Source organism: Labeo rohita, chromosome 2, assembly GCF_022985175.1.
Source record: "Labeo rohita strain BAU-BD-2019 chromosome 2, IGBB_LRoh.1.0, whole genome shotgun sequence".
NCBI classification, from domain to species: Eukaryota; Metazoa; Chordata; class Actinopteri; order Cypriniformes; family Cyprinidae; genus Labeo; species Labeo rohita.
The window spans coordinates 2,273,744-2,417,922 of record NC_066870.1 but is presented as its reverse complement, the minus strand read 5'-3'; the positions used below and the strand labels follow the sequence as shown (position 1 = coordinate 2,417,922).

The 144,179-nt window shown below is 36.5% G+C and overlaps 7 protein-coding genes across 10 annotated transcripts in view; 3 read left to right on the top strand and 4 right to left on the bottom strand.

Annotated features, from left to right (window-relative positions):
• Positions 1–8,545: 8,545 nt before the first annotated feature.
• Positions 8,546–25,621, bottom strand: LOC127153845 (histamine H3 receptor). Its single transcript, XM_051095118.1, has 3 exons — positions 25,375–25,621; positions 21,726–21,892; positions 8,546–9,404 (listed from the first exon to the last, which is right to left on the bottom strand). Exons 1-3 carry the CDS (start codon positions 25,619–25,621, stop codon positions 8,655–8,657), a joined length of 1,164 nt encoding a protein of 387 aa, XP_050951075.1. The 3' UTR covers positions 8,546–8,654.
• A 7,377-nt stretch (positions 25,622–32,998) lies between these two features.
• LOC127181784 (NACHT, LRR and PYD domains-containing protein 3) lies at positions 32,999–46,248 on the top strand. 4 transcript variants are annotated; one of them, XM_051136740.1, is made up of 8 exons: positions 32,999–33,228; positions 35,244–35,270; positions 39,173–41,245; positions 41,769–41,942; positions 42,920–43,093; positions 44,603–44,776; positions 45,139–45,185; positions 45,260–46,248. In XM_051136740.1, exons 3-8 carry the CDS (start codon positions 39,381–39,383, stop codon positions 45,811–45,813), a joined length of 2,988 nt encoding a protein of 995 aa, XP_050992697.1. In that variant the 5' UTR covers positions 32,999–33,228; positions 35,244–35,270; positions 39,173–39,380; the 3' UTR covers positions 45,814–46,248. The 4 variants fall into 4 exon arrangements, with proteins under 4 accessions (XP_050992697.1, XP_050992681.1, XP_050992690.1 ...); XM_051136724.1 differs by having other exon boundaries at positions 35,153–35,270; XM_051136733.1 differs by having other exon boundaries at positions 35,081–35,270; positions 39,176–41,245.
• A 1,005-nt stretch (positions 46,249–47,253) lies between these two features.
• On the top strand, positions 47,254–54,703 carry LOC127181806 (NLR family CARD domain-containing protein 3). The gene is made up of 6 exons (XM_051136753.1): positions 47,254–47,315; positions 48,190–50,208; positions 50,794–50,967; positions 51,327–51,500; positions 52,118–52,164; positions 52,257–54,703. The coding sequence occupies exons 2-6, from the start codon at positions 48,197–48,199 to the stop codon at positions 52,778–52,780; spliced, it is 2,931 nt and encodes a 976-aa protein (XP_050992710.1). The 5' UTR covers positions 47,254–47,315; positions 48,190–48,196; the 3' UTR covers positions 52,781–54,703.
• A 1,971-nt stretch (positions 54,704–56,674) lies between these two features.
• On the top strand, positions 56,675–70,612 carry LOC127174587 (oxysterol-binding protein-related protein 1). Its single transcript, XM_051125090.1, has 13 exons — positions 56,675–56,774; positions 57,961–58,088; positions 59,611–59,686; positions 60,136–60,270; positions 62,699–62,796; positions 62,877–63,059; positions 63,199–63,306; positions 63,454–63,543; positions 64,386–64,515; positions 64,631–64,750; positions 65,621–65,744; positions 69,080–69,170; positions 69,725–70,612. The coding sequence occupies exons 2-13, from the start codon at positions 58,030–58,032 to the stop codon at positions 69,825–69,827; spliced, it is 1,317 nt and encodes a 438-aa protein (XP_050981047.1). The 5' UTR covers positions 56,675–56,774; positions 57,961–58,029; the 3' UTR covers positions 69,828–70,612.
• Positions 70,613–74,873: 4,261 nt separating this feature from the next.
• Positions 74,874–90,607, bottom strand: abcf3 (ATP-binding cassette, sub-family F (GCN20), member 3). The gene is given in 22 exon segments (XM_051095433.1): positions 74,874–75,349; positions 75,549–75,636; positions 77,895–77,977; positions 77,979–78,028; positions 78,510–78,601; positions 78,690–78,778; positions 79,806–79,938; positions 80,028–80,072; positions 80,162–80,238; positions 81,521–81,721; positions 81,904–81,959; positions 82,071–82,093; positions 82,293–82,349; positions 82,503–82,562; positions 82,798–82,878; positions 83,921–84,187; positions 85,740–85,862; positions 86,108–86,208; positions 86,360–86,415; positions 86,651–86,727; positions 88,535–88,676; positions 90,503–90,607. Coding segments are annotated over 22 exon segments (2,136 nt in total). The 5' UTR covers positions 90,579–90,607; the 3' UTR covers positions 74,874–75,190.
• A 3,937-nt stretch (positions 90,608–94,544) lies between these two features.
• polr2d (RNA polymerase II subunit D) lies at positions 94,545–96,980 on the bottom strand. Its single transcript, XM_051125749.1, has 4 exons — positions 96,770–96,980; positions 96,105–96,285; positions 95,112–95,207; positions 94,545–94,795 (listed from the first exon to the last, which is right to left on the bottom strand). Exons 1-4 carry the CDS (start codon positions 96,837–96,839, stop codon positions 94,717–94,719), a joined length of 426 nt encoding a protein of 141 aa, XP_050981706.1. The 5' UTR covers positions 96,840–96,980; the 3' UTR covers positions 94,545–94,716.
• Positions 96,981–103,851: 6,871 nt separating this feature from the next.
• Positions 103,852–144,179, bottom strand: part of cacna1eb (calcium channel, voltage-dependent, R type, alpha 1E subunit b) — a 411,785-nt gene continuing 371,457 nt past the window's right edge. Inside the window, 30 exon segments of the mRNA XM_051122724.1 lie at positions 103,852–104,761; positions 106,053–106,198; positions 106,557–106,647; positions 106,898–107,003; positions 107,289–107,335; positions 107,506–107,606; positions 110,792–110,899; positions 111,035–111,140; positions 111,246–111,342; positions 115,080–115,102; positions 115,104–115,208; positions 116,973–117,147; positions 117,386–117,477; positions 118,136–118,201; positions 118,415–118,534; positions 119,151–119,231; positions 120,404–120,514; positions 120,673–120,837; positions 121,032–121,233; positions 123,615–123,752; positions 127,094–127,254; positions 128,883–128,979; positions 129,960–129,971; positions 132,754–132,860; positions 133,581–133,640; positions 133,729–133,858; positions 133,971–134,139; positions 137,645–137,919; positions 138,904–139,010; positions 139,012–139,639. Coding sequence (XP_050978681.1) covers positions 104,204–104,761; positions 106,053–106,198; positions 106,557–106,647; positions 106,898–107,003; positions 107,289–107,335; positions 107,506–107,606; positions 110,792–110,899; positions 111,035–111,140; positions 111,246–111,342; positions 115,080–115,102; positions 115,104–115,208; positions 116,973–117,147; positions 117,386–117,477; positions 118,136–118,201; positions 118,415–118,534; positions 119,151–119,231; positions 120,404–120,514; positions 120,673–120,837; positions 121,032–121,233; positions 123,615–123,752; positions 127,094–127,254; positions 128,883–128,979; positions 129,960–129,971; positions 132,754–132,860; positions 133,581–133,640; positions 133,729–133,858; positions 133,971–134,139; positions 137,645–137,919; positions 138,904–139,010; positions 139,012–139,639 — 4,384 coding nt within the window. The 3' untranslated portion in view covers positions 103,852–104,203.

The window sequence follows — 144,179 nt, the reverse complement described above, 5'->3', positions numbered from 1 at the left end:
TCATTTTAAGAGGTATTAGCAAAACAGCAAAGCTACTGCTGTTCACGGAACTGTAATTACCCATTATACAATGTGATATAGCCTGGTTCATTGGTCTGTTGGATCGAACTGCTTTTTCACTACAGAGTTTGTTTTCATTCGAGCCGAGACCACCTCGTTCAGCAGATCCCGGACCTACTGTTTAGGCGCGGATCCGAGCGCGATTGCCATGTTCACATATGCCCAAACGAACCGAGCTAAGGGGGAAAACGTGCCAGTGAAACGTGCTGTGAAAGCACCCTAAAATTCAAAGACTTGCTAAAATACACAGAGACGGACAACAGGGTAAAACAAGGATAAACACTGGCAGCCCTGGTGAAAAAAAACAGCATATGCTGGTAGGTATGTTTTGATGCTGGAATGCTGGTTAGGTAGGTTTTGATGCTGGTTTATGCTGGTCCTTTGCTGGTTTATGCTGGTCCTTAGCTGGTTTAAGCTGGTCCTTTGCTGGTTTTTGCTGGTCATGTTGCTGGTCAAGGACCAGCATGAACCAGCAAAGGACCAGCTTAAACCAGCATCAAAACCTACCTAACCAGCATCCCAGCATCAAAACATGCCTACCAGCATAAGCTGTTTTTTTCACCCAGGGAGATGGAGGAATTTGATGGAATGTTTGGGTTTCAATCAATACGAAGAACTTCCAGAGTTTCTACTGGACAGGTAAGTTAAACTTCAAGTTAAAAGTATAATAAGTTGGAGCTTTTATTAAAAGTAGCCTGTTTTTACCTATTGGTACATGCCTTTAGTTTTATAGACCTGTAAAGAGCTGACTTTGTGATGTGAAAGGTGAGTTTGCAATTAATGCTTTATTTTGGTAGTTCTGCTAGTTGGGGCTAGTAATGCAGAAACCGCCTAGCCTAGCTTTAAAAGAAATAGTTGTCCCAGTTGTTTCTTTATGCGATCTGTATGATCCCTAGATATTTGTGATAATGTTTCACTCAAATTTACATTATTATTATTTTATTTTTTTTTTTTTTTAATATAGGGATATCTTTAGTTTTATTAGCAAATGCTTATCAGTTTGTTTAACATTCAAAACGTCATATGTTTGTATAAAATAATTTGCTGATATGAACATATATTGTCCTTTTTGTTTTGTTCTACGGTTTAATAGTCGTTGTGTGTACAGTGGCTATACAGTAGTTATTGCGGAGTTACCTTAATATCCACTTTGTTTTGTTTTGTTGTTTGTTTTGTTGACTTGTGTTGTGTTGAAGGAATTCTTTTCTATTATTAAATTCTTATCTTTGTTGTTCAGAGCCAGTTTTTTTTTTTAATCTAAAAGCAGCTCTTCCATCCAAATCCCCAAATGCTCACTTTAGTTAATGATAAACAGTTTATTGTTAAAACAGTGTATTGTTTGTGACAAATAGCGCTGCTGATCACCCTCTTCATTCTGTTTGTTATTGTCTTTGCTATTTGTCTTTTATTCTACTTTTCTTTTGAAGAAACAAAAGGAAGCTTAATTAAATATGGAACAAATTGGAGCAGCATCTTTCTAAACTCTCATGTCATTAAAATCGAGATGAGTATAAAATAACAACAGAATAATGTCTTGTGTGAGATATTTATGGGATATGTTATGCAAGCATGTCACATTATTCAGTCTGTATGTTTCATGTCATTATCACCTCTTGTAGTGAAGTTCCTGAGGGACCCACTGCAGGAATGACAAGTGAAGCAATGTATCCACATTACAGGGTTTTTAATTGCTTTGATAAGACTATACTGTTATACTGAGATCAGGATTTGAAAGAATGACTAGCAGTGTTACAAGTGTGATCAAATTGGAGTTTTGTACAAAGAGAATTTACACATTATTATACAAATAACTAAACAATACTAAAGCTATTTAAAAAAAAATGCATATGTACATATAGTGAATTTACTACATTACATCAGATTATATTCAGAAACTAAAATAGATAATTTTGTTTGGTCTGGGTTTTTTTCCACATTTTGTCTATTTTTCTTTCAAACCATAATTGAGTTTGTGCTGAAATACAAACTATAAAAAAAGTCAGATATGTTATGAATTTAAATCAAAATAAATTTTGAAGTCATAAGAAAAAAAAAATAAATAAAAGGCTAAGTTTAAAAGGCTTTTTTTTTTTTTTTTTTTTTTTTTTTTTTTTTTAAACCTCCTTTAAATGCAGTCAGATTGTTCAAGATGTTCACTGATATTTAAGTGAAAGATCAACAGTGACATCTAATGGACAAAATCAGTCAGCAGAATAAACTCAACAGATCTTTCTATCTGCCTGCCTGTATCCAGGACTAATGCAGAGGGTCATGATTTAATTATTCATGCATTTATTTTCAAATACTACACAATATAGTACTATAGTTAACAGGAAGTGTGATTATATCCATTATAAGTCCAACATTTAATTGTATCACACCCTTTATTGTCATATTAGTTCATTCATGTTTAAACTTCAGCATATATATATACAATACCAGTCAAAAGATGGAATGGATAGTGAAAGAAAAGCAGCCAATTAGTGTTTAGAAAGGATTGTGTAGAGATGTAAAAGACAAAGAGTCTAAAATATAAAATAGTTTTGATCTGTGTGACATTTTGGCCACTACTTATTTCCCATTTGTTTTGAAATATAGAAATAGTAATAATAAATAAGGTGGTATTTCCAAATTTTGACTGGTATGTGTACAGTTCACATGTGTTCGTTTCTGAATAATTTCTAGCAGAACAATAGCTATACTTATAATGTAAATCATAGATTAACAGTTAGTTTGGCACCAACTGAAATAAAAACACATTACACTGAGAGAGCTCATCGTGTGTGATTTAAAATACATTTGATTATAATATACAAATAATGTAAAATACAAATGCTGATATTACAGTATAAAAATGGAACATTTGCTGTCAAATGAAAGTGTATGTGTGTAAACATGTTTAAGAATGCAAAATATTCACTATATAACATTTAGCAGCCAGTTATAACACTGAATATATGTTGTTTGGTAAGAACACAGATTTGATTACTCTTCAGCAAAATGCACATGAAGATCTACAGTACCTGAAATACAGTTAAATAAGATTGGTCTATAAATGTAACCCTACTGCTTACTGTAACATTTGAGGGTCACGATCATACATATTTATGTCTACTATACAGTGAAATAAACTGAGTAAAGCTTCAGCCGAACTGAATGAAGCAGACTTCATTGCACCAGGTAAACAGTTAAAAGTAGCCACTAACTATGGAAGTCAGTGGCTACCATCAACTGTTTGGTTACCAAAATTCTTCAAAATATATTCTTTTGTGCTTGTCAAAATGAAAGCAATTCATACAGGTTTGCAACAACTTGAGGGCAAGTTAATGATGACAGAATTTTCATTTTAGATTAACTATCCCTCTTAAAGAGTTGCGAAATACGTCAGCCCCGATAGCGGTGTGGGCAGCGCACCAAAATACAGCGCCATTGCGCTCCGGGCGTCCTGAGTTCGAATCCTGGCTCGAGGACCTTTCCTGATCCCACCCCCCCTCTCATTTGTCCTGTCACAATAAAGGCCAAAAAATAGATCTTTAAAAAAAAAAAAAAAAAAAATGAAATACTGAAGTCATGAAATACTGAAACATATCTGAGGTGTGTATGTTGCACATGATGGAAGACATTTTCAGCATTTAGTTATATACATATATATACAGGTGTGACAGGAGGATGTGTCTCTATCACTCTATGATTGGCTTATTACCTTGTCATTGTGATCATGCCCTCATCTCACACTCGCAATCACTGCACAAAGCCTGAGTGGGTCATACTGCAGGAAACAGACTAATTACAAAGTAAACAACTGACCCACTCAGACATCATCACCGTCCATCACATATGAATCAAAATGATGAAATCAGTGAGCCGCTTATTAAAGAGCACTCAGCTCGATTAAGCCAATGTCTTATATGCCACTTATACGCTGTATCAGACACGTTCTACTTGGCATAAAAATTCAACACTGTAACTAGCCAAAACCTAGTATTTTATACCTCCTATTGATTCAATTCATAGCACAGATCTGCCTATATGGTAAGAAAAATAGCCTAGGCTCATTGGAAAAACATGCCTGTAACTACATTTTTGCAAAACGCAAAACTCAAAACTCAAAACTCAAAAAAAAAAAAAACATGCCTATATAATTTCCTGCAGTGGCCGGATGAAATGAACATTATTGGCAGTAAAACACCAAATTTTACTCTATTACATTACTAATACATTTCACAAAATATGTTGGTTGTTGATCAATAAAGACTTATTTTAGCATGGTTTCGTGATACTATGAGTTTTAAAATGATATATATGTGAAGAGTTCAGATGCAAAACCAGCTAAAAGCCATCTCGGTCAAAAATTAGATAATGATACTGAGTGAATGCTCCTGACACATAGTACATGTCCATACAATACTTTTACTTCAAACTCGCTAAATTCCAGCCTCAGCCCAATCAGAAGTACCAGTACTTACATAGAAACCGATACAAAGTAGCCAGAAAGAAATTCTCATTTTAAAGAAAAATGTCAGATGGATTTAGAGGCTTTTGCATCTGAACTCCTTATATATGTATATATAATCACACACATGCCTTATTAGTGGCTATTTCTATAAGCTGTCTGCCATATTGGAATGGTCAAAGCTGGTCCATGACCACTGAAGAGCAAGTTTAATGTGCATCTGTAACCGTAGTTATACACATATATGAATATCTGTATCTGAAGTATACTTCAGCAGATGATTTTGCTAAACTCACACAATGCAAGGCTTTTGCTAACAAAACATCAAAAAAAAAGATATCTGGTTAAAACACTTTTACCATACTGCACCACATTTATGGCATTTCTGATGGGGTAAACTTGCTCGGTAGTGCACCTGGTACAGCCTTGCATTTGCACAAGTCACAGTAAAAGAGCTCAAGACTTGTAGAAGCAAGCTAAAATTTTATGGTTGCTTAAACAAATGTGGACAAAAAAATGGACATTTCACTTTAAAAGTGTGGCGCAATGTGCAAGAAGCAGCATAACATTTTGCAGAAATGTGGCCACGCGCAGGCACGTTTTTTTCCATCAAATTATTTTTTACAGTGTATTATAGGAGGTACAGTATGTTTTTTTTCATGATTGAACTTGTACTTGAAATTATAATATATGACATCCATCATTTAAATTCTAAAAGCATAAGTGCTAATTTAAGTATATATTCTTGGCACATGTGACATCAGGAACAAGAACTATACATACTGTACACTATAACAACATAGCTTCAGCTTGTCCCAGGAACTGGCACAGTTACAGCTAACCACTTGCTGCATTCATCTCTGGCCCTTCTACTGGACCCTTATCAGTAACGATCAGAAATTGTGTTTATCAATATGTATCATCATTATCTGTTTATCATCATTAAAGGAATGTTCTTGGTTCAATACAGTTTTAGCTCTGTTGTAAGTAGGCATGATGTCCATTACCACTGTAAAATCATTTTAATAAGTAACTACTGACAGTAGTTTTAGCCCATTGTAACCTTACTGATGTTTTCTTAGGATACATGGCAGGTTTACATGGCAACAATTGTACTAAAAACTAAAAAGATTTTCCTTTGCATTTTCGAAAAGTTTCATGTACAGGCGACAATGTTGTCAATACGATCACCGTTCACACAGATTCGCAAAAAAAAAATAAGTGTAAATATCGATAGAGCCTATTTACACTAAGTGAAAACAACAATTGATTCCATTTACACCAAGTAAAAAAAAAACAGTATTTTCTCAGCGATTCTTAGCAACTAAGTGCAAATAGCTATAGATTCTATTTACATTATGTTAAAATAACAGAATTTTCTGCTGTTTCTACTACTTATTGCAAATAGTGGCACTTAACTGCACCTCAGTACTGTAGTACATTATAAAATAGTATGCAATAATAACGTATTGAGTGTAAATTATAATTGTGATTCAAATTATTCAGTGGATGCCACCTTATTGGTACAATAAATCCCTCCCTACATCTGCCCTAGCCGATACTTTATTATCAACTTTTTTATTATTTCCTTTACTTTTATTGCAAATTACAAATTTGAAAGGGGAGAAAAAAGTTTGTCAGAAGGCAGATTGGCAAAACTCAGGTCAATCGCGTCAAAAGACCACAGCACGGGTCTTATCTAGCGAAACGATCGTTCATTTTTTTTTTTTTTTTTTCGGAAAATTAAAATTTGTATACTTTTTAAGCACAAAAACTTGTGTAGCGCTAGCTCTGGGATGCGCGTCCACGCCGCTCCGTACTACAGAATCACGTCGAAAGGTCATGCACGACTCACCACCTGACTTGCTGATTCTTTCCAACAGTGGAATAGATACTTACGGTCCATTCTTGACAGCATTGAGATTCCTGCCCTGTTGGCAATGGTTGGCATTTTCCACATGTGCACCACCATGTCCCTTTAGACGTGGTCTCTCTGTCTCAGTTTGTTGTCTGTGTACTCCAGCTCAAAAAGGTAGGGTATGGTGAAAAACTCCATCTCATTTTCTCCTACAACTTCAGAATCGTCCGACATCGTTGTACCTTTTTGTTTGTAAACAGCATTTGATTTACTTGCACTAGTGTTTGCGTGTTTGCATTGTAAACACTGGGTCTGTAGTTCCGCCTACGTCGCGCGTGACCTTTTGACGTGATTCTGTAGTAGCGTCATGAACGCTCATCTCACTAGCTCAGAGCTAGTGTTAAACAAGCTTTTGTGCTTAAAGAGTATACAAATTTACATTTTTCGAAAAAAAAAAAAAAATGAACGATCGTTTTGCCAGATAAGACCCTTCTTCCACAGCTGGGATTGTTTAGAGCCTTTTGAAGCTGCATTTAAACTACATTTTGGACGTTCAAAATCGGCGCACCAATGAAGTCCAATCCTGAAAAATCCTGAAATGCTTTCCTCAAAAACCAGAATTTCTTTATGACTGAAGACAGAAAGACATGAACATCTTGGATGACAAGGGGGTGAGTAAATTATTTGTAAATTGTTGTTCTGGAAGTGGACTTCTCCTTTAGTTACATTGCTGTCTATGGGAGGGTCAGAGAGCTCTCAGAATGCATCAAAAATATCTTAATTTGTGTTTCGAAGAAGAACAAAGCTTTTACGGGTCTGGAACGACATGAGGGTAAGTGATTAATGACAAAATTTACATTTTGGGGTGGAGTAATCCTTTAAGCACATTTTCAAATAGGCACTGTCTTCATAAATAAACTGCGGATTTGTTTTAAACAACTACATTCTCACCTGAAATACTCTTGAAAGCACAATTCATGACATAATAACAGTAATGTTTTGAAGATCATGTGAATAAACGGTGGCTGAAATACAGTGCTGCGTGAACTTATCCAATCAGCATGTTCAGCGCCCAAGTCCCACCCCCGAAACTTCCTGATCTTTGAAAACATACTACTTCATGAGCAGGGACTTTCTGAGGGGCAAATTTTTACCCTGAACTTTATTTAGATCCTGGTGTCTGTGGTGGAAACACAACAAATTCCGCCCCAAAGTCCCTAGTTCCTGAGGGAAAGTTCCTGCAGTGGAAACAGGCTTTTATATAATCATCTTTTGTAGTGTTGACTAGCTGAGTTAGTGTAAATAGCTTCTGCCAACAAGGCAGGCTACTTACGGTAAATAGACACTCCGCAAATAAAAGCACTGTATTATACCATGCCAGGCCAGTAGTTGGTGATGTCACTTTGTAAATAAAATCTACACATCTGTGCACATACGCATTTTTATAGACTGAACACATAATGCGCATGCTCATGACGTTGACGTAGTTTCTTAGTTTAAGGCCGGGACACACTAAGTCGAAAGTCGTGTATGGGGCAATATATTAGGCCCTCAGCAAGCGTCTGCTTTGAGGTGTATTCCATACATCGGCTCTTGTTTGGTGTTCAACACAATGAATTGTTCAACACAATGAATTGCCGTCATGAGAGTGAGAAATCTGATTGTATGTTTAGTTTAGCAAAGGAGTCTGACAACAAGAATTACAGCGAAAGTGATAAAAGAGAGCAAAAGGCTGTTACAATGTTACATTATCCTACCCAAGCATTCCAATGCACAAATATTGTCATAACAACATGAGCTGCTCATGTCATAAACATAATTAATATTCAAAATGGTAAGCAAGACAACACTGTTGGCTTCTGTTGCTGTCATTTCATCGCAACTATGGCAGAAAGAGGGACAGAGCGCATAGAACCCCTCCCCCAAAACAAAACATCGATTTGAGGGGGCCCCATAACAAATTTGGGCACACAATCACTATCAACACCGCTGATTGCCCCTAGTTCTTTGAAGTCAGCTTTATATGTCTTGGCTATTACACAGAGAGAATGATAACTGCAAACTTGCACTTTTAAACACGTTTTCAAAAGTTTGCATTTTCAGGCCCCCAAGACACGGTAGCCAAAACGCATAAAAACATTGTTGTGGAAACACCCCCCTATGCCACAAATGCAGTCGACATACTTGTATTGAACCCGGAACATTCCTTTCCATACATAGGCACTTAAATCCTCTTTGTACATGCTATTTCAGTACATGTGCACTGTCCTCTGATCATTCAGACTATCTGTGTGCACTGGATGTGTGGACTGTCAGTGGTATGTTGGACCTCTGTCGTGGGCACAGGATTTTGAAGAAGGCCCTTCGAAAGCTGCTGTGGCACAGCGGGTACAAGAACGGGTTGATCGCCGAGTTCAACCACAGCAGCCAGAACGTCACTTCATACCAGTGATGAGACACGCAGTCTCCTCTGCATGCCGCTCGCACGATCATTAACAGAGTGTACGGTGCCCAGCACACTGCGAAAACACACACGATTATGGCCAAAGATTTTGCAATCTTCTTGTCCTGCCTCAGACGCGAGCGCTGAACGCACCGCATCGACAACCCATCATTCTCCGAGCGCTTCTCGCCGTCTTCTGTGTTTTTCTTCTTGAGCGTCATCGAATTCCAGCAGATTCGCACGCTCATACGCGTCTTCTCTGAGTACAGAGCAGCAGAATCCTGGCACTTTGGAGAACAGGATTCTTTTTTACTGCCGAGTCTCCTCTGACGGATGCTGAGGTAGATGCTGATGTTGAAGAACGCCACGGATAAAAATGGTGAGAAAAACTCAACCGCCGAAGCAGAAAGCAGGAAGTACCAGGTGTAGTAGAACTCAGCGAAGCACTCGTCGTCCGGCACGCGGCTCTTGCCTGTCAGCTGCTCCCAGAATAAGATGGCCGGTCCGTAGAGGAGAAAGGCCAGAATCCAAACCGCTGCTATCTTCACCACAGCAAAGTGGGTCATCCCTTGCTTGGCACGATAAGAGACCTAGGATCAGAAAAAAAACAATGGAAATTTTGCATTTAATTGGCAGGGATAAAATGCAGAAACAACAACACACTTTTGACAGCTAGAGAGATTTAGAGGCATACTGACCCATAGTCACATTACAGATATTCCTCATTATGGTTAGATTGATCTTAGAATGTGTTAAATCGGCCTTGGACAACTGATGAAAACTACGGCTGTCAAAAATGTGTGATTAATTAAAATATTTTATATTATATATTAACACATTTAATTTATTTTTAGGATAAAAAAAAAAAAAAAAAAAAAAAACACTATGCCAAAAAACAGTAGACAAACAGTGCTCAAACCCAGTGCTTCTCTACATATTAAAGGAGAAGTCCATTTCCAAAACAAAGATTCACATATAATGTACTCAACCCATCCAAGATGTTCATGTCTTTCTTTCTTCAGTTGTAAAGAAATTATGTTTTTTGAGGGAAACATTTCTGCATTTTTCTCTATATAATGGACTGATATGGTGCCCCGATTTTGAACTTCCAAAATGCAGACTGAAGACATTTAGGGTATGTTGAAAAACTCCAGTCGTATTTTCTCCCTCAACTTCAAAAATCATTTCAAAATCATCCTACATCACTGCAGAAGTACCGACCCAGTCTTTGCAAAGTGAATATGCATAGAAGATCAAACACTCTTAACAAAAAAGGTAAAACAGCAACATTTAGGATCATTTAAACTGCATTTTGGAAGTTCAAAATTGGGGCACCATATCAGTCCATTATATGGAGAAAAATGCTGAAATGTTTTCCTCAAAAAGCATAACTTCTTTACGACTGAAGAAAGAAAGACGTAAACATCTTTTTGTTGACGTATTGTCAAGTATGGTGACCCATACTCAAAATTGGTCCTCTGCATTTAGCCCATCACGAGTGCACACACACAGCAGTGAGAAGTAAACACACACGCACACACACACACACACACACACACTGTGAACACACACCCGGAGCAGTGGGCAGCCATTGCTACAGCGCCCGGGGAGCAATTAGGGGTTCGGTGCCTAGCTCAAGGGCACTTCAGTCATGGTATTGAAGGTGGAAAGAGCGCTGTTCATTCACAATCCCCACCTTCAATACCTGCTGGTGCAGGAATCGAACCAGCGAACTTTAGGCCATGACTGCCCCTGTTTGTTTTGGAATTGGACTTCTCCATTAAGAGAAATATTCCAATACATTTGTTCCAACTCTTTTGTTACTTTTTGTTACTTAAGATTCTTACTTTTGAAAGTATATTTTGCTCCCCAAAACATTAATATTGTGAATAAACTGTAAAATGTAATTTATTACTGTGATTAAAGATAAATGTTCAGCATTATTTCTCCAGTCTTCAGTGTCACATGATCCTTAGAAATCATTCTTGCAGTTGTGCTGCTTAATATTTTTGTGGAAACCGTGATGCTTTTCCCTGTGCATAGTTTTACTACAAGTACTACAGTTGAACTATGGTTGCTGTTAAAACATGGTTAACTTTTGTAATGGACTGACAGGATGTTGCAACCCTAAAGGTATAGTTTTTTTCTCTCAGTTTATTTATTTATTTTTTCTCACAGTATGTTATTTATTAACAACAATTACAGCAGGATCATGATCCATTTGAACTTTTAATGTTCAGTGTAAATACATTTAATTGTATAGCCTAAACATAATACAACCACAATTCCAGAAAAGTTTGGACGTTTTGTGAAATGCCATAAAATCATGAATATGTTATCTGTTCATTCTGTTGAACCTTTATTTTATTGACTAAAGTACAAAGAAAAAAATGCAATGTTTTTAGTGGCCAACTTTAAATTTTATTTCGTAAATATAAACAAATTTTGATTTTCATGCCTGCAACACACTCCAAAAAAAGTTGGGACAGAGGCAAAAAAAAAAAAAAAAATGAAAAGGTTATAGAATATCCAAAGTAAACTGTTTTGAAACAGTTTACAGTAAGCAGGTGAAATTGAAATAGGTGAGGATATCATGTTTGGGTGTAAAAGGAGCATTTCAGCCTTTGCAAGCGAAGCTTGTCTCATCACTTGCCAAATTTCATTACTCTTCTCAGATAGTCAAAAAACGACGGTAATGTGTGCTGTGGTCAAACGAGTCCACGTCCCAGCATGTTTCTGGGAAAAATGGACGTTGAGTTCTCAGTACTAAAGACCAAAAGGACCATCCAGACTTTCATCAGTGACAGATGCAAACACAAACGACTGTCGCGGTATGGGTGTGCAGCAGAGCAAACAGCACTGGTGACTGGAATATGTGTGAAGGTACCACTGAAATGAAGGTATGTATTGGGATTGTACAGACACATATACTGTCATCAAGATGAAAGATGACTTTCATGGTAAGTCCATGGTTATTTGATCAAGACAATGCCAGGTCTCGTTCTGCATACGTCACAACAGTGTGGTTTTGTAGACACAAACTGAATGTGCTAAACTAGCCTGTCTGCAATCAAGATCTGTCTGCCATTGAAAATGTATGACCAGCAGTGCTGGACTGGTAATTTGGCATACTGGGCATTTTCCCGGTGGGCCGACGCACTTTTGGGCCGGTACATTTTTTCCCCCTGTCAAGGACTGGCCCATTATACAGGGACAGTGGCCCATCACAAAGCACTATAGACGGAGTGATAAGGGATCTTGCTTCGCCTATTTAAATATCACTTCACCTTCCCACCTTCCTCTCAGTCTCTCAAAATGTACAGCCTAAAGCGAAAATGTGGTGCTAGAAGGCTCAAGAAAAAGTATCCTAAAAATTTGAAGGCAGATTCCGCAAAATGTGCCTTGTAGTCGGCAAATTCCGAAATGTACACAGCAGCGTTATCAACAGGCTTGCTCTGCTGTGGGTGATGCAGGCCAAAGGGACAGGCAGGAGGACGAGAGGAGAGGAATTTATTAGTTAAGGAGATTGATAACAGGGGCTCGCAAGAAGGGGAAATGGAGGAACCTAACCTGTCATAACTTGTGTGCGCACCATGAGTGTAGAATAAGTAAACACTTTTTAATAAAACGAAAATTCGTCCCTTGCACATTTTTGGCCAAGTCAAGTGTGTTCCCAAAGGCTTATTTTTATAAGAGACTTATTTTTATTAATTGGAAATTAAAAAACACTTTGGGCTTTTAGCTTAATTTCTTTGGGGTGTATATATATATATATATATATATATGCTAGACTAGGCTATACCTATGTGGTGGTGGGCCACCTGGACCAAAAAATGCCAGGGCTGAATTTTTGTCCCAGTCCAGCCCTGATGACCAGTCATTAAAAGGTGAATCTGAAAAGACGATCAGTGACTGCTGAGCATCTGAAGTTTTTTTTATCAAGCCAGATTGGACAACAAGTATTAGTATCCTCAATTCCCAAACAGTTAAACATTGTAATTAAAAGGAAAGTTGATGTGGCACAATGTTAAACATGCCTCTGTCCACTTTAGACATTCTACTAAGTATAATTAACTTTGCAACTACATATCAACTAACTCTCAGAGCAGACTGTTAGGTTAGGTTTAGGATTAGTAGAATAAGTTGAAATATAATTGCAAAGTTTAGAAGAGTGTAACAAGATATTAATCAGACAGTCTACTAATACTCTAATGACTAGCTGGCATGCAGTTGCAAAGTTAATTACTGTTAGTAGAATGTCTAAAGTGGACTATCAAAATAAAGTGTTACCAAAAATGTTTATATTAACAAAATAAAATTAAAAGTTGGGCAGTAAAAACATTGGACATTTTTTCTATGTACTTGAGAATGAAGAGATAACATATTCTTTATTTTATGGCATTTCAAAAAACTTTTCTGGAATTGGGGTTGCACATGTTACATGTACACTTTCCATTTGTTCATTGTGAAACTCAATTGTACTGGCCATGCATCCAGGTCGTTTCCCTCTCCTCAGCCCAAGATGCTGGGATGGCAACAGCATCCCTGTGACCCCACAGGGCAAATGGTTTAGAGAATGGATGGATCATAGGGCCTAGTTGTGGGAATAGATTCTTTTGTTTTACTAATGATCTTATGCTCATTATGATTCGGGAAACACAGCTCTGTTTGAATACATGCTATCAATGCAGCATCGGTAGAAGTAGTTTTTTCCTACAGAATTATTTAGTAACATAGTTTACTTCTCCACTTCAAAGCTTTTTGATGCATTAAATGTCATGCTAAATAACAAAATAAATACATTTTATTGTGTTCTGCACCAAAGGGTCACATTAATAAATCATTATTTACTGAAGGAACTGCACAGAGCTGTTCTTGAGTTAGTTAATATGGAGGTCCAAATGTGGAACTGATTTGATGATAATCGTTTGATAAATCAGTTAAGAAATAAAAAATAAATTAGAAAAAAAAAATCAATAAAGAAATTAATTATCAAGATGTAAGAAAAAGATTGACAGTTTATCATTTATTATTATTAAAATAATAGACTGTTAATTAAAAATCTTTAACTTTTGGCATAATTAATTTCAAAACAACAAAGTGTGGCATTGCTCCACTGAACCAAACACAGAAAATAAACGTGTAAGCGCACAGTAGGGAATGAAGACAAACACTTTCTTTTGCTGGTACACACACATCCGAGTGTGTGCGCACACTATCATAGTGCTGCCAATGATAGCATGAATCTTTCTTCCTTCACTGGCTTTGATTGAAGCTGAAGCCGCAGTCTGTGAGATCAAACATGGCTGTCTTGCAGATTAAAGGCAGACGTTACGTATTGTGATTTGTGTTCGTATCTTTGCTCTGATGTTAAGAGCTTGTGTGGGAAAACAAAACAAGACATTTTCAAGGACGCTTTCTGACCTGAGTCTAACCAAACATCAGAGAAAGCTTTGAAGTAAATATTCCACAATATTCACTGCTTTGTAAATCTCTGTTCCCGGGGCATCTCAGGATGTTTCTTTAGTTAGACAGATTTAACCCCACAGTAAAGATAGTTTAGCTAGATTTGGGAAGATCATCTCATGTCACATCCATTCAAAAATGCCTTCTCTTTAAAACACAATAAAATACAGTCCTAGCCCACCTGTTCACACCTGTTGCTGATAATGTAATTTTCAGTGGATTTTTTTATTGAAGAGCAGAAAATAGTCAAGGTAGTGCACTTACATATGCAACACATTCTCACTCCCAACTCGTCACATATTGACGCTTGGTCAGGACCTTTTGGCATCGCTTTTTAACACTCAAGGTACTCCTTTAGCGTCACTTTTGTTTGTGCAGGGTCCTCCATTGATTTCAGTTGTTTGCCTTAATTAATAATTTTATATAAATGTATACTTTCATTGGAGCACCTAAACCCACCCTTACCCTAAACGTACCCACTTCTGAACAATATAAAACACATAACAGACAAATATAAGTACAATCACAGGTATTTATTGCAGAAACTGACCATAAAAAAGCAGTATAAAAGCATTACAAACAAGTTGTGTGGCATTCCGAGTCTTCTGAAGCCGTACGATATCATGTGTGAAGAAGGAAGTAAAACATAAGGTTTTAAACACTGAAAATGATCCTGCTCCGTTAACGCGCTCACGTCTCGTTCAAAAAGATACTCCCGAACATTAGCATGACGCAATCGGTCACGAGACACGCAAGAGCCAATGGCAATTCACAACCAAGGCTGACGTAATGCTTCCTCTGGTGTGCGGCCGTTTTAAATTTATTTACGCACAAACAGTCTGAGCTTGCGGACGGAAACGGATTGTGTCCATTCCTCTCACAAATCAACCGTTTTGCCTCGGAAGACTTGGAATGTTAATACTTTTGAATAAATTATGACTGTAGCTGTATCTGCTGGTTATATCTTGTGTTTTATTGACAAATGGTAGGTTTAGGGGCAGGGGTTACATGCTCATAAATGTGTAAATAATGTAATGTAAATAAAACTTGTGACTGTTTACATTGAAAAATCACACCCCAACATATATGCAATAATGGCAATAGTATTACCCAAAATATAATTTAATCATGACAATAAACTTCCCAGTGCCTTTTGCGTCAGCATTATAACGCCAAGGGTTTATTATTTAAAGCAATGAAGGACCCTACATGTCAAAAAATGATGCTAAAGGGGTACCCTGTGCGTCAAAAAGTGACGCCAAAGGGTCCTGACCAAGCGTCATTATGTGACGAATTGGGAGTGATTAATAATAATACATGTAACCTGAGTCATTGAACATTTGTGAAAAATACAAATACAAAATTTGACAAGTATTGTGGTCAAGCACTATTTCAGTTATGCTCTGTTGAGTGTAGTGATTTTTCTTTTGTGCTGTGAGCAAAGATCTAAACGCCCCCAAAATTAATAATTCAAAAGCTAATTAAAAATTCATTTAGTTTGAGAGGAGAAGAGGTGTGTTGTTGTGATCTCCACTGTCTTTAGGTGAGATTAATAAAAGCATATGTGGATAAAGGTAAACATATTAGGCTTGCTGTCCATAATGATACAAATATCAAACCATGTTTCTTAATACAAGGTCTTGGTCTTATTGTGCACATCAGCACATTTTAGCATGTTCATTTTTATTTATTTATTTATTCATTCATTCGTTCATCCATTCTTTCATTCTTTTGTTCTTTATTTATTTATTTGTTTCCTTATTTTTTGCCTGACTGAGCCCACTTATTTTCATTCACCTGTTATATAGAGACCACTTTTGGAACAAATCTTGCAGCACCATATACAACCTATGACAATTAAAATGAATGCAAAGGCCCATTCCATCTAACATCCATTCCAAATGACTGTCCGTCTACTTCGTAACACAAATGAAATATTGTAATGCATCACACTTTAGTTTAGGGACCAATTTGTACTATTAACTATTAACTGACTTTTGCCTCATCTAATTTGCTGCTTATTAAAGGGCACCTATTATGCCCCTTTTTACAAGATGTGATATAAATCTCAGGTGTCTCCAGAAAGTGTCTGTGAAGTTTCAGCTCAAAATACCTCACAGATCATTTATTATATCATTTTGAAAAAGCCTGTTTCGAGTGGAAGCAGAAATACGTTGTTTTTGTGCATGTCTCTTTAAATGCAAATGAGCTGCTGCTTCCACACCCCCTTTTCCAGAACAGCGCTCTGCAATTTCAGCTCTTATCTCAGATCTCTGCCAAAAAACATGTTTGGTTTCGATTATCATGTATATCATGCTGAAATCATGTGTTTTAAAGCCATATTAGTTTAAACGTCTGATATAAGTTGTTCTGGATGCACACATCCGAAGCATGTGAACAGAAAGCGGCTGTCATATGGCATTCGAGTACTAATCTAAGTTCTTTTCCACACAAGTTTATTTGAAAAACATGCATAAGTTACACAGTCAGTTATGTCTGTGAAGTGAAACAGCTGAGAAAGATATGGCATGTTTATATTAGATCTGAGTATTAAGTGACAGTAGCGTGATATACAGAACCTATACTGATGTTTGTGTGTACGCTGTTAATATGACCCAAACAATACAATAAAAGCAGAAAATCATTTTGCTCTGGACTGAACAACTTCTATAGCTGTAATAAGATGACATTTCTTACTTGAATGCTGCTTTTAAATGCTCTAGCATCAAGATAAATGTGGTGGATTGTGTGCGGCTCAATCAGGGCGGGGTCTCTGCTAATGTCCATTAACAGTTGTGGGTGGGGCTTGTAAAGTGTGATGTCATTTTATAGATTCTGTGATTGGTAAGCTCTGAGACACTACTTTGGGGATTAAAAAAAGGGTGGTTAGGGTACACACTGCCAACACACATTTATGTTTTAATATATAAAAGTCAATTTTGCATAATAGGTGCCCTTTAGTAGTTAGTAAAGAAGTAGTCATGTTTAGGTACTGGGTACAGTGTAAAAAATGACCGTGAATTTAACGGTAACGGTACCTGTTAAATGGTTAACGGTAAAAAGACTGTAAAATGTATAGTGAATAACCATAAATTGACATTCCCAGAATACCCTGTGTTAATTTAGGCTTTTAGTGACCTTTTATGTGAATTTGCATTGGACTGAAGAAGAGAAACACCAGTCTATGCTGTTCTAAAGCTTTGGAGTGCCAGGATAATTTTTAATATAACTCTGATTGCATTCGTCTGAAAGAAAGAAGTCATATATACCTAGGATGCATGGAGGGTGAGTAAATAATACGCTACAGTAGTGTTGGTCCTATCATCAGCGAGATCGCAGATATGTGATATTGTCATTATTGTGCTAATTTATTTAAAGGGGTCATCGGAAGCTAAGTTCACTTTTACATGTTGTTTGAACATTAATGTGTGTTGGCAGTGTATGTACACATCTACACTATAATGATAAAAATCCATGCAGTGGTTTTTAATTAATCTGTAAAAATAATATCCCCTTTTTAAAATCGAGCCATTCTTAGATGCCTGTCGTTGTGGCGTCACACCAGCAGAATGTATATGAATAATGAACATAGTGGTCGTCATTTACTCCCGACATCTGAGCCCCTGAAGATGCAGTAGATTACGTTTGTCTGTTAAGGGAATGCGCCTCCCGATCTACATATATCCGTCTATGTTCGCGCGAATCATTCGTGATCCAGCTTCACTTACAGCAGAAGTAAGTATAAGGGTTTTTTTTTTATGAATCTTTGTGATTGCCCTTCCTAATAATGTGCTAGTTAGCAAGTTTAGCGGCTAAACGTGGCTAAAGTAAGCAGGCTCGTCACTCCACAGAGAGGATTGAGGGGCCGCGTGACCAGAGCTCATTTGCATTTAAAGAAGCCTCGACCATGATTTTTGCAGAGCTGATTTTGACAAGGTAAAAAGGGTGCTGTTTTACACTGCCATTGAGATTTTTTAACCAAAGTATATTATAGACTTTTTATTAAGACCCTAAAGAATCATATCAACTTGTGGAAAATGGGCGTATGATGACCCCTTTAATTATTTACATGCCTGAAACCAGCTCCATCATAAGGATAGTGAAACTATCTACACTGTATAATGAATTAATCTCTTACCACACACTGCACACGTCTACGGCGCGGCTCAGGCACGGTAACCGTAGTCAATGCTTGTGTTTACACCAGCCGCAGCACCGCATGTGTTTTGACCCTCTATACCGTACGGCACAGCTCCGACGTGGAAACTGGAGTAGATCGTGGCCACTTATGTCAATGCTTGTGTTTACACCAGCCGCCCTGTGGCTCGCTGAAGCATCCCAGAAGCGGCTGTCCATGCTATATCAGGCTAATCCCTGACCACGTCCCTCCCCACCCATCAACGATTCAAATCTCCGTATAGGCGGGATACCACATTGTGACATCATAGCATCAGGAAAACAAACCCTGTAGTCCAAAAGAGCCGTTCGTTGTAGTTCTTGAAAAGGAATTTTTAAAAAACTAAATATCTCCTTTTGGAGTGGACTTTGAGATTTATAACTTTGTAGATCTTTTTTATGCCCAAACATACACACTACACACACTGACTAAAATCCAAAAAGTGAAAAAGCATAATAGGACCCCTTTAAATTAATGTTTATTGCATTATTTCAGTTTCATGTGTTACCATGATGGTGTTTAGCGTTTGTGTGAATGACACTGTGCACCACACTGTGTTAATATTTAAAAGCTGTTTGTGATGAGCTTTGGTTCATCATGTGACTTTCTCATCACCACCTGCTTTTGTTGGTTATCAGTGTATTACAAAGGTACAAAACAGATTTCAGTACTGTAATAGGTTGGTACATTAACATTATATCAGTTAATAAAATGACGGTATTTACCTTTAAATTTAAGAGAAAACCGTAAAACGCTAAACGTTGCTACTTTATTTTTTACGGTAAAATTCCAGCAACCACAATTTTACAGATTTTTTTTTAGGACTAACGGCTCTGGAGTATGGTCATGTAGAATAAGGCATTGATATGTGCTTTATAATGACTAATAAACAGCCAATATGCATACTAATAAGCAACTAGGTAATAGTGAGAATTGGTCCTTAAAATAGTGTTACCTTTTAATACCTATCCATTGAAAATCTATGCAATCAATTTTTTCTAAATAAAATGTAAGTTTCAAAAAGTTCATTTAGCCACTTAATTCAGACAGATTGCTTTTATAATTGAATTCATATCAATCAAGCGGTTTAATGCAAACCGTCTGAAGAGACACAAATGCATGATGAACAAATTTAATTAAGGCTTTTATTCACATATAAACTCTGATCAATGCACATGCATATTGCACATCAAATATGGAAGTTCAACAGTACTTCGTTGATGCACAAGAACCAATGAGGTTCAAGCACGCATGATAAATCTGTCAGCCAGTGAGGTGCATAGCATGAGCTGATCACTTCCTGACATGACCAGCGAGCTTGTATGCAGCTCCCTATACATCTAGTTTTTAAATCAGGGTTCTTTAAATCTGGACCTCAACCTAATCATGCCCGCTGAACAAGCTAATCAAGGTCTTAAGAATTACTAGAAAATTGCAGATAGGCAAGGTTGATCAGGGTTTGAGCTAAACTCCGCAAGACAGTGGAACCCAAAGGCAGGATTTGAAGAATTTCATTTTTTACCCTATTTTCGTCTTGGTTCAGTTCAGCTGCATGCTGATTCACTACAGCACACTATCAAAGTTACTTTGAATGGAAACCCTGAAGCCATGCAGATGGTCTGTGGTAGGTCTTCCATCCAGTCAGCCAATGGAAGAAATGGAGAGGCCTTTCTACTGAGTATGACACTCTTGAATCTCTTGAGAGTGGAGAATGATACCTTTTATCATTAGACCATGATCTCAAGAGTTTCAAGAGTGTCATACACATACCCAAGATGGCAGTGACCCATTATTCATGACATCTTTCAGCTTAGAGTGAAACACGAGGCGGCGGTCTGAGATTCACAGTTTCCCTGTCAAACAGCAGCCCAACACCGGCTCAGTGTTCTGTCCAATATTTAAAATGCTGGGTTGCCAAATAACCCAGCAATGGCAGTTTTTAACCCAGTGTTCAATTCAAATAAATAAGCCCAACAGATTCCACATTCTGTAGTCTCACTAATTCTGAGGAATTGCTATGATTGTTAGGTGTTGTTGGGGTGATATGATAAATACAGATTCAGATTCTGACATGGATTGAATGCTTGTTCTGAGGCATATAATAATGAAAAAATATTTTCAAGGGTGTGGACATTTGCTTGTTCACATTATACTTTACTACAACTCAATCCTACTTTTATCTCATCACATGTGTTCTGCAGTGTGACAGAAACCAAGGAAAAATGAGCTTTGCCAACCCCAAGAACAAAACATACTACATCAGTGCCTTTTAAAGATGCCCGGATGCATGGGATTTAGCATTGTATTAATGCCAGTGATGAGGAGGCACAATCAGCATCAGCTTTGACTTGTCATGAGCTGCCAGTGGGGCTCCATTGTCCTGCCACCCGCTCCTGTCATGAGACGTATCCCAGCTTTACCGCTGGGAGCGGCGTGACGGTGATTTGAAGGCAAGCATATCCTCACAAAAACCAACTATCAGACCTGTATTGCCATTAGAAAGGTTAACGGAAGTAGGACAGGTGCGCTGCTGCCATTAGTGACAATGCAATTCTTTAAACAAAGGATTATCTGACCAGAAAAGTGTCAAAAGAGATGTTATCCAGACACCTAAATTGCAGAAATTATGTGCAGTTACACTGCATGCCAGATTATGTGTCATTTGATGAATGACTGCTGTGATGTTCACAAACATCCATTTTAAATAAATTGTTTATGATCCTAAAACATTTAGAATATTTAATGTGACAGTCAATCCCCTCAATACATCAATATCAAACGTAGCTGCTTAAATATCTGCCCATTCCCTAGTACATGTTGTTTGAAAAACCATAAATCTGACTAAATCTTAGTTAAACCTTGGGTTTCCATGCAGATGAACTACATGCAGTTTGGCTCTCTGTGTAAATTGTTTAACGAAGTTTGCAATAATTCTCAGACTCTTGATAAGCATTTTATCATTTTTGGTGGTTATTACAGAAGCAAGAGTGTCATTATCTTGACCATTTCTAAATAATACGTGATAATTCATAACAGTCTGTGTCCAGGTTCTGCTTTCATATGAGTCAGACTGATTAAAACCAACAAAACAAATTGAATCACAGTGACTGTGCATGTATTTCTATTAATGAGTTTCATTACTAGTGCTTGTTGCTTTTGTTTATCACCAGCCAGACGGTTGTCATGAGCTAAGAATGCTGCATCACAATGAATACGCTGCTATAGATTGGTTTATATTAAAAATTTTGTGGATAAAATTAGGCCTCACCGCTTTTGTAACGGAGAGATAGCGGTCATAGCTGATAAGTACGATGTTGAAGACGGACGCGGTGCAGAGAAGGTAGTCTACGACCAGCCACAGCTTGCAAAGTCCTTTACCCAGCATCCATTTCCCTGTCAAGATGTAGGGCATATACACGGGTATGCAGAAGGCACCTGTGGGAAACACCAATCAGAAAGCAATATTATAGTCATTCTGTTTAAGCGGAATAATTTAATACATAATTCATATCTGTTGTAACAGCATTTTGTCCATTTGTCCGTTCAGTTAATGATGTGTTGCTGTGGTTACACAGTGATTGCAATTTCAAGAGTAAACATGCAGTCACATTAAAACAACTGCATGGTCAAAAGAGCTCCATTGTCTTTTGTAATAATGTAGAGATGTATAAAGCACAGCTCACACAGAAAACACTTTCAAACCCATCAGCTTTTTGCTGGCCAATGTTTTGAATCTGTGTGACCCAAAATCTGTGTGGGAAATTTTTTTGCTCTCAACTGAAATTCCAGATTGCATGGATTCCTATAGAAATGGTGAATTATGGCTAGAATGTTCAATTTGGTATTATGTGTTGAGGCCGCAAGACTTGTGCGAGGTCTTGAATCTGAGGATGAATTCATGCAACTTTTTCTAGGAAAAAGTATTTTCTCAGAAGAGAAAAAATCATAGGTGCTATGGTTATGAAATATATGCCTGGGGTAAAATTTAGTACAAAACAATAGTGCACAGTAATAACGAAGTTTGTAGCATGCATATTACTTATTATTATTACTTACTATTACATATTACTTATATATTACTGGCTGTCTATTAGTATTTATAAGTCACATATTAATGTCTTATTCTGCATAATAGATCCCTTTCAGATATTTCAGATCCATTAATCCACCCTATACTTAAACTTCACAACTACCTTACTAACTATTAGTAAGCAAAAAATTAGGAGTTAATTGAGGCAAAAGTCGTCTAGTTAGTTAATAGTGAGAATTGGACCCCAATAAAGTGTAATCGATGTAATAAAAATCACTTATGAATGAGAAAACTGTAAATGTTATTCTTGACTAGAGCTGCATAAAAAAATAATGTGAGGCAATATAGTTTCCAGCAGGCAGAAAAGATCTCTTGTGTAATCACTCGTTAAGATCCATATGTGCATATTTATTATAGCAATGCGGTAGAGTACGATAGAGTTCATTAGAGTACAATAAAAAAAAAAAACTCCATCGAAGGTGCAGATATCCAATCGCAGACAATTAGTCAGTGTTTACAGTGGGAAATGGGAGAGAGTCAAAGATTTCTAGAAAAACAGTTCAGAATTATAAAAGCAGTCACTGCTACACCAATACAAGCAAATACTTTGTTTTGCATCTGTCACATGCCAGCAAGCCAATCAGCAGTCATTGAGCCTTCTCCAGCTATTACACACTGCCTTGGTTACATCTATTGAATGAGTTCAATGTGTCAGTATTTCTGAGGATTTCCTGAATTGTTAATGATAAACTATCATCATGGTATACTGTTTCTGGTTATAAACCTTCACCCTTTGTAGTAATTTATAAAACAACATTAATATAATATTATATATATATATATATATATATATATATATATATATATATATATATATATATATATATATATATATATATATATATATACTGTATATATATATATATATATATATATATAAGCTTTTGGCTTATCAATATTAGTATTAGAACATTACATTAGGACAGATTGGAACCTAGAATTCCTAACATTAAAGGCATAAAAATGTTACAAGATACACATATTAGGTTGCTTTTTTTTTTTTTTTTTTTTTTTTTTGTAAGTACAGAAACAAATAAATAATCCTATATTTCTGTTGAATTATATTATATTGAATTATTATTCCTTTTGAATTCCTTTTGATCACTTTTCTTCCCCCACTGGCAGATATTTTATCTTTTAAGACAAGACTTTATATCATAATTCATTTTGCTTCTCAAGTACATGTATCTTGATTCAAGAATGTTTAGATATTTGTTCTTGAAAACAAGGTAAGGAAATCATGGTAACACTTCCTATGAAGCCCCTATTTATAATACATTATAATGGTATTTCTAAGTCATTATAATGAATGCATAATGCATTATAAAAAACCTTATAATACATTATAATACTTGAGTATTTGAGGTTATAACTTTTAAGATTATAATTATTTATAACACACAATGGACAGCATATAAAATCTACTTAATTTATAATGGACTATATCATATTACATTTATTTTTTCATTATGTCACGTTTTATTTTGATGGTCTTATAAGTGGTCTTTGTATGCTTTAAGTGAAGTGACGTGTAACATGGCGAGATATGAGACTTATAATATGTTAGAACTATGAGGAGGTAATCATACTCTTAAGCTATAACCACAAATAAGTAAAAATTATAATACATTAAAACTGTCCTTATGAATACTCATGAGATGATACAACATACTATAAGATTTTTTATAATGCATTATGCATTTATTATAATGCCCTAAGCATACCCTTATAATAAGTTATAAATACGGGCTTCATAGAACGTGTTACCAAAATCATTTTGCAGGGTATCCACAAAATCCTAGGACCAACAGCAACAGGTGTGGGAATAAATTTATGAAATTAAGCATGTTTGATTGTATAAATGTGAAATAAGCATTCATTTCATGGTATCATAACCAACACAACTATCTTTGCACAGTTTTATTCCTGGTTTGCAATGTTATAATACCGACAAACAGAAATATTGACAAACAGAGATTCTGATTGTTCAAGCAGATAACTATGATTTGCAAAGGAATTTCATGCAATTGCTTTTTAGCTTTACACTATATGCTTTTCTCCACAATTAGATTTTTTTAAATGATTTTTTTATACTGTGATATCAATAGTAATTTTCGGCTACTTATTTTGTCACAGGAGCAGACAAAGGTGGACACAAACATCACATCACAGAGTGATTAATGACAGTTTTTAAAATGCAGATATGACAAGGCAAAATTCTGACATAATACATGGGGAGAAAAATGCAAGAACATTTGGAAGCAGACAAATCCACTGAGAACATTATTTCCCATGCACATGCTAATGCTGGATCAAACATATTTTAATGTATTATTTTTTTAGCCAAATAAATGCATGTAGATGTGATGAATAAGAGAAGCAGAGCTGCACTCATCTCACATTGATTCAGTGATCTACCTACATCACATCTCGTTTGTTATGTGCACATTATTAATTAATTACCGTTACTCAAAGTGAACACGACAAATTATTTTAATTTAAAAGTATGCATGTGATATTTTATTTTATCTTATTTTTTTATTATTTTTGCTAAAATGCTTAAGATAGTGGTTTGAAGATAATAAATCATAATAAATCTTACTAGTTAAGTGTTCATTAAAAATAATCTTAATTTTATTTATTTTCTGAAAGCAGTATTTTAGACAGACCAATCCTGCACATTGTAAACCTACATCAGTTTACATTAAATTTTGTTCATCCTTGAATACTGACGAACACTGGAACATTGAAGATCGTCGGTATAACCGACTATACTGGAGATTTTAAAAAAGACCATTTATTAAACTTTTCTCTAAACTTCACTTACCAACGAGAAAGTCTGAGATAGCCAGGTTTAGTAGGAAATAATTGCTCTGTTTGCGCAAACTCCTGTCCATCTTGAAGGCGACGATGACCAATGCGTTGCCACATACGATCACAGCAATCAGTATGACCATCATGACCGTGAGCAGCGCGAGCACCGGACCCGCGAACCCCGCGTCTCTCCTCACTGCGGTCCAGTTACTAACCGTGAGTTCGCGGGTCATGTTGTGATCGCAGTGATGGTTACCCATCGAGAGCTTCACGGTCTTCACTTCGAGCTTGTCTTTTTCATCTGTCTCACGAAGGTTCGGATGATTCGGTCTAGTAAATGTCTCCTGTGCGCGCAGTTGACGCCCCTCGCCGTTCCCATGACGCGCGTCAAGAGCGATGCAGAGCCATTACCGCCTATTTCATTCATTTTAGTGTTTGATTTACTGACATTTTTTAAAAACCGTGCTAAAATGGGATGTTAATCAAGTAATCCCATATAAGAAATTAAAGAAAAAATACAGACTATATCAGTTATTTCAAATGTAATGACTTTCACTGATAAAATATTAAGCATTCAAACTTTAACTCTCAATGATGATGGTCTTTGCTCAGATATTAATGTCAGATGGGTCTTTATAATTCCTCTTGTTCCTCCTCTGGATCATATTAACAAAAGAAAGAAAGAAAGAAAGAAAGAATGAAAACCCTTTCATTCAGGATATTTAGTTGCATATATGTTATGGATATATTCTTCAGTACAACAATTGGAATATAAGTTACTTTCAAACTATTACAGACTGATCATTTTATGTTTGAATTATCTAAATAATTAAGCTTGTAACCTTACTCTTAAATTCCATAAAGTGTTTCTAATTATTACATATTCTGTATAAGAACATTTTATTCCAAGCATGCTGCAATTAAACAAAACACAGACAAATGTTCTGTTCACACCAAGTGTAAAATCAGTATCCTTTGGGCTGAACTTCAAGTTCAGGACTGTAATTAGTCTGTATTACTGTAATTAGACTGCTAGACACAAAAAATCACAGATATTAACACTTACCAAACACTTAGTCTCATTATGGAAACCCGCTAAGTACAATCTTCATTTTTTAAATCAGTTGATGAGACTTTGTATACATTCACTGGCAGGTCACAAATGCATTTTCATATATGCATTATATATCAATCAACCATTAGTACACATGTTTTATACTGGGTTGTGAACCATCATAATATGTCAGTCATTAATGTACAAACAAAAAAATCAATTCTTGCATGTTGATACTACCTGGAGTGTAGTAGTAGGTGTTTTGATTGTATTGTGCTGTTTTATGTTGATATCAACTACTAAATCAGATTTTGTAGTATGTTAGGAATAGCAATATAATCCCTGAACTCAGGGTTTGGTCGTAACTATTCTGGCAAAAAGCCTGTTTGTCCATGACTACCAAATTACATTGTCTTATTTGTTTTAGTAGTGTTCGAATTTTAAATAGCACTAAATAAATATGAAATTAACACATTTTACCTGCACACTGCACAAAATGCTTTTATTACTTAGATTTTTTTGTCTTGTTTCCAGCCAAGATAGCTTAAAAAAATCTTAAATCAAGAAGGATTTTCTAGACAAGTAAAAATGATTGTCTTGTTTTCAGAAAAAAATTGTCAAAATTAAGTGAGTTTTTTTTTCCTTAGAACACACAAAATAATCTTATTTCAAACGAAAGACAAGGTTATTTTGCTTACACCATTGACTTTTTTTTTTTTTTTTTTTTTTTGCTTTTTTCTGAAAAAAGCGTTTTTACCTGTCTAGAAAATCTTTGACACCACAGCTCATGAGCTGTCATGATAGTCACTAGTGGAGTGCTTCTTTTTGTGCCATCGTTCCTCAGGACGTTGTGTTCTATCCCAGAGTAATTTGTCACATGTCATTTATGGCTCACGTGATGGTTCAAAAGGAAAAGTCACAATAAGCAAAGCTGGTTGCATGCAGGTCAGATACTTCCACTGCTGCATGCACTCAAAGAACAGGTTCCATTGAAACAAATGGGAATGCTAACATATATCTCTCACTAGGTATTACAGATTTATTTAGCATAAATTTGCATGTTTGTAAAGATGTCACTGAGTGTGCATCAGTATAGAGTGGGAAATAACACACTAGTGCAAGTGTGCAACATGACACTCACATAGTACGAACATAGTATTCACATGAAATGAAGCTCCATTAGTAAGCTTAACCCCCACTGAGGAATAGAACAGCTTAGGGGATCAGCCTTCTCCCAGTGCAATCTTCACAGCAGGTTACTGATTGAGGAGAGGGCAGAAGATGATGTCAAGCAATATTGTCAGGCAATTAAAGGCTTTGAAACAAGTTGTTAAAAATCTGTTTTCGAAGTCACGTGGTTCCTTTTTTGATACTCCTGATTCAGAGATGCTAGTGGTGAGAACAGGCCAAAGTCGACGGTAGTCCACTGAGAAGAGCAGAGGAGGGTAAATTAGTTCTTCTCATGAGAGTAAAAGGAGCACCATAATAATAAAAATAGTCTGTCATATAGATACAGATGGAAAATTCATAATTCCCTTTCTAGCAGTGACTGGATGATTTTGAGATCCATCGTTTCACAACTGAGGGACTCGTACACAAAAAGGAGCAAATATTCACAGATGCACAAGAATTATTCATTAAGAGCCTGCGGGTGAATTTTTTTGAAAAGGAAGATGCATAAAAAAAAAAAATCCCAGAAGACAAAATAAGTACAATTTATGCTGATCATCATATTCAAAAAATGTTAATTTCCTGGCTTACTGCATTATGTTGCCTCACTGGACTCTGGACTCAATTTATTTTAGCTGTCAGCTGATGCCAATACTGATGTATTTACTGCATTCTCATAATAAATGCAATGATCCAAAACAGTGAATCTAATCACCATTCAAACAAATGTTTGCTTCAAGAATCTTGTGATCTTATCGCTAGCACACCTTGAGCACATGCAAGTTATTCGTCTTATCGGCAAGACATATCAGCATATTTTCTCATATTGAGCCTTTATTTCCGATTCCGATAACATTTGACAATATTGTGCATCCTTAATGGTGACATTTGAAAAACAGATACATGGAAGGTACTAAAGGTGTAATGCAGTAGTATGAAAGTAACTAGAGCTGGTATGCGACTGGGTTTATTTATTCTGTAATGTCGAAGGGACCAATGTATCTAGAAAGATCTGAATGTTTTGTATGGAGAGCTAGACTTTCTGCCAGGCTGGTACAGAGGTGAAGTGGAAATTGAACATCTGCCTGACCCTGCTGGCACTGGAATGCCCTCTACAGATTTATGTGGGTTGCGACCCAAATCCTCTTCACACCAATGGGCTTGAACTTTGAATGACTTACTGAACCCTGAAATGCAAGATCCCTAGAATGTAAAGTCCTTCTGCCACAGACTTCCTATCTGAAACCTCTATTATCCACTATCACAGTTACTTAGATCACATTTCTTCTCCATTTCTGATGTTTGCATGGCTAGATATTTGTATAAATGAGCAAGTGTACCTAATAAAAGTGTCTGATGTGTGTACGTGGCAGAAGAGGAAATCTAAGAACATTATAACCACTACAAGAGGACAGAACAACAAAACATGACAAAAACTGTTTCAAAAGCTATGTCAGTGATGTTGTTAGCTGACTTTATCTGTCCATGATTCATCAAAGTGCAGCAAAGTTTTTTAATCATTTATTTTGCAGAAGCAGTCATTGTAGCCCTCTTGCCAGCTGCTGAGACCCCCTCCAGAGTCAATTGGGTGCTGACATTTTTCCCAGGTCCCCTGGAGACTATCAGAGCTAATCTTAATTAAATGTAAGGGCATGCCAATGTATTCACAGTATTTTTGATAGTTAAATGTCAGTATCTCCTGCTGCGTATGCTGTCAGAACCAGTGGACCACACCCAGTCATTTACCTATGTTGTGGCAATGTATTATGATGCTTGTGCACTTGCATTTTGGAAAAAATTGTCAGTGTTTTTTTTTTTTTCTGTATTTCTTACTTTTGTCCATATATGAAAAGTTGGGGTCTAGTGTTGTTTTAGTCCCTAATGATGTTTAAAATATCTTCTTCCATATTTCTAAAGAGGAAGATGTTAAGGGAGAAGTCCACTTCCAGAACAACAATTTACATATAATGTACTCACCCCCTTGTCATCCAAGATGTTCATGTCTTTCTTTCTTCAGTCGTAAAGAAATTGTGTTTTTTTTTTTTTTTTTTTTTTTTTTTTGAGGAAAACATTTCAAGATTTTTCTCCATATAATGGACTGATATGCTGCCCCGAGTTTGAACTTCCAAAATGCAGTTTAAATGTGGCTTCAAACGATCCCAAATGTGGTTGTATACAATCCCAGCCGAGAAAGAAGGGTCTTATCTAGTGAAACGATTGGTTATTTTCAGCATTTTGAGCATTTGAGATTAAAAAATTAAATAATGTTTAATCTCAAATGCTCGTCTTGTCTTTCTCTCCCTGAACTCTGTGTATTCTGCCTTAAGACAGTTAGTGTATGTCGAAAACGATTACATTTTCTCTCTCAACTTTAAAAATCATTTCAGAATCATCCTACATTACTGCAGAAGTTCCAACCCAGTCTTTGCAAAGTGAACATGCAAAGAAGATCAAACACCCTTAACAAAAAAGGTAAAACAGCAATATAGGACGATTTTGAAGTTTTTCGACATACCCTAACTGTCTTAAGGCAGAATACACAGCAGCAGCGGCACCTGAGAACGGCTCGATTTGAAAAAGGGGATATTATTTTTACTGATTAATTAAAAACCACTGCATGGATTTTTATCATTATAGGTTAGATTTGTACATACACTGCCAACACACATCAATGTTCAAACAACATGTAAAAGTGAAGTTTGCATCCGATGACCCCTTTAATAATATCTGATATACATTGTCATAATGTTGAGAGAAAATGTTATGAGAAAATGTTCTCAGAACATCTATATGAAGTTATTTGAACTTGAATGTTTCAAGAATTTAAACAAATAAATAACATTATAATCACAACAACAAAACCGGACATTTTAACTTTCTTAGAATATTAAAAATAAATAGTCAAATAATATATTTTAGGTGAAAATTAAGTTAGTAGAACATTGTAAGAAACATTTTTAACCTTTAAATAGCATTATAATCATGACAAGAAAAATGGATGTTTTAAATTAGACTATTAAAAGTAAACATTCAAAAAACATCATGGTATGGACAATAATAAAATTAGTAGAACAGCTGCTTCAGTACATCTGTACTTGACTGTCGATCTCACACACATCCACTATATTTGTAGTTATTTTTATTCATGTCTGTAATTCTGAAGTGAATCCTCCTATAAATTGCAATGAATTATGGATGGCATTAGCCGTTAAAGTATGCACAGGTACTCTTCAGACATCTGTGGGAAATATTAGACCATCAGGGGAAATTTGGCATACCATTTTTGTTCTCTATAATTTGGGACACATTTATTCTAACAAGAGTCAGTTTACTGCTCACAGAAGAGATGAGTTTTCAGCTGTTTCTTGAATATTGTCAGGGATCTTGTCAGTGTCTTGAACCTGATGCAAGTAGCAGCCGATAGCCATCGCAAAGAGATAGGGAGAGGTGTAATATGGGCTCTTTTGGTCTGATTGACCAACCTGACCAGCCTGCTGCATTCTGCATTAGTTGTCAAGGTTTGATTGCACATGCTGGAAGTCAAGCCATAAGAGCACTGCAATAGTCTGGTCTAGAAATTATAAGGAATGAGGAGTTGTGCAGTCTGCTCAGTAAGGAAAGGGCTCTTCCTGATGTGGTGCAACGCAAACCCTCATGCTTGAGCTATGCAGTTTCGAAGGTCAGCTGGTTATCATAGATTACCCCAATATTTCTGGCCGAATGGGTTCAGATTATTGTTGATGAGCTTAATGGTGAACTGTCAGAGTGTCAGAGTGTCAGGTTTTTGGACTTTTGTTTCCATATTTTCCCCCTAGCCTAAGTTCCTGTTTGTCCATATTTGGTTCTGTTCCTGTTCTCTTTAGTTTGATTGTTAATTACTTCTTTCAAGTCAACACCTCACACAGAGTGACTGGGAGGACGAGAAGTTTTGTCTTTGTTAACTGAGTTGCAGGTGATATTTGTGCGTGCTTATGAATGTATGTAACAAATATGAAGATGTTGTATTATTGAAAATTAATGTGCACACAAGGTGGTAATGCTGAGAGTGTGCGTTAATTTTCAATAATTCAGGGGTCCATAGTCAATTATTTATTGAATACAGCAGCATTGTTGAATTCTTGATTCTGATTGGTTGGCACATGCTCATATATCATGTGATGTATTTACAGAATACAGTGGCATACTGTATCATTACAGTCTCCAGTATCTAGTCAATAAGAGAATGTGCTCTCAGAATAACACAAAATATTTAAAACATAATTTCTTAATCAACTTAATGTTTGACCAGGAGAGCACAAACGAACCTGAATCAGATTCAGCCAACATGAGAATTGTCATTGTTATCAGCACTTATAGTTTTGTAAAAATGAATCACATATATTGTCTGTTCATATGTCTGTTTGCATGTATTGTGGGAATAAATAAATAAATAAATAAATAAATAAAAACAAATAAATAAATAATAATAATACGTCTTTGTTTTCTATTTTTATGCACAACAGTTACCCCAGTGCAGTACTAAAATACATCAACATTCACTAAGCTTTCCACACCAATTTTCATTCACATCCTTGTCTTTTAAAATACAAAATGTCTAAAATGTAAACATAGGTACTGTTTACATATTTCAGATTGCAGGTGGGCATGTTCTGCACTGAAGCTGCTTATCTGGACCCATCCCAGCAAATTGTGATCAGTGTTGCATCAAAAAGATAGATTCCTTCTTTTTAAAAGTAATTCAATTGTTATCCATATGTGAAACCTATAGACAATTTAAATGTAAAGATAAATTAACACACACCACTGTCCTAGGGAAGAAAATAAAAGCACCATAGAAAAGATGTAATGTTAACAAGCCATGTTGCCTTTGACCACCACCTTCAGGTTGGTATGAGCATATTCCTCAATAACATACTAGCATCACATTGAGTGTCTTTTTATATGTACTTCAACATTTTAAAAGCTATTTTTTTGTGTAATGTTGATGACGTTAGTATCTGTCTTTATTAAACTTTAGGCTAAACTCTAGGCTACATTTCTTGCATGTATTTTGTAACAAGTAAACAAGTAACGTACACACTATCCAGTATTTCTTTCTCTTTTTTTCTCTCCATTTGTTTTCTTATACTCCAAATAATTTGATGACATAAAATAAAATAAAAAAATCTTTAAACTTTTTATGGTTCTCAGAAAGATATTACACAAACTATGCACCATGCATGTGAACTGCTGTAGTTTATGCTTAACTTTATTACTTTTTTTAAATAATCCATTAAATAAGAAGCAATATGAGGACACCCTCCTCATACCGCAACATATTTAATAGATTATTTCGAATCAACTAATATTTACACGCCCACAATTGAGAAAACATCATGAATATTCATGAGGCGCCACCCAGTGGAACCAAATATTTAGGAACTAAATAGATTCCGGCCTAACCTGTTCCGTGATCACGTCAGTTATAGGGTGTGGTTGCTGTCATACCCTGAAAGTTAATACTCATTTTAGAAACAACTTAACTGAATGTCCTTGGATTAGCTGTTAAACCACTCTGAAATAGGTGCACCGCGAAACCGATAGTGAAAGTAACGTTACAGCTTCCATTGACAAGGAAATTCAGCCGCTGGAGAGTTTGGCATGGTGAGTACTTTTAAAGTACATGGAATGGAATCTTGCGCGAAAAAGCCACTGGCACATTCCGCTATTTTTAGTGGCACATCCGGATTTCAGTGGCATTCCAGTGGATTGTGGCATATACTACAAAAAGATGTGGCATGTATCACTGAAAATTGCGGAATGTGACATCTCCAATAGTATGGATCAATAGACATCTCCAGTGCCGCTGTCTGCCGAAGATGTAGATGCTAACATACGCACTAAGCTTTAGGCTCTCTATGCCGGAGATAATTTATACGATATGGATTAGTCTTCTCCATATTGCATATTGGTACTCCATACTGGTTTTACAGTAGAATATATCTGTCTCGTGTCCCGGTGTGTTAATAATACAGAATGGCTTGTAGTAATACTTTAACAGTGTAACCCAATACAAAATATTGTGTTAATTTGTTTTGCACAAACATCCTAGCTACTCCAAAACGCCTAACTTAAACTAGATGTGCCACAAACTGAATGCATTTTAAAAAAAAATATAAATTATTTAACTGGCATTTGTTAAAATAATTGAAAAGATTGGAAATGATTGCTCCTATCCCCACAATGTTGAAAAAAAAACTACTGATTTTCATTGTGGGTTTTTATAATGGTTTGTCATTTGTGTTAAAATAAGTTGTGTGGTAAATGTAACTTGACGATACTTTGACACTTGATACAATGTTTGTTGTATGTTATTCTACTGATATAGATGTGCCACCAAACACAGCATGTGCCAGTGGCTTTTGTGCATAATATGCAAAGCCACTTAATGTAGAACAGTCTCTCTGCTTGTTTCACATATGTGCTACCAGCTGTTATGTACACTGTTTCATCTTTAATTTAATTTTATCAACATTTTATTATTGTGATGTTTTTCTGAGTAAATCACAATAACTGAATAATATTATTTATGTATTTATTTTGCTATCAGTGTGCTTACATCACAGTTTGTCCATTATGATGACACTCTGTACTCTTCAGTCTCTTTACCTAATTATTACTCATGTTTGAAACTTTATGTTTATATTAATTTTTAATATTAATTTATAACACATTATTAAGTAATAAACCATAAATAAAACCATAAATTCATATATCAAGTCTCTGAGACCTCTGAGATCTCAAAAGTGTTAAATATATGTTAAAAACAATTTAACATTTAAAACTGTAGCAGTTTATAGCTTACAGCCATATTTATCAGCCACTGGTGATGTAGGATAAAAGTGCCCAAGGACTTGAAGCAGTGCGCATGCTGCTTAGAAATTTTGTCCTACTCGAGACAGCACTGACGCCACATCACTGTGACATTTACCATCAAAGTGCCATGAGAGCGAGTCAAGAGAAGTTGGATGGCAAAAGGCTTGTGGGAGATGAGCAAAATCTATGCAGAACCGATTGCTGGTGATCACTACAAGATACACGTTGGTTAGAAATGTGATTGTCTTCGCTCTAAATAACAAGTACTTTGGACATTTTGTTCATCATATTTATTTTCATATGATATAAAAGCAACAGAACTTAAATTACATCCGTTATATTAGCAACATGAGCATGAATCATGAAAAATCACTGTGAGTAATCCACAACGAGAAGTGAGAACTGTCTGTCTTCTCTGTTTTCTCTGGTATTTATCTACAAAGCTGCTTTTTACCGACTTCTGTATTAACAAAACTGGGGCGTAGAAATAATAAGAGAATTAATACTTTTTTGTGTTTGTGTGTGTGGGGGGGGGGCGTATTTTGATATGTTAAGAATAATAATAATAATAATAATAATAATAATAATAGTAATGTATTAATCTGAATTATTTTAATTCATCCCGTGGCCCTCTTTGAAGTTTTCTGAGGCGCCCAAGTGGGACTCAGACCCCTGGTTGAAAACAGCTGATACAAAACTGTCTTTTGAAAAGAGATGGAGCAGAGAGACACTGCAGCATCTCCAGAAGCCACCTGTGTGTCTGTGAAAAGTAACAAATCTATGGATTTTCCACTTTCATTCAGTGTTGACGCTGTAACCTCTGGCCCCAGGTAAGACAAAACATTAATACACTGTAAAAAACAATTTGTTGAGTCAACTTAAAATAATTTGTAACCTGGCTGCCTTAAATTTTTAAATTCAGTCAACTCAATAAAAGTTTATTCAACTTGAAATGTTAAATTATACTAAGTGACAACTTAGATATTTGAGTTGAATCAATTTAAAATTTTAAGGCAGCTGGGTTACTTACCCGTCTTTTAAGTTTAGCAAACACAAATATCTAAGTTGTTACTTAGTACAACTTAACATTTCAAGTTGACTAAACTTATTTTAGTTGACTGAACTTGAAATTTTAAGTCAGCAGGGTAACTAATTATTTTTAGCTGACTCAACAAATTGTGTTTTTTATTTTTTACAGTGTACAATAGAGCTGTCAGAACTAACACATTAATTGTGAGATCAATTTTTGTCAGTTTAACATGCTAATTAACAAATGCAGCATCCATGTTTTTTTTCTGGCATCCTTTGTCTAGCGTTACAGTAGATCAATATGAACATGATGTGAAGCATGATGATAAGTGAAATAAATTCAGTGCTGGAATTCAGTTTACATTTCCAAACATTCTGTTTGCCATTAATTGTAATAATCTAGTGAGATTTTTGTTTGCACAGGCAGTCTGACAGCAGCCAGTGCTCCACACAGACATCTAATCTCACCGTCATCCAGTCTGTCTCTGGAATGACATGAAGAAACAGAATAACTGAAACAGACTAAATCCAGAAGAACTGTTTCAACATCTCCAAGATGTTTCAAATAACCTACCTGCAAAGCAACCTGAAAAACTCTGCACAAGTGCACCTAAGGCAAAAGCTACTTTAAATGCAAAGGATGGTCACATCAAATGCTGATTTATTTTAGTTAATAGAAGTTCATTGATAAAGAAAATCTATTTATGACATTGTCTTTGACAGCATCCTCATTTTATGTGCCTAACTGCCTAAAAAATTTCACAGTACTGTAGCTTTGTAGGTATAGGTCTCTTAAACCATCTTGGAGATGTTGCCACAGTTCTGCAGTTCTTCTGGATTTAGTCTGTCTCAGTTTTTTATGTTTCTTAAGGAAGACTGGATTGAATGATGGAGAGATCAGATCTCTGTTTGCACAAGGAGTCTGACAACAGCCTGTGCTCCACACAGAAATCTCACTGGATTATTACAAGTAATAGCAAAATGAATGTTTAGAAATGTAAACTGATATTTCCTACTGACACACAACAGCAAAAGATAGAAATAACATACTTTAAACCATTTTTAGCTGGTGAAAATACTAGTGGCCTAAGACTTTTGCACAGTACTGTATATATATATATATATATATATATATATACAGTGGGTACGGAAAGTATTCAGACCCCCTTAAATTTTTCACTCTTTGTTATATTGCAGCCATTTGCTAAAATCATTTAAGTTCATTTTTTTCCTCATTAATGTACACACAGCACCCCATATTGACAGAAAAACACAGAATTGTTGACATTTTTGCAGATTTATTAAAAAAGAAAAACTGAAATATCACATGGTCCTAAGTATTCAGACCCTTTGCTGTGACACTCATATATTTAACTCAGGTGCTGTCCATTTCTTCTGATCATCCTTGAGATGGTTCTACATTTGAGTCCAGCTGTGTTTGATTATACTGATTGGACTTGATTAGGAAAGCCACACACCTGTCTATATAAGACGTTACAGCTCACAGTGCATGTCAGAGCAAATGAGAATCATGAGGTCAAAGGAACTGCCTGAAGAGCTCAGAGACAGAATTGTGGCAAGGCACAGATCTGGCCAAGGTTACAAAAAAATTTCTGCTGCACTTAAGGTTCCTAAGAGCACAGTGGCCTCCATAATCCTTAAATGGAAGACGTTTGGGACGACCAGAACCTTCCCTAGAGCTGGCCGTCCAGCCAAACTGAGCTATCGGGGGAGAAGAGCCTTGGTGAGAGAGGTAAAGAAGAACCCAAAGATCACTGTGGCTGAGCTCCAGAGATGCAGTCGGGATATGGGAGAAAGTTGTAGAAAGTCAACCATCACTGCAGCCCTCCACCAGTCAGGGCTTCATGGCAGTGTGGCCCGACGGAAGCCTCTCCTCAGTGCAAGACACATGAAAGCCCGCATGGAGTTTGCTAAAAAACACCTGAAGGACTCCAAGATGGTGAGAAATAAGATTCTCTGGTCTGATGAGACCAAGATAGAACTTTTTGGCCTTAATTCTAAGCTGTATGTGTGGAGAAAACCAGGCACTGCTCATCACCTGTCCAATACAGTCGCAACAGTGAAGCATGGTGGTGGCAGCATCATGCTGTGGGGGTGTTTTTCATCTGCAGGGACAGGACGACTGGTTGCAATCGAGAGAAAGATGAATGCGGCCAAGTAGGGATATCCTGAACGAAAACCTTCTCCAGAGTGCTCAGGACCTCAGACTGGGCCGAAGGTTTACCTTCCAACAAGACAATGACCCTAAGCACACAGCTAAAATAATGAAGGAGTGGCTTCACAACAAATCCGTGACTGTTCTTGAATGGCCCAGCCAGAGCCCTGACTTAAACCCAATTGAGCATCTCTGGAGACACCTAAAAATGGCTGTCCACCAACATTTACCATCCAACCTGACAGAACTGGAGAGGATCTGCAAGGAGGAATGGCAGAGGATCCCCAAATCCAGGTGTGAAAACCGTGTTGCATCTTTCCCAAAAAGACTTATGGCTGTATTAGATCAAAAGGGTGCTTCTACTAAATACTGAGCAAAGGGTCTGAATACTTAGGACCATGTAATATTTTAGTTTTTCTTTTTTAATAAATCTGCAAAAATGTCAACAATTCTGTGTTTTTCTGTCAATATGGGGTGCTGTGTGTACATTAATGAGGAAAAAAAATGAACTTAAATGATTTTAGCAAATGGCTGCAATATAACAAAGAGTGAAAAATTTAAGGGGGTCTGAATACTTTCCGTATACATATATATGTATATATATATATATATATATATATATATATAAGTTCACTTAGATTAAAAATAATGGCATTCAATTACACTGCAACAATGACTATAATTATTGGCTTGAGGGGAAAAATGCATTTAATAGAGACATCATCAGTAATGGTATCAGTGATGCTGGCCTTCATTAAGAATAGCCTATTTTGTAAAAAGATGCCATTAAAATCATATTTAAAATAATTAAACATATTTAATATTATATTTCTACATTAATTTTGAGATTCAATGTGAAATATGACAATATAAATATATAGACATGAGATTAATCATGTTTAATTACAGAAAACTGGATTAAATAGTTAATTAGTTTTTTTGTTTAATCAGTTGACAGTACTAATGTGTATAGTTTTTTTTTTTTTGTTTTGTTTCATTTTTTCATATAGTATGTTAAGGTCGCTCTTTTTGTAGATATTAAGACACACGTTAAGTACAAAGCTTGCTTACAAAAGAAATAACAATTAGGCAACTAAGTATTCCAAATATGGAAACACTTGGATTTTGCTGAATGAGGGGTAGACCTATGTGAGAACATATAGTTGGATTAAGCTATAGGCCTGTGCTGCTTTGTATTCTGTCTTGCAATGTGTCACTGAATTTCCCACAAACAGAAAGTCATACTACACATGGAATCATTAGTTTCTCATTCCAAATCATCACACACGTATTGTGATTTTTTTTTTTTTTTAATAATAACAATTTTATTGATTTTATTGCTCTACTTAAAACATTATCACTGGTATTCTGTGATTCTATGTTTTCCACACTATAAAAATCAAATTGTCCTACTCTAGTCCTAATTATCAGTGCAAACATAAGATGATGTTAATTATCTTGTGCAAATAAGTATTCTACTTTTCTTTCTTGTGATTCAAAACTTTCTGTTTTTCTATTGTGATTCAGAAGTTGTGAGAGTAATTTTCAGGTCCATGTGCAGTCCGAATGTGGAGTGTGTAGAGAGGTTCTGAAAGATCCAGTCTCTATAACCTGTGGACACAGTTTCTGCAGACAGTGCATTATCTTCTGCTGGGATAAGTTCAGACAAGCAGAAGAATTTGATTGTCCTCATTGCAGAAAGAGATCCAAAACACATCCTGTTCTACAAACAGTCATGGGAGCATCCAGTTCTGCTGGTTTTTCTCACTGTGACACAGAGGCAGCCCTACAGGAGGAGACTGGAGACCTGCAGAAAGCAGATGATGATAAACTACAGAGAGCCAAAGACAAGCACAAAACCAGAATGAAGAAAAAGTATGAAAGCTTATTTGAGGGAATCAAACTCCAAGAGAATGAAACCCTCCTCAACAGGATCTACACACAGCTTTACATCATAGAAGGAGAGAGTGAAGGAGTGAATGAAGAACATGAAGTTTTACAGATGGAGAAAACAGCCAAACCACATCATGCACAAGACACTCCAATCTACTGCAATAACATCTTTAAAGCCTCACCTGAACCAGAATGTGAGGAGAAAGATGAAATCAAGGTTGTTCTTACTAAAGGCATTGCTGGTATTGGAAAAACCATCTCTGTGCAGAAGTTCATTCTGGACTGGGCAGAAGGAAAAGCCAATAAAGATATAGATTTCATGTTTGTGCTTCCATTTCGAGAGTTGAACTTGATTCAAGGTAATCAGTACAGTCTTCAGAGACTTCTGCTGGACTTTCATCCTGAAGTTAAAGATCTGGACTCAAAGATTTATGAGGAGTGTAAAATTGTGTTTATCTTTGATGGTCTGGATGAAAGCAGAATTACACTGATGTTTTCAAAAGCTGAAAAGGTTTCTGATGTAACTGAGACTTCATCAGTGGGTGTGTTGATGTCAAACCTCATCACAGGAGAGCTGCTTCCCTCTGCTCTCATCTGGATCACCTCCAGACCAGCAGCAGCCAATCAGATCCCCTCCGAATACATCAGCCGTCTGACAGAAATTCAGGGATTCAATGAGCTTCAAAAGGAGGAATATTTCAGGAAGAGAATCAGTGACCAGCATCAAGCCAACAGGATCATCTCACACATCAGAAGAGCAAGAAGCCTCCACATCATGTGCCACATTCCCGTCTTCTGCTGGATCTCATCCACTGTGCTTCAGAAGCTCCTGAAAGAAGATCTGAGTGCAGAAATCCCTCAAACTCTGACTGAAATGTACATTCACTTCCTGCTGATTCAAATCAACATGAGGAATCAGAAGTATGAAGAGAGAGATCCAGATAAGCTCCTGCAGTCCAACAGAGAGGTGATTGTGAAACTTGCTGATGTGGCTTTTAAACAGCTGATGAAGGGGAATGTGATGTTCTATGAGAAGGACCTTAGAGAGAGCGGCATAGACGTCGCCAATGCCTCAGTGTATTCTGGAATTTGCACTGAGATCTTTAAGGAAGAATCTGTGATTCATCAGAGGAAAGTCTACAGCTTCATTCATCTGAGCATTCAGGAGTTTCTTGCTGCTTTCCATGTGTTTTACTGCTATTTAAGCTGCACAATGGAGACCCTTAAGGTTTTTGATTCAATGCATTATCTGCATAAAGGAGCAATAGATAAAGCCCTCAAGAGTGAGAATGGACAGCTGGATCTGTTCCTGCGGTTCCTGCTGGGCATCTCACTGGAGTCCAATCAGAGACTTGTACGGGATATGCTGCTACACACAGAGAACAGCTCAGAAAGCATCAGGAGAACCTCACAGTACATTAAAGAGAAGATCAAAGATGGACAAGGACTCTCCACTGAAAGATCCATAAATCTGTTCCTCTGTCTGCTGGAAGTGAAAGATCAGACTCTGTCCAGAGAAATTCAGGAGTTTGTGAAATCAGACAAACACTCAGAAAGGAAACTCTCTCCGGCTCACTGCTCAACAATCGCCTACATGCTTCAGATTTTAGACAAGCCACTGGATGAGCTGGATCTGAAGAAATACAACACATCAAATGAGGGTAGAAGAAGACTGATACCAGCTGTGAGTAACTGCACAAAAGCTCTGTGAGTACACCACAGTATATTACAAAGGGAGATTTTGCATAGTAAAAAAAAAAAAAAAAAAAAAAAAATCTGTTGTTGTTGTTTAAAGTTAAAGACACAGACTACAGCAGGTTGTATTAGGCTGCTGTCATTTTAAGACTAAATACACAGATCTATTAATTCTACAGACATGCATCTAATTAAGACACAAAAGAAGGGTGTGTGCTCAGAAAAAAACAATAATAAACAATAATAATCAAAAAGACAGCCACTGGACTGCACAGTAGCACAATTGTAACAGCACTTATCTGTGCTCTAGCACTTATCTCTCTGTAAAGGCAGATTTTGGAGACATTTTAATCCTTCACATCTAATATTGTCATATCGCACCTACATACAGGTATGGAATGACGTGAGGGTGAATAAATAGTCATGATTTAATTTTCATTTTTATGTGAGCTATACCTGTTTGAAATAATTATGATTAGAAAATTAGCAAAATATAAAATGAAATGAACTCTCACATGCATCCTTTTTTTCCTAGATTTTCTGACTGTAATCTCACTGCTCAGTGTTGTGAGAGATTACCATCAGCTCTTCAATTCTCAAACTCTGTCCTGAAAGAGCTGGACCTGACTAATAATGACATACAAGATTCAGGAGTGAAGTTACTCTCAGATGGATTGAAGAGTCCAAACTGTCAGCTGCAGCGACTGAGGTATTTATTAGGATTGAGCCTCTTACTTATTATGTATGAGTAGTTATCGCAATCTTAGATGTTCAATATATTAAATCAGTACACATACTATGGTACCAACACAATGCTAAAATTGTAGAAACCATTCTAGTCACACTACTTGAATACTACTAGCTCAGTTTGTTTGTTGTCACACATGTGCTTGATGTGTTTGACTGCAAGGTGGCTACATTTAAATGCTCATATGCGTAATTGAAATGAAGGAACAACGTAATCTCACTTATCTATTATGACAATCAGTAATGGGGTCCATGTTTACAGTTGCAAAACACTTGCTCATCTCATCTGCCACAGATAATGTGATGTTTGTTTTTATCATCAAAGATGCATTTGGCCGTATGCTTCCCTGTTCACCCCTTAATATTTAAACTTTATTTAACAGTTAACTGGCAGTTCACTTACCTAAGATCTCCCAGGTGGGTTGCTAAAATTTTCTTTTATTCCTTAGGGAGTCTTCAAATAGGTCATTTTCTTAATGCATTGATATCTATTACTTTTTTAATCGGTATACTTATAAATTGTTTGAGTTGATTCTTCTTGCTCCCTAAAGCGTGTGCTGAAATAATAACTGCAAATGCATTTTTTTTACATTTACATTATATTCATATCTTAATCCCACATCTCACACCTTTACACCAGGGTATTGACACCCCATTTCATACATGATATGGTGTCTGTTTCCTCAGACAGAACCATCCTGTTCCTGAGCAGTCCTGCTTTACTAGAGGACAGAATAGAGCTGCCCTCATAAAACTTTTCTGTACAGAGATGTCAAAATTGGTGTCAAGAATAATGAAATTTCTCTGGTATCGATACCGACGACTAAACTGTTTGTTTTGTGACACCCCTAGCACTCTAATGTACAATAAAAGAGGGCAAATAAACCTTTGTATAATAAAATTACTGTGTGATGGCTTTGTTTTCATTGTTCTGTTCAGATTGTCCAGCTGTCATCTCACTGGTCAGTCCTGTGAAATTGTGTCATCAGAGCTCCAATCCTCAAGCTGTGTCCTGGAAGAGCTAGATCTGAGTAACAATGACCTGCAGGATTCAGGAGTGAATCGGCTCTCTGATGCACTGAAGAGTCCAAACTGTAAGCTGCAAATACTGAGGTGTGTAAAAGGAGGAGTTGACTCACTCGCAAGAATTTTTGATCGTTAACCAAATTTTATTTAAGAATTTTTAGGGAAATGTCTTAAATATCTTAAAGGGTTAGTTCACCCAACAATGAAAATAAGCCCATGATTTACTCACCATCAAGGCATCCTAGGTGTATAGGCTGGAGTTATTTTACAATTGGAGTCATTTTAAAAATGATCTTCTAAGCTTTATTTCGGCAGTGGGCAGGTGTTTCTCTTCAGTAGAAGTCCAAAAGAAGTCCAATAAAGCGCATCCATCCATAATAAATGTAATTTCCCAGCCCTGTATCCCTGTTTCCCAGCCCTCTCCTAAAAGCATAGGTCTTCATTCCTGCTCCTGGGGACCCACTGTCCTGCAAGGCTTTCTTAGATTTAGTAATGGGTTAAATTAAATAAATGTATTGTTTTATCCACTTGTTTGCGAGGTGTGCTACTATGAAAAAGAACATCAACTTATGGTGAGGTGGCAGTAGTATATTAATGGTATTTGGTGTGCTAATTAACGAGAGGCTAAGTGTTTTTCGGATCATTGTTTACTTTATAAAGTTGCAAACCTGTGCTGTTCGAAGCTGTGCTCCCACGTCGTTAGCAAATTTGGATTGCTATATCTTGAATGACTGTTAACTAGTGATGTGACATTTGAACCGAGGCATCAGAGCTTGTGTTAAGGGGTGTGCCAGATGAAGCCTCGATTTGAGGCTTGTGCTGTTAACTTAGAAATCACAAAACCAGTGACAAACGAAGCCTCAATTTCTCTCCAGTCCAGTGTGTGATTCACTTTGTGTTGGTTCAAACCCCCAGATCTTACTTATTCATTTATATTTTTAAATACCCAGACATATAAGTAATATGAAAAATACAAATTATTTCATGAAAATTAAATATTTGCCATATGCACTTCATGTGTACATTATTCTTCTATTACATCATATAGATATGTGTACTAGCATTTAATGCCACAGTTTAATGGGTAAATGAATGTATCAGGAGACAAAAATTCAACAAACAAACACGCACACTGTTAGACTTATATTGTGCATGTAACATGGGTCAATCTGTCAAATGTGTGGTGAATGTTTGTCCGACTGTGTTTCTTTCACAGGCTTTTGGCTGCTTTATTATTTACTAACCACCAGATTGTGCTGTTTTGGACACAATCTAAGCATTGAATCTTTTCCCAAAACAGTCAGAGGAAAATGTCAGTACTTCATTAGGCTTCATTTGCCTGTCATTACTGTCAACTGTTGAATGAATGAGTGTCACGTCCCGCTTATTTACCTATGAACTGGAAGACACTCCCACTTTTGATGCAAGGCCTCATGGGGCATAGGAAACTTGTGGATACTTATGTAAAAATACATCCTAAACCCCACTGTACATTGACCTGGCCCTGTCATTTGTAGGTTATAAACACACATCAACAGGTTTGTAGACTGTTGATGTGTGTTTATAGATGATCTATTTGTTGATGTGTGTTTGTAGGTTGTCTGGCTGTATGGTGACAGAGGAAGGCTGTCGTTATTTGTCTTCAGCTCTGAGTTCAAATTCCTCTTACCTGAGAGAGCTGGATCTGAGCTACAATCACCCAGGAGAATCAGGAGTCCAGCTGCTCAGTGACAAACTGAGCAACCCAAACTGCTCACTGCAGATACTGAAGTATGTGGGCAGTAAAATACGTAATGCTGTGTTTATGTGGTGGAAAAGTGAACATGTTTGTGTCTTGAAACAGAGATGTATAGAATACAGTGTGCATGGACATTGTCAAACCTCAGACAATTATCAATGTTTTTTATGCTGAAAATTGTTGTTAAATGAAACTGAATCTTTCACAGTGTTATCTAATAACTTAATTATTATTAAAATATTTATTTTGCAGATAAAGCATTATGAAAAAAATTGCAAGTAAAAGGAGGGTTAATTTGAACAGTTTGTGGCTGCAGATTGAATAATTTAGATTATTTTATAAAAAGTGAGATCATGCTCACTTTTCATGTGTATTTTTGTGTGTGTGCTTATAGTGTGGACCATGGAGGAGAGTTAAGGATTACAGCAGGACTACGGAAGTGTAGGTCTAAATATACATAAACAGATATGCTGTTGTTTTGTATGTAATTCTCATCTCTCTTTTTTTATGTTCAGATGCCTGTGATCTCACGCTGGACCCAAACACAGCACACACTCAAATCATCTTGTGTAAGGACAAAAAGATGGCAAAACATGCGAAAGACCATCAGCCGTATCCTGATCATCCAGAGAGATTTGAATGTCTTCAGGTTTTGTGTGGAGAAGGTCTGACTGGACGCTGTTACTGGGAGGCTGAATGGAGTGGGACAGGGACAGAAATATCAGTATCATACAAAGGAATCAGCAGGAAAGGAGGAAGTGACTGTATGTTTGGATTCAATCAAAAGTCTTGGAATCTAAGTGGCTTTTATAAACGTTTCATTGCCTGCCACAATAATAACAGCACTGATATACCTGCCCCTTCATTGTCATCTAATCGAGTAGGTGTGTATCTGGACTGGTCGACCGGTACACTGTCCTATTACAGCGTCTCTGACACACACACGCTCACACACATACACACATTCAAGACAACATTCACTGAACCCCTCTATGCCGGATTTGGTGTTTATTATGACTCATCGGTCTCTCTGTGTCACAACAAGGATGTCAAATACAAAAATGAGTGAAAGAAAAAAATAATATTTATAACATATTTACAACATTGCTATAAATGTATTAGAGGAAGACATTTTCTTACTCCATTATAGTGTTTCAGCAAAACTATAATGTTCAGTTATTGCACTGATGTACCACATTGTATGTTAGTTGTTTGTCCTAGATTTGTACATAATTTCTGTGAAAATGCAAGTGCTGTACATGCTGCTTTCTGAAGGAATTTACAGACAGCGACTGACACTGACAGAGCAGATCCTCATTATCACCTCACAGGGAACACACATAAAATTACTGGGGGTTTCCGTTAATTTACTTTAAGAGTTCAAGATATGGTAGTAAAAATATGGTAAAGCAATATCGATCAAGCAAGAATGTTTTCCTTGAACATCAGCACTGCAAATGTAATATTGATTTCTTTTTTTTTTTTTTAGCAATAAACAAAATAATGTTAAGAAACTTACATTGTAGACACTGATTTTTGTGCTATTTCACCAAAGAAATGGTTCCAAACAATTCAGTTTTGCGCACCTTTGAGCTGTTTGGTTCGTGACTGAATCTCTGTTGTGAACAAATCAGCTGAGCAAATTCAATTACCCGTTCATAAATTGGTCCTTTTGAATAAAGCAAATTATTTGAGCAGCATGTACATTCTCAGTGGTACCCACTGCAGTACAAGCATGGATTTTGTTGACGATTTTGTTTGATCAGTAACAGCCCTATATTATCTTATTCTAACTGATTATGATTACTTATATGAAATTCAAAATACAGGTAAAATACATGTAAACAGGTAAAACACCTGCCCTATTTTTACTTTTGTGTGTGTGTGTGTTAAGTCAAACCAAAATTTATTCAGACACCTTCAGCATTATCACTGTTTATTCATTGTAGTTTAGAAAATGGTAATATAATATGACAAGAACTCAGAGTTAAACTGCGTCTCAACATATTCATCTTGATAATGTCAGATAACTTTTGATAGAAAGGTATGTAATGAATTAGGATGAATAGCTGTCAGGTGTGAGCTGGTAAATTTATGTACACAATTTGATAATACCAGCTTAGTTTAACCAATTACCGAGAAAAGCTTAATTTTGTTCAGTATGTGGTGTAAAAGGTCACATTAGCAATTAAAGAAAAAAAAAAAAAAACACTTAAGCAAAACATGGTCAGGTCAAGTGTCTGAATAATTTTTGGTCCCAAATTTTTTTTTTTTTTTTTTTTTTTTTACCCACCCACTAGTAAAAAAATATGAAAAATAAAATGTATCTGGTTTGAACCCCATATAGAATGTGTCAGTATAATTAGAAAAGAAAAGAAAAGAAAAGAAAAGAAAAAGAAATATAAGGAATTTTAATTTAACTGGCATGTTTTCTCTAACACGTCTGATCTGTTTCCTAAAATTATGAGTAACCAAGTGAAACAGAAACCAAAAATAAACACATGACTGCTTTTCATTCACCAGGAAGGAGTCGAAAACAGCAGGACCGCGGAGCGCGATAGTTTGATCACAGTAAGTTATTTTTAAACCACGGAAGGCATATAGGCTACGTACCATTTCGTAGTAGTTGAGACGGGAAGAATTTCAGGTTTTTAATCTCATCCTGTATGTAAATATGTCTGGTTTCCGATTGCGATAAAGTTGGTTTCACATGACAGTGTTAGAACTTCTGCTTTCAAACAATTGTATAATTTACATACTAGATTCTGCTAAGATCTCTGAGCTATTAACTCTATTTGACTTGATTTGCTAATTTTCCTGAACAAACCTTGTAGTTAAAAAATGACGTGTTTTCATGTTTTAGCTCTTTTTTTGTTTATCGTAGCCTATCGACCAGATTACCTCGAAACAAATTAGCCAGCACTGAAAACGTTTCTGTATAACCAATTACAGCAACAATTATTATATTTAATCTCTATGGTAACCAAACACTATGTCACACGAAATGACATAATGTAATGGGATTGCTGTTATCACTGATATCATTTACAGTCAAAACAAATGTCACACATGACTTGGATCGCAGACAGGTCTAATATTTAACTTGTTGGACAGGGTTAACATTTCTCAAAATAGACTCAAGTAGACTCGAAAAATGATTAAAAACTAGCCAAATGTCCCCAGTCCAATCACAGCTGATGGCTTTTTTATGTTTTAAATCTCATCTAGACATATTTATATATATATATTTATATATATATATATTTTTTTTTTTGATACTTCTAATTCTTCTTTTACTCGACTGAATTTGACCGAAAAATTAGTTCTTAAAAGTTTCTTCTCCTGAAATAATTACATAAATAATGCTAAAAAAATGCAATATAATGTTTTATTGATACTATTTATATTGGTCACACATTTGGTAAAATTGTATGTGTTTGTTTAGTGAAAAGATGGATGATCTGATCCAGGATCAGTCCAGGTGTGGAGCTTGTGAGCAGATTCTAAGAGATCCAGTCTTTGCCAACTGTGGACACAGTTTCTGCAGACAGTGCATCAGTTTCTATTGGGATCAGTTGAGGCTAGAAGACTCTGACTGTCCTCAATGCAGAAAGAGATCCAGAACACATCCTGCTCTACAGATGCACAGAGTCTGTTACACACCAGCAGCCCTGCAGCAGGAGGAGACTGAAGGCCTGCAAAGAGCCAGAGACAAGCATAAAACAAGCATGAAGAAAAAGTATGAGAGCTTATTTGAGGGAATCAAACTCCAAGAGAACGAAACCCTCCTCAACAGGATCTACACACAGCTCTACATCATAGAAGGAGAGAGTGAAGGAGTGAATGAAGAACATGAGGTTTTACAGATGGAGAAAACGGCCAAAACACAACAAGCACAAGACACTCCAATCTACTGCAATGACATCTTTAAAGCCTCACCTGAATCAAGATGTGAGGAGAAAGACCAAATCAAGGTTGTTCTTACTAAAGGCATCGCTGGAATTGGAAAAACTGTCTCTGTGCAGAAGTTCATTCTGGACTGGGCCGAGGGAAACTCCAATCAGGATGTAGATTTCATGTTTGTGCTTCCATTTCGAGAGCTGAACTTGATTCGAGATAATCAGTACAGTCTTCACAGACTTCTGCTGGATTTTTATCCTGAACTTCAAGATCTAGACTCACAGATTCATGAGAAGTGTAAAATTGTGTTCATCTTTGATGGTCTGGACGAAAGCAGAATTACACTGGTGTTTTCAGATGATCAGAAAGTGTGTGATGTGACTGAGACTTCATCAGTGGGTGTGTTGATGTCAAACCTCATCACAGGAGAGCTGCTTCCCTCTGCTCACATCTGGATCACCTCCAGACCGGCAGCAGCCAATCAGATCCCCTCCGAATACATCAGCCGTCTGACAGAAATTCAGGGATTCAATGAGCTTCAGAAGGAGGAATATTTCAGGAAGAGAATCAGTGATGAGCATCAAGCCAACAGGATCATTTCACACATCAGAAAAGCAAGAAGCCTCCACATCATGTGCCACATTCCCGTCTTCTGCTGGATCTCATCCACTGTGCTTCAGAAGCTCCTGAAAGAAGATCTGAGTGCAGAAATCCCTCAAACTCTGACTGAAATGTACATTCACTTCCTGCTGATTCAGATCAACATAAGGAATCAGAAGTATGAAGAGAGAGATACACAGAAACTCCTGCAGGCCAACAGAGAAGTGATTGTGAAACTTGCTGAAGTGGCTTTTAAACAGCTGATGAAAGGAAATGTGATGTTCTATGAGGAGGACCTGAGAGAGAGCGGCATAGACATCAATGATGCCTCAGTGTATTCTGGGATTTGCACTGAGATCTTTAAGGAGGAATCTGTGATTCATCAGAGGAAAGTCTACAGCTTCATTCATCTGAGCATTCAGGAGTTTCTTGCTGCTTTTCATGTGTTTTACTGCTATTTACGCAGTACAACGGAGACCCTTAGGATGTTTGATTCAATGCATAATCTGCATCAAGGGGCAATAGATAAATCCCTTGAGAGTGAGAATGGACACCTGGATCTATTCCTGCGGTTCCTGCTGGGCATCTCACAGGAGTCCAATCAGAGACTCTTACAGGATCTACTGACACACTCAGAGAACAGCTCAGAGAGCATCAGGAGAACCTCACAGTACATTAAAGAGAAGATCAAAGATGGAGAAGGATTCTCCACTGAAAGATCCATCAATCTGTTCCTCTGTTTGCTGGAAGTAAAAGATCAGACTCTGTCCAGAGAGATTCAGGAGTTTGTGAAATCAGACACACACTCGGAGAAGAAGCTCTCTCCTGCTCACTGCTCAGCAATCGCCTACATACTTCAGATGTCAGAGGAGGTGCTGGATGAGTTTGATCTGAGGAAATACAACACATCAGATGAGGGTAGAAGAAGATTAATACCAGCTATGATCAACTGCACGAAAGCTATGTGAGTATATTATCTTGCAAAAAAAAAATAAAAAATTGCCTTAGATGACGACATTTCAAAAGAATTAAATACTGAAAACTAATAGTCAACAAAGAGTCAAAAATAGAGAAATATGGTAAGAAATACAATTAAGTGCATACTATACTATACCACCACTCTTAAAGGGGTCATCGGATGCAAAGTTCCCTTTTACATGTTGTTTAAACATTAATGTGTGTTGGCAGTGTATGTACACATCTGCCCTATAATGACAAAAATCAGTGCAGTGGTTTTTAATAAATCTGTAAAAATAATATCCCCTTTTTCAAATCGAGCCATTCTCAGATGCCGACAGAGACCGCTCCCACGATAGTTGATTGACATCTGTAACAGTCCAACCTTCATTGTTTGGCCGGTCGAGCAGAGCTCATTAACATTTAAAGCAACCTCAATGTATAGACTTTTCATTAGGACTCTAAAGAATCATATCAACTTGTGGAAAATGGGCATCCAATGACCCCTTTATTTCAGTATATCCTGAATGGAACTAAAGGGACATAACATTGACTAACTGGACATCTGCATCATTTGTTTCTTTTTATATAGACTTACTGGCTGTAATCTTACTGATCAGTGTTGTGAGAGTTTATCTTCAGCTCTACAATCCACAAATTCTGTCCTGAAAGAGCTAGACCTGACTAACAATGACCTGCGGGACTCTGGTGTGAAGCTGCTCTCTGATGGACTGAAGAATCCAAACTGCCAGCTGGAAATACTGAGGTATTTATGTGGGGTATTTAACTATTTTAAGTATACTGTTTGTTATGGCTGTAAATAAATTAAAAAAAAGGAAGGAGTGTCCAGAAATATCTTTTGCATTTGGAACTACATTCTTATGCCATGGATTCAGGGTATTCTGTTAATAATTTAAAATATGTGTACAAGCCTTCATTACTAATATGAAAAAGTTACATAAGAATTGGTGATGATGGATTGAACTGTTTCTGAAAAGTTATTGCGAAAACGTTTTCAGTTAGGGTGAGGTTATATTTTTATACTGTAAATTGCTTAGTATAAAAACAAAATGTCCTCTTTTAGATAACACGTGTGTGTGCATGTGTATGCGTGTCTATCTGTAGGTTGTCTGGCTGTATGGTGACAGAGGAAGGCTGTGGTTTTTTGTCTTCAGCTCTGAGTTCAAACCCTTTACACCTGAGAGAGCTGGATCTGAGCTACAATCATCCAGGACAATCAGGAGTCCAGCTGCTCAACAACAAACTGAACGATCCAAACTGCTCACTGCAGATACTCAAGTATGTGTTTTATATGTTTTTGAACTTAATTTGAGCACCTTTCTATTTCTGATCTGTTTTCATATTTTAGGTTTGAATCAAAGTATATGTGCATCATTTATGTGTTTCAAAGGAGCAGCAGATGTTTATGTCTCAGTGTTGGGGAGTAAAAATAATAATATAAAATGTGTAATTAAATTAGTTACTTGAAAACTGAATGTTTTCTGTAAAAGCTAAGATATGTTGAATATAAATTTGATGGAATGGAAAGCAACAGTGAAATCCAGTGAAATGTGGAAAGCATCCAGTGAAATGTGATCAGATGTGATTGATTTTTAATAGGTTTAACTCGCTAAACTAGCGAGTAAGTTGTGTTTCATAAACCTGCTTTTTGTAAAAACTATGGAACAAAAATTGTTGCTTAAAAGTATGTAAATCTAGTTGGTGCCAATATAGCGCACCATCATATAGCGACATTGCCCTTTGGGTGTCAAGTTCGAACCTCGTCTTGTGGACCTTCCCCCACCAAATAAATGGCAAAACCGCCAAAAATAAATCTTTAAAAAACTATGTAAATCTGTGTTTTGTTTTTAGCAATATGTGACATTTTATAGTGATTTTTATAATTGTGTTTATAGTGTGGATCATGGAGGAGATTTCAGGATTACAGCAGGACTACAAAAATGTAGGTTCATACACAAGCACAAACTCAAATAAGAATTGTTTTATTTTGTTTTTTGTAAACGTTTCTCTTTCTCTTTTTCTTCGTGTGTTTAGATGCTTGTAGTCTCAAACTGGATCCAAACACAGCAAACACTCATCTGATACTGTCTGAGGGGAACCGAAAGGCAACATATATGGAAGAGCAGCAGTCGTATCCTGATCATCCAGAGAGATTTGAGCACCATCCTCAGGGTCTGTGTGGAGAAGGTCTGACTGGACGCTGTTACTGGGAGGCTGAATGGAGTGGGAGGGGCACAGAAATATCAATGACATACAAAGATATCAGCAGGAAAGGTGGAAGTGACTGCAGGTTTGGATTCAATCAAAAGTCCTGGAATCTGAGCAGTTTTTATAACAGACTCACAGTCTGTCACAATAATGACAGCACTGAAATATCAACCCCTTCAACCTCTAATCGAGTAGGTGTGTATCTAGACTGGTCTGCTGGTACTCTGTCCTTCTACAGCGTCTCTGACACACACACACTCACACATATACATACATTCAAGACCACATTTACTGAACCCCTCTATGCTGGGTTTGGGGTTTATTATGGTTCTCCAGTTTCTCTATGTTAGACTGAACAATACAGTTGGGGTGCTTGGACTCATACTGTAATTATGAATGAATCTGAACTCAGACAGACTTAGGTGGACTTGGACTCAGACATTTTGGGCGCAACAAAATTATGATAAAAAGACATTAATAAACGTCTCCAACTCAAATTCAGTCAGTTAAAGACTAAGTCTTGAATTGGACGAGTCCAACTGGACAAGGTGGACTATGACCCAACACAAACCTTATATAAGGAGAAATAGAACGGCAACAAAATGTTTTTTTTTCCTTCTTTTTAAATTACTCTAGTATTTTATTTTTGCATCATCATCCGGATGACATATACATACACCAACAGAGTCTTTAATGACATTACAGTTATAACAGCTTCCACTCTTCTGGGAAGGTTTTCCAACAAGATTGTGGACTTTCTGTGTGAAAGGCCTAGTTCACCATCTCCGTTACAGTTCATCCAAAAGGTGTTGGATGGGGTTGAGGACAGGGCTCTGTGCAGGCCAGCCAAGTTATTCTACACCAAACTCATCCAACCTTGTCTTTACGGACATTGATTTGTGCACTGGGGCACAGTCATGCTGGAATAGAAAAGGGCCTTTCCCAAACTGTTCCCACAAAAAAAAGAAGCATAACATTGTCCAAAATATATTAGTATGTTTAAGCATTAATATTTCCCCATAACATTATTTCTCATCCACCGAACTTTACAGTTGGCACAATGTGGTTAGGCAGCTAATGTTCTCCTAGCATCTGCCAAACCCAGACTTGCCCATCAGAGTGGCAAACAGAGAAGCGAGATTCATAACTCCACAGAACAGGTTTCTACTGCTCCAGAGTCCAGTGGTTGCATGCTTTACACCAGTGGTCCCAACTCTGGTCCTGGGGACCCATTACTCTACACATTTTCTATGTGTCTCTTATCCAACACACTTAGTAGAGTTTCATGGAGCTCTATCCAAATGAGTTGATAATCTGAATCAAGGTGTTAAATAAGGAAGACACAAAATGTGCAGAGTAGTGGGTCCCCAGGACTGGAATTGAGAACCACTGGGTTAGATCACTCCATCTGATACTTGGCATCGTATTTAGTGATATGAGGCTTGCATGCAACTGCTCGACCATGAAAACCCATTCCATTAAGCTCCTGCTGCACAGTTTATGCGATGCATGACAGTGGATGTTTGGAACTCTTCAGTTCTAGAATCAGCAGAGTGTTGGCAATTTTTGTTCTCCATGTCCCACTTCCCTCTGTGAACCGCTCTATGGTTTTACATGGTCTTCTGCTTCATTGCAGCTGTTCTTAAATCCTTCCAATTTCTAATAATAACATTTACAGTTGACTGTGGGATATCTAGCAGGAAAAAATTTCACAAACTGACTTACTGCAAAGGTGACATCCTGTTACACTATGCTCGAATTCACTGTTCTCTTCAGAACAACCTTTTCCCCCACATATGTTTGTAAATGCAGACTGCATTGTTTGGTGCTTGGCTTTATGCGCTCATGGCAATGATTCAGATTGAAATACATGAATTTAGCAATTGAGAGGATTGTCCCAATACCTTTGTCCATATGTGTATTGTTTTTCAGTAATACTTTATTTTGATAGTCCCTTTTGAGCATTCTGTTATATACAGTAAGTAATGTTGCACCTATATGTCAACTAACTCTCATTAGAGTATGAGTAGACTGTCTGCTTAACATCTGCTAAATTTTTATTCTGATGGTTGCCCAGCAGACATTCTACAGACCTGAGGTAACTTTGCAAGTATGTCAACTTATTCGAACCCTAACTCTACCAGTCTACTAATACTCTACTCACACTAATGAGAGTTAGATATGTAGGTACAACGCTACTTACAGTCAACAGAATGTGTTAAAGGAACCATCAAAACAACTTTTACTCTTTAAATTATTTTTCTTACTTTTTTCTTTCCCCATCCTGTGTGTTTTATAAAAAAATAAAGGATGATAAATCATAAAAAAATATTTGTCTTCAGCCTACAATTTTTAGCAGCAGTCATTTTAATGACTTGGAGTTAAATTATAATAAAGCAATAAGCTCCAAGTGTCATGGCGTCGTGTGCTGGGAATGAGGAGTAGGAACGAGGAGATCTGGAACATACATTTATTTAAATAATCCACACTTGGAACAGGAACACACAGGAACAGCAGGGTATCCACACGCATACACAACGAAAAAGACTTTAAATGACTACGGAATGACATGGAGTGACTTACAATGTTAAGAATAACAATACAAGAACCGACAATCAGAGGAAGACAGGTGAGAACGATTAAACAGTGACGTAATAATTGAAGACGGAACAGGAAAGACCAAATAAGGGCATACATGGGGAAAACCAAAGAAAACAGTCCACAGGGGTGTGACACCAAGAAGCCGTGGTTTACAGTGAATTTATAACAGCTAAGGAGTGTTGTTAGGCATGACGCAAAGCAGCCTTAGCTGCCTTAGCCGTTTTCAAATTCACTGTAAACCACGGCTTCATGGGGTTTATTGCTTTTATAAAATGGTTATATACGTAGCAAGATTTCACAAAATTAAACAGAGCAAATAAAGTGTAATGATATTAATAAAAATATTATTCTTCCGCCAAACAATGTAGTCCCTCAGAAACGGTTGTAGTTACAACAAAGTGGTTGCCGGGCAACACACAAATGTAAACAAAGGTGTATGTTTGTACAGTAACTTACAACAGCTTCAAACACAGCTAAACCAATCAGAATCAGGGACCAGAACCATCCATTTTATAATGGCTGCGTCCGAAAGCCTAGACAGCTGACTTGCTGCCTCGCTGCCTTATCAGTCAATGACTTTGCAGGTAACTGATTTCGGACAGGCTTCTGAGGCAGCGGAGCGGTTTAATGATCTACACAACAAAACAGAACGAGTTCTGATGATAACTAAACTAATACTTCCTTACTATAACACTGATTTCTCTCTAGAAATAACATCAAAAGTGCAAAGAGTTAGTCAGAAATATACATTTACACACAAACTGTCCACCAAACGCAACGAAAGGCAGCGAAAGGATGCATCAACGCTGCCTTCAAAATTCGATCAGAAGGTACCTCTGGAGACAGGACCTCCAAAGGCAGCATTTTAGAGCTTTCAGATGCAGCCAATGTTATATTTTTAATTGCCAAATTGCCTCAGCACACCCACATACACAATCTTGGATCACATTTGGAATTAGGACATCATGATAATGCAACTACGGATAATTTCTGAGAAACGGAAAGAAATGTTAGCCAATATGGGCTTGGGTCAGTTCCACCGGAGCTGGAGTTTTGTTTTGCATCATGCAGTTGTATGCATATAATGAATAGCATAAAATGAATGAGAGCTTTTCTGGAGGGTGCTTACTCTCTTAAAGAGGAGTAAAGCTTCTTAAGACGGCTCAGTGTATAGTGAGCAGTATTGTTCCATTACGCCCTACATAATCACTTCCACACTTTAACTATGGCTGTCTTTCTAAGTTTACTGTTGATTTTCATCATATTATGTTTATTTATTAATTTCTTAACAAGGGCTGTATAGACATCACATTTCCACACCGCCTATACATTGTAATGTGTTTTGTGACATTAGTATGCAGTGAAAGTACAGCCACTGAGGTCATATTTATTTACAGAAACTGTGCAGAAACACTTTAATGCAAGTGTTAAAGGATTTCATTATTATTAATAGTTCAGGTATATATATACTATAGCTGTATGTGTTGGTGTGAGTATTCATTACAGCACAGGTGTAGATTGATCAGCTGCTCACCGATCCTCTTTATGCTGAGCTCTGCAAACACATGCGCGCACACACACGCGCACACACACACACACACACACATGCGCTGTGATGCGTGCACACACACACAGACACACACTGTATCTCCCGTGCTCCATTTCACGCACCTACAGATTCACATACAGGAACAGCAGAGAGGACGCAAAACAAGGTGACTCCTGCGGTGGCCGTTCAGGCAGGTACATATACATTTTTGCTCTTCTCTGCTCATATTTTAACTTTCATGTCACTGTGTTACTGTCATATGAAGCTATGGGCAGTAGATTTAGTTAGAGTATGTCATCTGGTGCTGAAAGTGAAGATGGGTCAAGTGACTGTAAATGTGACAAGTACAGTCACATCTGTCATAATGTCATTCTATAAGGTGCAGTATCCTTAATGCTGCTCAAAACGAGATTAAGGTTACTGTATGTATGTGTGTGTGTGTGTGTGTGTATACATTATTGTATAATAATATGTATTGTATTGTATAATAATACATGTATAGATAGATGTCCATAGTACATGCTTGTTCAATAGTACTTATGTATTTGGTTATTTGTAAGTAAGGTAAGCCTCAGAAAAAAAGGTACAAAAGCTGTCACTGTGGCTGTACACTTTCAAAATATATACCATTTAAGTACTAATATGTATAGTTACAGTACTTATTTGCGCTTGTATGTGTAAATAAGGTACAAAGATATACCTTTTGAAACGGTACCACCCCAGTGACAGCTTTTGTACCTTTTTTTCTGAGGCTGTTGTATAGCTAAGCGCTGATCCTTTTTTAGGGCTCTGTCAGTAGACAGATGTTCAGGACAATGTGAACTACAGTAAACACACCTAAAATAGCAGCGTGTGCTGAAACCAGAGAAACTGTCAACATTAAAAACCATCTCAGGATGAGCAGTAAGAATGAGAATGTGGATTCACACATTACATTCAAATGAAACTAAACTGATAAAGGTGTAAGTGTATGTATTAACTTGTTCATAGCAGTTGACAGATGCCATCGGTCGTAATACTGTCATAATCTTATAATCCCATATGCTTTACAATGATATAAACCTGTGCATAATTTACTTAAAGTTTCATATACATAATGTACACAACAATAAATAATTTGAACAATATTTCTCTATATTTGAACTGTTTGTAGTTCTAAGCTGTATTTCAAAAAAAGCATTGTAATAGATCATACAAAACATTGGCACCAGTGTTTTCTCTGATCCACTTAGGCTTTACAAAGCTTTTTGAAGACATAGTTCTGGTCTTGACAGTTTGTCTATATCATTATATGCATTTGTTTATCTTTATAACATTTATCAAACACTCTGTTTCTCATGAAGCACCATGTTTTTGCTATATCCTTCTCTGTTTTTCTAGAGCCAGATTAGTAAACAGTTTGGTGTCTACTGACACAGCTTCATCTGTGACCCCAGAGACTGAGACATCATGTCAGGGGACAGTAGCCAGGGTGACAAGACCCAGTGCAATGGAGTCAGAAATCACAGGTATACCTTTGGTTTCAGGGGATTTGGTTTTCCTATCTCATTTTAGAATGTATATTCACTTTACACTGCAAAAAAAGGCCAATTTCCAGCAGGTCTTTAAAAAAGTCATAATTCATGTTTTCACAAATTAAGTCCTTAAAATTTCAAAATGCCATCGCATTAAATGTTGCATACACTGCAAAAAAAAAAAAAAAAAAAAAAAAAAAAAAAAAAAAAAGAATATCTTCCTCAGTAATTTTGTTTTGTTTTTCAGCACAAATATCTAAACATATTTAAATATTAAAATATACATTTATTATATATATAAAATATACAAATATTAAATATACATTTACTTGGGATGATATTAATTACAAATTATTTATGTTTGTTTAAAACATAAATATCTGTTAATAGAATAAATATCTGTCAATGAGCAATGCAAACTTGTTTTCCCTTTGAATGAAGCTGACTTTTCTAAGCCCATTGCAATATTTGCATATTTGTTCATTTTTTTTATCCCTAAACTCATTTCATTTTGATAAATGTCTCATAAAAGTTCTTAGACTTCTTATCTTATGTCATTTTGCCAGTTAAATGCATATCAATTAAAGAATCCTTCAACATTTGCACTGGAAAACAATACAAAAAATGCAAAGGAAAAGCGTAACTTTTATTTGCAGTGTGATGGTACAGTAAAATGTACAGTACATTTGTTTTTATTAAAATGAATTAAAAATTATAGGAGATCTACTGGAAGTTATATTTTAGTACATTTGTTTTTATTAAAATAAATTAAAAATTATAGGAGCTCTATTGGAAGTTATATTTTAATATTCTCCTTCCAAGACATTTACATTTATAGACAATATTGACATATTTTGTTCCATTAAATGTATTCATTACATTTCTTTACTTGGTTTTTAAAAAAGGTTGCAAAAGTTTTACATTTACCTTCATAAACCTGCAGAAACCTTAATTTAATCAACACAAGTCAGTTTTATTTTCTTAGGTCTGACTGTTTAACTTGTTTACTTAAAGTATATAATTACTAATCAATTAACAATGGGAGACCTAAGACAGAGCCTTGTGGCACTCCATACTATTATGCTTGTGTTAGGTTTGACAGTACCTGATTTATTCAAATAAAATGGTAGTAAAACAAAAGACTGGCTCTAAAATAGACAAGCATCTAACATTTCTTCAAAAAATCATTGACATACTTCCTTATATGACGCTTACTGCTTCCTACTTGGTTACAGGGTTAAAGGGTTAATCCTGGTTTATACTTCACGTCATCGCAGCACTGCTCTGAGTCACACAATGACTGATTGTGCTTTGGTGTATTTCTGTCAATGGAACTTCTGTAAAGTTACTCAGTGTGAACTTATTGTTATTGAACTGTTGTGTACAACTGCACTCTTGGTATTATAACATTGCTTAAATATATTGGCTGAAATACATGTTTACATTTGTTTTCTTTAATTACCTGTGCAGTTCTGAACTCATAGAGAAATGTGTTTCACTGTCTGTGTGGGAATAGGTCGGCTCTTCCTGCAGCAATGTTCTCACGAAACAATGTCAGTATGTGGAGTGTTCTCAAAAAATGCATTGGAATGGTAGGTCAAATATACATAAATATGCATAAATATGTTTGTACTGTAATGTTTCCTTGATGTAAGCCGTTTGTAAAGTGGAAATCTGCTTCTGGAATTTTTTAACTGACTTGAGCTGAATAGCGATTACTGTTTTCAGTACAGCTCCTTATAGCTGAATTAAACTTATTTTATAACCAATGAAATTTGCACAGATATTAAACTGAACTGAACCAATGCTGAACTACTGGAGCTGAATAATGACACTATTGTCTTTACAGCAGAATTTGGATTTGTCTCATATTTGAAAAAGTTTGCACCATTGATTCTGATATTGTATTGTTTATTTCCTGTTCATTAAGCTGCTTTTGAAACAATCTGTAATATGCAAAGTGCTACTGAATAAATGTGACTTGAGTTCTGATGCAAAGCAGCCTTGTTAATCAATTATTCTCATCTTTAAATGTTCCCAGGAACTGTCTAAAATCACAATGCCAGTGATTTTTAATGAGCCTTTAAGTTTTCTTCAGCGATTGACTGAATACATGGAGCACACGTACCTCATCCAGAAAGCCAGTGAGTCACAAGACTCCATCCACAGAATGAAGGTAAATATATTTTTATTTTTTTAGGCCAAAGACTCCTTGGTGAATAGAGAAATAGAGCAGGGACTTACGTAAAACAGAGTGTTGAATTTAAGCCTGGCCTATATTAACACACATACACTGTAAAATCCAATAGTTTACCTTACTTAGATATAATTAGTTATCTTTACTTAGTTGCTATACTTACTAGGTTTTATTAAGTTACAGCTACTTTCAAGCGAGTAAAACAGTTTACTTACTGCTTTGAGTGACGCTTACTTAAAATATTCAAGTAGCCACAAAGAAACCAATGACATTAATAAACCAGTGAGAGGCAGCAGTGCACAAATATGTTGCTAATTTGCAAAATAACAACAGAAGAAGAAGAAAATAATTTTTTTTTTGAGGTGGCAATTGTTAATCTGCAGTTATTTTTCACTAGTTACCTTCACTCATTTCCCAAAGTCATCTTGAATGTTGTTTCAGTACAACTATATATTTGAGAGAACATCACATAAGCTGACTTCATAAATTGATGTTGATTTTCGTAAAATGTTGTTGGTGTGTCTTATTTTATTTATTTATTTTTGTATTATTATTATTATTATTATTATTATTATTATTATTATTATTATTATTATTATTTTTACTTACCATTATAGTGATTAATGTTCCGTTTGGTTGGGCCCTTGGAACTTTGCTTTTCTTATTATAATTTTCTTCCTATTGATGCAGCAATGCAACATGAAGTCATAGTTTTTGATTTCAAGGGAAGAAAAGTAATAAGTAGGTTGCTTTTAGAAGGTAATCTTCGAGTTCTGATATTTCGATCAGCTAAATCTTTCCAATTCTTTAGCTAATATATTTTTTTATATTTAGTAATGATCTTTTATAATTTTATTGTTCTTCATAAACACCTTGAGAAACTTCATTGGGTTGAGAAAGTCCTTTAATATTTGTGGTAATGTGCTCAAGTCACAAACTTCAACATTCAGCATGTGAATCACAACCATGGTAACAATTCAATTTTATTTATTTTTATTAATTGTGACAATAACCATTATATTATTTTATTTTCTCTTTTTGTTGTGTTACTGCTGACACAAGTCAGTAAATAAAATTAGCAAATAAAAACAACAACAGTAAAACAAAGCAATTGCATAATTTATTCATGCCGCAATGCACTCTGGGAGTCAGTGAGTAGCTATACTAAGTCAAGTGTAAGTACCCCCTACAGTTCTCTTTTAGTTACTAGAGCTCTCGTGTAAGTAAACTATACTAACTAAGCATTTGTCACTACAACATACTATTCTTATTTCACTTTACTTAGTTTTTTTAAGGCAATCGGTTTGCATGCTTTTTTTAAGTAAGCCCAACTAATTAGATTTTACAGTGTATGGTGCCATTAATGTACTTTGGCATAATGTTTGCATTGCAAAACCATTAAAGGTTTATGACGATGCATGTAATTTGGATTTTACTAACATTTTTAAATGGAGAAACAATGAAACATTTATCTGAATTTTAGCTTCTTAACATCCAGTTTGGCTGAAGCACAGCAATGTCTTTGAGGTTTTGAGGTTGAGCAATAATCAGTAAGTGTAAAGCATATTGATCGTGGCTAAGACCTGAGTTAATCTATATGCTTTGCATTTAATGACCTTCAGCATAATGCATGTATGCATTATGTAAATTTAATGTAATCTTATGTAAAAACAAAGCCCATTTTTAAAGCAGTGAATAACTAACATTAATGACATTTTAGGCTAGACACAGAAAAAAAGCAAGATCAATAAGATCTGAAGATTTATAATTATACTCAATAAAACTGAAATGAGAAAAAACTCTGACAGTTTTTTTTTTTTTTTTTGGCTAAGACCAGTTTCTTAATATGTAATAAATTGATCATTTGTTATTGTTTTGGCACAAATACATCTGTCAACTACATATTTCAAACTAAATATATTCTTCTGTAACATAATATACTGTAATTTATTAAATTTCACTGGATTGAAATATAGTATAAATTAAAAAAAAAAAAAAATTGGAATAATTGTGTGCTATACTGTAAAAATGGAGCGTGTAACATCACATCAGTCAATTCTAAGCAGTGGAGATTGTTCTTGTTTTGTAAAGAAATTAAACTGAAAAATCACTGTATAATGCTACTTGTTAGTGTTTTTAGGTCATTGTTTCATGAGTGATTGTTGGGTGAAAACCTTTGCTAGTGTAATGGTAGAATGAGTTGGTATTTTTAAGTATTTTGGTAGTTTAAGGGCATTCTGAATGTAAAAACGTAACGCTGTGCCAAGATGGTTGGTTACAACTGTGTGAAGAGTTTTGAACATAAGTATTAAAAATGTGTTTTGTAAATGTCATTGTAAAACAAAACAAAACGAAAACCTGTAATCTGTTGGTATCTTCGTTTCTTTTTTTTCTTTTTTTTTTTTAGTGTGTGGCAGCTTTTGCTGTGTCAGCTGTGGCCTCACAGTGGGAGAGGACTGGAAAACCCTTCAACCCACTGCTCGGAGAAACCTACGAGCTGTTCAGGTCAGTGTTTCACATCGACTGATCATTTATAAGCCGAACACATCAATGTTTCATATGAACTGTCACTGTTTTTCCATCAGAGAGGATCTGGGGTTCAGATGGATCTCTGAACAGGTCAGTCATCATCCGCCGGTCAGTGCCTTCCACGCCGAGGGCATGAAAAATAACTTCATGTTTCATGGTTCCATTTACCCGAAACTCAAATTCTGGGGGAAGAGCGTGGAAGCCGAACCTCGTGGAATCATCACCCTAGAGCTTCCTCTGTGAGTGATTTACAGCCTTACATAACAGAGGTCACGATCAAAGACATGCAAATTCCTATAAGCACAGAAATATTTATTATGCAGTATTCATAATCAACTATATGATTGACTTATGCATTGTTAATTTGTTGTTTCTTAGTCACAGTGAAGCCTACACTTGGACCAACCCCACCTGCTGTGTTCATAACATTATAATGGGACAACTTTGGATTGAGCAATATGGAAATGTTGAAATTATTAATCATAAGTAAGAGCAAGTATCGTCCTCTGATTTGACTTAAATAACAAACAAGCATGTAAATCAGATCATTTTTGCTTTATTAGGATCTGAGAAGAACAACTACCATGTAAGACTAACGAAGTCCACAAATGATTTTTCTGTGCTTTTTAACAGAACTGGGGAAAGATGTTGTTTGACTTTTAAGCCGTGTGGCATCTTTGGAAAGGAGTTGCATAAAGTGGAAGGATACATACTTGATAAAAGGTATGTACTGGAAACACTACTAAAATGACAAATATCTGATGTAATTTCTGTCCCAGAGACCTTAAATAAGCTGATTCAGTTTTATAAGACTGTAGTGTGGTGTAGTGCAGTATGTGAAGTTCTTACAAAAGTTAGTGTTGGTGGTTACACTTCATTTGATCCACTTTAGACATTCTGCTAACTACAAGTAACTCTGCAACTACATATCAACTAGCAGTCATTATATTAGACTGTTTGCTTAATATCTGCTTTATTTTGATGGTCCACCAACACACTTTCTACTGATTATAAGTCACTTTACAAGTGCTTGTCAACTTATTTTTTCTAAAACCAATAGCACACTTGCAATTGTGTAATATTAAGTGTAATATCATACATGCAAATATTTGACAGAATGTAACAGCTGCTGATATTCAGTGCAATAGCATGATTGTATGTGATGTATTAACATCATTTGATTTGACTTGAACTGGTATTGATATTTGCTGTGACTTGATTTTAGACTGAACTGTTCTCAGGGGGAGGGGGGGGACAAAAATAAAACTATTTAGATTAGGGAACACAATTCACTATCAACTACTTGCTTATTAGCATGCATATTACTAGCATATTGACTGTTTATAAGTACTTATAAAGCACATGTTAATGTCTTATTCTGCATGACCATATTTTACATGCTGTAAACCTACTCCAAACTTAACATCATCTATCTTACTACTAATATGCAGGAAATTAGAAGTTTATTGAGGGAATACTGAATATGTGCACCCTAAAAACATCTAAAATGTTCAAACAATCAATGTACATCAATAAATGGCCATATGTTCTTTATGTCTGTCCAGTAAAAAAAAGATTTGCGCTCTATATGGCAAGTGGACGGAGTGTTTGTATTCTGTGGATCCAGGGACATTCGATGCTCACAGAAAATCTGACACAAAACGTTCTGAGAAGGACAGGAAGGGAAGCACACAGGTGACTGCTGAGATAATGATCATCATACTGCATGCATTGGATTTGACATTTGATTTGGTGTATTTAATAACAATGTTCAAACGTTGCTGACGGACGGAACTGGTGTCTCTTGCAGAGTAATAATGCGGATGAGGAGCCAGATGAAATGCCTCCTCCAGAGGCAGAGACCGTGCAAGTGATTCCAGGAAGTGAACTGATCTGGAGGATATCACCGCGACCAGACAACTCCGGAAAAGTATTTCAGCATTTATCATCACACACTCTCGTTCATATGATGTGACCCTGGACCACAAATCCAGTCTTAAGTAGCATGGGTATATTTGTAAATAGCCAACAATGGGTCAAAATGATCGATTTTTCTTTTATGCCAAAAATCATTAGGATAGTAAAGATCATGTTCCATGAAGATATTTTGTAAATTTCCTACCATACATCAATGGAAAGCTTTCAGGTGATGTATAAAAATCTCAATTTCAAAAATTCAGAGCACTTTTGAGATATTGAGCTTTAAAGTTTTTGTGTTCCATAGACTTTTTTAGATAGAACCATTTTTGTTTTCTAAAAAAACAAGGCCCAAAATGTACACAGCTTACAAAAGAAATATCGCATAATGTAAATAAGTTGTCACCGAATAAGAATATGTTAAAAACTAAATTTTGAAAAAAAGGCTTCTAAGTGTAGATGTTCTTTCATTTATTGTAGGAGAATTTGATCATTTTGTTTCACAAAGCCACTTCGCTTGCTTTGAAAACAGCTATATGCCAAAATAACAAACCAAAACAGAAACTAACTGATTTCATCTGCAAAATTAACTGTGAGTATCAGGCTCAAACAGTCAACTTTTGTACAACAATTCGGAAGGATGCTGACACATTGTCCAGGGGGCTCGTCCGGGATGAGATTATCTGTTTAATGTGATGATGTTAATGGCTTTTTCAAGACAACTAAAAGCTTTAAAAGAATCACAAGGGATGTTACTGATGTACTTTTTGTCTAAAAAATAAATTTCCATGCTGGTTAGAACTCGCAAAACATGCTGGATTTTTCAGTAGGGGTAGCATATCATCGCTCAATTTCTTTGTCTTTCTTTCCTTCTTTCTGTCAGTACTATGCTTTCACAACATTCGCTCTGCAGCTGAATGAGCTGGATGCAGAGATGGAGCGAGTTCTTCCACAGACAGACTGTCGTCTGAGACCTGATATCAGAGCCCTGGAGAATGGAGACATAGGTACATCTGCATCTTACTGTGTTTTAGAATGAAATACGTTGTAACGTTCGGCCCTATTGGTTGAATTTACAATAATGTTAAAATGGGGTCAGATTATACTGTGTGAGACAAAATAAGTGTTTTAAAAGATGCGACAACGACAAAAGCAGATTGAATAAATAAAGTGTATTTACATAAATGTACAAGGAACTTAAAACAACACAATAAAACTAGAATAACTTAGGCTGTTAAAAGCGTGGAGTCCATTTGCATCATACCCTAAAACAGTCCATAAGAAATCCAGTGTGTTGAGAGTTCCAATATAAAAGTGTCCACCGGTGTATATACAGTCCAACAAAAGTGATACTCCAAAATTGCCATGCTGCCTCCTTTATAGGGTTCAGTTCCTGTTTCCTGTCATGTGAGGAGTCACATGACAGGCAGACCCAGAGTGTCTTAAAGACATACACACATGGAATAAAATGACTAAGACAACATGAAAACCTATGAAAACTCAAATATACATAAAATCATTAAAATACATTGAGCAGGTTAAAACATGTGTTCTGTGTGACAGTATCACATAGCCCCCCCCCCCCCCCCCACCCCCCACCCCCCTTAGCCTACGGCTCCTGGGGAAGAGACTAGTCCCTTATAGGTACTGTCAGCCATTGTCCATGTAGTGGGTATCCTCTAAAATGTGTGTCTTAAAATGTCTTTGTAAAAGGTTAGATAAACCTAGGCCCTCCCACATAGGCACTAGTCTGCCGGAGGAATCAAAGTGAACGCTAGAGAGAGGTGGAATCAGATACCAGCCTGGGCGTCCTTGGGTAGGTGGCGCCGCTCCTCCCAGGATAACACTGCACGCAGCCATGCTGGTCCGCCAGCCCCCCTGGCGTTTCCTCCTCTCCGGCTTATGGGTCTCTGTGGTGGATGCCAATGCTGATGAACGGGGTTGAGGTGGATGATGAGGTGGTTTCTTGGTAGGGTTGATGACAGCACACTCTTTGGACTCCACACCACACGACTTGCAGCTCTCGACGAAGCTCCAGACGTCGCTGCGGACCGAAGGCCACCAGGCAACTTCCAGGATCTGCAGGAGGGTCTTTAGCCGCCCATGATGTTTCCTGCTGTCCTCTGGTGGAAGTGCTGTACCGTCTGCTGGATCAGGGTCTTTGGGACAACGAGCTGGATCTTGTAGGTGTCGTCCCCCTTCTGGATCCGCCGATACAGCAAACCCTGGTGTTCCAGCACTTGGATCCGGTTGGTCGGTGGAGTGGAGGGAGATATGGAAAGACCCTGGAGAGCTCTCTGGAGAAGGGGAGGATGGAGAAGATGGTGTCGAAGTCTGGCCCGGTTGGAGTAGTGGCGCAGAATTCTCCATCGGTCGCTCTGTTGACAGTCTGTGAAGTAGTAGATGTGCTGGGATGATTGGCCGGAGGAAAGCCAGGGACTGACGTGGGAGGCACTGGGCTGGTCGTTGCAGTGGGAGGAGAGATGGAGGCTTCTGGATCATTTAGTTGCTCCAGCTGTTTCACCCATTTCTTGTCTCTCCTCTTAAAACAGTCGAAGACCTCTCTCTAGTGTCGACACGGCATCCTTGATAGATTCCTCCATTTTGTCAAATTTAAAATCCACAGCGTCTCTAAAATACACTTCACGGTTAAGATTACTTTCAACAGAGTCTTTAAAATCCTTCTCCAGGTTTAAAACAATGTTTTTAAGAGCAACCACCTCAGCGCGAAACTGTACACACTCACAGCGATGTAAAAACCGTTCATCATTAAAACCAGTAGATGTATTAAAAAGAAGCAGCATTAACGTGATTTGTTGTCATCTTAAAACACTCTTCTCTACACAGCTTTTACAATCTTTTTACGTTTCCCGTACGGGCCACCATATGTAACATTCTGCCCTATTGGTCGAATTTACAATTGTTAAAATGGGGTCAGATTATACTGTGTGAGATAAAATAAGTGTTTTAAAAGATGCGACAACGACAAAAGCAGATTGAATAAATAAAGTGTATTTCCTTTTTAGGGTTCAGTTCCTGTTTCCTGTCATGTGAGGAGTCACATGACAGGCAGACCCAGAGTGTCTTAAAGACATACAGTGTTCAGTTGTATGTCACAACGTTCGTTCACCCAAAAAACTCAAAACCACTGTAGGTACTGTTACTGCAGATTTATTTATAGTCTTAACAACAAATTCAGTGTTGTGCATTATTTTCAGTTCATGCATTTCCCAGGGAATCAAATCCACGACCTTGACATTGCAAACCCCATGCTCTACTGTTAGAGCTACATTTTGAACATTTGCATAAAATTATTTCTGTCATGACAACTCTCAGAGGGATTGGCATGGTAATGTACATGACAGTGTTAATGTATTTGGTCTTGGTGGAATAGATCTGCTACGCTGCTGCTGCTATGGCAGAGAAAGTACCGAGACTTGCTACTGCCAATACATCCACGACATGCTGCTGTGAGCATGTAGGAAATACTGCTGCAGCACATAAAACACATACGAATAACCCCCTTTTAGCATACATGAATCACCTCATAGCAGATCTATACAGGTAGAGCTGGGGAAGGTGGAGGGTTTCTGAAGTGTGCTGCAAACTGCTACAGCAAGCACTAGTCATATATTTAAATACTGAGCAGTGAGCTTATTGGCTACTCATACAGGAGAGAACCAATCAGCTGTGCTGTGTGATAATGATGTCATTATGTTAGATTGAATTAGTCCTATCAGACTGCGCCATCTAGAATTTCATGCCAGACATCTGTATTTAAACTTTTTTTAATAAGACTGTAATAAAATAAAGTATAAATTTTAGATGAAAAAAACAATGAAAATTAGAAATGTTGCCTTGTCAACTAACAAGTTGAAGCACTAATAAATAAATAAATAGTAATTCAATAATTTAAAAAAAAAAGCTAAAACTAATTAAAAAAATGACAGTTCTTGCATTCCCTGGGAACTGAACTTTCTGGCTTTGCTAGTAACATTGCCTACTGTAAGAGCTACAGTAACACCACCAAAATGCTAAAAATTAAACAAATAGTTACAATTAACTATAAAATATATAAATAAAAAATAAAAAGCTACTTCAAACTATTGTAATTTGTAAATTGTAATAGTGTGTTAATAATTCTAAAATAACACTGGACCGATATTGTTTTCTCATGGAGTGTCAAGGCATACTTTTGTAGTGCTGATTGTATATTAAACACGTTAACATCCTGCCCTCGAAGAATGGGCGACAGATCATCAGTTTTTGTTCCAGTTTAATGACATATAGAAGACTGCATGTTTAGTAAATGATGATGAATTTGCATTGCTGCTGTTTCCAGATGCAGCCAGTGCAGAGAAGAACAGACTGGAGGAAAAACAACGAACAGCTCGGAAAAATCGCTCCAAATCAGACGAGGAATGGAAAATAAGGTTTGATATGTTAATACAAAACATGAAAGCATATACTCATGGGTAAAAGATGGGTAACAGCGGGTTTTTGTTATAAAATGACTACACAAGATCCAAACTTTGACTCCTACTGAATTTAGACTGGCTTTAGTTTAAGATCCAGTCATGTACATAAAGCAATGGAGTTGTAGACAGGTGGCAATTTCAAAGCAGTTGTTACAATACCCTACAGTAAACTGCTGTGGGTAAAGCCAACAATTTGATACATAATGCCCATATACGTAAAACAACTTGATTATTTCTGTCTTTCTGAACATGTATTGGTTTGTTATCATGACATGTCTATGTTAGGCATCAGGTTAATGTTATGATGATGTTTAATCCAGAATATCTAGGATTAATACGGCCGCTGACTAAATTTCTAAAACGGTTTGTTTTATGATTAAACCATTTCTGTTTACAGACATCAGCACTAATTTCACTCCGCATGTGTCTGCATGGAAAGTTATTTTGATGATTGACAGGCGTGATTGCACTGATCGACACTTTAACATCAAACTCATGTTCGCATGCAGGTGGTTTCATCAGGGGCCGAACCCTTACACCGGAGCCCCAGACTGGCTCTACAATGGCGGCTACTGGAACAGGAATTACTCACACCTGCCTGACATCTACTGACCTCACATTACGGCAAACATCTGGGGGAATGGAGTGCCCTGCTGCTCAGGAAATGCATTTGAGTCTATATATAGAAACCAGTGTCTGATTTGGTGCTAAACCATGATTATGATGACAGTTAAAGTCATGATGATGTAAAAGCTCAAGACCTAACCTGAGCTTTATCTTTCAGCCCATCCAAGTGTAGTATTAATTTATATATAAGACATATCATGACAGGTTAAGACAGATATGTGAGGTAATCCCAAGAATTTGTTGAAAACATATGAAACACTTAAACATTTTAATTTTTATGGAAACTTTTAAACAATATTGATTATTTTCATACAATTAGATATAGAAAGTAGAGATTAGGATCCACATTAAAAGAAAGAATGATTCACATCCAGTCAAATGTGCCTGGATGAAAAAATAAATAAAATTACATGTATCTCCTAATAATATATGGTGTGAAATTATTCTAGTCAACTCTTTAGATCGAATGTGAAAGGTTTTGCTGAAGGATGTTTTGGAAAGTCACAATATCTGCATGCATCAACTTTATGCACCAAATTGTTTTAATGCAAGTTTCAAATATTTGTGGTTTGACATCAGCAGGTCTGCTAAATATCTTAAAGAAGGAATTCATTACATGAAAATGCACAAAAAAAATTGTCTTTTTATTGTTTACATACGCACTGATGCACCCTGACAAAATGCACATTTTATCATTAAACAATGTATTTTGCATTCCATGTAACACGTTTTACTGTTGCTAAATAAAAGGCTTTCTAAAACTGAACACATTTTTTTGTGTGTGTCTAAATTTTTTATGGACAAATTTATATGGACAAAGTTTATTTTATGACCATTATAGGACTATGAAGAGGCATGACAGTAAAGGCTCTGTAGTGCCTGGGGCGACCATAATTTGGATCTTACACCACTTAGGGTTTAAATCGTCTCTGATAAATCAATCTGTAACATCAAAAGCAATGACTCTCCAATGGTCTGACCATATTCACTGCAATCCTTTGGAAACACAGGTGATGTTTGTAGATGATGTTTTCCCCCATGCTGTCAAACATGGGGTTTCAGTGTCATGTAGGTCACTTGTAATGGGACAAGATTGTCAGGTACCTTCAATTCCAAGACCTCCAGATCATCAGTAGACACAGCAGATACAGAGGAACCCAAATGGAGATGGAGAACCATCCTGTAGACTGAGGAACAAACTACCAGAGCAGAGCTGGGGAATTATTACTGAAATGATTCATGTTAAATGTTCGCTGTATTTCCTTTTACAACATTTTATACTGTTATTCTCAGACTTTTAGACCTTTTGATTGGGCATACAAATATGGTTGCTCAAATACTTTATGTAGATTCCACCTACTGTCTGTCAGCAACTCCATCACATGTAGGCTATGCAAAAATCAGGTGCCAAGTAAAAGCAAAAAATAGCTTTTTTTCCTCTCTTGAAAAGCCAGAGTGTCTGCATTTTCTTTCCTTTTATGATTGCTGGAGCTGAATGATTACAGGTTGCTGATAGACTGGAGACTAAATCTGTCACTCCACTCATATTCTTTTTCCCGACTGGCTTCAGTCTTAACTTGACATGCAAAGCTTGGTGTTTTGGCTTCTTTCACATTATTATCACTGAAGAAGAAATACAAACTTTATTATTATTATTATTATTATTATTATTGTTAACTAACCGTTAATTGACAAGCAGAGGCAAGAAGTGATAACGGCTGGTCTGTGGTAATATAGTACATCGGGCAGGACATCCAAATGCTCACCTATCATTCATCGACCTCAAATATGGCTTTTCATCCGAAAGATGTATGTAGCAGCAACATGGCCGCTCAATCTAATGTTAACCTAGAAAAATGTGTGCTATTTAAGTGTCTGTGCGGAGTGTGGAGATTGAACTTTTTTTTTTTTTTTTCATACAGGTAATAGTGATAAATCTTTTGACTCTGTTAAGAGTACGTTTATTTGTGTGGACTCACAATAACAATGAAAGCAAACAGGATGTGCTTTCCGCCGTCTCAGTCTCTGTGAACTTGAGCGCGAAGTACGCTTGCCTTAAAGACATGAAAAATATATCTACTCTTAAATGAACCAATTCAGATAGAAAACAAATATTCTCAGTACAATCCGTATGAAACATGCATACAGGTGCATCAGTACTGCGGAAATGATGAGTTAGTGTTGCTGACTTCATCTCTCAAGTTGAAAAAAAAAAATAAAATAAAATACATATATAAATAAAAAATAAAAAATAAATAAATAAGTAAATAAATTAGTAAAATGTTAATGCAGGCTACTTGCTGTCACATTCCCTGATACATTCAAAATTTTGCTTTTTCAACTAATGCTTAAAATGAACGTCTAGTTGACCAGAAAAATCTTTAGTTGAGGTCAGACCTAATTATTATTTTGTAAATGTTATATAAAAAGCAATTTCGTTAAGGCACAGTTCACCCCAAAAGATGAAAATGCTGCCATCTTTACATAATGTCATTCATTTATAGAACAACATTTCTTCTTCAGTACATAGTTTTGCTCACTATTGACTTCTGTTGTACAGAGAAAAAAAGCAACAACACGGGGGTGAGAAAAGTAAGACAGAATTTTCATTTTTTTGGGTGAATCTTTTCAATGCATGGTCTAGACTTACTGTACAGAATTTTAGAACAAAATACGTTTTTGAGGTAAAGAATCAATGGTAAAATGTACTTCAATTAGCCTTTTTTTTTAAACTACAATTTTTTTAATCACTTTTCATTTTGATTTCTTTCATATTAAACAAATCAAAATTATTATTATACTAAATTGTCCCCCAGTCGTCATTAGAGTGGTACAGTGACTGGGACAGACTGCCAGCATCAGCTCCACTTATAAAGCCTTGATATAATCCTGATTATGTGAAATAAGTCGCCTCTTAAACAGGTTTGTGCTTACAGAGCTGTTTCTATGACAGCAACTCTGAGACGAGCTCTAATGATGAAACAATCCAATCCAGTTCACTGGGTCAAATTTTGACCAGTTAAATCCAGATGACACAGTAATTCACCAAAGGATCTAACCTGCATGTGTAGCTTCAAGAAAACAACCATACAGTTGTCATTTTCTTTGCTTGGTGTTTTTATGTTATTTAATTAGACCATTTGAAGTGGATCAAAACCTTTCATCAAAGTTGTCCTAAAACCAAAGCAATACCTGTTCTTGTCTTAGGACAACTTGACTACTGTATGTTCATGTCATATGTGACCCTGGACCCATGTCCAAATGAAGTTCATAGCAATGCATATTACAAATCAAAAATTAAGTTTTGATATATTTACGGTAGGAAATTTACAAAATATCTTCATGGAACATGATCTTTACTTAATATCCTAATGATTTTTGGCATAAAAGAAAAATAGATCATTTTGACCCATACAATGTATTTTTTGATATTGCTACAAATACACCCATGCTACTTAAGACTGGTTTTGTGGTCAGGGTCCAGGGTCACATGTATTACCATAGATTATTTTGGCCTTCGTCTTGCTATTGTTGTTCAATCTTATGATTGTGTAGTTGTGCAATTTTTGTCTTTACAACTGAAACCAGCCAAGGCTGGTTGACTGGTTAAAGTTGGTGTTCCAGCCTTGTGATAGCTCATTTGCAGGCTGGTTTTCGAGAGGATTTCTTTAGCTGGTCAAACTGGGAGATTAGCAGACCAACCTGCTAAAACTAGCTGAACAACAGCTTGACCAGCTTAACCCAGCTAAGACCTGCCTACCAGAATAGGCTGGTTTTAGCCGTATTCCTTTTTTTTAGCAAGGTTTTATGGGATGTTGGTTAGGGACGGGCGATAAGAATTAGTCTTCCCACAATAATAACGATAAAGTCTAGTTGTTGACATATTTCTGCGTGGGACAGTACAGAGTGACATGCTGAAGATCCAATCTGGAACTGGTTTGGTCAGAACTGTGCAGTGCGACAAAAATCGGTCCTTGAGCCTTGAATGACGTTAAATGTCCTAGCAGCAAGTGTGCGATGCAGATTTGCATGTGTATGAACCCGTTTACAAACCCATTGTCCAACAAAGAGATCATTTATTGACATGCTTTTTCTCCAAATTAACTTCATAGCATAGACATGTGTTTGAAATAACCTTTTGTGCTCAGCTGTGGTTTCATATCACAGAATGAGGCTAAAATCATACTATTTTATAGTATTTTAAAAGCTATGTCAATTAGCATTGCATTATAAATATACTTTACCCTTATAAAAAATACCCAAGATTGCTCGAAGAACACAGACAAACCATGTTTATTGTCTTCAAGTTTCCTCAGTTAATATTTTTCTATCTGCATTTTATTCAGATAGCGATAACTGGATTAGAGATTCTTTAAGTGTCCTCTGTACTGTTACTTCTGCTATGAAGCATGTGGAGTTTCTGCGCTAGGGCGCCCTCCGGCTTCCGAATCACCTTTATTGCCAAGTGTGTTTACACACATGGAATTTGTCAGAGTAAGGGGCTTCTAGTACAAAAAGTACAAAAATTCAATTCACATTTCAGTGAATTAAACAGTCATGACATTACATGTGTACTCCGTTATGCTCACAACACTCTATTTTGGGTAAAAAAAAAATAGGAAAGTTAATACTTCTCTCAAGAAACAGGATTCCCTGAATTATTGTCACTGATATCGTTATTGTATTAAATACCAGAAATTATTGTGATAAATTTAAGCCCATATCACCCATCCCTAATGTTGTTAAGTCTTGTAGGTCGTTGCATTTTCGCGGTCCAAAAGACCATCAAAAACTTTTACCTGTCTGTTTTTGCACAGGTTTAGCCCTCATTTTATTTTTTCTCAATGTTTTCATGACTGGTTTTTATAGAGCCATTTTAAAAATGAAAAAACTCTAAATTGGTATTTAAGTGTGGCTTATATTTATAAATAAAGTTAGTGAAGATAGAAACCTGAAGCATTAAACCTTCAGCACTCTCATTACTCTATGTAGAAAAACATTAATAATAGTGACCAGACACAAAATTAAAAATGTTGGACAGTTTTTCTTTTTATTACCGTATGCTGAGTGATCTTTTAAAAGCGACGTGGAGTATAACATCTGCATATGTCCGCTTCGCTTTTCTTACATCTTTAATATGTCGTCTACACAAAAGTTCGGGGAACGCCCTGCCTTGAACCCGGAGGACGCGTCTGAGTCGCATGATTTAGGGAGTTGAATGGGTGTGAGTAAGAACATCCAACCAGCAAGTGAGAACATCCCACCTGCTGGCCGTCGGGACTACGGACGCTCTCATCAAATGGCAGTTTTGGTGTTTGTAATGCAGAGCAGGTAAACAGGCGACTCCATCACAAGTATCCCTCCCGACGAAACTGTTCCTGCAAGATATCCTTGTACTCGTCAAAGCCTCCGTCCACGCGCTGAACTCGTCCGGCCTCGCACACCCAGAGCTCCTTACAAACCATCCGGATCAGGCGCTCATCGTGGGATACCAGAACCACGCCGCCCTGACAGAGAAAAACCAAACGTCAGCTTCTTGCAGACAACACGTTGTTCTCTCACCATCATTAGCTCTTGTTACTTCCTGCGGTTTTGTTTTACATCAAGTGATTACAATTATATAACGAGGAAGCTTTGACTAATGCTGTAAACACATGAGAGCACATTAGATTTGCTGAAGACAACGTGAGCAGATTCTGCTCTTACTTTGAAGTTGTTGAGAGCTTTTGCCAAGGCTTCAATCGTCTCCATGTCCAGATGATTCGTCGGCTCGTCCAGAATGTAGAAGTTGGGGCTATAAATGAAAGTCAGATCTGTTAACATCTGTCAAAATGAGGGTCAGAATATGTAAATGAGGTTTAGAAGGTGCAAATGAGGGTCATTCAGAAGGTCAATCTGTGAAAATGAGGGTCAGATGATGAAAATGTGGGTGTAAATGAGGGTTACAGGTAGGGTTATTAAAGTTAAGTGAAACTTGGGGAAAAAAAAACTAAAAATTTGAAGACTAAATCTGTCACTCCTCTCACATGCTATTCCCAACTGGGTTTCAGTCTTATTTCACTTTTGCAAGTTGCCAAAACAGCTTTTCTTATTTTCATGTAGTTGAACTTGATGTACTAAAATAAGTACAACTAAAACAAAAATAAATAAAAACAGTATAAACAAACAAAAAATACAAATAATAATATGATAAAAGCACAAAATTACTAAAAATTTACAACTGAAAAGAAAACTTACAAAACAAAATCAAATTAAAAATATTAATAACAGTGTCTCAATGGTACTAAATTTTACATGGTGTGTAAAATTTAAATCCTAGAGCTTAAATTGAAATCATGAAGCTAAGATTCAGACTCTGAACCGGTTCAAAATATGGAAACGAAAAACAACTGAATTTTGACAGGAACAGAATCACAAACAGACACTAAATCAGAATGTACAGTCACGAAAAAAAAAATAAAAAATAAAAAATTTGAAATGGCCAGTAACCGGTTAATAACGTTATGAATTCCAATATCTGAAATTTGCTGTCAACCACACACCTGCAGCGCTTTTGTGAACGGAGAAAACAGAATAAAACTATACACTAAATATTCCACTTAAATCATTGACAAATTATCAACATGAAAGAAAAAAAAATCTGCTGAGTTTCAGTTTATTGTGACTCGACCCAAAGTTCACGGAAAGGAAAATGAGACGGCAGAATGTAGGCTAGTTTCCTTTATTTTGCAAAAGCTTGACCATTTTTAATGATGTCTTGCTTCTATCTGTATGGCCAACAAGCGTTGGTATGAGCACTGTGCCGGCGCCTCACACGCACACAGACACAACATATTTTTGCGACAATGCAGCCTGTTCATTATGAAAATAAAATACATTTAAAGAAACTTAAAAAGTTACACTGCTCCGTTGTACAATCGGTTGCGTTTAACGTGACCACCGCCTCACTTTGCTGATGTAGCCGATGCAGGATGAATTTTTATGTCGATGCGAGTGAAGTACAAAGCCTATTACATAATAAATAATATTTTAGCGTCCAGATACGTCACAAATATGGAAACAGTTGGATTCGTGCCGAATGAGAGGTAGGCATCACCTTAAATTAATTTGGTTTTGGACTGACGTTTTTACAGCCTAAATGCATAGCCTTAACTCCAGAGGATTTGTTGTAAAGAAAAGGAAAATAAATGTGTTTATAATGCTTGTAAACATTTTGCTTCTCCGACATTTTAGCCTATGTGGTTTCTGAATGTAAAAAAAAAAAAAAAAATGAAATGTGAGCTTGCACAATTTTTTTTTCCCTTTCAAAAGTCAATTTTATACAAGTAGTGTTTTTTTAAACAATGCATCAAACATTTTTAAATATCTTTATCTTGAAAAAATCTTTTAATGTCTTTAAAGCGTTAACAGATTTTTAACAATTTAACAATTTTTCTTGTTTATTAGCCTACATTTGGCCCAAATCTAGGAAAGATGATGATATTGGCTGTGACTAAAGCACAGAAGGTTTAGATACCAGATCTCTTCCTGTTTTTTGTTTTTTTTCCTTTTTGAGTAAAGAAAATGCTGCAGATTATTATTAATATTATTTATTATTATAGGCAAAAAACAAACAAAAAAAACAAACAAAAAAAAAAAAAAACATTATTTACTCTACTCAACCGGTTTCGGAATTATGATAATACAGAGGAACGCAGGAACAGAAACGTTAATAAATCGATTCTGCTTGGAGTGAACCGATTGGATTTTTTTTTTCCGTTTTCAAGCCCTGGTTGTGTTATTTTAGTTAACTAAAACAATAAAAAAAAAAATACAAAAAAATAAATAAAAAAAACACACATACACATTTTTCATTACTTTAAAGTTGTCTTACTTGTCTTATTTTCACTTTTTTAAATATTTTTGAAATTGAATAATTAAAAGAAAACCAAAAAATCTAAAAATAAAACAATTAATTAAAAATGTATAGTTGCGTGATACTATGATGCTACAATAAACCTGCTTAGATGCAGCAGGAGCAAAAGCATGAGTGTGTGTTGATGTTTGCATTACCAGGGCATGGTCATCTGAGCGAAAGCCACGCGGCTCTTCTGTCCTCCTGACAGACTCGCCACCGGTCGCGTGGCCAGTTCCCCCCGTGACTCCATACCGGCCCAGCTGATGACGGTACTCCTCCTCTGGGTGACCTGTCACATAAATACAGCACATTATTCAGCTACATGTGCCTAACATCAGACTGTTCATCAAACATACAACATAAGATTTACTATAAACACATTTTAGAGGTTCTACGCATCAGAACTTCCTCAGTGTGTCAGATTTCTAAGAGAAACTGAATATTCAATAGTATTCAAGTATTTAAGCGTGAGCTGAATGACACTGTATTAGTTAATATCATGTTCTCCATCCATAATAAGGTTAGAGACATTAAAAAATTACTTTGGTTCAGTACTGATTTCATGCTGCCACAGATGATGTGACATTAGTAACAGAGACCTAGAATAACTGGTAAACATCACAGAGACCGTCTCAGTGTGTGGCTGAAATGTCCTCTAATATCTTCATTAATGAACAGGACTTGAGTTATCAGAAGTGTCTCTGTAGGGGTCAGCAATGTAATCCTCATGATTTCTGATGAGAATGTAAAGTGGCAATTTGAGGCAGTACCAGGAAATTTCTTGAGCAGCAGTTCTATTGAGCAGACATTCAGGTCCAGCTGATCCACGTGATGTTGACTGAAATAACCGATCTTCAAGTTTCTGTTTGAAAAGCCAAAAACACAGAAGTAAGAGACAGACAGAGAAAGTAGAGAAAGTCTAGCGTCTTGAGTGTCAGAGTGAGGCTCACCTGTGAGCATATCTGGTACCGTTGACAGGTGTCAGCTCTCCCATTAGCAGCTTCAGTGCGGTGGATTTACCAGCCCCGTTCTCACCCACCTACAACCAGTGAATACATGCTCTCTGTTAGCAAAAAGTCTTTTAGCATAATTGTACAAATGTCTACCTTCAGCTGATGCTTCACATGTCTTTTGACTGATTTTTATCAAGTAAACGTCAGAATAACTGTAGTAATATTTACAGATGAACATATACTGGACTGAAGCAGCTTGGATTTACTTGATTCTCCATGAATCATTTTTTATTCAAATCAATGAGTCTCAAATCTAATAATCAAGACCTTTTGAGGAACATTGGTTTCCAGAAGCTTTACTTTGACTGTTCTTCAGTTGAGGAATGATCTTCCCAAGCCTCCAAAACATCTCACATCTTTTGAGGAACGTTTATTTGTTCATCTCTGAATTGTCATTGGATTGCATTGCATTATATGTTTGGATCATTTCAATCTCATCTTACTAAGACATATTATTGGAGATACAGAGTAATCACTGATATTTATATCATTGAAGTATCTGATACACACTGTTATAAAGATTTACAAAATTTACATTACAAGCATCATATTTCCATCAGTTTTTGGCCATATAAATATCAGCATCTGCAGCAAATTGCATGTTTTTGCTCAGTGTGACACTCTTGAATAAATTTTCCCCTCCATATTTTTTACCTATATTTACATATTGACTTTTGGATAAATCAGACTGTATGACCCATAAAAGCCTGATGTTTCAAATACCACACCGAACAAAAACACATATGCTAACATTAACATATATATTGTCTAAAGGTTAAATAAACTCTTCTGATTATTAAAATTATATGTCAGGCTTTACAGGGTTAAACTACACAAATAACAGTATGATAGTCTCAACATATTAACTGATGTTTATAATTATCTAGGTTTTAATACGAATTATATATAAAAAAAGATCAATTATAAACAATTGTACTTTCTGCCTCAGCAAACACTTCTATGCTTAGATTTGTTTGAAGAGGCAGAAAAGTTGTTTAAGTACACATATAAATGTGTACGTACAATGTCAGAACTAGTATTGCGAATACATACGATGCAAATACGCGACTCCAGATCAGCCGAGACGCTGAGGCTTTTGAAGATCTGCTGGTCCGGCGTGTAACCAAACTCCACCTCATCCAGCTGCAGGATCGGAGGAGACAGCTTCTCAAAGTTATCCGGAAAACTGTTGGGAGATCAGAAAAAAACTCACTTTTTACTTCTGGAGGAGTCAATTTGTTACACAAACACACAGGAAGATAGAGTCAAACTGACCGTAAGATGACTTCAGACTCCTTGACCATGGGCTTGAGTTCAGGCCTGTGACACACACACATAGACAGACAGTGAGAAAGTAGTGAGTGTGCATTTGATCAGTAATAAAAGTGTGTTAGTGACGTCACACTTACAGTTTCTCCAGCAGTTTGAGTTTGCTCTGCACCTGAGCGGCTCTGTTAGCGTTATATCTGAACCGGTCGATGAACACCTGATAGAAACACAACATAAACAGATTATTAAAAACAGGGAGGTTTGTCAACAGATAAACAATGTGTAGGCATTTTTTTTTTGTTTTGTTTTTTTAATTGAAGTGTGTTAAAAGTATACCCCTGATTTCAGCAATTCTGGTGAACCAGTATCAGTCAGTAATCGCACTGATCAACTACTACTCACAGTATTACTGATATATGCAGACACATTCAGAAAGTGTATATTTCCCATTTTTTAAGTCATTAATTTTTTATATAAATTATGCTACATTCATATAGAAATTACACTATTGGTAAAAAATTTAACCCATTATTTTATTTTTATTTTTTTTGAAAGGTTTATGGTAAACTCTGTTTTATGCTAAACAAGGCCCACATTTATTTGAGGATTGTGAAATATTATAACAATTTAAAACACTGTTTTCTATTTTAATACATTTTTAAAAAAATATTAATGTGCTGATTTGTTGCTTTATTATCATCAATTATTATTGGTCCTCTATTAATAATAAGTCTCATTTTTAGCAATGATGAAGAGTTTTTGCTGCTTACTGTTTTTGTGAAACCATCTTTTTTTTTTTTTTTCAATTATTTGATGAATACAGTTCAAACAACAGCATTTATTTGAAATAGAAATCTTGTAACATTATAAATGTCTTTACTGTCACTTTTGATCAATTTAATGTGTCCCTGCTGAATAAAGGTATTAATTATTATTATTTTTTAAATATTACTCAAAACATTTGAATGGTAATATGTCACAGTTTCCACAAAAATACTGGGCAGCACAGCTGTTTTCAAGTTGATAATAATCAGAAACGTTTGTTGAGCAGCAAATTAGCATATTAGAATGATTTCTGAAGGATCATGTGACACTGAAGATTGGGGTAATGATGCTGAAAATTCAGCTTTGACCACGGAAATAAATTACACTTTAACAGATATTCACACAGAAAACAACTGTTTTAAATTGTAATAATATTTCACAATATTACTGTATTTTACTGTACTTTTACTGTATTTTTGATCAAAGAACTGCAGCCTCGGTGAGCAGAAGAGGCTTTTAAAATCATCTGAAAAAAAAAATCTTAACTATTCCAAATATCTGCTGATTTTTGTAATTCAAATTTTCATTTCTGTGTGAACTGAGCCTTTCAAGGACCTGGATGACACATCAGCAGTTTCACATAAATGTAACATCTCTTTCTCCTCCTTCAGACATGTGCAAGGAACATGTTCTCCAGCAATTATGTAAAGAAGTTGGTTGGTGTGCTCTGGTACCTGTATATGTTCTCTGTACTGTAACTGAGCTTCATACTCTCGTTGCTGGTTCTTCAGTCGGTCTTCTTTCGTCTTGATGAAGTTCTCGTAATCGCCACGGTAACTCTCCAGCCGCTGCGAGTGCAGGTGTATGATGTCTGTTACCACGGCATTCAAGAAGTTACGATCGTGAGACACCACAAGGATGGTGGACTGCCACGTCTAGAGAAAGAAAAGTAAAATTACTTCCAAATGTTGGCAGGAACTACCGTCATACCAGACTGATGAGGTTTTGGCCCTTGAAGTATGTTGCTCCTACATAAGTTTGCATTTATAACTGGTAAATGCCATAGCTTCAGCCATTAAAACAAACTATTGAACTGTCTGTCTTAGAAGACACTTACCTGTAAATAGTTTTCCAGCCACAGAATGGCTCTTACGTCCAACATGTTTGTGGGCTCTGAATAGAAGTGATGGAAAAAAAAAAAAAAAAAAAAAGTTGTGATGTAACTCTATCAACATTTAATGCTGAGTAGCAACACTACCACTATAGTCAATACATTTCACTCACCATCAAGTAACAACAGATCAGGCCTGAAAAGTGACAGAAGAAAACAATTATTTAACTAAGCCACATTTTAATTTATACTAATTATAACTGAATAACATTACAGAAATAATAATTCTATTTGCAAATGCAGATTGCAACAAAATACGTTATAATACGTAATAAAATAATAATAAAAAATCTATGTTATAATACGCATTTATTAATTATGAATAATAAACTCACCGTGCAAACAGGGCTCTTGCTAAAGCTAATCTCATCCTCCAGCCTCCAGAAAACTCCCTGTCAGAAACACATACATCAATAACTGTTGAAGCAATACATAAATCATCCAATATTAATTTATAATGGTTTTCATTTACAGAAGAGATGACAAACAGAGACTTAAACCACATTTAGCAACATTTAGCAATCATTGCATGGCTACATACTCACTTGGTTGCTTGCTGTTGCATTTTGGCTGAAAAGCCTAAACCAGCAAGAATGACTGAGGCTCTGAAAGAGTAAAAATAAATGAATTAATAAATATTATGCTATCTTTTCATTTAACTGCTCGACTACACTTACACTGCCTCTTAAAATGCTAAATAACAATATAATACTGGTGAAACCTATATTAAGCCTGATCTACAAATCTAGGAAAACTGTGTAAAATGATTTTACACCTGTCTGAAAAATACATATCAATTCAAATTTATCTGATAATTCACACAAATAATTTTCTACTTACCTGGCTGGTGCTTTATCCGCTTCAATTTCTTCCAGTTTAGCATAAATTTCAGAAAGACGAACACTTTCTAACCCATCTGCACTGAATGATTAAAAACAGAAACAGGAGTAGATATAATGACAACTGCAAACGTTTTACCTAAAGGTAGAAATACATTAAATCACATGCAACTGCATTTTTTTTTTTATCTTGAGTTATGTTTCTTTATATTTGCTGTGTTCTGTAAGCTCCATTATTATTCCCAGTTGAATGATTAGGTGATTAAAATTTACACATCTTTTAAGCCATTTTAATACAAAAAAATTGTGCACCTGCTAAGTGAACAATCTGTTTATACCTACAAAAAATGAAACAAGCTGCTTGCAAAATGTGTCATTCCATCACTTTCTCAGCAATGGATTCCAAACAGCTGAAAAAAAAAAAAAAAAAAACATCACAAAAATCCACAAGTAATCCACACCACTCCAGTCCATCGGTTAACATCTTGAGAAGTCAAAAGCTGCATGTTCGTAAGAAATAGATCCATCAAATCTAAAATATGAGCTAAAATATTCATAATCCATAATAATGCTTCCTCCAGTGGAATAAGTCATCTGGTCAGATTCAGGAGAGAAATCTGCACAGATCAAGCCCCGTTTCCACGCCAAAACATCTCTAAACAAATCTAGATGGATGTTGATGAGAATGAAGCAGCGGTTTAAACTTGCAAAGCCGTAATGAATTTGTTTTTTTCTACAAACACACAGCCTTTGGCTTCACAAGACATTAACTGATGGACTGCAGTGGTGTGGATTACTTGTGGATAATTGTGATGTTTTTATCAAATATTTGGACTCTCATTCTGACGGCACCCATTCACTGCAGGGGATCCATTGGTGAGACACTGATGGAATGACACATTTCCCCAAATCTGATGAAGAAACAAACTCATCTACATCTTGTATGGCCTGAGGGTGAGCATATTTTCAGCAAATTTTCATTTCTGATTGAACCACTCCATTAAAGATGGAATGACATCGTTAAAAACTCAAATATTTATATATAAAACTTAAAAATATTCATTGCATATTTAAATGTGCGATGCAGAGCTCAGTGTTGGTGTGACAGGCTGTGGGTGACATACGTTCCATTAGCGATGTGTGCGTTGAGTGTGCGTTCCTCCTTCAGCAGCTCCTCTCGAACCGTGTCGCTCTCTAGAACACTCTGTAAAGCCAGGGTGTCGTCTCCGGCCACTTCCTGCTCCACGTGCAGAATGGAGATGTGCAAAGGGACGCGTAAGCTGCGACTCGCCAACATCTTCAACAGAGTGGTCTTACCCAGCCCGTTACGTCCAACGAGACCGTAGCGCCTGCCACTGGCCAGACACAGTTCAGCGCCCTGCAGCAGACATCTGCGTACCGGAACAGAAAGCACATGCTCTGAATTTAATTTTGGCTTAAAAACACAATAAATGCATCCCTAACAGCTATTAAAGCAATAAGCTAGGGGAGGCCATGCAAGCATTTTTACAACCCTCACATATGTTCTAATAAAGGGAAACTATAAAAGGGGAAAAAAAAAAATCTGTACCGTACAGCCCTGAGTGGCTTTTTACTTTCACAAAAAAGTAGCAAAAGCAATATGATAAAATACACCGATACTCATTCATCAATTATTCTAACTGCAGGTGGTTTATTGTTGCCAAGCAATGCAGCAATTTCATTTATACTGCATTAACATCAAATTCTATTAATATACAAAGCATTAATTATTGCCATTTTCCAGTGACTTCAAACATGGCTCATTGAATCAGAAATTAGAGTCGGACCAAGTGTTTCCTGTACTACTTTGTGAACGAGCCATATTGTTTAGCTGTGAATATGAGTTTGAAGTCTGATTGAATGTAATGAGATACACAGACAGTGCACTGCTAAACTAATCTAACTGAAAAAAAAAGTGTTAATAATCAACATGGTCCCAATATACACTACCAGTCAAAAGTTCTTACTTAACTCAAAGTACAGCAAAAACAGTAAACATTTGAAATATTTTTACTATTTAAAATAGCTGTTTTCTTTTTTAATATATTTTAAAATGTAATTTATTTCTGTGATCAAAGCTAAATTTTCAGCATTAGTCTTCAGTGCCACATGATCCTTCAGAAATCATTCTAATATGCTGATTTGCTGTTCAAAGAAACATCAGGAATCTTTGATAAATTGACAGATCCAAAGATAAACATTTATCTGAAATAAAAAGCTTTTGTAACATTATACTCTATACCATTCAAAAGTTTGGTCTGTATTTTTTTTTTAACAAGTTGATTTAAATTGATCAGTGGTGTTGATACGATTTCAGATAAATGCTGTTCTTCAGAACCTTCTATTCATCAAAGAAACCTGAAGAAATTCTACTCAGCCGTTTTCAACATAACAGTAATAATAAATGTTTTATGAGCAGCAAATCAGAATATTAAAATGATTTCTGAAGGATCATGTAATTGGAGTAATGATGCTAAAAATCAGCTTTGAAATCACAGGAATAAATTACATTTTAAAACATATTCGAAACAGTTATTTTAAACAGTAAAAGTATTTTATAATTTTACTGTTTTTGCTGTATCAAATAAATGCAGGCTTGGTGAGCAGAAGACACCTACTGTTAAAAATCTTACTGTTCAAAAACATTTGACTGGTAGTGTATATTGTGCAACCTAGTTAGCGATATGAATCAGTCTGACAAATCCTTCACTGAATGAACTCACTGAATCCATCAGAACAGTTAGTAAATCAATTTAGGCTAAGTTAGCATTACTTTTAGTCTGAAATATCATACAGCATATAACCATTTTGACTGGATTTAATACTCATACAGATCCCAAACTCTTTCTTTTTTCATCATTTAATCATTTTTGTGTTTAGTTTAGCAGTCAGTGTTTCTGATGACCATCAGTGATTTCTCACCTCTCCCCGAAAGACACGTCAAAATTCTCAATGCGGATGTCGTAGCTTCGATTCTTCCCAGATGAGTCAACACGATTTTCTTTCTTACTGCTCGCCTGACTGGCTGAGGCCTCCTCCAAAACCCTTCAAAATATATCCATATATAGAACAACATCAGACATACAGATATTACTCATCAGTCATTTACTGATCTCAGTGAAAGGGTTTTATCATTAGTGGACGTTTATGCTTGTTTTGAAGGAAAGGAAATTCACATTACATCATTCTGATATGAAAACCTCATGTCCATTTTAAATTGGGAGAAAAAGTTTGTATTTCCAGTTTCAGGAACAGGAACTGGTCTATTCTAGCAATGATCTTCTACTCACAGTGGAGATGATGAGGATTTCTGCGAGTCTTTCTCGTTTCTGCGCTCATGTTTGGCTTTCAGTTTGGCTTCAGCTTTCTCTAGTTTCTTGGCATCCACAGTCTAACATGAAAAAAAAGAGATTAATAAAGGTAAAGGTAATAGACATAGATTCAAACTTATTTCTCACATCTTCACAATTTTATAACAATTATAATAATATAATTTTCATAAGTTTTGTTCAAGTTTGTATAGTCAGATGAGATGATCTTACTGTACTCTGATTCCTCTTCATCATCCAGATACCATGAACATCATTAGCAGTTGACGCTAAAAGAGCAGAAACATTTGAGAACAGCACTAGAAACTTTAGCATCATTTTCTATGCACAGATGATCATCAGGTATTTACACTGAAGTTTCATTCAGATGGTTGGAGACACAGGGGAAATGGTTTTGTATCTACGCCAAAATTGTATTATATCAACAGTATGATCAATGTCATCAAGCTGCTCTGCATCATCACTGAAAGCATAAAATGAAGTAAAATGAAGCTGTCATCTCACCGGTGTCAGCCGACACTTGTGATAACTGCACTGGAGCCTCTAGCAGCACCTGCTGCCGACCAGAGTCACATTTAGTCCTGAGAACAACAAATGTAACCATGAATTAGGTCGATTGAAATGATTCACTAAACTGATGAACAAATAAATGTTAAACAAATGTAAATCTGTTAAACAAATATTCAAATACAAACCGTCTAAGCATGAAATCTAGAACACTTCCGCCATCTACTGGCCATTATTGTCATGACTTTGACCTGACATGAAGTTATTTTTTGTATTTTTCACTAGATGGCAGCACAGTGGCAGGTGGGGAAATGACAAGCAGAAGAGTTTTACCACTATAAATCAGTTCACAAAATATGGAGAATTTTAGTTCTTCTCATCCATTGTTTCTAATGATGTGATGTAATTTGAGAGTCCTTGGTCAACACAGACATGGCCTCTTTCCACAAAGGCCCTGCTTTGTTCAGACATACATCTAAACTTTGGCAAAGTTCATTCATCAATCAATTTCCTAACTACAATTACTAAACTGAAAGAAAATTATATAAGAGCAACAGAACTACGGTAAGTTTACTGGAACTTACCCTATTTAAAATGTAACAAGTAGTGCAACTCTTTCAATTACTTTTTTAAAGTAATGTAACATTAAATGTGATTACTTTTCTAAACTTACATTTAGTGATTTATCTCCTTTATCTCTTCATTACAATTATAATTTAATTTTAAAGCACAACCACTGTAAAGCCAGACTTTAGCACCTCTTTTTACATTAGGAGTTTAAATACAGATTTATCGTTAACATTTTCATAAGTAACTGTAATTTAATCAAACATCTTTTCTCAGTAACTGTAACATATTACAGTTATTTTGTAATTAGTAGTTACATGTACCTAGTTACTCCCAACACTGCTGACAAGTATTAAAAACAATTTTGAAAATGCTAAATGATAACCTCTGCACTGATTATACAGGCCATATAAAAAGTTTCACTCACTGGAAATATCTAATAGCATAGAAAACTGTTTCTTCTTCTGAATAAAAAAGTTAAATGTAACTGACAGTGTTTGTAATTGAAATGGAAATTTAATTGTAACAAATTGTTTTCTAGGCCTTAATTGGAACATATAATGTCGTACTGCAACATAAAAGGTCACGATGTGATAAAAAGCCACAATTATCGTTTTTTTTTTTTTTTAAACGGGCTCCCAAAGAATAAAATCTTTTCTAGTCTAGGGATTTACACGGTTAAGCAATTATTAACCCCCCCCAAAAAAACCCCTCACTCAACTCATTTACACAATGTATTTACATTCACAATTAGCTGAATATTACTAAAAAGGCTGGTGCAATTATAGCCAATTTAAAAATAATAAATGTTACAATTAATTAAAAACAGTTATCGAACTGTTTATTCTGTGATAATTTAAGCTTGTATCACCTTCCAGGTGATTACAGTCTATGTTTAGAGCAGGAAAGCGTGACAAGTGTGAGTGTGGAGAAACAGATGTTCTGTTCGTTAACTCTCAGAACTGAGGAACACATTACATTACGGTCAGCTGAGGGAAAGTTGATATATATATATTTTAAGATTCTGTCTGATAAATGCATTTACCCCCCACACACATACACTTGTGCATGTTTATGTAAATGTGGCCTGCCATACATTTCTACGTGCCTCATGCAAACAGTTCCTATTATGCAGGATATTTGATTTGCACAATTCCTTTAGTCAAATGGACACTAAACAATATAAACAATGCAAGCAAATAAACAACATCATCAGCGAACGCACTTCATTATTGAGTTCCTCCTCTCTGTTTCTTAGAAAAGTTTTTAAACAGAATTATGAACATCAAACAGATATTTGTGTTGATCACTTACAGCTGGAGTGTGTTGAACATCTGGGAGCAGATTTTTCGAATGTCATCTTCATTCTTGTCACCGACCTCTTGCAAAAACCCACCGATGGCATCAAACACTTCCTCTCCATCCTCAAAATCTGAGCCACCGCTGTCCAACACGCCTGCATGAGAACACACACATCACATGGTCAGCACACGGATCTGACTCTGAACACCTGCTTCACATTATCAATATACACAAGAACACGCGTCAATTCCTGTCACAGGAATCACAGCTAAAGAGGAAGGCTATATAAAGATGATCTGCTGAAGATATTACATTTCAAGTGAATTTTATATATTTGCAAACAGGCAGAGATGCACATTAAAATTATAAAGTATTATAATATAATATACATAATATAATATATTATAAAGTAATATTATTTGTATTTTTGTAAGTGTTACATACAGTAAAAATATGGATTTAAAACTGTTCTTTAAAGTGCACTTTATAGATGCTTTTATCTTGAGATGCTTTCATTGGTTTTATTTACCCACTCCGGCCATTAAAGAAATGTCTTTTTAAATAAAAATATATTTAGATGATAAATCCTAAAGTTTACATTTCATTTTAAGGTCCAATTCTCACTATTAACAAGCCATTAACTATGACTTTAAGATACTATTATCAATACACTATTAATTTGCTGCTTATTAGTAGTTAGTAGTTGTTAAGTTTAGGTATTCGTTAGGATTAGGGATGTAGAATATGTGCTTTAGTAGTACTAATAAATATTTAATATTTTATGAATAGGCATGCTAATAAGCAACTAGTTAGTAGTAAGAATTGTTCCCTATACTAAAGTGTTACCATCTACAAAAACAGATAGCACAAGGAATTAAGACAACATTCAATGACACAACCAATGTTTTCCAAAAATCCTCCTAACATGGAGCTGTCATACAGTATTTCACTTTACACTCAATAAGTCACACTAGCTCACCAAACACGTCTTTATTGCTTGTCATGTTGCCATAAAAAAAAAAAAAAACAGCAAAATATGACTTAATCAGGCATGCCACTGCTTCACATTGCAAGTGCTCACAACCTCATTACTTTTACAGTTTAATTCCTTTAAATGACTACCCAGAAATGATACAAAGGGCCCTATAAGGCTCCAAAGCACTGGTTAAAATTGCATACGACAGGAAGTAATCACACACAGTAGCACTGCATTTTATATTTATTAATATGTCTTAATTGATGTTAATATTCATATTTTAAATTTACAGTTGTCTCTGAATATAAATCATTTAGGATAAAATGCATTAACATAAATGAAAACAATAATAAAGGCATGATTCTCTGTAATTCACATGCATGGAGTCATTTAACTTTATCTTTTAATTAGTTTCTAGTATGCAAATATTTAGCTGTAGTTGTCAGCATGTATAGCTGATTTTAGGTCACGACAGCAGTAAATTACGTCCGTTTGAATTTCTTTAATTTTGTTGATGTTTCATTATTTCAGATTTCTGAATGACATGAATAACCCATCATTTATGTCATCAATCACGTGATCTACTATGTAACAGTTAGGTCGTCTTACATTTCAGTAAATCTGTCAGTCACAAACTATTATATGATATTATATGATATTAAATTATATTATATGAATGTATATAAATGAGGAGATCATCTGTCTGGCTGGAAACATGAGACCGTGTCAGTCAAACTTCACTGCAGCTGCTTTATTTCACAGACACGAATATATACTGCAGTTACGATTTGAGTGAAATTTTAACTTCGGTGTCCACTAAATTATTTACAGGAGAATGCCAGTAACTCAACAGATTTATGTGTCACTGCCTGTTAGCATGACTAACACATCATCAGCACTATTTTATATAATGAATGAACTCCTGTCACTAACGCAGGACCTGACACTAACAGCGCATATAAGGTATAACCTATGTATATTAATGTCATATATCTGTACAGTACCAGTGATATAATCGAAGAGTTCAGAGTCGATCTGTGGAAACTCGTTCTTCAGTATCTCCACATACGCCGCCATCATACACACACCGGGCCGGACACTGAGCGCATGCGCAGCGGCGCATCAATAACACGTGGACGAGCGCTGCCTGAGCAAACGGTGTGTTCCTGTAGGGGGCGCACTGCGACTTAGAAAGCTTCAACTTTTGTCTTTATAGGACGCTTTTAAATCTCAACGTTGTCTCTCTGGCTATTTCAGACGTACACTTGCAATCAGAAATATTCAACCCCTAAAGAGTTTTAAGGATTTATAAATAAAAATCTTTTCAAAGTGCAGGATTCTGCTTTGGATGGCTTCTTAATGAGTTTAGTGATACATGAAATCAACACAGAAAATGTATGATGTAGTATTTGTGTGTAACAGTATATTTTGTTAAGATCGCCATGTCACAATTATTCAACCCCTATATAATATTGTTGTTTTTAAAGCTTTCTGACCGTTTTTATGGCCTGAAGTGGAGCTGAAACATCATTAAGCCTTTGGGAACTCTATAACCATCCTTCATTTGCTTCAGCTGTGATGCATATATAAACCCCGACCATGAAGGTGTTCAAGGTGAGTTGCAATCATGGGAAAGACAAAGGAGCTTCCACAAAAGCTGAGAGAGGAGATTATTTCATCACATCTGAAGGGCCTTGGGTATAAGAAGATTTCCAAAAGATTTAACATTCCAAGAGACACCATTGGGAGTATTATAAGGACGTTTAAAACTTATGGAACAGCTGCAAACCTGCCTGGCTGTGGAAGAAAGCTCACAATTTCATCAAGGGCCCTTAGCAACTTAGTCAGGACAGCTAAGAACCCCCGTGTGACTGCAAGACAGCTACAGGTTGACATGATGAAGGCTGGTACAAGTGCTTCAGTGGCAACTATAAGACGTGCACTGAATAATCAAGGACTTCATGGCCGGACCCCAAGACGCACTCCACTCTTGACCTCAAGGAACATCAGGAGTCGACTAGAATATGCCAGGAGGAATTTGGATAAAACTACAGAGTTCTGGGAGACAGTTCTATGGACTGATGAAACCAAACTGGAACTTTTTGGACATATGGACCAGCGGTATGTCTGGCGTGCAAAAGGTCAGGCTTATGACCAGAAGAATACCATCCCCACGGTCAAGCACGGAGGTGGGTCAATAATGATGTGGGGCTGTTTTTCTGCGGCAGGAACCGGCAATCTTGATTGTGTACCTGGCATCATGGATTCCCAGAAATACCAGGTCATTTTGAAGAAGAACGTGATGCCTTCTGTTGACAAATTAAACCTTGGTGATCATTGGATCTTCCAGCAAGACAATGATCCCAAGCACACCTCCAAATCAACCAAAGGAAAAGATGCTGGAATGTCCTGGAGTGGCCTTCTCAGTCACCGGATTTAAATCCAATTGAAAATCTCTGGTGGGATTTGAAGAAGGCGGTTGCAGCACGGAAGCCGTCAAACATCACTGAGTTACAGGCTTTTGCACGTGAAGAATGGGCAAAGATTCCAATCGAGAGGTGCAAGAAGCTTTTCAGCACTTATCGAAAACGCTTGTTAGAAGTTATAAAAACTAAAGGGCGCTCCACAAGGTACTGAAGCTGGGGGTTGAATAATACTGCACATGCTCATGTGTTACAAGACTTACAATTTTCATTTGAACTTCAAAGTTAAGTCAACTTCTGTTGTCAAAATAACTCAAATATGTATCAATAAATATTGTTTGTTATTTCACGAGGTTTTTTTTTTTTTTTTTTTCCATTTATTTTCATTATCTTTCATCAACATCACTATATTGTCTATTGAGGTTTGGGGGTTGAATATTTCTGATTGCAAGTGTATATGCACTGAATTAGTTGGTGTACTCGTCTAAACGTACTAAATCCAGCTTGACATAGAAACTGAAACCTGTTTCAGCAGTCTGTAAAAGGAATTAACAAAACGATATTATTTAAACATATTTAGCTTAAGCTAAAATCTGTTTCTTTGAGTTATATCAGTCGTATTTTTGCAAATTGGTGTGTCTTACCACATTATTTTAATGGATAAGGCTAGAAGGAATACAGCTCTAGCTACTGGGCATGCGCACATCAATCTAACGTTATTTTTGTCACACTGTGCAACAATAAAACTGTTTTTGTATTATAGTAATGGCTAGGTTTAGGGTTGGGGTAAGTGTAGACATTAAAAAAAAAAAATAAATAAAAAAATAAACAACACAATTCAATAGGTAGAACAATTCATTTCATATGCTCCAGGATGTCCCTCAAAAGCACAATCTAAATGGAAAGTATGTTTTCCGGACTCTGATTTGAAAAACTCACGGACTTCTCCTCACAGTTTTTTTATTCCAAGTAAAATTAAAGAACTCCATTTCAAAATTGTTCATGGATACTACCCTTGTAATCTATTCTTGAGCAGGTTCTCTGAAAATATATCTTCTTTGTGTTCATTTTGTAATACTGATGAAGAATCTGTTTTACATCTGTTTTGTCACTGCCCATTCTCCAAGTCTTTTTGATCAAGAGTTACCATATTAATATATTTTTGTTGTAACAAAATGATAGAAATGACAGAACCTATAATTTTTTTGTCTGACTTTCATTCTAAAGACAGTAATCTTGTCCATACTGTATTATTGCTTTGTCTTCTGGGTAAATTTCACCTTCATAAAGCCAGAACTATTCATTGTAAACCTAACTTTAGATTGTTTTCATCTGATTTAAAGTCTTTTTTTTTTTTTTTTTTTTTTTTGCCTCTTTTAACAATGTGTCCAAACCATTGAACTCAAAGGCTTCTAAAACTTTTAAAATCCTTGAGTCAGTTGTACAACATCTTTGAGTTTTTTTTTTTTTTTTTATTTTGCTGTCCGTATGCCCCGTGTTACATCTTCATTATTGTATTATTTGAATTTGCAAAAAAAAACACAGACAAAAACAAAAAAAAAAAAAAAACAATTCATTTCATTGTTAGTTTCCAGTCGGAGCTGTATCCCTTCTAGCTATTTTAACACACTGGTTTGTAGTGCAAACCATCTTACCGTGTACTGAACTGGAAGTCTCAACCACCATAGGTTTACTTCCGAGTTGAAGAAAAAGGTGGATTTAAAACAAATTATAACAAAACGTTATATAGTTTTATCTGTTAACAGTTTGTTTTTAGACTTTTTTTTTTTTTTTTTTTTTTTTTTTCAAAAAATTAAATTTATTTTTCAGGAATTAAAAAAAGAATTAATAAATTATTAATTTTTATTACAACTATAGTCAAACTCAAGCTTTTTCTTGTATGTGTTAAAGTGTTGCTTCACCTTCAGGAATTAAACTTTTCAATAGTGGCATGATTATTTTGGCAGTTATAATTTTAGGTCATTTTTACTGGGCAGATTCTGTACTGATACATCTTTAAAAAATTGCACATACATTAAGTTGTTTATTTAATTGCAAATATTAATGTGCTCAATAGTGACAAGACTGGAATACATTTACTTCAAAAACATGTAATTTAAATACCATAAAAATCAGGCTCATTTAATTAAATCAGGCTCAACTGACAAACTTTTGGTGTTTCAGTAGCAACAAGAAAGTGAGGCAAAAACACTTTTAATATTTTTTATTACTGATTTTTTTTTTTGGTCATTTAAAAATAAATGTTAGTTTATGCTTTGGGTTTAGATTATAACATATTTTTATGAAAAAGTCAATATCTAAATTAATATCCTTAATGGGTTTTTTTTTTTTTTTTCATTGTGGGACTAAAGTTCAGTTCAAATTCAGCAGAATGATCCAAAATCGTACAAAATATATGTACGATTCTTACTTCGATGACTGATGTGCCTTAGGAATACTTAACTACGTAAAGGTGTATGGTGTTCTCAAATATAATTTTTAAAATATCTATTTTTTGTATTCTTCAAATTTTTAAATTTCTCTGATTTAGAGTTGCATTTCTATTATGTAACTGTTATTGACTGCATATTAGGCTGCAGCTGCATGACATTGAGATACACTGTCAATTTTATCAAAAACACTTTTATTTTTCAAAACAACAACACATTAAACAACTACATAAAGGAACAATTGTGGCAAAATATAAAGATGTAAAAAGCAAAGAGAAAATGAGGGCCTAAAGAGCCATTAGAGAAAGCAAAGTAAATCATTATGGCTGAAAGACGGATGGAGGTTCAGTACTGGAAGCTGCGCTTTGTCTGAATGTCATCCAGGATTTGCTGTAACTCCTCATCCTCAAACCGGCCTTCCAAACTAGACAAGAAGAGGGAAAAAAAAAAAAAAAAAAAAACAGCTGATTGTAATTTTTAGTTCAACAGTTTCATTAAACATCAATCCAAATGTGATGAATGCACTGTCTAAAGACAACGCTCCTATAGTTAAAGATTAGCTAATAAGCTGTTAACAACATAGTAATTACTGTTCAAAGCATCTAGTTTCAGACTGATGATTAAATGACTCTAAGATCCCCATGTGAGATTTGTTTCTCTGTGTTTGTATATAATAAAAGCTGTGATGGTCACACACTAAGCAAAACATCACATCATTATGACTTGAAGCTCCAGCTCACCTGGGAATGAGGGCTTTTGCCTCCTCTGCAGCCTCTGGACACAGATTGGCTAAACTTGCCAACTCAAACTTGTGAAGCTTCTTCTGGAGAAGTAAGCTGTGAAACACGCCCACAGTTATCATTCATATGAATATCATATTCACTAAATAACATTGAAATGAACAAGTACAAGTACAAGGAAAAACAAAATCTCAGAAAGATACAATGTAATTTATATTAAGAATTTGGGAAAAAAAAAATCCACATGTCCCATTATTTTCTATTGTCACTGCTGATATATTCAGGGCTGCATGATAAATAAATAAAATCAGTATCACGATAAGGCTTAGATCCATTGTCAAATTTAACTAAATGGTGATTAAATGCTCAATGGTTTACCATTTGAAACTGAAAAAATTCAAACATAAATATTAGTATTGTAACTTTACAGCAAAACAATAAAACTGTTTTATTATGTAATTTTTAGTATTTATTTTAAAATATTATTACAGCGTATTTTTTATTTTGTTCCATGTTTTCATTTCATAATAATCACAACTAAAAAGAAAAATGAATGGTCATACTGGTCAAAAAACAGTGGGATTGTGGCCTCTTAAAAACTTAAGATCTCAAAACGAAAAAATCTGAAAGTGTGTCGAGTTTTTTTTTTTTTGTAAATCCAAGTATGAACACCCACATTTTTCAAGTTTTTTTCCCCCCCAAATCATTCAGCCCCAAAATGATTTTGTGCTCAAAAAATATATAAATGAATAATAATAATAAAGTATTTTTCCAATATCATACAGCCCTAGTGTACATCACTACTTTTGTACTGCTGTTCCTACTCTGAACAAGTGGAACAACTGAATTCAGAACCACACACTCTTACTATTGTTGCCTTAAAAAAGATATACAATAATATGAGTAGCATGCAGTTCTGAATTCAGTATGCGTCACCATAATAATAATAATGTGTGCTGTGTGTTCTAGGCAGTTTGTACAGAGCGTGCTGACCTGCGGACACTAGCGATGGTCTCTCTGTTCTTGAAGCGGCTGAATCTGGCAGTGTAGTTGAGTGTCTTCATGAAGACCTCTGACAGCTCCTGCTCGTCCTCCGCACTTTCGTTCTGCTGCTTGCGATGCTCCAACAACATGTGAACCTCCGAGTTCAGCAGGGTCTCTGCGTTCTCAAACTCTGAGACAAATCAAACATCAGTCAGCTTACTTCATTCACTTAGCATACAAACAAAACACAACAAAGCAATATAAAAGATCTATCTGAAAATACACAAGTGTGAGGGTATTTTTAGTGCTGAAGGTTCATATTTTGAGATTTCAGTAAGAACTAAAGAATAAAACAATTATTAAAGACAATAAGAACAAAGAAACAAAGTACAAACATATGGGCAAATAAATACAATAAAACAAACATGCAAATGCAATCAAGAAATTCAACACGCAACATGACAATGCATTCTGACAGCCAATTCAAAACACAAGGTAACAAGATCGCAGTTTAGAGAAAGCTGTGCGAAGTGTATGAAAGGTATGAAGAGAGAGAATTATCACAGTATACAAAACATATGGTAGCTATATGTGCAACTTTAGAAAACACGGATTTGAGACGCGCACGTTGTATATGATGGAGAACCGATGCGATGAGTTTGTAATCTTCTCACCTTTCGGAAACATGAGCTGAGACGCGTCCTCCTCCACATCTCCCACATGCGCTGCTCCTCCTGCCGCCATCACACAATAAATATAGTCACCGTACAGTGAATATGAGTAAACCTTCACTGTTTACTACATACAGTCACATAACTACACCGCACACTGTCTACAGCGCCGCTTTGAATGATACACATTCTACTTCCGGTCAAGCGCGAAAGCAAAAAAAGTACGAGAGGATTGACGCACAGCGCCACCTAATGCACTGTTGTTGAACATCTCCTCAGTTTTAACGTTCTTGTAGAAAACTGTAACATTTTATTTGCTCGCGTGTGGACAGGCACAAGATTTTTGGAATGAAATAGAGAATCTTCTACAAATATGTATTTATTTTTAAAGTCATTACTGCATTATAATTGCATGGCTTTAAATGAAATGGGATTCTGGAAGTCTACCTTGAAATACTACTACTACTACTAATGATAATAATAATAATAATAATAATAACAATAATAGTAGTAGTGATAATAAGTAATACGTAACCAATATTTTTTTAGAATATATTTTTTTAATTTAATATTATATGTTTAGTCATTACTTTGCACCTTTTTTGTTGTTATATATATATATATATCAGTGGCGATTTCTTTAAGACTGCAAGGGAAGCTCAGCTTCCCCTATAATGTCACAAAATTAATGGTCAAATTATGTACTATTGTATTAACATTTTATTGACTAAAAATGCGTTAGAAAACGTTCATCTCAAAGACGAGTTCGTTCAGAATCAGTTAGATATAGCAGGTCGGCTGACTTGCTATATCTAACTATCTAACTTCTCATACATTCCCGTAGCGTCACAGTGCATTTCCCCGTTGAAGCCCAGCGTCCATTGACTTCAATGCGGCTGCTTTGAACGTTTTTTTTCAGTGCTTTGAAACTAGACGGTCATTGGATAAACGCTGCGATTATGTCCCGCCCACGGACGCTCAGCGTCTCTGGGGGTGAATGAGGAGCAAATGAGGAGTGGGCTGGCCTGGACTCCGAGCTTCTGCGTGATGATTGGAGGGTCTGTCGAAAGATTGCATCTCCTTTTGACTGACAGCGATTTTGTACTATAAGGAATCGCTGAAGCTATTCGCGCTCAGTCCCATCGCGGATTTCTCAAGTTCAGTCGAAATAAAAACTGCTGCAACCTATTTCTTTATATTTGCTTGGCGAAATTGCTTGATTTTCATCATACATTTCACACAATTATACACCACATTCCTTGTTTCACTTTTACAGAGTTTAATATTTTTTTTTAGATCGTTCATTCATTCATTCATGTTAATATTTAATGTAGTAATCAATATATATATATATATATATATAGATTACTACATTAAATATTAACATGGAGGATTAAATATATAACATGGAGGATATATATAAATTAATATATATATATATATATATATATATATATATATGTAGTAATCTTGAAAAATTTTAACATAACATAATGAAACCTTATATTTCTATTAAAATACTTTATAAATAAATAAATAAATAAATCTCCATAATAACCTTATTTAAATTGCAAAATATTTATACTATATAGTAGCATCTGACTAAAAGAAAAAATACATCATATTTTGCATAATAAAACTAAAGCTTTTTTTTTTACGATTGTTTGCATTGTGACTTACTTATGACAATAAGGCACATTCTTGTGAATAAATAAATAGACAATTTTATGATGTAGGCCGAAAATGAGCTTCCCCTATTTGACAGACCAGTAGCCGCCACTGATATATATATATATATATATATATATATATATATATATATATATATATATATATATATATATATATAATACTTTAAGCCAATCAAAATGAAGTAAAGCGTATTGTTCCGCCTCTTGACGTTGTTGATAGGATGAAGCCAGAGAAGCGGCATCACGATCCCAGAGACGTCAACGGCTCTTCGCGATCCTAGTCGACGAAATGCGGTTGAGATTATGAAAACGTTTGAAGATTACATTGGATTACTTTATGAACTTTCCCTGGATGTCGTGGTGAGTTGATATTTTGAGTAATTAGTTTTTAATTAGTTTGGCTTAGCTATGTGCTATTTACTGTAAATCTTAACAGCAGATCAAAATTACACTTTAAAGGCATAATCTTATAATGACTTCATTGTCAGTAAAATATAAATCTTTAGATATTTTTTATATGAAAATGTTTTTTTTTTTTTTTATGTTGTTTAGAGTTAGAGTTTTAAGTATGCACGTAAGAACCGAGTATGCACTTGCGATGGACATTAAGGCAAAAAAAAAAAAAAAAAAAAAAGGTAATTTCATCAAATGACGCTGATTGGGCACATCAGGAACCAAAAAGGTTTGTTCTTGTACATCAAACAAGCACTCGACAGGGCTCGACAATGAGGACTGATGGCTTTTTTATTTAACCTGTATGTTCTTAGTGTAACCTTTCTGTGTAATAATTCATTAGACATAACTTTAAAAAAAAGAGAGTAAACTAATGAAGACAGAAGGAGAGATGGTGCATCTGCAACTGGGTACTGAAAAGACTGTAAGAGGAAACTTGTAGTGGGAATGGCTAGATACTAGGCACTGCGTTCTCAAGTGCTGTCAAAATAAAAGCTGCTTCTAACACTTATGGCACAACAGGACAATTTATCGGCCAGTGCAGATCATTAAAACATGGTAAGGAACCTAATGAAAGCAGTGAAGAGATGATTATAAAAATGTGAATTGGAAATAAATCATAACCCAACCAATCGATCATCTATCAAAATAAATAAATTAATTGATTGTTTTGTGTTGTTAGTAACAAGATAAATCGTGATTTCATGTGAGTAGGTATATTCATTAATGTATATATTTTCAAAACATATCCAATTTCATCTGGAATTTATATTTCGGCAGTTCTTACAACCACAGGTTGTACAGTGTTGTGACATTTGCGAAAAAAAAATATTTTTAAACAAAGTACCTAGCAGATAGATAAATTTAATTCTCACAACTGTTGCACATCATATAAATATTCAAATATACTGTAAAAAGATGACTTTAAGAATGTATGCATTGCTCACTCACAGAGGTTTTTGGACAAGAATATACCAATCTATCCACCTTTTTAGGCTTCAGACAAGAGTGATGCCAAGTGACGATATTGCCACTTGTACTAAAAAGACTCTGTAAGAGAAAACTTGTAGTGGGAATGGCTAGATACTAGCTTAGCGAAACATGGAAAACTTGCATGCATGTGGATCTTCCTCTTTGTCTATGGAAGGTGTTAGCAGATAGTAGCTTAATTCTGCTTCCACAGCATCCTTATTCCCAGAGGAATAACTCTTTAATGCAGCTTCTCTCTGTTTAAAGAAACTTATTTTTGTCTTTGACTGGGACTTCAACAGCTTCGGTCCCCTCTTCAGTGCTGTTGCTTGATATCTCCTCCTGGCATCCTTCACTGATGCTGCTCTGGCCTTGATTTGGGGCTTGTTGCACTGATGGAGTCTGGGGTCCTAACCCACATCTAGCAGCTCCTGAGTAGCTTCATCGTTATATTTCTTGATGATGTAGTAACATTTTTCAAAGTCATGGTCATGCCTCTGTCTTCCTTTTGTATTAGTAGTATTGAAGTTTTCATTAAGAACTGGCTTCATATAGGAGACACTAACGTGGTCTTCTCTTGTGAATGCATCTGTGAAGTCCAGCAGTGGTCCAGTCCAGCAGCCTTCAGCATATTCACAGCATTGTTTGTTGTTCTAAAGACTACTTGTATCTCATCTAGGCTGGGCCACAAGTCTGTTGTTGCTGTATAATATTCCACTTGTGACAGCTCATCTTCAGCTCTGTTGCCTTGCATTTCTCATAGATTTCCGGGTTGCCAACTTGAGGATAATAGCTGAGTGATGGTATTACCTACCACTTGTCAAGCAATCGGATCAAGTGTATTAATTGGTACCATGTCTTCAGTGTTTTAACTTATATGGATGCTGTACAGTCAGCAAGAGCTCTGTTATTCCCTCTGTCTTATTGCTGTCAGTGTATTAGGTTTAAACCTTGGATCAACAGTTAAGGCCATACCCAGCAGGACTTTAGTGGTGGGATCCTGATGTTTGGCTGTGCAGAAGACAACCATTTAAGAATGTCGTCATTGTTTTTGTTAGCTCAGAGTCATTATTCAGTTTCAAGATACTGACCTCCAACTGAGAGCATCAGTGAGGTCTTTCAGTGGATTCAGTGTTCTTTTCGTAGACTCCATCACATTAATGTTTTGCCATTATGGCATCAAATGCCTCGTCGTCCTGTCTGCCTTCAGTACCTGAGAAATGGCCTTTTCCTGGTCAAGCACTCCCTCAGTCATGTTGAGTCTGGAACATCATTGTGTTGGTGACTCAGTGATGAGTTTCTGCTGAGGTAGTTTCATCTCAGTTTAAGCATTACTCCCATACTTTTCTTCCAGGTGAAAGAGAATGTACTGACCACTTTTTTGCATATACACTGATGAGCCAAAACATTATGACTACTCATAGGTGGAGAACCTATCAACAGTGGTCTGAGGAGGGGCAAACCACAAATCGGTGACAGCATGTAGGATGTCGCAAGGCTTATCGATATTAGAAGGTCTGTGTGGCTGTAATTTTAATAATGCCGAAAGCCTCTAGAATGGGTACACGAGCAACGGCACTGGACCTTGTAGAAGTGGAATAAGGTTGTCTGGTCTGATGAGTCCTGTTTTCTTTCACATCATGTTTGCTTGGGGAAGTAATGGCACAAGGATACTTTGTGGGTAGATGACAAGCTGGTCGAGGGACTGTAATGCTCTGGGCAATTTATTTATATAGATGTCAATTTGACACATGCCACCTGCCTAAACCTCATTGCAGACCAGGTACACCAGTGGTCACCAACTCAATTCCTGGAGGGCCACAGCTCTGCAGAATTTAGCTCCAACCATCTCCAACTCACAACTGCTTGGAAGTTTCTAGTAATCCTGAAGACCTTGATTAGTTGGATCAGGTGTGTTTGATTAGAGTTGGAGCAAAACTGCAGAGCTGTGGCAAAGCAGTATAATTTTTTAATGGAAACTTACTTTTACCATTAGTTACATGAGGCAACAATTTAGAATAAAGAATTTAACAGCTTGCATATTTGAAGGCGACTTTATTTTTGGGACTATGCATTACTTCACGAAGAGCTTACGAACTACTAGCTACATTCTGCCTTATGAACAACTGGTGCAACCAAAAAACATATAGATTTAGTTAAAACTAGCTAGTAGTTATTAAGCCTCTAGTGTGGACTAACAGTGCAACCCTACCCTGATCTCCAAATTCTCCAGATGTTAATCTTATTGAGCATTTGTGGCGGCTCCACCTCACAAGACACATGAAGGATCTATAATAAATTAATTAATAAATTATTATAATTAGAATTCATTACATTTATGTAGTGCTTTTCTGCTTTCCTGCTTTTCTAAACGCTCTGCATTGTTGGGGGAAACTCCTCGTCCACCATCAGTGTGCAGCATCCACTCGGATGATGCAACAGCGGCCATAGTGCTCCAGAATGCCCACCACACTCCAGCTTATTGGTGGAGAGGAGAGTGATGAAGCCAATCAGTAGGTATGGGGATGGATAGGAGGCCATGATGGTCAGAGGCCAAATTTGGCCAGGATGCCGAGGTCACACCTCTGCTCTTTTCGAAAGACATCCTGGGAGTCAGGACCTCGGTTTAACGTCTCATCCGAAGGGTGGTGCTGATCGATAGTATAGTGTCTCTGTCATTATACTGGGGCAATAGGACCCACACAGGCTACAGGGTGAGCTTCCCTCGCTGGCCTCACTAACACTTAGTTTTTCCTGGAGGTCTCCCATCTGGGTATTGACCAGGCAAAACACTTCTTAGCTTCACTGGGTGACCAGTATTGGGCTGCAGGGTGATATGGTTGCATCTGCTACTAGTGTCTTGGTGCCAGATACCACAGGACTCCTTTAGGGACCTTGTAGAGTCCATGACAGGGACAGTACTGTTTGACATGTGCTGTTTTTGTTACATAATATTGTTACTGATTTGACTGATTGCATCTATTCACATTAATTTATCATTACACCTCTATTAAATGTACAATTTAAAGTCTATAGGCTCAATTTCTGCATTATACTGTTGAACTACCACTAACAATATTTTAGACTTGTCCCTCAGTTTGTAAAAATGTAAAAAAAAAAAAAAAAAAAAAAAAAAAAAAAAATAATGTTAAATGTATTTACATAGAACCCCCTAAGATGATGTTTTTATAGCATTTACCAGCAGGGTTTAACCACTTGGTAATTTATGATTTGTTTTAAAGGTAAAATAGCTCAGCAATGGTGGGCAGGGTTACTAAAAATAGCCTTTGGCAACCAGTTTGGGTATTTGCACTCATTGTCGAGCAACTGGCAATACAATCTTGCAATAGGGGTAACCTTGTTTTGAAAAAAAAAAGGTAAAAATAAGAGAATACTACGGGAGAGAAGTTACCAAGAAACAAAAACAGCAGAAAACTAAAACAGGGTAAAAAGACAATATTTTATTAATTTAAACATAAAGTTATCAGGATGCTTATCCATTCAAATTCAGTAACAAAAATTCAAATTCCAAGTAGCCTGAACGAAAAGATTAAATAACATATTTTCAAAGAAGAAATCGTTTATTTTTAAAAACACTTCCTGAATTGACTGTGACATCAAATTTGACTCCGATACCTTTTACCTTTGTCAAAATTTACGTTTGAAAACCCCTTTACAAGACATTCATCTAAGCTAAATTTAAATGTTTAATAATTAAAGCCTCAGCTGTAAAATCTTTTTTTCTTCTTTTCCATTTTAACAGTATTTTATGGAAAAACATGAACAGTTGACAAATTGCTTTTTGTTAAATTGTTTTATGAAATTAACTTTAAAAGTCAAGTTGCATTTAGTTACAATGGCCTACCCAGTTTAGAAATTGGATTTAAACTTCAAACAAAGTATCTGCATTATCAGCGAATTTCAATAATGTGGCACAGAGATGAATTTAGAAACAAATGGTATTTTGGTAGCAAAAAAAAAAAAAGACATTAAACTTAAGAAACCGAGAAAAAAGACGTTAAACATAAGAAACGGAGAAAAAAACAAATGAAGCACTTTAAACCATCAACTTACTATTCCCAGCTGGAAATAAAGCACTTAATACCTGAATTGGGCCTCAAATGTAAATGCATGGGTTGCTTTCCAAACTCACTATCTGATGAGAGAATATAAATATGAAGTCTTTCCATTGCTCATTTCATTGAACACATTTAATTTGTATATCTATAAAACACCTCTTGAATATTGTGAAGATCAGCATCCGCCTCAGTGTCCTCCTCGATATCTACATTTGTCCCGTTATGTCTCTGTTCTACTGACTGATCTAGTATTTGTCATCATCTATATCGCTGAGCGTTTCACCGCCAGCGAGAGATACGCTCTGTGCCAATCTCTTCCGGAAGTGTCCGTTGGGCACCTGCCAGCCTATCCGTGACCTCGTGCGCATCGAGGCGCTGACCGTGTTCGCGCGGCCTAGGCTGGTGGCCACCGCTGCTTCAAAGGTAAGAGTTTCCATAGGAGCGGTAGAATCGGGGCTGTGTTCTTCCTCTTGCAGGGCGAGGAAGGACTCCGAAGGATAACGGCGAGCGGGTGAACCCAGATATTCACCCACTTCAAAATGGGTACTTTCCTGCTGTCTGGCTTCCTGGTCTTCCGCGCCATCATCCCATAAAGCAGTACTACAGCACCCAATCATCTGCTGGACGGTTGCGTCGTCGTCATCATCATCATCATCGACGTGTGATGAAGGTTGCGTGTGGCACACTAAGGGTGAGTAGGAGATGTGAGGGCGTGAGCAGGTGGATGTCTGGGACATGCGACGCTTGCCACTCGGGGTGCTGGACTCTGAGGTGGAGGGAACAGGGCTTTCGGAGCTGTTTCCCTGTGGAGAAATCAGATTTCAAGTATTTAGGACTGTAATCCAATTAATGTCATGTAAAGTTAAGCTTATAGTAGCTTAAAGGAGAAGTCCACTTCCAGAACATAAAATTACAGATAATGTACTCACCCCCTTGTCATCTAAGATGTCCATGTCTTTCTTTCTTCAGTCAATAAGAAATTATGTTTTTTGAGGGAAACTTGAATTGTCTCCATATAGTGGACTTCAATGGTGCCCCCAAGTTTGAACTTCCAAAATGCAGTTTAAATGCAGCTTCAAATGGCTCTAAATGATCCCATTTGAATGATGAGGAAGGGTCTTATCTAGCAAAATGATTGGTCAACTGACAATTTATATACTTTCTAACCTCAAATGCTCATCTTGTCTAACTCTGCGAAGTGCATGCGTACTCTGTGTAATCCGGGTCAATACAGATAGGGTATGTCGAAAAGCTCCCATCTCATTTTCTCCTCCAACTTCTAAATCATCCTACTTCGTTGCAGGTGTACTGATCCAGTGTTTACAAAGTGAATTTGCAAAGAAGATCAAATGCCCTTTACAAAAAAAGGTAAAACAGCGATGTAGGACAATTTTGAAGTTGGAGAAGAAAACGAGATGGGAGTTTTTTGAAATACCCTGTCTTGACCCGGAATACACAGAGCTCACGCAGAGCTAGACAAGATGAGCATTTGAAGTTAAAAAGTATATACATTTTCAATTTGTTAAGAAAATGACCAATCATTTCACTAGATAAGACCCTTCTTCCTCGGCTGGGATCGTTTAGAGCCATTTGAAACTGCATTTAAACTGCATTATAAGTTCAAACTTGGGGGCACCATTGAAGTCCACTATATGGAGAGAAATCCTGGAATGTTTTCCTCAAGGAACATAATTTCTTTACGATTGAAGAAAAAAAGACATGAACATCTTGGATGACAAGGGGGTGAGTAAATGATCTGTAAATTTTAAGCTGGTAGCTGGTTTCTAGATGGCCTAAGCTAGTCATCTGCTGATTGATTAGCCACTATGTTCCAAAAACCAGCTTGACTGGAGTCTCATGAGTCTCTGAGTTTCATTGCTCAGTTTCTCAATTTGGATCTGGATCTTGGCTTAAAATAGATCAGGGTTTCCATGGGTCTTAAAAAGCTCTCAGCTCTCTTCTTTCATTTTTAACTGTCCAGCAGAGGGCAGCATTTGCAGCATAATGTTCAGTTACACTTTTTTCCCCTCAAAAAGCTGTGCAAGATCATGTGAAAGAACCTTTACAAATAGATGTTTTGAGCTCTTTGTTTACCTGTCTGGTGACCCCATGTATGCGCTCCTCACTAGGAGAGCGGGAACGGGATTTTGAGTTTGAGTTATCCGGGGAAAGTAAGAACCGTTGTTCTTTTGGTCGTCCTCGCACCTTTTCCATGTACTGTGTCTGGTCTGAGTGGGACACTGTCAATTGTGAAACAGTCAACATACAGGAGATTAACTATAGCAAACACTGAGATTTATTTCATATCTTATACTTCATATATTCCAAAGCAGATCAAAGGGTAAGTTCTTTTACTATATGTGTATTGTATGTGTGAGAGAAAGGTTATAGTTAATATTTTCCAATGTACTTAAAGTAATATGCTGTCACTTTCAGAACTTCCTCCTAGTCCTCTTGAGTGTTTGACGTATGTGCATGCATTTTATCATCTCTTGTCTCTTGCATAGTGACTCATTGGTCGAGCGTTGGCTGGTGTATTTGTGTATTCTGGAGTTGTGCTACATCTTCTCACTTTACAAGCGAAATGCAGTAACCAACCTGCAGCTTTGTAGCTCTTGTGTCTGGTTCTGAATGCATGTTCAGGTGGGCGATCTTCCCCCCACACGCCATTCAATCCTGATTCATCAACCTGCGCATCAGCATCACATTAGATCAGTGCAACATCTTGTCGGTCTATAACTCATCGTTCCATAGTTTACTTTTTACTATTTGTAATACTGTATGACTCAGAATATCTATTCCGAGAAAATGTTTCCGCTACTTTAATTGTTAACCTCTTGATAACATACTAATGTGTTGTTTAACCTAGAAATCAGATGAGAAGAATTTATTTTTCCCGTCAACTATTTCAACAGGAAGAAAACCTTGTTTTTTGATACCTGAGAGACATCGTAGTCTTCACTGCTGTCTGTACGCTGGGTTATGGGCTGCAATAACAGCTCCTGTGGTGATATAGGGCTTAAAGCCACAAACCCTCCACTGGTCCTACAACACAGAGCCACATCTTTAATACATACACAATACTGTTAGTGAAACCTTAAACATATATAATTTTATATATATTATATATTATATATATATAATGCATTATTCTGTGTACATAACACTATAGTTTATAACATGTTTTTATGGTATTAAGCAGTAATGATTTAGCACATTTGTATGGTGCCATATACTCACAAAATCAAACATGCATTGGAGTATATATTAATACAGTTCAGTAATGTGTTATATTAAACATGACCCTTCTTTGAAGACAACAAAACTTACAAGGCTGATCCAGCGCTGTGAGATATCAGGGGCAAGGTGGGACTTCGCTGTACAAAAGAAAAAAAAAATAGTGTGAAATTATTAAAAAGACAAACCCTTAAACTGTAGTATATACACAAACTATGCAAAAATAAATAAATAAATAAATACATAAATAAATAAATATATATATATATATATATATATATATATATATGTATATATATATTCAGCCTACCTGTGCCTCAATCTGTTGCCTTAACTTCTTGGCTTTGCTCTGTTTAAAGTAATCCATGATCATCATAGAAGCATAGATCTTTCCAACGGTCATGTCCGTGTCTTAATACACACACACAAAGACACACACAATCATCATGGAAGTAAACTGATTAATTTGCATAAACCATCTTTTAAACATAAACCAGTTTAATACTCATAACAGTTAAACAGGTATCATGTAATACTTACAAAGCCCCCAAAAAGACAAGGTGAAAAATTACTATTGCAAAAAAAAACTTGCTTTGTAGTGCAAAACCTGTAGTATAAATACTATGAGGTGGGATACAACACTATATTTCAGTGCTTTTGTGAGCAAACAAAGAAGTTTCTATGGAGAGTGCAAATATTTTGCAAGAGAATGCAGTTTCTCAGGATTGTTTTTTCCTCATATCTCATATTTTGTTTTTCAATCACCATGACTCCTTAGGGGCTTGGAAAATTCCTATACACTCAACGGCCACATTGTTAGGTACACCGACGGACCAAAACGGAGACTTACGTGGCTCTGCGTATCCTTGATCACCATGTAAACAATAACATTATTGTGACTGGCGCTGATCCTAATGATTTAAATAATTGCAGGCCTATTTCTAATCTCCTTTTTGTTTCAAAAAGAGCAGTAGCAGATCAACTTGAATCACATCTGCAAAGTAATGACATTTATGAGCATTTTCAGTCAGGCTTCCAACCCAAACACAGCACAGAAACAGCTCTTGTTAAGGTTATAAATGATCTTCTCCTAGCTGCTGATTCTGGTCTTCTGTCTATTCTCATTCTTTTAGATATTAGCGCTGCCTTCGATACTATTAATCACTCAGTACTATTGGAACGGCTGGCCTGCATAGGAATAGCTGATAACACGCTTCTTTGGTTTTTATCTTATTTAAGTGATAGAAAACAGTTTGTGCAGCTTAAGAATACACGTTCAGATCCTGTCTCAGTTACTCATGGTGTTCCACAGGGGCCTGTGTTGGGTCCGCTTTTATTTATCATTTATATTTTACCTCTTGGTAAAATATCTTGTCTTTCGTTCTTATTCATTTTCATTTTTACGCTGACAACACACAAGTATATATTTCTACAAGACCTAATGTTTCTCTTCCCCCTCTTGACCTTAAGATAAAACACCAATAAAACAGAAGCTCTCATTGTGGGTTCTAGGTCTGTTTTATCTGAAACTCAATCTTTTACCTTGCTTATTGATAATTGTCCAGTTAACTTTTATACTCAGGTGAAAAGTTTAGGAGTTATACTGGATGGTTTGCTTTCGTTTGGTTCTCATATTAGTAATATTTCATGTTATATCGTTACATAGATTAGTAATATCTCACACATTTTTTCATTTATGCAACATTGCTAGACTTCGTTCTTCACTCTCTTAACATAGTACTGAAGTGCTTATTCATGCATTGGTTACATCTTGGATTGATTATTGCAATTCTCTTTTATTTGGCATTCCTGAGAAACAACTTCATCAATTACAGTTAATCCAGAATTCAGCAGCTAAGATTGTTACCCGCTCATGTTCTTTTGATCATATAACTCCAATTCTTTTTCAGCTGCATTGGCTTCCTGTTTGTTATCATGTACATTACAAAATGCTACTTCTTACATACAAAGCTATTCATAATTCTCTTCATTATCTTTCAGATCTTCTTCATTTGTACACTTCTTTGCACTCTTTAAGATCATCTTCTGCAGACTTATTGACTGTTCCAAATTTCAAGTTGAGTTCCTTTGGTGGTAGGGCTTTTAGCTGTGCAGCGCTGAAGTTATGGAACTCTTTACCTTTGCAAATTCGCCAGCTGGATTCAATTTTCCATTTTAAAGCTCAGATTAAAAACTGTCTGCTTAGAATAGCTTTTAATGATCTACTTGTTTAATGTGTTATAATGTTTGTGTTTGTGTTTTACATTTGTATTTTATTGTTTTGTTTTATATTGTACGGTGTCCTTGAGTGTTTTGAAAGGCGCCTATAAATAAAAGGTATTATTATTATTATTATTATTATTATTATTATTATTATTATTATTATTATGAATGGTCATGTGACATGCGTTTTCTGTTGTGTAGTGCGGACAGCAATTGTTTCTGAAATGCTGTGAAAACAGCAATGTAGAGGATGGTTTTCATTTTAACAACGCAAAAACGCACAAGTGTAAACGTGGCCTGAGGCTATGATTCACACGGGATCACCAAAACTGGACAACAGATAACTTAAAGAGTTGCCTGGCCCATTTCTGCTGCAACATTCAGATGGGAGGGTCAGAATTTGAACAACTTGCCATCATGTCAATATGAAATAAAATTATGTCAATATGGAATAAAATCTCTAAGGAATGTTTCCAGCATGTTGTTGAATATATGCCACAAAGAATTAAGGCAGTTCTAAAGGCAAAGAAGGTGGTATTAGCAAGGTAAAGTGGCCAGTGAGTGTATATGGAAGTATATCTTATATTAGTTTGATAACAGGTTGTCAAGAAGGTGGTTCTTCTTTTTCAAAAGTCAGACTCAAAGACATAAAATACCTGAGGCAGGTGGAGGTAACTCAACTCAAAAATGTTCTTTAGTCAGAGCAATCTCCCTTCTTTGGAATTGGCCAACTCTATGTTACATGCACGGCCCCTTCTACCAGATTTTACATTATTAATTAGTGTCTTTTTGTGTCCTGGTGCTCTTTAAAGAATGAAGACGAGGTCTGTTCATCTGATTCATTCAGGAACGTTTGGACGCATATCTGACTCCATTCATGCTGTAGAAATTATGTTATGCTATAGCATACATCCTCTTCTCTAGAAACGCTTGCACGTTCTTATTGAGGATTGTTCATGTGCTGATCTTAGCTTCTGTAAAGAGTATTGATGATCTGCAGGCTGTTTCATTTAAAAGACCCTGTTTGGAGTATGCTCCAGGGTTCTCTGAAGTAATACTACTACAGGACAGAGGTACAGATAGCCTGAGGTGCTATCTATGCCTTTTAGGTTACAGGTAGAGCAGGAGTCTCCAAACTTGGTTCTGGAGGGCCGGTGTCCTGCGGAGTTTAGCTGCAACTTGCCTCAGCACCCTACCTGGAAGTTTCTAGTATCCCAAGTAAAACACCGATTAGCTGGTTCACGTGTGTTTAATTAGAGTTGAAGCTAAAGTCTGCAGGACACCAGCCCTCCAGGACCAAACTTGACTCGGGTACTACAGCAGTACAACTCATGAGGGCCCTATTACTATTTACCATTGCATCTGAGTCTCACCTTTGTTGATGGGTACCAGCAGATCCAGAGTCTTTTGGGACAGGTGTGGCCAGATGACACTTATCTCCTTCTGCAATTCAGTGTCCAACTGTACCCGGTCCTCACCCCCTGACAGGAAACATATGGTCTCAGATAAGAGACTAATATAGTAGATAGTTAAAAAAACTGAAGAACATGCATGCATTGCGTTCTCCAAAAATATACAGGTAAGTTTAATCCTTTTGTCACTTATGTCGTTCTGACCTCTAGCAATTTTTATCTCCAGTGCAGTGCGGATCAGGGACATCAGTGTGGATGTGAAGTGAACCGTCATGTCCTCATCAACTGGCATATTCATCAGCACCAGTCTCTGCCAATTGCAGCACAGCATGGTTGCAAATATTAATGATCTAAAATGCTCAGGTTTTTAAGAGCTGAACAATGAAATACATTTGCCGAGATAAAACTTGGCTACCTTGTAGGCAATTTTGGCAGGACACTTCTTTCCCAATCCAAGAGGTGGAGACATGTGGGTTAGCATCTCATACATGGCAGTGTAGTGAATACGGCCACTAAAGGAAAAGTAGAAGCATTTAATTCTTTGTTTCTTAAATGAATGATGGAGAATAGCATGTACTCTTCTCTATGATTACATAGCACATTTCGAAAGAAATGTTTTCAAAATATTTCACATTCTTTTGCTGTGCAGAAAAGACATTGTTTCCTCTAAACTTCTGAATGTACACGAAACAAAATACAGTAAATCCAATTCAAGAAAACTGTGATTATTAATTTCTCCAGAATGAAAGTGGCTGTCTTTATGGGTAAGATTGAGTCATTCATTCAACAGATTTGATCAAAAACACTAATTCATTCAGATACAAAACACCACAACTGTGTGTTGCCAACTTTTCTCCTGGAGAGTTACTTTCCTGCAGAGATTTGTTTCAACCTGCACCAACACACTGGCCTGTCATTTTCAAGTAATCCTGAGGTGCTTGATTAAGGTTGAGTTCAATTCTGCTGGATAGTAGCTCTCCAGAGGTTTGCATTTAAAAAGAAAAAAAAAGAAAGAAATGGTTTACAGGTGCAGGGATGGAAATTCTCACCTTTCATTTGCCCTGCTGCAACAAAGTTATGTAAAGCGATGTGTGCGGATGAGAGAAAAAATATCCTGCCACAGAAAGGAGGCATTATTTTTGGGGAGAGGGACAGAATCTGCTTAGATTTCTACCTGTGGGTTCTTGTAGACAGGAGTGGGACAAAATGTGAAAGTTGCAGAACAAATAGAACATTGCTTTCTGCTAAGAATTCCATCCTGTACAGACCTTTAGTAGGCTTCTTGATTCTCAGTTTTTGCTTTGTTTTTTGGGCCACATTGGCTACGAGAAAAGCTATTTTTGCACTACACACTGATCTCTGGCTGTCTAAATTTGGCTTTATCCTTGGTACTCTTGATGCCAAAATGATCTTCAGTTCCTGCTGCTGAAAAGAAATACCCGATGCTACATATGAAGTTTAATGAGTTTATGGAAACTATTATGTTAATTGTGAAAGTGAAATATGACGTAATGTTAACACAAACATTAATGTTTGTATACACAATAAAAATGAATAGTATTATTTTTTAAAAAAAAAACCTTTTCACCAAATCACCCATGCATCTAAAATACTGTACATAGCTAGTCCAAATAAATAAATAATTTTTCTAACTCCCTATCACTGAATTACAGCCTTTCAACAAAAATCTCCATAGAACCCAAGCCACTCTTGACAATAAACCCTATTCAGAGTACTTTCCTTTCGTTTTTTTAATTCATTGTACACCTATATCTTTGCAGAGTCTTTACAAGACAACATATCTTTCCAAACCTGTATTCAGTTCCACACTCAATTCAATTTAAAATCTTTTATGTAACAGTTTATTATCTTAAATGTGTTTATTGCAATTGTTAAAGATAATATAATTTAACATCTTTGGCGGTCCAAAGCAAAGCAAAGCAAAAAAAAAAAGAAAAAAAACTAACAACCATGGACTGGAAACTAATGAATACAAATATTAATTGAAAATAAATAAATAAAAATTAAATTACAGTTCAAACTACTCTAAACATAGGTACTCAGATGCTCTTGTATAACATGCATTAATGAGTTCCTTCAATTTCCACAGTTTTTTTTATTTTTATTTTTTATCCTACTGAGTTTAAACTAGCTATGGCTTTTTTTTTTTTTTTTGACATGGAAAGATTTTACCTTTATCACCTTCAAGGCAGGTAGCTTCAAGACTTATTAACTTATTTTATTTAATTTTTTTAGGTGATAACTTTGATTAGGGCTGCAACAACTAATAATGAAAAGCAGTTGATTTTTCCATTACTGATCTGTCAAGTTGTAGCGATCTGCACACAGAACTTTTATTGACGGCACTTTAGAGTAGTGAAAACACATTGTTATGACTTTTTTTATGATTTTAAGGGATTTTTTTAAGTAATAAAAAAATAAAATAATTCAAATAAAATAAAAATTTAAAAAATAAAAGCATGCATGTAAACATGCTTGCAGGTCAACCAGACAAAGCGCAATAGAAATAGAGAAATCTATAAAACATTAATTAAAAAAAAAAAAAAAAAAACTGTAAAAATAATTAAAAAAAATATTATTTAAAATTACAGTAAACATTAAATTTACAAAATTGTTTACTTCACTGAAATTCTATTTTTTTCTTACAAGGAAAATAATGGTACCAGACATGTAAAAAGATATAATTAAATAAATAAAAGAAAATACAGTAACACATTATTGTTATGCCCACTAATCTACTCTGATGTTATAATCTGCATAATGTTCTACTAGTCTAAATTTGTAATTTATATATATATATATATATATATATATATACACACAGTATATATAATATTTAAATTTATAAATACTTTTAATACCCCTCAATTTGAATTTGGAAGAGAACATAAGGCAAAATATATATATATATATATATATATATATATATATATATTGTCAAATCAAATACATTTTTTTACATAATTATTTAAAGGAAAAAAAAAAGTTGCAGCCCTAAAATACCACAAAGAAGGATGTTAGGGTAGGCACATACAAACCCACCTTTATTTGAACAATCGAGGCCCTGTCTTCCTTAATGCGCCTTTTCATCTGACATGACATCATCCTTCCTTTGAAAGCCTGTAAACAGAAGGATGTGGCCTTCAGCTTCACTTACAAGGGACACCTATTTGCTCACAGTCATCCACTGACTTCTAAAGACTACACTAAATTCCATCTCAATTCCAGTCTTGAAGAATGCAACAATAACTGCAAGATCGGCTTCCATTAGCCTAGAAGAATTTTAGACTTTCTAAGTATCGGCATTCTGATGTGCATTAATTGCCAGCGGCTCACAGTAAGCCCCGAATCCAATCCAGGCCAGTTTTTGTTCTTGCAACGCACAGGAATCCAAGGCCCGTCAGAAAATTTCAGCAATTTCACCACCACAAAACTGAAAACATCCACCCGTGTGTGCAGCGGTGAGCAATGTAGCCAATGTTCTGTGCATTTTTGGTTCAAACAACTATATCATTTGAATCAAGCACACAAAAGCCATCACCATAGTCTGTCAATCTGGCAAAACACAACAACAACCGTCAAATCTGAACATCTACCAAAAATAATAAAAGTCCCACTCCTCCATGGATTCTGCTTGAGGTTTCAACCTTCATGACGATTTCATGCACGCCTAAGTTTTTGGTAACACTTCAATAATCCATGTTAGACATTCTACTAACTGTTTACAACTATATGTCAACTAGCAGTCAGAGTATTAGTAGACTGCCTGCTTAATATCTGCTAACACTTTATTCGATGCTCCCAAAACAGATCGTTCTGACTATATGTAACCTTGCACATACATGTCAACTCATTCTACTAACCCTAACCCTAATACTCTATGAGAGTTAGTTGACATGTTGTTGCAAAGTTACTTATAGTTAGCGAATGTCTACAGTGGACTCTCATAAAAAAAAAAAAAAAAAAAAAGTGTAATCAATTTTTTTCTCATTTTTATGTGAGTTTTAAACATTCATATAAACTTGAGTTGAACTAGTGAAACAGAGTTGCATCTGTATAAATGAATAAACCATGTGAAGAAAAAAAGAAACATGATTGTGGATGTTAATGAGCAGCAGCTGCTAGTGAAGAGCCTCTATGCGTATGACAGTAAGAACAGTAACAATCATTAGAAGCTGCATTATAATTTGCATTATAATAGGTACAGTAGGTGATCTGTTGCGCTTACCATGCTGCTCGGTCATATTCCCCCCCAGATGCGCACAAACTCATCCAGATGGTGAGGTCCCAGAATGGATGAGTCTCGGGTCAAATACTCAAAGTTGTCCATAATCACAGCCACGAACAGATTCAGCATCTTAGGAGAAATAAAATGGCAAAATTATTGTTTTAGACCAAGTCCACACGTTATTAATGTAATAACAAACTAACAATTATTTTTTATTTGGCTATAATTTAAACTTACAACATAAATGTAAGTAAGTGTAAGTAAGTGTAAGGGAGAGTGGGTTAAGATGTTTCAGTTTTTTAAAAACCTTTTTAAAAACCAAGTAAAGACAAATAAATGAACACAATTAATAAAATTGTTATTTTAAAATTATTAGCAGCACTTCATACTCTGGAAATACAACTTCAAACCATTGTTTTTAATTCATTTTACAAAACAAACAATAAACAAACAAAACGCAATGCACTAAACCTTTAAAATATTGAAATAACATTTACATACACCTGGAATCTGCAAAATGTTATTTTACCAAAACAAGAGAGATCATATAAAATGCATGGTTTTTTTGTCTTTTGTTTTTTAGTACTGATCTAATTAAGATATTTCACATAAAAGATGTTTACATATAGTCCACAAGAGAAAATAACTGTTGAATTTATAAAAATGACCCTCTTCAAAAGTTTACATACGCTTGATTCTTAATACTGTGTTGTTACCTGAATTATTTTTTTTTTTTTTTTTTTAGTGATAGTTGTTCATGAGTCCCTTGTTTTTCTTGAAAGTTAAACTGCCCGCTGTTCTTCAGAAAAATCCTTTAGGTCCCAGAAATTCTTTGGTTTTTCAGCATTTTTGTGTATTTGAACCCTTTCCAACAATGACTGTATGATTTTGAGATCCATCTTTTCACACTGAGGACAACTGAGAGACTCATATGCAACTATTACAGAAGGTTCAAACACTCACTGATGCTCCAGAAGGAAAAACCATGCATTAAGAGCCAGGGGTTAAAACTTTTGAACAGAACGAAGATGTCTACATATTTCCTATTTTGCCTAAATATTATATTTTTTATATATTACTGCCCTCCAGAAGTCAACAAAATAAGTTTAATTTACCCTGATCTTTAAATTAAAAAAAAATTTCACCCCAGGCTCTCATAACTTTTCATTCTGGAGAATCAGAAAGCGTTTGATTTCATATTCTGGTCAGTACTAAATAAAAAAGATTCTGCAAGGTGTTTGTGAACTTTTGACTTCAACTGTATATAATCTACCAATTAGCTCTGAAAAATCTGTTCAAATATTTCAAAGGGAAACATGTTTTCTGAACTCATTGGCAAATATTTGCTCTTGTGATAACAAGCCCATTTAATTTTGTTACATTTCTCAGAAAACAAGACTGAGTATCTTAATTTTACATCTCAAATAATGTATCTTGATTTAAGGATGTTTAGACATTTGTACTGGAAAACAAGACAAAACATAACAAAATGCAACATTTAATGCCACGACTTTATAGATTTAAGACTTTCTACTCTGATTTAAGAACTTTTTAAGGCCTTTATTTGTGGAACAGCAAATGAAGACCATTTTAAGACCTGCAGAAACATTGTATAACCTCTTATTTATTTAAAAAGAAAAAAAAAAAAATAGAAAAGAAAATATATCTTGTCCTGTTTAGCCTGTGTATTAATCTAGCTTATACTTTAAATTTGTCATTGTTTACTATCAATATTTTAGGCTTTTATGACAAATTGCTTTCTACTAATTTCATCTGCTGTATCTGCTACAGCAGGCATCCCACAATATAACTGGTTGTATTTGTTTGCCCCTGTCTACCCTACCCTCTCCAATACATTTCAGAATTCTGAACAGAATTTTGATAGATTCTTACCAAAAACGAGCTGAAAAAGATGAATGAGACAAAATAGAAATAGGCAAAGTCCGTGCCACAGCCCCCCTCATGATCTGGAGAGGTGAATGGTGGTGGTATTGAAGGATCCAGTTCACACTCCTTTCCTCCGAGACACGAGAGCATGATCTCTTGCCACGACTCTCCTGTGGCGCTTCTGCAAGACGCAAAGTAATATATCTACCCAGGAATGAGTCACCAAACACTAGAGCACTCAAACACCTCTCAAGTCTTGTAAAAACATAATGAGTCAGAATGATGACAGAATTTTCAGTTAGAGGTTAACCGTACACTTCATTAAGTGTAAACAAAATAAACAATACTGCACTAATTCTACTAAAAATAAAAAGAAAACAACAGTAAATCTATTTTCTCTCAGTGTTTGGTGACCTTACCTAAAGAGCAGCATCAAGGCACCAAAGAATGTCTTGAAATTGTTGTGTTGATTAATGTGGCTTTCATCGTTCAATTTAATATTTCCAAATACCTAAAGAATAAGATATGACAGATTATTAAAATCAAATATATTGTCTACACGACAGAATGTATTTCATATCACTACTTAAAGAGCCAGGTCATCAAAAATTCTTGTACATGTCATCAAAAATCAAAACAATATAAATAATAAAATTTAGGAAAAATGGAAACATTGAAAAAAGTTGGTTAAAACATTGTCTAGCCTTCAAAACACTTGGACACACACAACCCACAAATACAGATAAATGAAGCTAAATCAGACAGAGTGCACCTGCTGGAAATGAATTAGAAGAACAACTAAATTAATCATTTGTAGAGACTGAACTGCCAAAATACACATACACTCTTAAAAATAAATGTTCTGTATTGGCATCAATAGTTCTATGAAGAACCTTGATCATCCATAAACCTTTCAAATCCATTAAAAGTTCTTTATAATTGAAAAGGTTCTTTAGATTTTTTTTTTTAATGTTCTTTAAAATGGTTCTTTTAGGAACTGTTCACTGAAAGGTTCTTTGGGGAACAAAAATGTTTCTTTTATGACATCACTGCAAAAACACCCTTTTGAAACCCTTTTTTAAAAGAGTCTACGTTGTGAAGTTTGGGAAAATATATGGCTAATACCAAAAATTACAAAGTGTAGTGGTAAAGTAAAATAGAATACTCACTTGCATGCCAATAATGGCATAAATGAAGAAAAGCATGGCAATGAGTAGGCAAACATATGGAAGAGCCTGAAACACACGAAGAGAGTGGAAAAAAAGTTGTACAAAGCTTTCCTCTATTTATAATTTGCCTTTTTTTGTTTATAGTAGAGCAAAACTATTAATGTATGTTTTTCCACGACAACAACTGGACATGGAAATCAGAATTTTAAAAGTCTGTTTTTCCATGTCCATGCATACCCTAAAAAAACAGTGATGCGATTAGTTCAGATGTAATTTTACCTTGAAGGACTGAACAAACGTCCACAGCAGTATCCGTATTGTGTAGCCTTGTCTCAGTAGTTTAATGAGTCTAGCTGCCCGGAAAAGTTTCAGGAAACTCATATTGATGGTGTTCACAGACTAAATAGAAAGAAAGGAGCAAGAAACTGTTTACTTGTAATAAAGTTTCCTCGACAGACTATTTAAACATGCATCTTGTTTTAAGGATTTTTTTAAAGGATGTTAAAAAAGAGGGGGACAAAAGGCAACAAACAAGTGGCCTAGAAACCCCAGCACTGTTACACACTCCTGATCAAAGATTATAGAATACCCAAGACTTGTTACTCATATAGTTTTGAATGGGGAAAGATGCAACGCAACGTTGATTAGTAAAGTCAGCGCATCACTGCAGCTGCCATTAGAAGTCCCTGTTTCTATAGAAACAGCCAGCATTCTGAGACATGCGCTTAGTGTTGTGCATGCGCACTGGCTGATCTCACCTGAAAAATACACTTTTTAACGCTATTAGAGCATAAGGAATGATATTTATAAGGCAGTTTGTTGTCAGATTTCATTGGTGATTTCAAATATGAAATTTAATCGTAAGCTTGGTGAACAGTTTTGGAGAATTTGATGTTTCCCCATTCAAATAGATAGGAGCTGCACTTCGCTGTCTCAAAGATGGTCTCCGAGTGAAATGACTTGCTATAAAGGGACTTTGTCCTGATTCATATCCTTACATACGAAACATTCCTACCTGTAAATCTACCACAATTTCAGTAATACTGCCCAGCACAGTGATGAAGTCAAAGATGTTCCATGTGTCACGGAAGTAGTTCTGTGAGATGAGACCAGAGTGACAATAATGAAAACGATAAACAAATAAATCAATTCAGGTACGTTAAAAATGTATGCTTCTTTGAACGATACTTATTAAAGGAATGGTTTACCCAAAAATGAAAATGAAAAGTTAATTTACCCTTATCTCATGTAGGTAAACAGTAAAGAAGATGAAATCATGGTCCTTGCTGATTCATAAAATGCACTTTGAGAGTCCAAAAAAGCATATCAGGCAACACAGAATTAATACCCGTGGCTCCTGACAACATATTGTGGTCTTATGAAGCGAAACGATTGGTTTGTGCAAGAAACTGAACATTATTTACAACATTATTACCTGTAATCCAGAGCTTCAGACAAATTTGATGTCCGGTTCACAAAATAACTACTCTTCTGAATCAGTTCTTTTTGGTGAACTAGTCGAACCAGTTCACCAAATCAGACTGAATCATCTGAAACAGTTCTCAGCTCGAGCAGCACAGATCTATAAGTTACTCAATCAAATTCACTTTCAGACACCTGACAGTCACTCTGACTGGAAAAGAGCCAAAATAGCGGTGCCTTTGATCCTATGATGAATAAACTGATTCAGCTCTTCAGTTCCTCCTACAGTCACTGAGCTGAGAAACCAGTTCCAACTCAGACCGAAGACTGATGCTGAAGACTTGAATGAACCGGTGAAATTAAAGTTTTTATGGTTTCTCATGGTTTATTTAAAAATGTGAGCTGACGAAGACATTGGGTACTATAATTATATGTTAAAGTATATTTGCGTATATGTGATATCATTGCATGATTACATAAACAAACTGGTGAATCGGTTATTGGAAACCAATACCGAAACGAAAGAACCAGTTCGCAGAAAAGAATCAGATTTCTCGGTTTGCCTGAGGCTCTGGATTACAGGTAGTAATGTTTTAAATAAAGTTCAGTTTCTTATCTTTTTTCATCTTAAGACCTCAATATTTTGTCAGGAGCTATGCATTTTCAACTCTTAAAGTAATTGTATATGTTGACTTTCATTTTATGAATCACCAAGGACCTTCTTTATTGTTTTGAATAAATAAGTCATCTACATCTTAGATGGCCTGAGGGTGTGTAAATTAACAGCAAACTTTCATTTTAGGATGAACTATCCCTTTAAGATCAATGTTTTGTCTTTAAACTCACCATGAACCCAAAGGCCAAGATCTTTAAGATGCATTCCAGAGAGAAGAGCACAGTGAACGCCGTGTTAAGGTGCTTCAGGACAATATCATAGGCAGCTGGAGCCGAGTAGTACTGAAAAGCGTTACAGTTATCAATCACAAATGATGTATGTACCTCAAAACATCTCATTTGAGTTATTTCAGCTAAAGACGAAGACCAAGACCAACTGTAAAGCTCCAATTTTTCAATTTACAGAATGCTTTCCAAATATTGTATGTTGAAAGTTATACCTTCATCATGAGCACTACTGTGTTGAGTGCAATCATGACTAGAACCGTGTACTCGAATGATGGCGACACCACAAAGTGCCACAATCGGTACTGGAGGGTCTGTCTGTTCTGAGGCATGTATCTCGTTAGGGGTTTGGCACTGATAACAAAGTCAATGCATGCCCGCTGGAAGAGTGAGATAAGAAAGCAGCGAAGGAACATGCAGGTTAGTACTGCAGATTAGAAACCTTTATTTGTCATGCTTCGTTCATCTTTATTCATTACAATGGTGTTAATGTCACTAAATGATGTTAAGGGAAGTTAATAAAACCTAGCTGCATGGAAAAATATGAAAAAGATTGGGCAAAATGTATATTCACCTCGTTTTTCTCCAAGTTGCACTCCTCCATCATTTTGTCTCCCTGCTCCTGGAATGTGATGATGATGAGAGCAACAAAGATGTTGACAAAAAAGAAAGGGAAAACCACAAAGTATATGACATAGAAAATCGACATCTCCATTCGGTTTCCTCTGCTTGGCCCGTGGTTTTCCTCAGTCACATCCACCGAGTGTTGGAGAACTCTGGAAAGCATAATGAATGCATTACGTGAATTCAACCAATAATAAAACGGTCATCTTTAACCATTCATTTGCTGCTAAATGGACTGAATATGTTGCCTGTTTTTTTGTGATTCTCAGAAGTCGTCATAGTTTGGATAAAAATATAGAGAGAAATATGTTAAATTTGCCATCACTCCCTCACACTCTTTCTGTAATTGAATGCCAAGGTGATATAACTCAAAATATAGGGTTACAAATGCACATTACATTTTTTTTAAAGGAATTTTTTTTTTTTCACATTAATAACTATGGAAATGCATCATCACAGTCTGTGAAAGGGTCCATTTTCAGTATTTAAAATCTGCAGCATTAAATCTTTTTCCTGCTTCTTCACAGACATGCTGCTCAACCCACACCGAATTCATCAATGACAGTCCACATTATTTTTCCTGCCTTTTCAACCACTGATTCTTGGCATCAACTATTAAACAAACATCTCTCCACATGGATCCCAACTTAACATCACTCTTAGCAGTAACACTGTAACAGAAGAATCATAACAAACAGAGGTGGCATGCCAATTCTTGGTCTAAGCTGATGTTTTCTAAACCGATGACTATACACTCCAGAAGTAAATTGTGAACTTCTGACACAAAGTCTTCTGGCAAGCTGTAATATCTGAAAACAAGCTAGCTGGCTGCTCTCAGGGATCAGTTAATCCACCAATAATTACCAGAATTGAAGAAAATGGTTGGAACCAGCTAAGGTCTGATATAAAATCTGCTCGAAAGCGGGACTTGCAGACCTCGCAAAGGTTTCAGGAGATCTTTGACTGTGCACACAGTTGCAATTACCGGCATCAGGGCTTTCATAACCGCGTGACCTTGAAGAAATGTTTTATGTGGAGGTTCATGTGTCTGAGCTCTCTGAATCTCCTTCATAAAATGATTTAAAAAACAGTGCCTATAAAAATACACTTGCTTGCCTGGAGCTGCAACATTTGCAACAACTACAGTTCTCCATTACCCACATCCTAATTCTTTTAAATGATGATTTATGAGATTAAAGTTAGAAAGCAGAATGAAGAAAAGACCTTGATTGCATTTCCATTTCTTTAAAAGTCTGGAATATTAATATGGGTGTGAAAGCAAACAGCTTCTTCAGTCAACTGGAGTTTGCTCATCCTTCTTCAGCTTTTTCCTGGATTCGCATGCATTTTAAGGTAGTTTGTTCCAAGCATCTTGGAGAAGGTGCCATAGAGCTTCTATGGATGAACCCCAGACTGACTTGATGATGGTGAGATCAGATCTCTGCGTGGGCCACACCATCTGTTGTGGGACCACTTGTTCATACGAAAATTTCACTGGATTATAACAATATTTGCAAAAGAAGAAGACAAAAAACACTGGCACACTAAAACAAAAACATGAATAACTGTCTCAAAACGAATGTTTTTATGTCACTTCTAATGTGCCTGAGATTTCTGCACAGTTCTAGTACGTTTCAAGGTTTCAGAACATTTCTGGAAAGGTTCCGGTAACTGTTGAGTGATTTTGCTCATTCACACTGCCAAAGCTTTCACAACGTGACATCTATTGTGCTCGCTGAGAAGCCCAGCTCTTTCGTGTTTGACATTTGCCAACATTTCTGGTATTCTGGATCCGATTTGCATTTCCACAGAAGGCTGTCTGGTAATTTGACTGCATTTTTCAGAATCAAAGCCCAGCGCTTCATTACGATGGCATTCAGTCCTCTGATTTTGGATAGCTTAATGAGCACTAAAACCTTGTTAACATATTAATTTATTTAAAATGAAGGAGAACGGTCTAATTTAAATATGGCTGTTTTATTCTGTTCACCATTATGTCTTTAACAGGCACTTATGCACAAAGAAGGGCATTATCTATATGAACTTGAGTCCATTAGCAAACGAAAATGTTCGTAAGCGTTCACCTCTACATTCCCATTCTCCAGAGGATGTTTGGGCAACCTGTCTGACACCAAAATGTAGAGAGCTAATCTCCATTGACACACATTTCCCTGGCAGATGTGTTACAAATACTTGAGAAGGCAGCAGAACTCTCAAAGTCTCCATCCTTCTCAGATCTCAAAACAATCTTGGGAGCTGACCAAAAATGCATCATGTTGCCAAATGCTCCGTAACATATAGTGAGAAGCATCCAGGCCTTCCTACAACCCTACTTCACCAAGCCGTTGGTGAGCATGACTTGATAGATTAACATGTCTATGTAGTGTCTAGACACCATCAAGCAGTTTCAGTCTAATAGCAAGACCAATAGCTATTAATTTTAAATTATAAAAAAATGATGCAGAGGGAGGACGATTTATGTAAATACAGAAGCCCTATGCAATATATATAAACATAAAAAAAATGTACATACTGTGGCCATCCCTCTCCTGTGGACACAGTGAAGAGTGTCAAGAGAGCCCAGAGGACGTTATCGTAGTGAAACTCATGTCTCTTCCACTCCCGCTTCTTCACCTCCTTCCTGTCCCTCCCATAGTCAATGTAGTAGCCTCTACACAACACAAAACAATGCAAATGATGACTAACAAACTAAATGTTAATGAAAATGTATGTTTCCTATACCTTCTGTTCTTTTGAAACAATCTACTGATCTACTCTGCAAAATATAATCCGGAAAGACCAATTATTCAAACTACTAAAGCATATCAACTAGCTAAAACATATCAATGATAAACGATATCACAAGCACAATGGTTCTCGTTTATCGAGGAGATTCATGATAGTTGCTGAGTCTTAAAGTGACTGATTTTTAAAATGGTTTTAGAATAAAATAATGGTAAAATAGAAATTAATAAAATAAAAATACAGAATCCTTAATCTCTCACTACTTTAGTGTGATTTAATTTTCAAATAGCCTGACAGATCTAACTATGGAAGCCTGTTTCTGCTAATTCTGACTTTTCCCCCTCAGAATAGTTACAGTGCCCTCCACAAATATTGGCACCCTGAGTAAATATGAGCAAAGGCAGCTGTGGAAATAAATCTGCATTGTTTATTCTTTTGATCTTTCATTTAAAGGGGTCATCGGATGCTAAGTTCACTTTTACATGTTGTTTAGCGGCTAAATGTGGCTAAACGTGGCTAAAGTAAACAGGATCGTCACTCCACAGAGAGAAGAGAGGGATGGGGCAATCAGAGCTCATTTGCATTTAAAGCAGCCACGACCAGAATGGGATGATTTTTGCAGAGCTGATTTTGGCAAGGTAAAAATGGTGTTTTACACTACCATTGAGAATTTTTAGCCAAAGTATATTATAGACTTTTCATTAAGACCCTAAAAAAATCATATCAACTTGTGGAAAATGGGCGTCCGATGACCCCTTTAAAAAAAAAAAAATAATCAAAACACTAAATTATAACCTTTCACTGAAGTTAAACGATGGAAATTGAAGGGGGAAATCTCATTATGAAATAAATGCTTTTTTCTCTAGTTCACGTTGGTCACAATTATTGACACCCCTGGAAATTCTTATGAGTAAAATATCTCTGAAATATATTCCCATTCATATTTGCATTTTTTAGCACACCAGAGTGGAGCTAGGAGCATGAAACTGTCCAGCCATAACTTCCTGTTGCACAGGATTTTAAATACAAAGGCCAGATTCCCTTAATTGTACATCACATGGAGTAAAACCAAAAAACCATAGTTCTGATGTGAAGAACAAGCTGAGCTGTAAGAAAAGAGCTAAAGCATTGAAAATCCCAAATTCTACCATCAGGGCAATAATTAAAACGTTCCAATTAATGAAAGATGCTACAAATCTGCCTGGAAGAGGACGTGTGTCTATATCATCATAATGGATGGTGAGGAGGAGACTTTGAGTGGCCAAAGACTCTCCAAGGATCACAGCTGGAGAATTGCAGAGATTAGTTGAGTCTTAGGGCCAGAAAAAAAAAAAAAAATCAAATAGCCCCTACATCACCACATGTTGTTTAGGAGGGTTTCAAGAGAAATCCTGCTTGCTCATCCAAAAACAAACTTCATCATATTTATTTGTCAGATACAACTCGAACTTCAAAGGGGACTGACTTCTATGGTCAGATGAAACTAAAAAAAGAGCTTTTTGGCAGCAAACGCTCATGATGGGTTTGGTGCAAACAGGGATAAACAGTACCCCATGCCCACATTTAAATAAACTGCTGGATCTTTAATGTTCTGGGCCTGTTTTTCTGCCAGACATCCGGGACATCTTATTTAGATACATGGCATCATGGATTCTATCAAATACTAAGAGAAAAAAAAAATCTAAACTTGACTGCCACTGTTAGAAATCTTATAATGGGCCGTGTTTTGATATTCCATCAGGACAATGATCTAAAACAAACACAAAAATGTGTCACTGAGAACAAAATGAAGCTTGCCATGGCCGTCCCAGTTCTCTGACCTGAACCCTTTAGAAAATGAGTGTGGTGAACTGGAGAGGAGAAGCACCAACATGGAACTGGGAATCTGAAGGATCTGGAGAGACTCTGTATGAGGGAATGGTCTCTGATGTTAGGTGTTCTCCAAACTCACCAGGGATTACAGGAGAAAATTCAGAGCTGTTATCTTGGGGAAAGGAATTCGAAATAATTGGGTGCCAATAATTGTGGCCAACGTGAACTAGAGAAAAACATTTATTTCTAAATGTCTTTTTACTTCAATGAAAGATTAGAATTTTTTGATTTTTGTAATGAAAGATCAAAAGGAAACAATGCAGATTTATTTCCATAGCTGCCTTTGCTCATATTTACCAAGGGTGCCAATATTTGTGGAGAGCACTGTATAAAGTCCAGTTTTGAGGGAAAACAGATGTTTTTAAAATTGTGATCTTATATCACACAATTTTGACTTTATTTCTCAGAATTGTGAGTTTATGTCTTGCAAATCTGACTATAACATGCAAATGCAAGTTTATATCTTACAATTCTGACTTTATTTCTCAGAATTCAGGATTGTGGATTTACGTCTTGTAAATCTGACTTTATTACACGTAATTATAAGTTTATATCTCACAATTCTGATTATTTCTTAGAACTGAGACAATTTGTCAGAATTGTGGATTTATGTCTGGCCAATCTGACTTTATAACACACAATTGTGACTTTATATCTCACAGTTCTGAGGAAAAAATCTTAATTGCGAGTTCTGTCATGACAACTCTCAGAGGGATTGGCATGGTAATGTACATGACAATGTAAATGTACTTGGTCTTGGCGGAATAGATCTGCTACGCTGCTGCTGCAGCAGAACAAGTAATGTGACGTGCTACTGCCAATACATCCACAACATGCTGCTGTGAGCATGTAAGAAATATTGCTGCTGCACATATAAAATGTAAGAATAACCCCCATAGCATACACAAATCACCTCGTAATAGGCCTGCACAGGTGGAGCTGGGGAAGGTGGAGGGTTTCTGATGCATGCTGCAAAACTGCTTACAGCTAGCACTAGTCATATATTTGAATGTTGAGCAGGGAGCTTATTGGCTACTGATACAGGAGAGAACCAATCAGCTGTGCCGTGTGATAATGATGTCATTAGGTCAGATTGAGTTAGACCTATCAAGATTGCGCCATCTAGAGTTTCATGCCAGAACTCTGTATATGTAAACTTGCAATTGTGAAAGAAAAAAAAAAGCCACAACTGTGAGATAAAAAGTCACAATTACTTTTTAAATTTTTTTATTCAGTGGTGGAAACAGGCTTCCATATCTGACAGATCTTTTTTGTATATTTATTCTTTAAAATGTATTAGGTTTTCTTGCATCAAAACAGTCACAAATTAGCTTCTTCTAACATTTTCCACTCTGTTTCTGATCTTTAAAATATATGGCATACAATTGCACTTACTGGCATTCTTTTTGTGTGCCCATCGATCCGTCGGTACAGTAGAAGAACTTTCCCTTGAAGAGCTGCACTGCAATGACAGCAAAGATGAACATGAAGAGCTTGTAGACGATGAGGATGTTGAAGACGTTCTTTAGGGATGTGACCACACAATCGAACACAGCCTGCAGGACAAAAGAAATAATCATCATATCGCATGAGTTTCATATGCCACCTTTACACATTCACCACTGACAGAATGATGCAATACAGTACAGTATAGTGTATCTAAAGCAAAAGAATATATTTGTAGTTGTTCAATTAGTGTAAACTGTGATGAACTTCAAATCAAATCAAATGTTTGTGTTTTCAGGCAGTACAGTCATTTTCTGGCATGTTGGTTGCTATAGTGATGATATCAAGTCAATCCCATGTGACTTTGCTCGACAATGACTGGAAACTAAAAGCTGACAGAAACAAAAAAAGGGTTATGCATTGGGGTGAACCTTAATGCTCACATTTTTCCCTAAAAGCTCAATACTAAAATGCTAAATACGATTGTTTTCTCATGGGATCGGGTTGAAACTGAAGTGCACAAGGCCGTTAACTTCGAGTTTCTTTGTCATCTCTGTCCCCAAAGATCTCTCATGATCTCCCATCACTAATTCAATTATGGTTTAGTTAAATGGTCTGATGATAATTCTCATAATTCTGGCTCTGTATATGACTGCATATTGATTTAAAATGAAAAATGTCAAGTACTGCAAGTTATATTTGGCCTACTTTTAATTATTCACAGAGGGATTACTCATATTTGGACAGCAGAGTGTCCTAATTAATTCATTCATTCATTAGATTGTGTGTGTTTTTGTCAGAGGAATATTCTTGGAATAAGATATTACTTGATTAGAGTTTCTAAGTGTTTGAAATGCATAACATTACACATACACATTATATCATGCATTAGTTTTTGAAAAGTAGATGATAGAATAAAACAAGAATAATTACAAAATAGTGTTTTTTAAATACGAAATGCTGTTTCGCACAGGAGGTACCCAAGGCCTAACTTTTCAGACTCACAAAAATGACTAATAATGTCCTTTTCATGCGTTAGTATATTTTACTACATTCTTAAATCAGTTTTCAGTGATTATGTGATGAAGAAAAAATTATGATGTCAAAAGAGTAAAACTCAATACTTGCAATTAATTTGCTGTAACCATTTTTGGATATAGAGCAAATCAACTGCAAGTATTGAGTTTTATTGGGAGAATTTATTTGTAACGTGCAATCATGTCATGTGGACTGAAGAAGTGTGCAAGTTTTTCTTTTTTGTGAATATTCAAAGCAGGCATAGGCACAATAGTCACAAATAAGTTGTAAAAAGCGTAAATGTAAATGAGCAGATGTATGCATCATCCATTTTGGTAATATTTTCAGTCAAGAACACTGCAAAAAATGCTTTTCTTACTTAGATTTTTTGTCTTGTTTGCAGCCAAAATATTTAAAAATTCTTAAATCAAGAAGGAGTTTCTAAACAAGCAAAACTTATTGTCTTGCTTTCAGAAAAAAAGACATCAAATGTTTTTGCTTAGAACAGGCAAAATAATCTTATTTCAAACAGAAAACAAGATTATTTGGCTTACCCCATTGACAAATTATTTTGTTTGTTTCAAGCAAAAACTCACTTAATAATTTTCACTTGTCTAGAAAATGCTTCTTGCTTTTAGAATTTTCAGACAAAAATTCTAAGTAAGAAAAGCATTTTTTGCAGTGAATGTTAAGTTTAAAAATAATGTAAAAGATCAGATACCTTAAGCTTTGGGAGTCTTTTGATGGTCTTGAGGGGACGGAGAACTCTGAGAACTCGTAAGGACTTAATGGTCTTAATGTCTCGACCTTTGTTGTTTCTGTGAATTAAAAAAAAAAACATATTACTGATGTGAAAAGGATTATAAAAATAAAAGGTGTGTATTGAATTAATCAAAAATAATTGCAAATAATCACACATATAAGCTCCCAAATTAAAAACAAAAGTTTTACATATAAAGAACTGATCTTTTGAAAAATACATTAAATATTAAACCTTTATGGAGCAGCTCACATGGGGGATCCACATGACTAGCTGAATACTACTCATTTTATCTTTTAAAACTCATGTTAATGGATCTTTTCACTGTTCAAAAACAAAAAAAGTAATCTTTGCTTGCTCTGAATCGCATACAGTAAGTTAAACTCTTATATGTTTGCATGATTCTACATCTATGCCGCTAGATATCAGTATAAGCTGACTGACATATCAGCAATGTGTCATAAATAAAAACCTTACTGCTACAAATTAACTACAGCATAGCATTTCCTAAATTCTGTTTAGTGCAAGAGGATCTTTTCAGTCTCCCAAAAAGTAATAATAATGTCCTTCGCATGCATTAAAGGACTTTACATGCATTAAATGTTTTCATGATATTCTTAAACCTGTTATTCAATGACTGTGCAATGAAAGAAATATTAATAATGTTTGAATATTCAAAGTAATTCACATGATTCACATGAAGAAAACATGAAGGTGGTTCTTCGAGCTTGAACCGCACTGATGGTGGGAAAATTTCTTATTATGGCACTTATGAGTAAAAAGGCATGATTAATTGCATATTTAAATAATGAATCAAACCAAATGAACAAGTTCAACTGACGGCCCTAATACACAACCTAAGAATGTCTATGCATGGCTGAAATAGTTAGAAAAAAAATGAGTGAACATTTTACATTAGTAAAAGCAAACATGGATCAGACGTCACAATATTAACACACATTAATAAATGATCGGTGGCAACTGAATTCATATTAAAATGGACAGACAATGTGACAAATGAGAAGCATCTGCTGTTACCCCATCAAATTCCTGGCAGCCACAGAGACACAATCCAAACAACAACAGAGAGGCATTAAAAGAGAAAGAACACATCAACATCTCAAGTGTCTGTAAAGCCATTAAATAAGGAACCAGAGCAGATTTATGAACCTCTGGAATATCCACTTATAGAAATACTTACATAAATAACAACACAAACATGCTTATCAACAGGAATGACCCATACTATTTTGACAAATTGTGAGCAATTTGCTTATAAATGTTTCTGTAGATATGTCTAATGATAGGCAGCTTTCAGATCACATTAATTAAATGTGGACTGCATGATTTTAGGGCTTCTCTCAAGGGTTTCCCAAATAGACTGGTAAATTTAGGACACCATCATTTTTTTTTAATGACTGAAGCTATTCTAGATCATGTATGTTTAAGATCATATTTATACTGTATATTCTAACTATACATGTGCGACTTCCATCTCAGTTTTAGAATATATTAGCAAACATCAAGCATTTAAGAGTATAACTTATATAACTTAAATGAGGGGCGTCCAAAGTCCAGCCCACGGGTCCATAGCCTGCTCTGAATCAGCCCGCAAGATGCTTCAAAAATAGAACAGGATTTGGCCTGCTATTAAGAAAGCAAATGAAATTCATAGACTGCACTTTGTGTGTTGATATCACATATAGCCAAATCTCACAACACACCACCTCCACTAGTTCAGACGCCGCCGGCTTCTTCTTCTACTTCCTGAGTTTCACCGGTGAAGCGTCATATAAAAAGAATGAAGAGTTTCTGTGGCTCGTCATACATGTATTATAGTATTTCAATCATTTTTTAAATTTATATTATTTATTTTTATTTATGTCTTTTTAAAATGTATTTATTTTAATTAAACTGTATTTATTTTATTTCTGTGTCTGCACTGAGCTGGCTTTTTTGGTTGTTGACACTGAAAATGGTTAAGGTCTGTTAATTTCTTGACTGCCGTTTTTGATTTTCTTGGCGTGTTCTTTAACATTTCCTACCTGTTTAGGTAGAAGCCAGTGTTGCCAATTGGTGTTGGAATTGGGCTGCTTTAACACTGTTTAACACTGTTTAACACAATAATGTAATATTTAGCCACTGGAATTTTCCCCTAATTTTACCAGGGAAACCCCACCAAAAAACGTGTATTTTACCCCCCAGAACATGATTTTTAATGGGGTCCCCCCCTCAAAATGCGATTGGGCTACTTTTGGGCTAGTTTTGAGAAGCAACTGGGCGGGTTTTGTTGTGAAAACCTGGCAACACTGGTAAAAGCATTTAAAATTGTCATATTTGCTATTGTCTATTATTGTATTTGACAGGTTCTCCTGTCTGGGAAACAGATTCATTTTTATAATTTTATTTTGTCACTATTTACGTTAAAAATGGTCTTTATCAACCTTGTCTGACATGGCTATGAAGTTCTATTTTGTCAGTGAATGTTTTGGGTGGGTTTTGGAGACCCAACCTGGCAACACAGAATGACTCTAGTATCTAGAGTCTAGATACAGAACTAAAATTACATCCTGCTTTTTTCCCAGTTTACAAGTTCCCTAGCATAGCGACTACCTCTTTTCTTTGGTCGACTTCTAGCTAGGAAAATAATGGACTGGTTATCCACTGAGACCTGAGAATAAAACTACTAATTAACCATATTCAACTCACAATTAATACCCAATTATAGAAGTTCACCTACTTACCTATATCTATTAAAACACCCACTTTTCAATCCTTATTGGCTAACTCTACACCCTCCCCCTAATGAACGACTATAAAGATTGACATGAGTGTATTATACAGAAGAACAATCATTCCTGTGGAGTAAATTTAGGACTTTTGGAGTGTGTTTATATTTCTGTACGAGTTAGCTGAGTTCAAGCAGTCTTGTATTTTGCACACATTGTGCACCAGATTACAGATTGGTTTTGTATGAACTCTACAGTGGATCATAATCAAACTCCAAATTGCATTTGTATTTATACATGTGACAAAGCACACCATGACTTTGGCGTTGCTGTCTGAGCTATAAGAATGGATTGTTTGTATTGTAATTGGGAACTGTATGCTTCTGTAATTTGTTTATGTTGATGTGATAAATGGTTCATATAAAGTACATTTATTACATTTTTAAAAATTGCACACATATATACAAATATATATACACATTGTAGACACATTTAATCAACAGGTCACAGTAAGATTAGTTATCAACCCAGGCTCATTGGAAAAACATGCCTGATGCAACATCTCTGCAAATATGTAGATATCATGTTACATCTTGCATGTTTCACGACACTTTCAGAGTGAGTGGTGTTCAGTTTTATCCAAAACAGATGAACTTATCATGCCAGTTTGACAATAACATATCACCTACTGTACATCAATGTCTATGTCTTTGATCCCCTTTAAATTACTAAACCAGGTGCACAACTCAGCAAGTGTACTACATCAGAAACATACAGTATGTGATGCATATATCAAATCTTGCACCATACTGAAACTGATTTATTTTCAATAATATTAAAAATATTAAAATAAGTCTGCTCTTAATTATGGAGGACATATGTCATATGTAGACGTAGGTTTTGGGAGTTTTGCAAAAAATATAGACAGAGGCATGTTTTTACAATGAGCCTATGTTTAAAGTTATTTGAGATCTAGAACCTGGAGTTGTTGTCAGACGTCTCTAAAGTAGAGTCCAGATAAATATTATAATTAAAAATCTAACTTTATGTAAACAACTTGGCTCAGTCACACATTGAAGATGGATTTAATTTGAAATACTTACGTCAATGCAAAAGCAATTAGAGCACCAACCACCACAATAAAGTCTAGAATGTTCCACAAGTCCCGGAAATATGATCCATCATGAAGAATGAGGCCCTGGTCAATCATCTGTATAAAATGGCATAAAACACTATTATACAGAATATGGAGCATATATTTTTCTTTATTTTATTCCTATATATAAAATTCTATGGCTACCTACAATAAGTACTTATTCACACAAATATCATTGACATATAATGTCTCTGTGACAAGCCTAGACTATGGAGCCAGAATAGTCTCTAAATAAATGTGTTTACAAAATAAAATGAATTTTTGCAAAGAACAGTTAATATATTAACAACCAGATTTACATTAATATTGACAAAAATGCATCCAAGTAGGCACGCACTTTATACGCCCACAGCAGGTTATGACCGGTCGAGTGAGATGCTTAAATCTGATTGGCTAAGAGTAGAACAAAAACACATATGAAAATGAAACCTGCCATGAAAATGTCAAAATACATCAACACAAATACAAGGCAATTCACACATGTAACAATTTCCAATTTCCTAATTTCCTAATGTCAGTTTGGTTATGAATTAATGAATTGTTGTTTGAAAAATATATAAACTTATCCTTCATGTATTTATGAATCTTATTTTGTAAATATGTTTATTTTGAGACTATTCTGGCTCTATACTAGTCTGCGTAAACAGTAAAAGGAAGTTTGGAGTTTGCTGACATCTTTGGAGGGCAGGATTCATGTTGGGAGGTTAGCAAAACATTCTTTATATCACTTTTAATACAACAACTACTTAACATTTGAAGTAGCAAACCAGTTACCTTTATAATCATTTCAAATGTGAAAACACCAGTGAAAACATAATCAAAGTATCGAAGAACCTGCAAACACAGTAAATAAACCTGTCACAATGTTGTTTTAAAGTCAAAATACTGTAAGTATGCAGTATGTTGAAATATAATGGTTTACTTTGTTCCTATCTGAATTGGTGCACACAGGGTCCTCAGCAGCCAGTGCAATGCTGCTGGCCACAATCACCAGGAGGATGGTCATCTCAAAGTAGCGCAGGGTCACCACATAGTGGCAGATCCTTCTGATGCTGCAGTTACACAAAGAACATAAATTTAGGTGGTATATTTGTCCTGTTGTCTCATGCATGGTATATTGTACAACTTCTAAAAGTGTGGTATCATGTAAAAACGGCAACTTACGGATTTTTGCTTTTGAAAATGAACATGCTGTCTGGTGTGTCGGGTTTGGGGGCAGTCGACTGTTCACCTCCATTCTCAACATCATCATCGTCCTCCTCATCATCATCTTCATCATCGTTACCATCATCAGCTTTGTCTGAGTGAGAGGCCTCCACGTCCTTAAAACTGACTGTGATGAATTAAACAAAGAGAAGAAAACAAATGTTTCAGCTACATCCTAAACAGAAATATTGACTTGCATAATACTACATTCAAACTTGCTGGGGAAATGAGTAGTGAATTTAGATATGATGCTGTGAAAGTTTTCATTCACTTAGGTAATTGTCAGATTTTGGTAACACTTTATTTTACAGTGTCCTTGTTACACGTTACATATACTTACTGTAGTAATAACAGTAAATTATGCATAATTACATGCAACTAATGTTAAACCCTAATTCTAACCCTAGCCCTATAGTAAGTACATGTTGTTAACATTACTTAGTACTTAAATATACATTAAGACTGTAACAAGGAGTCTGTAATCTTGTTACATCTGTAACAAACTTAAAATAAATTGTGACCCATTTTTTTAACAGACAACTGTCAAACTTATTTCTGTGTGCTGTCCCCACTATTTGCCAATAATGCAACAAACAGTATTTCTTAGTGTAAAATAAGTTAAATAAAACAAACAAACAAACAAACAAACAGAAATAGTTATTAGCTAAAATATCCTTTAAATTTAGCCATCTCAATAATTTCAGTAAATATTACTCTGACTACATGGCATTTAATTCTTGTTGACAAAAATAACACTACAGTTGACAAAAAGTTCAAAATAAAACCAATTTTATTTAGTTATTATAAATATATTTAAATATGCATCAAGATTTCATGAAAATAAGTGAAAACTATCCTTGTGAAAAGTTGCTGAAATAACGATAACCCTTTATTTTAAGGACCAGTTCTCACTATGAACTTTTATTATTATTATTATTATTATTATTATTATTATTATTATCATCATCATCATCATGCATTCTACTAGCATACTGGCTTTTTAAAAATAATTGTTAGGCACATATTAATGCCATATTATAATGCAATGCTGTGAATTCTGTGTGCTTTTATTCATTGCCTGTGGTTTAGACATGATTTTGTTACAAAAAAAAAATATTTTGGAAGCTTTTTTTTTTTTTAATTTTGAAGTTTACTGAGGTCATTTGAAAATTTAAAGACAGTGTGCAACTTTGGGGATTATTTTTGTTTCTGTCTTAAAAATTGACAGTACCAGTCAGGTTGGATCATGACAAATTGTTTCAGGTGCAGGGAGAGTTTGGCCGTTAATTTAAACCCTGTGCAAACCTCTAATTGTGGAAAACCTAAATAGTTTCCTACAGTATGATAAGTATGGAAAACAGAGGAACTAATACTACCTTTGAGATTCTGAAATTTACTATCTGCCTCTGAGAGGTAAATGGCAAGGAAGCGTCACCACTGATAGTGTAGGACACATGAAAGTATGTCTGGATTGTATTCATATTGCTTGCATGCATACCTTATAGAATATACTTTCTTAACAGTCACAAAGTATGTCCTTCATTACATGTAACGATTTTGCATGCTGCAACAAGATTTCAGAGTTGCTTTGGCTCTGAAACTGTGAATGGAGTGTGTTTGCCAGAGTGAATATATCAGACTGTAAATAGCTGTCAAGTGTATTGCAGGTCTAAAAGTACATATGTTTGGGCATTCATTCTGCACATATAAGGCTTTATTTCTGAATTGTCAGTGCACCTATATGTTTCTGTCTGATATGTTACGTAACCAGACTGTCTGTTGCTAGGCGCTCTGTCTCACATATCTTTACAAATGAAATTCACTCAGTTGATATAATTTGTGAAAGCTTTACCTTCTAGGTTTTGACCACAATTACCTGTGATTGTGTGCATCTGAAATGCAATTGGGCTTTTGCTTTTATTACAGGCTGGAAGCCATAAACCTGAGCCCACTGAGTGACACTTTTTTTTCATCTTGTGTTGCGTTTGGGGGTCTAAATGGCTTCTACTGTAGATTTCTGCAGAGTGAACGCTAACCTAGATTTCACCCAGCACCCAGCGCCAAGCAACGGAACAGAATACTCTAAAGGCGGACTGCTCTTTACTTTCTGAGACAGCTAAAGAAGCTTAGATTGCCACAGGCATTGATGACCCAGTTCTATGTCTCTATTAATGAATGTGTCCTCACTTTAGCGAATTATCCGCTCTGCAAACAGAATCAATGGTTGCTGTCCACCCCTCCTTCAGCACTCAGCCATCAGCAGCTGAACTACTTCACTACAAATCAACACTGCTGCATTCTGACCATCTTCCTCTGAAAAACTGCTATGCAAACCAAACCAAACCAAACACATTGCTAAAAACTGCTTATTTCAGTGATTCAATTTCTAATTCATACTTCATTCCATGCATTGTATATAATACATATTGAGTTATAGAAATGATTTTACAGGTCTGTTCTAACAAAATCACCAGTGAAAACAATGCTGAATGCAAAAAGGCACTTACTTTTTGGTAATTGGCATATTCTTTGGTTGATATGCTATACTCCATATAATGCCTTATAATGACAGACAGACGGATGGATGCACTGATGGGTGAATAAACAGATGGATGGACAGACCAATGGATGGATTGATGGATGTACGGGTGGATGGATGGATTGATGGATGGATGGGTTGATAGACAGTTGTATAGACAGGCAGACAGATGGATGGATGGATGGACTGAGGGACTGACGGATGGACGAATGGCCAAACAGACTGACAGTTAGAAAGATGGATGGATGGATGGACGGACGGTTAGAGGGATGGATGGATGGAGGGATAAATTAATGAATGGATGGACTGAGGGAGCCACAGATGGATGAATGGCCAAACAGATGGATGGACGGTTAGAGGGATGGATGGACGGACGGATGGATGGATTGATTGACGGATGGACGGGTGGATGGATGGATTGATGGATGGATGGGTGGATGGATGGATTGATGGATGGACGGTTGGATGGATGGATGTTGGATAGACAGGCAGACAGATGGATGGATGGATGGGTGGACTAAGTGACCAACGGATGGATGAATGGCCAAACAGATGGACGGACGGTTAGAATGATGGATGGACGGACGGACGGACAGATGGATGGACAGACGGATGAATGGACAGATGGATGGATGGATTGATGGATAGATGGAATGAAGGACCAAGGGATGAATGAATGACCAAACAGATGGATGGACGGTTAGAGGGATGGACGGTTGGATAAATTAATGGATGGATGGATGGACGGACTGAGGGACTGACGGGTGAATGAATGACCAAACAGATGGAGAGACGGTTAGAGGGATGGATGGATGGACGGATGGACAGATAGATGGAAGGACGAATGGATGGACAGATGGATGTATGGATTGATGGATAGATGGAAGGAAGGACCAAGGGATGAATGAATGGCCAAACAGATGGATGGACAGTTAGAGGGATGAATAGATGGATGGATGGATGGACTGATTGATGGATGGAATGAAGGACCAATGGATGGATGAATGGCCAAGCAGATGAACGGACTGTTAGAGGGATGAACTGATGGACAGACGAATGGATGGATGATTGGATGAACGGAAGGATCAAATACCAGTCATTGGTGCCATTTCCAACAAAGGCTGGGTTGAAGTCTCCCGTTTAATGCTGGTTTCTGTCATACACTCATCCTGGTTTAGATAGCTGCCATTGTTCTCAATGTCTGAGACGTCCCCTGTGATATACTTGGATTCTGATGTATACTCTTCATTATGCCTCAGGAATGGAGTTTCCTGGCTTTCTGCTTGATCCTCCACTCCAGTGCAGACAGTCTGAAGCTCCTGAAGGTCAGATGCTTGGGAAATCCCTGTCACATCACCTACAAACTCCCTAAAATACAAACATACAGGTGTGAATGTTGGATCCTATAAAATAAGGAAAACATGTTTCATAACTTTGCTGTGTATTGTGCCTAGCAAAACAACAAATGGAAAACCAAGCTCAGTTACATTTTTGATCTTCCCCTTTAGACATTCTGTTGACTGTAAGTAGCTTTGCAATGACATGCTAGCTAACAGTCATTAGAGTATTAGTAGACTGTCTGCTTAATATCTGCTAACATTTAAAGGTCCCCAACAGATATTTTACTAACTATAAGTAACTTTGCAAGCACGTCAATTTATTCTACAAACCCTAACCATAATCTTACAGTCTATTAATACTTTACTCTTCTAGTTAAACTAATTTCTAGTGCTGATTATTTTACTTACTAATTGTAATCCTTTACTGATTCCAAATTAAATGGAAAAACCAGTGGTTAACTGCTATGTAGACTTAAATTTCTGTGTAATTATAGCCTCCTGACTAGTGGCAGTGTGTGAATATCCACAAAACTGAAAACTTTCCAGATGTTTAAAAAGAAAATTTTAAACGATAAAAAGGAAAATTTGTGAGAATCAATAAATTGTGAATAATCTGTTGCTATTGTGTGAACAACATGTAATCATGTAATCAAAGAAAAAAGTAACTGTACTTTGTGAATATGAGTATTTTAAAATATAATAAAATCAAGTTACAAGTTTCTTAGTTTTTGGAATATGAACACATAATCCAGATTACATGTAATCAGTTACTGCTCAGCACTACTAATTACTACTAGTTGACATGTAGCTTTAAAGTTACTTATACTCCACACAAGGTCTAAAGAGACCATCAAAATACAGTGTTAACAAATAGGATGGTACCAGGATTGTAACATTTGTCCAGTATAGTAGGCTACGACCATGACAATATCAGAATATCAACACTGAATGTAAACTAGCAACTTAACTGCATAACTCACAAAAAGAAAATAAACCATGATAGTGTTCTTACCTTTGACATTCTTCCTGATTCTCTGTTTGCTTGCCAGACATGATTATTTCCGTTTCATACATGTGCATAAAGTTTTTAGACTGTGTTTCTTCCATTTTATCTTCACCCCTCTTCAGCCTGTTTCTCGCTGCACCCAAATTGCTGGTGATTCTCTGCATTTCTGGCCTCTGTTCTGGACTCTCGGTGTCTGTGGCGTTTGTGTCGCCCACCTTCTGCCACCCCGGCAGCGGCAGCAGCCCGAAACTTCCTTGCCACGCGATGCCTCCGCTCTGTGTTCGAATGATGGTTATTAGCGCTCGGCCTCTCCTCCAGTCCTGATCCCGTTAGGGGAAGAGGCTCTGACTCTGGAGGTTCAGGAAGAGGAATGGTGATAGACATGGGCGGCTCTGGAAGGGGCATCCCCACAGACATTGGTGATTCTGGCAAGTGTAAAGGACTCGTCTCTGGGGATATGCAGTGCTGTTGATGATCACTCACTGGAGTGTCCAACTGGTCCTCTGTGGGACTGCCAAACAGTACCTCACGACTGGCCATCTGTCGACGTTTCCGCAGCTGGTTCGCCCGTTGCTCCCAGACGGACATATTAATCTTTTTGCGTCTTTCACGGCGGCCAGCAAAAGCATTGATGGGCTGCTCTTCCGGTTGTTTCCCAGGGGCCTCCTCCTCTGCCTCTGCAGGAGTCGGGCGTCCCCGGTGGATGGCACGCTTCCTGTACAAGTAGGGTCTCCGTCTCCGTCTACAGGGACGTGATACATCTCAGTCACAAGAGGTATATTGTTTGCAGCATGCAAATTTCACAATGCACAAGGGTGTGTGATAAAAATCAGGAAATCAGAATAAAAACAATGGCTATCGATTCAGGCTAAATAAAACAGAATTCAAGAGAAAACCAGGGGGAAATTCTTGAATAATAAAAATAAACTGACAAGAAAGAAAAGAGAAACAGAGTGCACAAAGGATCTACATGTCAGCAGGTCATTCAGAGTGTTGATGAGATGGACAGTGCAATGTTAATGGCAGACATGACAGATAAAGAGATACAGAGACAGTTTTACTTACAATTATGCGTATTCTTTTGTTGTCCATGAAACCAAATAAATGATTAATCGAAAATAAGCCATTAGTGTATTTGTAGATAAGACACACCAAACAATCCATATTGGCAGACTGCACACAAGTCAACCATAAGGCTAGAAAAAAAATGTTAAACTGGCGTTTTACACTTCTGGCCCTTGAGGTACACTGTCCTACAGAGTATAGATTATACTCCAATCAAACTCACTTGAACAAACTAATCAAGTATTAAGTTACAGCAGTTGAGCTGAATTAGGGGTGGGGGATGAACCCTGTTGACGGTGGATGTCAAAGGCCAGAACTGAGAAACTCTGTTTTAAACAGTTATAGGGTTCTTTGGCACTTCAATACCATTAATGCCACATCACATTTTTTAATGAAATGTAATAGCTGTTTTAGAGAGAGATCATTTCTGTCCAGTGTTTTTGGTAGTAAACATTGAAGATCAAAGTTAGAGAGCATTCTATAAATACTTACTAGATTTTTTTTCCTGAAATTGTGTTAATATTTCATCACTAGTTTATTACACTGCACTGATGTGATCTTGGTCCACTCTTCTTCCAGTCTCTTCCATAGTGTAACGAAGCGGAGATGAGACGAGGATCTATGTGCAAGAGTTTATTGTACATCCAAAGAAAACAACAAATTATCCAGAACGGGGAACCCTTAGAATCCAGGCAAGAACAGGGAGCAACCATCACAGACATCAAACAACTGACCAAAATACAGGGGAAAGACAAGGACTATTTATACACAGGGTGAGGTAATGATCTAATTGGTAACCGGGGTAACTGATGAGGGAGTGGGTGTGGTTCAATGAAGATCCATGGCAACAAACAAGGGAACAGAGGTACAGGGAAGCAGGGAACAATAAGACACAAAAACTACAAAATAAAAGTCCTTAAACACGAATACAGAAGACAAAGACCAGGCACATGACATAACCCCCCCCTCAAAAGAGTGGCTTCCAGACGCTCCAAACAGAAATACCAGTCCAGGAAGGGGGAGGAGCTCAGGCAGAACTGGGGAAGGGATGGAGGGCCAGGTCCATGTAAGGGGAGATAAACAAGGGACTGAAGCAGAGCAAGAGGCCAGGGTGGAGTCGGCCAGATGGGAGGAGCTGAGGACCACCAGATCATGAGAGAAGACCTCCACGGCGGAGCAGGCGGTGCCCAGCAGGGCGGAGCAGGAGGCTCAGGAGCCCTCCAGGGCGGAGCCGGAGGCAGAGCAGGTGGCACTAGAGCCCTCCAGGGTGGAGCCGGAGGCAGAGCAGGCGGCGCTAGAGCCCTCCAGGGCGGAGCCGGAGGCAGAACAGGTGGCACTAGAGCCCTCCAGGGCGGAGCCGGAGGCAGAACAGACGGCGCTACAGCCCTCCAGGTCGGAGCCGGAGGCAGAGCCAGCGACACTAGAGCCCCCAAGGGCAGAGCCGGAGGCACAACAGCCCTCCCAGGCGGAACAGGAGGCGGAACAGGAGGCGGAGCAGGAGGCGGAGCAGGAGGCGCAGCAGCCCTGCGGGCGGAACAGGAATCTGCATCACGCTCTGGGACCTGGGGAGAGCAGGGACAGAGGAGGCAGACAGAATAGAGGGAGAAGGCGCAGCAGCCCTCCAGGGCGGAACAGGAGGCGGAGCAGCCCTCCGGGCGGAACAGGAGGCGGAGCAGCCCTCCGGGGCGGAACAGGAGGCGGAGCAGCCCTCCGGGGCGGAACAGGAGGCGGAGCAGCCCTCCGGGCGGAACAGGAGGCGGAGCAGCCCTCCGGGGCGGAACAGGAGGCGGAGCAGCCCTCCGGGCGGAACAGGAGGCTGCGTCATCGACTGGGACCTGGGGAGAACAGTGACAGAGGATGTAGACAGGGAAAAGGGAGAAGCAGAGAGTTTGGTGGTTAACGCCCCTCCGTAAGAGGTTCTACGGCTGGCGCCGACACCTCTGGAGGCATTGGCGCAGCTTCTCCGACGGGGAAGGCCTCTGGAGCAGACTTGAGACCAGACGGGGCCTCTGGGGCAGACTTGAGACCAGACGAGAGCTCTGGTGCAGGCTTGTGATCAGACGAGAGCTCAGAGGCTGACCTGTGAACAGGCGTGACCTCAGGAGCACAGTGTGTAGCCCACACACACCACATGGCCACTGCCATTAAGGGAAGAGCAGCAGCGATAACGTCACTTGGCTTGTGAAGATCTGCTGTAACGTGGCTTGACTCGGGAACAACATGGCTTGACTCGGGAACAACATGGCTTGACTCGGGAACAACATTGACTTGGCTTGACTCGTGGGGAACAGCTGCTGTAGCTTGACTCGGCCCTGTAGCTTGACTTGAATCAGGGGTAGCTGCCGCAACAAGAGGGAGCGCCATCTTAGCTGTCCGTACAGCCATTAGGGGTGAGTCCAACACGTGGGTCATCATGTGGCGTGACTTGGAGACAGCGACCATCTTGTGGACTGGCTTTGGCGTGGCGGCCATCTTTGCGACAGGCTCTGGCGTGGCGGCCATCTTTGCGACAGGCTCTGGCGTGGCGGCCATCTTTGCGACAGGCTCTGGCGTGGCGGCCATCTTTGCGACAGGCTCTGGCGTGGCGGCCATCTTTGCGACAGGCTCTGGCGTGGCGGCCATCTTTGCGACAGGCTCTGGCGTGGCGGCCATCTTTGCGACAGGCTCTGGCGTGGCGGCCATCTTGTGCAGTGGGTCTGGGCTGGCGGCCATCTTGCAAGGAGACTCAGGAGTGGCGACCATGCTGTGAATTACCCTTTCTACTTCCTTAACAGAAAAAGGGGATTCACAGAACAGCAAAACAAAGTCTATATACTGTGACAGGGTCCAGCTGGGGTCCTCATCCGGTAAGTTTAAACTAACCTCTGGATCGAGTCCACTCCAGAAACAGTCCTTTATTTTGGTGTCATCTCCAGGCACTAGCTGGCTGTAATAAAGGAACTCCTCCACATAATATTCGATCGGTCGGCCGTTTTGAAAAATTGAGCAAAGAGTGCTCAGAGGGTCGCGATAAACTCCTGCTAGATCCATAGTTGGTCAGTTGTTCTGTAACGAAGCGGAGATGAGACGAGGATCTATGTGCAAGAGTTTATTGTACATCCAAAGAAAACAACAAATTATCCAGAACGGGGAACCCTTAGAATCCAGGCAAGAACAGGGAGCAACCATCACAGACATCAAACAACTGACCAAAATACAGGGGAAAGACAAGGACTATTTATACACAGGGTGAGGTAATGATCTAATTGGTAACCGGGGTAACTGATGAGGGAGTGGGTGTGGTTCAATGAAGATCCATGGCAACAAACAAGGGAACAGAGGTACAGGGAAGCAGGGAACAATAAGACACAAAAACTACAAAATAAAAGTCCTTAAACACGAATACAGAAGACAAAGACCAGGCACATGACACATAGCTTGGTAACTGTAGTGGGTTTCCGTATAAGAGGCCCAACTTCTACTGCAGTAAACATCCCCCAAACCATGACACTTCTGCCTCCACCTTTCACTGACTTCTTTACACACTTGGGCTTCAGTCTTTCCTCAGTTTGACGTCATCAGAGCCAAACAAATTAAACTTGCTCTCATCACTAAACTGAACTTTGAACTAATTCTCCTCTCTCCACACAACATGCTCCTCAGCAAAGGTGAGCTTTGCCTTTTGAGTCTTTCTGCTGATGAGAGGCTTGGTGTGTGCTTTCAGTGTGCTTTCAGTCCGACTTCTCTTAAACAAGACAGAGCCTTACCCTGTTCAGCACTGAACTGGCTAGCAATTCCAGCTGCAGTGCTGAACCGATTCCCTCTCGAGAGTGTCTGCAATATCCTGTCTTCTCGTGCATTTGTCTCAGGTGGATGACCAGCCTTTTTGGGAGACTTAAATGAATGTCATTGTAAACATTCAATATTCAAGAAATCACAGATTTGGAAAGACCAGCTTCTCTCGGAACCGCTGAAGGGGTCACTCCTTTGGCATTCGTCTGGACAACCTCCTGTTGCAGGCTTTCAGTCACCTTAGAACAACCCGCCATCTTGCAATCTCAGTGAAAATTGGAGGAATGCTGCCAGTTAAATAGAGTTTGTCATACCATTAAAGGAAGTTAGCACCAGGTCCAGATTGACAGAACTCTACAACAATGGTAAACAACCTCTTATAGAAATCTGGCTTTCAGTGTCCACTATCCTGCGTAGTTTAACATTGTGGCGAAGAACAAACTTCA

Bases quoted from the DNA above. Each gene is read 5' to 3' on its own strand.
- LOC127181784 (XM_051136724.1), top strand. From the start codon at position 35,155: ATGGAGCAGAGAGACACTGCAGCATCTCCAGAAGCCACCTGTGTGTCT. The intron at 35,271-39,172 runs GTAAGACAAAAC...ATTGTGATTCAG, and splicing joins GCTGTAACCTCTGGCCCCAG to AAGTTGTGAGAGTAATTTTC. The intron at 43,094-44,602 runs GTGTGTAAAAGG...GTGTGTTTGTAG, and splicing joins TGTAAGCTGCAAATACTGAG to GTTGTCTGGCTGTATGGTGA.
- LOC127153845 (XM_051095118.1), bottom strand. From the start codon at position 25,621: ATGGGTAACCATCACTGCGATCACAACATGACCCGCGAACTCACGGTT. The intron at 21,893-25,374 runs GTAAGTGAAGTT...TGTTTCCCACAG, and splicing joins TATCTCAGACTTTCTCGTTG to GTGCCTTCTGCATACCCGTG. The intron at 9,405-21,725 runs GTGAGGCCTAAT...TTCTGATCCTAG, and splicing joins ATCTCTCCGTTACAAAAGCG to GTCTCTTATCGTGCCAAGCA.
- LOC127181806 (XM_051136753.1), top strand. From the start codon at position 48,197: ATGGATGATCTGATCCAGGATCAGTCCAGGTGTGGAGCTTGTGAGCAG. The intron at 50,968-51,326 runs GTATTTATGTGG...GTCTATCTGTAG, and splicing joins TGCCAGCTGGAAATACTGAG to GTTGTCTGGCTGTATGGTGA. The intron at 51,501-52,117 runs GTATGTGTTTTA...TTGTGTTTATAG, and splicing joins TGCTCACTGCAGATACTCAA to TGTGGATCATGGAGGAGATT.
- LOC127174587 (XM_051125090.1), top strand. From the start codon at position 58,030: ATGTCAGGGGACAGTAGCCAGGGTGACAAGACCCAGTGCAATGGAGTC. The intron at 60,271-62,698 runs GTAAATATATTT...TTTTTTTTTTAG, and splicing joins ACTCCATCCACAGAATGAAG to TGTGTGGCAGCTTTTGCTGT. The intron at 64,516-64,630 runs GTGACTGCTGAG...TGTCTCTTGCAG, and splicing joins ACAGGAAGGGAAGCACACAG to AGTAATAATGCGGATGAGGA.
- polr2d (XM_051125749.1), bottom strand. From the start codon at position 96,839: ATGGCGGCAGGAGGAGCAGCGCATGTGGGAGATGTGGAGGAGGACGCG. The intron at 95,208-96,104 runs GTCAGCACGCTC...CGTGTTTCACAG, and splicing joins ACCATCGCTAGTGTCCGCAG to CTTACTTCTCCAGAAGAAGC. The intron at 94,796-95,111 runs GTGAGCTGGAGC...CTTCTTGTCTAG, and splicing joins GCAAAAGCCCTCATTCCCAG to TTTGGAAGGCCGGTTTGAGG.